Below are 115,535 nucleotides of genomic sequence, written 5' to 3'. Positions count from 1 at the left end.
GTACGGTATTCCGAGGGTCCCAGGTTTGAGTCTCGGTCAGGCTTCACATTAAAAAAATATATATATTTTTTTTTAATGGAGGTGTTTCAATCATTACTCATGGCGAAAAAAAGTATTAAGTGAGTAAAGTATGTAAAGGACCAATGTAAAGGGATCCTTTTTAGGGGAAACCTCAGAAGATTCTTACAGTATAGAATTACCGTCTGAATGCAAGTGTTGTATAGCTTTGAAAATTGTACATCTTAAATTATCTCTAATTAGTGCTGTACAGCTAAATCCTACCGTCTGTTGAGGCCTTAAGGGAAGTAACCGTTGTATGCATAGTTGTAGTTAAGGGAGGTCAGTGAAAGAAAAAAAAAGCCACTTTTTAATATTGTCTTTAAAACTAAAAAATACAAAAACCAAATTGACAGTAGAGCAAGTGTTTTTTTGCTGGTAATATCAATTAGTTATCTAGGTTAACCAGGGATAGAAAGTCTCCTCTGGTCCAGGGTAAACCAACATTATAGATTGTGAACCAGCTTATAAAAAAACGAATGCGCCCGAAAATCGTACGATTGATCGGTGTCACAAGGCGCACGCCATGTTTGTTTACTTGATTTCATAATCGTCCGATGACTTAGATGTGTTGAAAACAGTGGACTCTGTACAAAGTTGAATCATTTTCATGATTGCTGAAGGACCACTCTATTGTCATAGTTATTTAATTACAACAATAACTTATATTATGAGCAATTAATTATTTAAGGAAATTGAAATACGTTTATTTGTTTATTGAATGGATAAATTCATTGTTAACATGGATTTTTCAGTTTTAATTTTTATCTGTTTCCTGTTCGCATCTCAAACTTTGGTGAGTAGATCTATAGTTCATTAGTTGTCAGGTAATTTTAGGAAATTTATTTCATATTTCTGCAACCATATCAATGTTTCGGTCTCCCTAATTACCGACAAGAACCGTCAGGAACCGACAAGAAGTAAAAATAGGAAAATACGAATTAATTTCACTTATTCATCATTTAAAAATAAAAATTCCTAATATTTTTTACATTAAAAACATAATAAATTCGTTGTGAACCATGTTTATAGGCAAATATCTATACCGACAAGAAGTCAGTCTCAGTTTCTCACCGTCAAGAACTCGGCCATCTTTGTATCATTGATATTACATTAAGAATTTGTGTATAAGTGTTAAATCATAATTATTTTTATTAAGATTATGTTGTTTTATAAATAATAATTATTATGTTAAATGTTTTCTAATTCAATTAAGAATATCATCATTAATGGATGATATGAGAATATTCGCGGATACCGACAAGAAAGTTTCATTATTGCTATCAATGGCGTAGGTTTTTAAATGTGTTCAAATAATTTATTGTCAGCCTATCTATTCAATAAATAATTTTAAAACATTTCGTTGTCATTGATTACAAAATATCCTGCATTTAGGCATTTATTTCTGTACCGACAAGAAATGTGTTCATGTCTACCGACAAGAAATGTTTTCATGCCTACAGTACCGACAAGAAATATTATCATGCTTCATGATCATGTTTTCTTTAAAGAGACATTATGTATAGGCAAGATATAACATATTTAATGAAAGTGATCAGTTATAGTTGTAAATATATTTTAAAACTAAATGGAATAAACACAAATATTTTTTCTTATATGCATTAAAATATGAAAGTTTAAAGTCTTAAAAGTTATTTAATTACAAAAAAAAAGATTATATACATGTTCTACATCTACACTACAGCTCGTTCTCAATTTCTTGTCGCTAAATCTTCATTACGCATGATCCCTGTTTTTTTCTTGTTGGTAGTCGATTTGTTAAAATATATTTTAAAACTAAATGGAATTTAAACACAAATATTTTTTCTTATATGCATTAAAATATGAAAGTTTAAAGTCTTAAAAGTTATTTAATTACAAAAAAAAAGATTATATACATGTTCTACATCTACACTACAGCTCGTTCTCAATTTCTTGTCGGTAAATCTTCATTACGCATGATCCCTGTTTTTTTCTTGTCGGTAGTCGATTTGTTAAAATATATTTTAAAACTAAATGGAATTTAAACACAAATATTTTTTCTTATATGCATTAAAATATGAAAGTTTAAAGTCTTAAAAGTTATTTAATTACAAAAAAAAAGATTATATACATGTTCTACATCTACACTACAGCTCGTTCTCAATTTCTTGTCGCTAAATCTTCATTACGCATGATCCCTGTTTTTTTCTTGTCGGTTGCATATACATTCATGCAATGTCATGAAAAACTATTTTATGACTACAGATAAGGTTGAAACATGTTTATAAGATATTCTGACCACAACTTTTGCAACTGATTATATTATTTATATTATATTGGAAATAACAAATCTTTCTTTTCGGTGTCAACGTAACAGTAACAGTACGCGTTGCACTCGAATTTTTCTTGTCGGTATGCATATATTTAATTTTCTATAAAAATACAAGAAAAACCTTATCAAATATAAAAAATATATAATTATGCCCTGCATGTTTAACAATCATAAAAACACATTTGTATTTGTTTATTTGTAATATATAGGCTCTTGTCGGTTCCTGACGGTTCTTGTCGGTAATTAGGGAGACCCCAATGTTTAAACAAATATAAATTTTACATAAGAATTACCATAATTCCACAAAGCGAGTCGCCCAAAAATTGTGCTCTTAAGGGATTTTATAGACGATGGTTGCCAAAAATACTGACATCTGTGTAATATCAGTTTGTACAATTGATATGTCTTGCCGTCGCAATATTGAGACTACAAAGCAATCCCCTTCTCAGGCCTCTGATGTGTTAGTCTGACTCTCAATAATTGTGTCAAGGTAAAATATTGTTCACTATGTCGTTAAGTGTATAGGGAATGTGTAAGTGGCTGAATAGCTCAGTCTATTGAGTCGTGGAATGTTTTTTGGAGGGTCCCAGGTTCAAGTCCCTGTCGGGCTGCACATATTTTTCACCTGTGACATTATTGCACCCAACGTGGGGCCGTGATTGAATATAGCTCAGAGTAAAATTAGCATTGCTCTGTAATATATAGAAAGAAGGTATGTCACGGTTCAAAACTGTTCACTATTTAGGGGAGAAGATGTGTAGTTGGCAGGATAGCTTAGTAGACCTGTACAGTGTTTGAAATTAGCAGTAGTCCAATAACCCCTGACTACTAAAATACTCCTCCGGCTACCAACTTTTTATAGTAACAAGCCCGACCAGGCTACTGTATTTTCAGAGGCAATATAAACAACTGCTTTGAACAAATGAATCGTGCTAGTGGAATGTCTTTTGGGCTAGTGAATATTCCAATCTGGTAGTCCGACCAGCCTAGTCAGTTCAAATTCGAATTTCTTACACTGTAGGTAGAGCTGCTGATTGGTTTTCTGACGGTCCCGGGTTTGAGTCCCAGTCAGGCTGCACATATTATTTCTCCCTGTGACAATTTCAAGACCAATCAATATTCCAAACTGATATTACATATTCTGGTAGTTGTCTGTCTTTTACGTCTCAACCAAATAGATTCAAAACTATGGTGAAAATGAGAGTAATAAAGGGTGACAAACATATAAGTAACAAATTGTGCAGATCCCTGACAATTTGTTGCAGTAATGATCTATTAGACCCAGTGTTTCTGCCAGACTAGATTTTTGGGGGGTCATTTGTGACCCTAAGTATATATAAATATGGAGGTCTTTTGAAATTATTAAGGATCAAATTTAATAAGAGTAAAAGCTAAAAAAGCAAATCTCAGAATTGTTTGATTTCACATGTTAACTTAAATTTCGTTGCAAACAAAAATCTTTAAGGAAAAACCAAGGCTTTTTTGCATTAAAACATTTAACCTGTCAGACGTCTATTTATTGCAGAAACTTTGATATTTTGGCCACTAAAGCAGAAATGTATCTATGTCACTGACTAAGACCCCTTTCTTTCGTGGTGTGCTTGCCATTGTGAGAAAAGCGTCTGCATGCACAAATCTCTTGTTTACTCATATCTTACATGTCTAAATCCCGGATACCGTGACTGTTTGTAGAACTATTAATGTTTTGCCGATAATGACACAGAATAGGTTAGCAATTTATACATACCCGCAGTTACCGGAAATAAATAAATTTCAGATGACCATTTCATATACTCAAAATAATTGCCGATTTTAAGGGATGGCACTAATAATAGAAGAAATAACTTAATGAAAATGCATATAAATACAAGTAAGGCAGATTATGACTGCGTCATAGAAAACACACTTTGCATTTTTCAATGCTTCATATTTAAAATTAAAAAAACGCAAGAAATGCAGAGCAGGGGAAACACTGGGTCTTTTAGACCTTTTGTCTATTTTCATATAGTTCAATACTATAATTACAGAATGAGTCTACTTGTACTATAATTATGTTATCTTGCTTTGGACCATGTGGTCTTATCAAGCATATAACCGAAAGAGGTTCGACACACTCAGGTCTGTTTAAGTGTTAATAAATTATTTATATCTCTATGTAAGTTTTTTCCCCAAATATTAGGCCATCCTTAAAAAATGTTTGTTTGCAGTAACGCGACCGACTCACAAAATTTTGCCCCTATTCAAAATTTTTTTTCATGGTCTGGATAAAAAAAAAATTTTTTCAATCAGAAAGTTATGCCTTGTGCTTTGTTTTGTTCTTTTAAAGGTTAATAGAAGAAATGAAATGTAGGTCTTATTAAATTAGAATTCAGTTATCAATTTATTAATTGTTACCAGATTATCAAAGCATATATTGTCCAGCATTTTGAAATTCCATGTTTATTTGGGAGTATAGTTCAATAAAAAAAAAATCGACCTACCTACCCACCTTGAAAATTCTGGGTCGGGTTACTGCAAACAAACATTTTTTTAAGGATGTCCTTATGCTTAAATTGCTTCTGCAGGTTAATTAGACTATATAATGAACAGACCTGAGTATATCATACACTTGATATAAACATGTTTTTGCAAATGTTTGTATAGTTTCACTTATTATTAAGTTTAGAATGTTAAAAATTAAACATTTGCTTGGAACGCAACTAAGTTAAAACTTTTTTTCAAGATCAGTATAAATTCACAGATTATGTAATTGTGTGGTCAATGCCATTTGTATCATTTGTATCCTCCTTCAACACACACTTGAGTAAGGCAAAATAAAACTGCTGTCAACTAGGCAGTCTGGGTCATTACATGTATGTACAGACTGAATTATGAAATGTTTATTTCATTTTTTACTTCTCATCATGTGAAGTACTCAAGTAGTCATGTGAAAGCAATCAACATCTTACATAATATTTATATGCAGATAATTAGGCTTTCAGAATTGTGAGCTTATAATATTTTATCTAATAATAAAGGAAATATTTTATATAAATAAGGGAATATTGTATATATAATCAAGATTTGTTTATTTTGTATGGTACTTTTATGTATTTTAAAGGTGCACCAGATGAGCCAAAATATTTTTAAAAAATCAAACTTGAGAAAAATGTACTTAGATTTTAAATAAAGTAAAAAGATTCAAGGTTCAAGTGGTAATTTACAATTGTTAGTGTGATTAAGATTTGATTTTGCATTATTTATTACCATGTTTCTGCTGTGTCACTAACACAGGCTACTTTTGCTTTTATAACGTCTTTTTGGTAATTTTATGTGGATTGCAAATGCTTTTCGCATTGTGTAAATTATTTTCTTTGTTCACTTCACAGTATTTTAGTTTGAAATACAGTTTTAAATTTTTTTTATAAATAGAAATTAGCATGAATCTAGAGGCATGCTGCTTTAAAATTAAATATGAACTCTATCATTATGTGTTATTTCACAGGTAACTCTGTCCCCGACTGAAGGGAGGTATTGCTAATAATGAATACTCTTGAAAATCTGAATTTGTTTAACCCTGAAGATATTTATTTAATGGGTTGTTGATGCTTGAAGTAATTAGTCTACCAAAATGCCATTGTTCAGGAAGAAAACTTGAACATCTTTTATGTTGAAGGATAAGAATAAAAACTAGCCCAATTAGCTAAATAAGTAGAATTCTGGTTTACTTGAATGACTAAGAACTGAAAGTAGATAAAGTTGGACAACAGATGATTTTGTGGTATGCAAGTTTTTGAATATTGAATTTAGAAAATGTAGAAAAAATAGGGGAAAAAGTCACTGAATACAATGCCACTGTGTGTATATGCATGCATCTATATATAAATACGAATTAATTCAAATATCTTCAAGTTGAGTAGATGTCAGCTGTTTCTTGTCCGAAAACAGTGGCAGGTAATGTTAAAGTGAAGGTGAATTTTAAAGGGAATTGCAGCTTGTATATGAACAAATTTACGTAGGTGCAATGACATGGGGCGATGTTATACAGGGTTCACAATCGATAACTAAAATCGTAAGATTGAGATGTACAATCGTTTCATGTATCTTATCAGGCCAATTGAATTGTTTTAATCATTCACATGGAGTCAATTTTGCTTATTTATGTGATGACACTTGAGATAATCTCAGATAGGAGAGTTTATTAAAGGAGATAGGCAAGGCTTTATTAGGTCAACATGTTTACATTACCATCATTATCCACTCATCCTTTCAACATATTGTTTTATCTTGGCTAACTTCACAGTATCGGCTGTTATATTTGAAGACAGTCGCCATTCTGACATCATGTTTAAAGCTACTCGGGCCAATCATACAAATATTTCTGAAATGAAGACTTATTTTGTACATATTGTTATTCTTATTATGTACATATGTATTTTTGGTTAATCTCCATGAATGACATATAGATACAAGGCTGAAAATCTTCTTCAGCAAGGCCTGTTAAGAGTGGCTTTCCATTTCAATTTACATCAAATGTAATTTTCCTGTTATGCAAAAATACTGAAGGGCGGGCTTTCTCTATGAAAAAAACAACAACATTGCATGTATCAGTTTTGATAGATGTTCAGGTTGAATTAATAATTGCAATGCAAATATATTTAATTATCGTGAAAGTCTATGTTCCATATCCTTGTTTTTTTTCCTTCAAATCTTTGTAAATATTTTAATTCATCAAATCCATGACTGTATACTTGTATTATTTTGTCAAGATGCTTTGGTTGACTGTCCTTTTATCAAAGGATTTAATTTATTAGCCAGTAGTTTGTACTAATTTAAAGTGACTGACTTTATTTTAGATAACTGGGAAAGCTAGGTGACCGGGTCCTTTTGCATTTGCGGAATATGAATACACACACTACAAGATTTCTTTAAATGTCAAGTCAATAAAGCAGCTTAACAAGGCTGCCTTCTGATTATAATTACGGCAATGTTTATTTATTTATTGCTATGAAAATCATTGAAAAATTGAGATAAGAAATGTCGGTCTTTATGTAAAGGCGTTATTGAATTGCTAGGACATTTAAATCTAGTTGAGTATAGCATGTTGACGGTATTAATCATTTGATAAGTGACAACTTGTTACAGTCTATAAAGAGTCGTTGCTATTTTGGAAAGAAAACAAGGAATAGACATTTTTTGTTTGTGCTGAAAGTGTCGCCTACACCTATATTAATTATCTGGCCAGATTTCATATTTATTTTCATTGGAAACTAAAGTGATTAAACTAGCTGCATGTATATAATAAGTTAAAGGCCTATACATGTATTTTCCTAGTTAAATTACTCGCTGTATTATAAAAATGTATGGCAAGGCAGCATCCATAACTAGGGCTGGGTATTGATCAGAAATTTCCGATACGATACGTATTGCGATACAGACTAACGATACACAATACGTATTGACGATACAGTACAATGATGCTTCATTGTTAGGATGTACTTATTAAAAGTACTATTTACATTTCATAGATGCCCTGGTGAAATATTATTGAATCTTTCTTATATCTGTTTTAGATTTTGACTTTGTTAATGATGATATATAATACAGAGCAGGTGCATAGGTACCTTAATTAGTACATTTGAGGTAATATTTTGAAAATGACATGATGGTCCTTTTTTAGATAAAACAATTATTTTGAAAAAAAAAAAATTAAAAAGCTTTGTAGAGAAATAATTCAATGCAAAAATATAATTATGTAAATACTAGGAAAAGTTAACGCAGAAAATAATTAAAACATCACTATTTATTATGACAGGAGTCTAGTACTGTCTACAAGCCAACTGTTCTAAATTATAAGATCTTTATAATAAAATCAAATTTTTGTAGAATTTGAAATATATACGCTGAGAAAGTATTGGAACATTGAAAATTTTCTAACAAATCATGTTTTTTCTATCTTAAACGGTAAAATTACAATAAAAATATAAATATCATGTCATGATGTTGTGGTGTCGTAATCCGTAACGTACCGGGAAACGGTGTTAGCTACGTCTTCGCGCAGTCACATTTATTTAGTTAGCAAACTACATCTTGGAAAATCAATAAATTTGTTGGATTTATGTGTTCACAATATGTGTTTAAAAAATTACAAGTAAATGTTTGGTCTAATACAAACTACTGCCGACCTGAAAGTAGTTTTTACCAGTGTTAGAAATAGGAGATTGAATGGCCGGATAAATTTTGACACAGATTTATCCGTCATTTTGTGTTTTGACATATTCGTTGTTCCACCTGAACTAATCAATGCAGCCTTTCAAATATTGATGAGGGCCTTCTTACTTTAGAGAAAATTCCACACTTTTGACTTTTGTGCGGACATTTTTAAGACGATAGTTTTAATGTAAAGCCATCATGTTTATAAGTGTTATTAGGTTGTCTCCCTTTGTATCGGTAGAGCTAAAACCCGATAACCGTACCGTATTGAAAAACGGAAAATCGATAAATACCGATTTACCGGTATATTGATCCAGCCCTATCCATAACCAAATTGTCCAAAATGTAGATTATTTTTCCACCATTTGAAATTTGAATGCCTCCAGACGGATGCTTTCAATGTTTTATCCATTTGTATTTAGTACAAAAAGATTTTAGATTTTAGTTCAGAATTTTGTTTGAGTATAGCGTATTATTTATGTAAACTTGATTGCAAAGAAAAGTTGTAGTTTAGATTTAAACGTTCTCGAGAGGTTGAAACATTTAACATTAGTAAAGATTATACCGGGGGCATCCATGACTGAGTCAGGTTTCAAACCACTTGCTCTTCACTGTTGTGGGTATAAAATAGTAATGCTTTCTTCAATTCATTTAGCATACAACAGGTTTCCTAATTGTATAATGTATCTATACATGCTATATATTGATATGAGTTGCCTGAATTTCATGTTATTTATCAAATACAGCTTTAAGTAACTAATAATGAATTTGATATCTTTTAGATTGTCCGATTTCAAGTTTTATCAGTAGAAAGTGCATCGCAGAGGCGTTTTTATCTGATAAAGTAATCCCTATTTTTAAACTTAGTAATCATGTCACGACCAGTCTTCATATGGTTTTTCTACACAATAAATTAAATGCATATAATATTATTCTTCCTGATTCATTTTGCATAGTTAATATATTTGAGCCGTGTCATGACAAAACCAACATAGTGGGTTTGCGAACAGCATGGATCTAGACCAGCCTGCGCATCCTATAACTATAACAAGTAGAGAAACTGATAGCGAACAGCATCGATCCTGATCAGACTGCGCGGATGCGCAGGCTGGTCTGGATCCATGCTGTTCGCAAACCCATTATGTTGGTTTTGTCGTGATGTGGCTCATTTGAAGTTTTTACAGGAAGAGTTTCAGTTTTTTGTGCTTTTTTTGTGGTGTTTTTTTCTTTTATTATTCAAATGCACTATTTATTAAATTTTGTCTTATTGCTGTGATGGGTTGTAGTGACAAAAGTTCTTCAGATGAAAGTTGTAGACAGGGCCTTAAAATGTGTTATAAATGGTTCATTGACAATGCATTATGGGATAAAATTTAATGAATTATTAAACTGTTTAAGTCAGTCACCCTTAAATTTTTCTTTTTAATGTAGAGAAGAAAGAATGATAAATTCAAATATCAAGCAGTCAACTCTTAAACAGACGACAATTTTCCCAGCATGCAAAGAGCTAATAACAGAGAAACATCCTAATATTAAATATGAAAAAGTAAATAGATAAAGTGTCTAACTGTTTGAAATTATTTTTTGTCCAACAGGATAACAGTATCTAACACATTATAAGGGGAAATTGGCTAACTATTAATTAATCTCTTAAATTGACAGTTTTATAGAATAATTTCAAATGCAAAATTAGCTAGTGTTCATTAGTAACCATTTACCATATATATTATATAAGTGCTTTACTCTTAATACAGAAATATTGAAGATAACAATTTTGTTTTTTATATGTTAATAAAATATAAAAGCAATTCAATGTTTGTCTAGCTGATTAAATTTTTATTGTACATGTATTTCTAATTGTATTAACTGAGAATTTACGGTTTTCATTGTCATTTTATTATGTGACAATGATAAAATAATATTAATCGAACATTTTTAATCCACAACGGGCATGGGAAGATGCGGGAAGATGTGAAATTCAGGTCAAAGCCTTTGATTTATCTGTACCAAAGGTCAAAAGCTTATCGGCTAATGATCAGAGTTTCGCAGTGGTGATATGAAATGTATTAACACATTAGTTACTGACATGATCAGTTTATACAGTCATGTCATGATTATAATTTATTCTCTTTCATTGTTCACTCATTATATCACATTTACACTTGATTGTACTATATATCAAGACAAACTTATTATTATATTCTTGTATTTCTTTAAAGCTATTATTTCTTATTTGAAGCTACATGCCTCCTGATAAGGAAAGAAATTTTCATAAAAGATGTCAAGCTTCCTGAACAGTTTTAAACAATAAATGATAAATTAAAAGATCACAGACACTAAACTTCCCTGATTTCTGGATCAACCATAGACACTAAACTTTTCTGATTTCCAGACCAACCATAGACTTTTCTCTTTCCATTTCATTTTTCTGATAGTCTTTTGTAATGTTACAGGATCATAAATATCCTAGTTTGGTTTATACAGAATTTATTTTAGTTTGATTGTGTAGGAAGCTTAGAATAAGCTTATAGACACACTTTCGAATCCGTTCCTGGAACCAACCAGTACTGAGCAATGTTAGTGTAAAGTGTCTTGCTCAAGGAAACATTGTGACGACTTGCCCCTGACGGGGTTTGAACTCATGCAGCGATCATTAGATTACTAGTCTGACGCGTTAACCACTTGGCCATGCCGCCACTGTTAATAACCTAGTTTAGTATGTGACAATCTCATTAAAATCATATCCTAACTGTCGCTTCACTACCCTACGCTCGTAGCGAAGAGTAACGGAGCGAAAACGATGATCTGATTTTAATGAGATTGAGTATGTGACTTTGTGATATACCTTATGATATTCAATGTTCCGGGTTTTAACTCTAAAGTCAGTTTGAAAATTGCACCACTTATTAAACAGTAACTTGTAAAATTATCATCTTGTGATATTAAATGAGGAAAAGATTACAATAAAATTAAACCCTGGAAGCCTATTTGAACAAGTGTAATTGCATGTGCTATTTGATCATTATCAATTCACCTTTAATGGTATAGTTCATAGATTAGGCAACATTTGATAAAATAACACTATCAATATCATGCGATATTTAATTTTATATCATAGGATACAATACATGATTATTGTAAAACAACATTTTTTCATTTAACTAAATGAGATTGATTTAGTACAAAATGATAAAAATGACGTATTTCAACTAGGCGAAAAAAAAAATAATCAAGTAATTGTTGTGTTATAATGTTGTGAAATTAAAAATTATTTATGTATAATTAAAATATTTAACTCAGCTTTAATGACAGACAAATTTTGTGAAGATTGGGCTGCTGTAAATTTGGAAATTAAATTTAATTTATGTGGCTTATTGAGAAGTTATAGAAACTAACTATACCTTTATAGTACTGTACATGACTATTGTGGCAAGTCAAAAAACAGTTTCTTTTTTCTCAGAAAATGAAACAGTTCGATTTTTAGCTCGACTTTTCTATGAAAAGGGGAGCTATCCTACTCGCCCCGGCGTCGGCGTCGGCGTTGGCGTTGGCGTCGGCGTTGGCGTCACACCTTGGTTAAGTTTTTCGTACCACCCCACTTTATTTCAGAAGTATTACAAGTATGGCTTTGAAACTTACCATACTTGTTCACCATCATAACCTCCATCTACAGACAAGAGTACATAACTCTGTCAAGGTTTTTGACAGAATTATGGCCCTTTTTTGACTTAGAAAGTGTATTGAGCTTGGTTAAGTTTTTTGTACCACTCACTTTATTTCAAAACCATTGGAGGTATTGCTTTGAAACTGACCATACTTGTTTACCATCACGACCTTCATCAACAGACAAGAGGACATAACTCTGTCAAGGTTTTGACAGAATTATGCCCCTTTTTGACTTAGAAAATACATTGAATATGGGTAAAATCCACTTATTGCCTTAACCCTTTGAGATATTGCTTTGAAACTTTTAATGCTATTTCACATCATTACCCCCATCTGTACGCAAGAGAAGGTAACTCTGTCAAGGATTTGTTTTTAAAAATTAAGGCCTTTTATCGACTTAGAATCTTGGTTAAGTTTTTAGTACCAGTCCACTTTTTGACTGAACTGTTTGAGATATTAATTTGAAAGTTGGAATACTTGTTTACAATCATGATTCCCAAACATGTCCAGGAGAAGGTAATTCTGTCAAAGATTTTATTTGAATTATGGCCCTTAACTGTCAATGTTTTGTATTATAGGCAAGCACTAAAAAACTTAAAAAATCTAAAAAAATTCATTCCTATCCACTTGTTCACTTTACCATAAATTATGTCATAATAAAATAATTCTTCACTAAATATCTTAATGCTCATGGCCATTGTTCACTTTAAAAATACAGAGATTCTTGTATTGCCTTTTACTGCAAAAACTTTTTTTATTGGCAAGCAATAAAAAAGTCGAGCGCGCTGTCTTACGGACAGCTCTTGTTTTTGGGAGCTGTTGAAATTTCTAGTTAATTTTTCTTTTCTTTTTTTAGCTCACCTGTCACAAAGTGACAGGGTGAGCTTTTGTGATCGCTTTTCGTCCGGCGTCCGTCCGTCCGTCGTCCGTCCGTAAACTTTTACTTTAAATGACATCTCCTCATAAACCACTTGGCCAATTTCATCCAAACTTCACAGGAATGTTCCTTTGGTGGTCACCTTTAAAAATTGTTCAAAGAATTTAATTCCATGCAGAACTCTGGTTGCCATGGCAACCGATAGAAAAAACTTAAAATATCTTCTTTTAAAAAACCCTAAGAGCTAGAGCTTAGATATTTGGCATGAAACATCTTCTAGTGAGTGTCTACCAAGTTTGTTCAAATAAAAGCCCTGGGGTCAAAATTGGCCCCGCCCCGGGGGGTCATTGATTTTCCCTATATGCATATAGTAAAAACTTAAAAAATCTTCTTTTAAAGAACCCAAAGAGCTAGAGCTAAGATATTTAGCATGAAACATGTTCTAATGGATGTCTACCAAGTTTGTTCAAATAAAAGCCCTGGGGTCAAAATTGGCCCCGCCCCGGGGGGTCATTGATTTTCCCTATATGCATATAGTTAAAACTTAAAAAATCTTCTTTTAAAGAACCCAAAGAGCTAGAGCTAAGATATTTAGCATGAAACATGTTCTAATGGATGTCTACCAAGTTTGTTCAAATAAAAGCCCTGGGGTCAAAATTGGCCCCGCCCCGGGGGGTCATTGATTTTCCCTATATGCATATAGTAAAAACTTTAAAAAATCTTCTTTAAAAGAACCAAAAGAGTTAGAGCTAAGATATTTAGCATGAAACATGTTCTAATAGATGTCTACCAAGTTTGTTCAAATAAAAGCCCTGGGGTCAAAATTGGCCCCGCCCCGGGGGGTCATTGATTTTCCCTATATGCATATAGTTAAAACTTAAAAAATCTTCTTTTAAAGAACCCAAAGAGCTAGAGCTAAGATATTTAGCATGAAACATGTTCTAATGGATGTCTACCAAGTTTGTTCAAATAAAAGCCCTGGGGTCAAAATTGGCCCCGCCCCGGGGGGTCATTGATTTTCCCTATATGCATATAGTAAAAACTTTAAAAAATCTTCTTTAAAAGAACCAAAAGAGTTAGAGCTAAGATATTTAGCATGAAACATGTTCTAATAAGTGTCTACCAAGTTTGTTCAAATAAAAGCCCTGGGGTCAAAATTGGCCCCGCCCCGGGGGGTCATTGATTTTCCCTATATGCATATAGTAAAAACTTAAAAAATCTTCTTTTAAAGAACTCAAAGAGCTATGGCTAAGATATTTAGCATCAAACATGTTCTAATAGGTGTCTACCAAGTTTGTTCAAATAAAAGCCCTGGGGTCAAAATTGGCACCGCCCAGGGGGTCATTGATTTTCCTTATATGTGTATAGCAAAAACTTAAAAAATCTTCTTTGAAAAAACCCAAATAGCTAGAGTTAAGATATTAAGCATGAAACATCTTTTAGTGAGTGTCTACAAAGTTTGTTCAAATAAAAGCCCTGGGGTCAAAATTGGCCCCGCCCCGGGGGTCATTGATTTTCTTTACATGTGTATAGCAAAAACTTAAAATCTTCTTTGAAAAAAACCAAATAGCTAGAGTTAAGATATTAAGCATGAACCATCTTCTAGTAAGTGTCTACAAAGTTTGTTCAAATAAAAGCCCAGGGGTCAAAACTGGCCCAGCCCCAGGGGTGTCATTGTTTTTAACTATATGTGTATAGTAAAAACTTAAAAAAATCTTCTTTTAAAAAGCCCAATGAGCTAGAGCTTAGATGTTTAGCATGAAACATTTTCTTATGGGTGTCTACCAAGTTTGTGCAAATAAAAGCCCTTTGGTTAAATTGACTCTGCAACATTGGGGGGGGGGGGGGGACTATATACAGGTGAGCGACCTCAGGGCCATCATGGCCCTCTTGTTAAATTTCTTTATTTGGAAAACTGTCTTTATATTGGAATTGGAATGAGGTTTTATTTATCAGCCCCTGATAGGGTGAAAATTCCATGTGCATGGACATGGCTGGCTGTTATGAAAACTGTACAGAATATTACCAGTAACGCCAACTTTGGCACCCATCATAAAATCAACTTCCCTTAAAATAACACCTACTTTAAGCACCCATCAAAAATCAACTGCTAAAATAACGCCAGTTTAAGTCACCCATTTAAAAATCAACTTTCCATAAAATAACACCTACTTAAGGCACCCATAAAAAAAATCAACTTTCGTTTAAATAACACCAACTTAATCAACTTTCGTTAAAATGTGCTGTTGTCAACATGATATGAAAATGGTAATTAAGTATGTATTAAGTGAAGCCATTGTTTGTATAGTCAGACTTACTTAGTTACATAGTCTACTTTTATTACATTAACAACTATGCATGCTGGGAGATTTCCTTATCATTATTTATGTGTACTTATCTAACTTTAAGAAAGACATTTGTTTTTCTATATTGATTATAAAAAAACACTGTAACAATTTAATGAAGGTTTCTTTAAGTGCAATTGTTCACTTCAAAGCAATTCAGTATTGTTCTAAACGCAATATTGTTTGATATATTGTCAATGAATTTATATATTGGTGTACATTAAAGTATATAAGGATGTATTTCTTTTGAATAGGATTGAAAAAGCAATATTGCTAGCTCTTAGTTATTGTATAGGCTACAAATGTTCTGAAGTTTGGATGGTAGATTTAATTAGGATGTTGATAGAAATTAATATACGTGTAGGCATACATACTGTGTTGTTTTACTAAAGGAACTCCACTATGGTCCAATGGCCTAAAAGCATAAAATTTGAAAATCTAACATTTAAGATCAACATCAAGTGAAGCAGTTGAAATGGAAAAGTCTGAAAAGGATAATAAAGAAATATATAATTTTTTTTTTTATTCTTACAAATCTGAAGCCTTAGATCCAGATCAGGATAAAAAGAAAGCTTTAAGTTGTCATTACTGTCCTGAAACGTACAGTCATACATACTTCTATAGCTCAGATATCTCTTTTTTGCTAGATTATTACAAGAATAGGGAGAGATATTGTACTCGTTTGCTCAACTATTTGAAGAATAATGAGAGCTATCATACTCCACCGGGTGTTCTATGTCATTGTCACACTTTGGTTAAGTTCTTGCATTCAAGTTGTTGTCTTAAAAAATAATACTTAAAGGAATGGATTAAAACTTCATAGTTTACACTTGTTCTCTGTGATTAGCGAACATGTCTGGCACAGGTTCCATGAGTTCGTCTGAGATTAAGCACCTTATCTTGCTGTCAAGCACTGAGAATAGTTGAACTGGCTGTCTTACAAACTGCTAGAGTTGAACTCTCAAATGCCTCTAATGATGAACAAAAGAGTTTAGTGTAGGAGTATCTTAATGAGGACCTTGTATCTGACTCCGTTCTAGTAAAATCCATAAGGGCCAAATACATGTAATAGTTTGAGTTTTTCCTATAATAACACTTTAATTATATACTTTGTGTCAAATTTAAACAACAAATTTGGCATAAAATGCCAGCAAAAGCATTGTGTATTACACTTGAGGTTACTAATACCTTGAGTATTAACAACTTTTTTGTCTGTTGGTTCTGTTGGTATAAATGTTCATTTTCTGTATTGTAGGCTTTCTTGGATAAACCTGACCCGGGCGTATATAACCCTCAATGTGTGTGGTATGGTGAGTGTGGACCCGGCTATAACCAAGGTAAACTGAACTGTCCGGTAAATAGCACAACAGCTGCACCACAGAAACTGATAGATGCCGATGGATTGCGGATACTGAAAACTTACTGCCCAAACCTGTACCATGGTAAGTCCATATAACATTTTACTTTTACCTTAGTATTATGATTTTCTGCCTCTGCCCCGACCTTAAAGGATAGCTTGTTAAAGACCTTCTCTCATTAGAACCATATTAAGCATACAATAACAGTACTGATTAATTTCAGGATGCAAATCGAGGGGTGATCCAAGAGGGCTTCAAGTTTTAATCACAAGCAAACTTTAATGAATATGTTCAAAGTTATTTGTATTTGAGCCGTGTCATGACAAAACCAACATAGTGCATTTGAGGCCAGCATGGATCCAGACCAGCCTGCGCATCCGTGCAGTCTGATCAGGATCCATGCTGTTCGCTATCAGTTTCTCTACTTGTAATAGGGTTGGTAAGCGAACAGCATGGATCCTGATCAGACTGCGCGGATGCGCAGGCTGGTCTTGATCCATGCTGGTCACAAACCTATTATGTTGGTTTTGTCGTGACGCGGCTCATTTATTGTAATGAATAAATGATGTTAAAAGAGATTACATCAGTGTAAATTTAAAGACTTTTTGTTGAATGTTTGTTACATTTACCACGGCACAGCCTATCTATGTTAATTGGATCCTCATCAGGCTTGCTTAAAATTAAATTGAAGAAATAGAAGTCAGAAATGTCACCTTTATACCTTTCTTAACAGTCAAGATAGAATGAATATATAGTCACTTTTATGCAATAACTGGTTTAGTGCTATTTGATTTCTTGCACTATTAAAGTTGAATATATGTTATAATGTAAACTATAATTCTAAAAATATTCATGTGATTAATGTTCCTTTTCAGGAGACAACAATAGTTATACTTGTTGTTCTGGCGATCAGCTCCGTACATTTGAAAGAAACCTCGCGCTACCTGAACAACTCCTTTCACCATGTCCAGCATGCTACTTCAATTTTCTCGACTCTATCTGTCAAGTAACATGCTCCCCAAAACAGAGTGAATTCATGCAGGCGAATTCAAAGTATCCGAAGCCTGGCCCGTCAGTCGAGGGTATAGTTGGTGTAGATGTTGTCCTCACACCAATATATGCACAGGGTTTGTTCGATTCATGTAAAGATGTTCAGATGCCAAGTGCGAACGATAAGGCATTATCTGTATTTTGCGGTAGACAAGCTAAAGACTGCAGCCCATTTGTTTGGTTAAACTACATGGGTAATACAGGAAATGGGCGCGCACCTTTCACTATAAATTACATCAATAGCAGCACACCATGGCCTTCTCCGGGAGGTCAAACTCTTAAGCCATTCAACGAACAGACCAAACGATGTAACGAGACTGTCACTGGTAGCAATGACAACATTGGTTAGTTAACTGTTGTTCTTCCTTTTTATATGCCCGAAAGAATTTCGGACATATTATGTTATACCCCCTGGCGTCCGTCTGTCTGTCCGTCCGTCAGTCCATCCGTCCGTCCGTCTGTCTGAAAACAGTTTCCGAAGCATAACTTAAGTTCCATTTGGCCCACAGTGTTCAAACTTCATAGGATGATTGTCCATATTGGGTAGAAGACCCCTATTGATTTTGGGGTCACAAGGTCAAAGGTCAAGGTCACTATTACCTTAGAACTGAAAACAGTTTCTGGAGCATAACTTAAGTTCTATTTGGCCCATAGTGTTCAAACTTCATAGGATGATTGGCCATATTCGGTAGAAGACCCCTATTGATTTTGGGGTCACAAGGTCAAAGGTCAAGGTCACTATTACTTAGAAATTGACAACAGTTTCTTGAGCATAACTTAAGTTCCATTTAGCCCACAATATCCAAACTTCATAGGATGATTGTCCATATTGGATAGAAGACCCCTATTGATTTTGGGGTCACAAGGTCAAGGTCACTATTACCTTAAAACTGAAAACAGTTTTTGGAACATTACTTAAGTATCATTTGGCCTACTGTGTTTAAACTTCATAGTATGATTGTCCATATTGGGTAGAAAACCCCTAATGATTTTGGGGTCACAAGGTCAAAGGTTACTTACCTTAGAATTGAAAACAGTTTCTGGGGCATAATTTAAAGTTCCATTTGGACCACAATATTGAAACGTCAAAGGAGGATTGTTATTTGAAGGAGTTAATACTTTATTTTACTCCCATGTCTTACAAATGCTTCATCTTTACTAAAAAAATCACTTTCGGGCATATAATGCTCCGCCTAGCCATGCTCTTCTTTCAAGTTTAACAGCTGTTGCTAGCAGTATATTACTCAGTTACCTTACTTAAGCTACACAGCACTTTTTGATATTATTGAAATATTAATGCATCAATTTTTTTCATTTGAAAATTGAGTAGTTTAGATCATTTAGCTGAAGAAAAGATTTGAACATTCTTTTCAAATGCAGTGCAATATTCTAAACTGTTGTGTGGACTTTTCCCCAGGTTCTAAAAGTATTCTAAGGACTTCAAACGGCATACAGCTATATTCATTTTTGCAGCCTGTGACCTTTATAAGCTGCAGAAGATTATTTGTATCATGATTAGAAATCTAAATAAAAAAATAATTTTTTTTACTTTCTACAAAAGCATATAGTGGCACAGATTAAAACAGAAATAAAGTTGAAATAATTTGTATATAGCATGATTAGATTTAACCCTTGTTAAACCTAATGCAATTGGCCTTCTTTTCCCAACCAAGATAGTTAGTCTGACCAGGCTCTATTGTGTTGGTGCCTCAATTTTTATTTTTTTTTACTTTTCAAACAGGATGAGGTACACATTTACTCTTATATAGAAATCACTCTATTGAATCAGTACAGATTATTCTCAATTGAGGGGAGATAATTGACTGGTAGCTGTTGCTTATTAAATTGTCTTTCATTAATTTTAGGAAAGGCCAAATGTACATGTAAGGACTGTGCTTTAGAGAAGTGTGCCCCTCCTCCAAAACCAGATGCTGAAGGCCGAAAGAAATTCTTTGATTCTGTGTTTGGGTAAGCAGTTTTATTTATATTATTTATTATGGTTAGATTTTTCTTTGCCCTGACACATAAGTCATATGAGGACTTCCCAGATTTCCTGGCAGAAGAAGACCTCAGGTGCCCTTACAGCATTTTTCAGACACATATGAACACATGAGTAAAACCACTGACGTTCCATAAGATAGTTGGATAGCTTCCTCATGTGTAAGAATTCAAAGTCCCTGTCGGGATTAGAAACCACATCGGTGAGGGGCAAGTAGTTTGAATAAACACCCTTAAAACCTAAGCCAGGGATGCCCTTTTAAGCAGTTTTACTCATTCTGTTAGTCACATTACAAGCTGTTTCAACTGTGAGGCATAAATTGATGATAGATTTAGTTACAGCATGGTGATTTTTTGTTGTATTGTATGTTTTTTTTTCAACACCTCTTAAAGGGACTCCACTGGGTTGTTTTTTTTGACATGATGGGACTGAAAATATTTTCCAGGTAAATGGACCATTTGAAGTAGATTTAGACCACTAAACTTTGTGCAAAATTTCAGATCAATGGCGCACTTTGTTTTTCGGGAATAATTATTCAAATTGTAAAAAAATGATACAAAATGAAAGACGTTTAAACGCTTTTCACTCAAAACGGGCTAAGAAAAGCATAAAAATACGATTTTCAATTTATTTCAAAGTATATTTCTTAACTATCTTTGCATATTTATGCCCCCGCCATGTAATGGCCGGGGCATATAGTGTTACCCTGTTCCGTCATTCCGTCCTTCCGTCATTCTGTCATTCCGTCATCATCAGTTTCCGTTCATTATCTTAAGAACTGTTGCACACATTCAACTCAAATTTGACATATGGATATGTCATGAGAAAATACAGGTCAAGTTCGAATTTGGTCATGGTTCGATGATTTTTGGCAGAGTTATGCCCCTTTTACTTTGAAAATAATATGAAATTTCAGTTTCCGTTCATTATCTCCCCAACGGTACAACACATTTAACTCAAACTTGACATATGGATATGTCATGAGAAAATACAGGTCAAGTTCGAATTTGGTCATGGTTCGATGATTTTTGGCAGAGTTATGCCCCTTTTACTTTGAAAATAATATGGAATTTTCAGTTTCCGTTCATTATCTCCCCAACGGTACAACACATTCAACTCAAACTTGACATATGGATATGTCATGAGAAAATACAGGTCAAGTTCGAATTTGGTCGTGGTTCGATGATTTTTGGCAGAGTTATGCCCCTTTTACTTTGAAAATAATATGAAATTTTCAGTTTCCGTTCATTATCTCCCCAAAGGTACAACACATTCAACTCAAACTTGACATATGGATGCGTCAAAGGAATGTGCAGGTCAAGTTCAAATTTGGTCATGGTTCAATGATTATTGTCAGAGTTATGCCCCTTTCACTTTGAAAGTAATATGAAATTTTCATTTTCCGTTTATTATCTCCCCAATGGTGCAACACATTCAATTCAAATTTGACATATGGATATGTTTTTGGAATGCCCAGGTCAAGTTCAAATTTGGTCATGGTTCAATGATTTTTGGCAGAGTAATGCCCCTTTCACTTTGAAAATAATATGAAATTTACAGTTTCTGTTCATTATCTACCCAACAGTGTTACATATTCAACTTAAATTTGACATATGGATATGTCAAACGAATGGGCAGGTCAAGTTGGAATTTGGTCATGGTTTGATGATTTTTTGGCAGAGTTATGTCCCTTTCACTTTGAAAATAATATAGATACATCTTAGGAATAAGCAGTTTAAGTTTGAATTTGGTTGTAGTTCAATGATTTAAGACAAACTTATCTTTCCTGAATGTTGGAAAAATTTTGAACTTTCAGTTTCAGCACTCTTACTTTTAGCCATTATTTTGGCTACAAATATGCAATATGCTATTTTTAAAAGGTTTAGACTGAATAATTTCAGTGCCTTGAACATTGTATGAAAATGGTTTGTGTTAACATTGAAAAGTTTTAAGGGCTTTGAACTTAAAATGAAAAAAATAATTAATGCACCATCTGAAATTTTGGCTGCATGTGGGGGCATCTGTGGCATGATGACACATTTCTAGTTTTCTGTTTAAAGTGCCCCAGCTCATGTATATGACTATATGTTATGTTTTTAGTCTTTGAAACCTCAGTGGAGTCCCTTTAAAGTGACATTTATGCTCATTTTTTTCTCTGTTGAGCTGTAATGAATTAGTTGTATATTTCAAAAGATTTACTATTTTTAATGGCGAGTGAACAATAATTAATAGTCAAAAGTGTTAAGTATAAAATGTAAAAACTGCCTAAAATGTACAATGACTGCCCAACTCTTTATGAAGTGAACATTACCAATAATTTACAAAGGATATTTATAGATATTTTTGTGGGTCGCAAAGATTATTGATTACTTTGGCAATGTTTAGAGCTGTCATTGATTCAGTGCAAAGGATATCAACAATATATTGATATCAAGTAACTAAAATCAACGATACACCGATATATTGATAACATCCTGTACTCACTTGTCTGTCATTCACTTTCATACCTGTTTCAATGATTTCACTCATAAACATGTTCTGTACAGTGTCTTGTCCACTGCATGATTTTTTCCAGACAATATTTTTTGTCACCATTGCTATGAAATAATTCCACTATATAACAAAAGCATAACATTAGATATAAATAACTGCTTCTGTATATATTTTCGGGTGAATTTTATAATTTCTAGACATTTAATTTATAAGTCAAAAGTATCGATTTTTTAAAATGTGTATCGATTATTGATCAGCAAAAAAATATCAACGATACATCGATATTGTCGATATCGATGACAGCTCTAGCAATGTTCAACACTTAAAGAGTCTGACTGTCCCAAGGACTCCAAAAGTTGGCAAGGGATTTCTAAAGTGCAAAGTCAGGTGTCCTGTTGGGACTTTTAATTTTTAAATGGAAAATTATACTAAATGTGGCTGCTTTTCCTTAAGTAGTGGGTTTTCCTTGAGTGGGTGCACGCCAGAGTTAAAATCATAAATGATATTTTGTATGGTTGAAAATGTATTTTGGAAGTTAATATTTATTATTGTGTCGCCTCTACGGAGTAGTGGCGACATATAGGGATCACTTCTCCATCGTCTGTCCGTCCGTCTGTCCGAACATCCTGAAATCTTGTGAACGCAACTCCTCTTAAATCGGATGGCAGATTTTGCTTAAACTTCTAGGGATGAACAACCAAAATGTGTAGCTGGTAGTAAAGGAAGTTTTGCTGCGACCAAATTTAACAGAATTATGCCCCTTCATTGATTTTTTCACTATATACCATTAGAAATTTTGTGAACGCAACTCCTCTTAAACCGGATGGCAGTTTTTGCTTAAACTTCCAGGGATAAACAACCTTAATGTGTAGATGGTAGTAAAGGAAGGAATTTTTGCTGTGACCAAATTTAACAGAATTATGGCCCTTTGTTGATTTTTTCACTTTATACTAAGTAGAAATTTTGTTAACACAACTCCTTTTAAACTGGATGGCAGATTTTGCTTAAACTTCCAGGGATGATCAACCTTAATTTGTAGATGGTAGTAAAGGAAGGAAGTTTGGCTGCGACCAAATTTAACAGAATTATGGCCCTTTGTTGATTTTTTTCACTATTTACCATATAGAAATTTTTTGAACGCAACTCCTCTTAAACCGGATGGCAGATTTTGCTTTAACTTTTAGGGATAAACAACCTTTACGTTTAGATGGTAGTAAAGGAAGGAATTTTTGCTGTGACCAAATTTAACAGAATTATGGCCCTTTGTTGATTTTTTCACTATATACTATGTAGAAATTTTGTGAACGCAACTCCTCTTAAACCGGATGGCAGATTTTGCTTAAATTTCAAGGGATAAAGAACCTTAATGTGTAGATGGTACAAAAGGAAGGAATTTTTGCTGCGACCAAATTTAACAAAATTAGAAAAAATGTAGAAATTTTGTTAACGCAACTCCTCTTAAACCGGATAGCAGATTTTGCTTAAACTTAAAGGGATGAACAACCTTAATGTGTAGATGGTAGTAAAGGAATTGATTCCAAATTTAACAGAATTATGGCCCTTTGTTGATTTATTCACTATATACCATATATATGATGTTGATGGGGGTATCTGTGTCCTTTTGACACAGTTCTAGTTAATCCTGAATTGAATTTTCATATCAGTTGACACACTTCTGATATTTTTGATATATCTTGACCTACAATGAAATGATGGGACAGGTGAGCAATCTAGGGCCATCTTGGCCCTCTTCAAGATTATTTAATTTATTGCAGGAAAGATATGTACCGTCAAGCAGAAATAGTTGTAGAGCGAGCAGACAGTCAGGAGCCCATTAAACATTATGAACCACCGCCCTCTATTCAAGCAATAAACTTCACGTCAATGTATGATAAAGAGTTCATGAAACAGGTAAGTCTAAGAATTGCTGTAGCCTGATTGATTATATACCAGTAAGATTTAGCAGAAAATGAGGCAACTTGTAGATGTAAAAAGGTTTCTAGAGATGGACTGTGATTTTTGGTATACAGTCCAACCCGGTTTATTCGAAGTGCCTGGGACTGAATATTTACTTCGAATAATTGATGGGTTTGAATAATCGAAATCGGAACATTGTGATAGACGAAAACTACTCCACTTAGACCAATCATAGCAAAACTATTGTTTACTACACATTTACTTCCTGCACTCAATTGAGAAAAATAAATATTAAAGAAAAGATGCGTAAAAATTATTGTATTGACATTGAACACATAAATATTGCATTTTATTTTACATTATGTATTGTTTCGTTTCGCACAAAGCCTTGATAATGGCCGTGTTGTCACTACGGTATTTACAGCTAACTCTGGTATCTTAGATTAGGAAAAAGGCTCTCATGTAGCGTTACAATTAACGAAAAAAATATTTTGGATGTTTTGACAAATTTACATATATGGTATGTATGAAAATTATTGCTGTCATCTTCAAGCAATAACAGTCACAAAATCGGACACGGTGCATTGCTTTTCATTTTCGGTAATTAAAGTTGATTTAAGAACATACAAAGAGTTATTATCACGATTGTCTAAATACACACATGACTGTTGATATTTTTCACAAGTCCACCAGTCAGCGCCAGTTAGTCTGGCTTCGAATACTAATTAGGCTGGCTTCAAATAATAGGTGTGAAATTCTTTCATAATTGTTTAATCGGGACCTAAATTTTACTTCGAAAAATAGGAGCTATTCGGATAATGCATTTCGAATATTACGCTCGTATTTATATTGATTTATATATAAATAAAAACAGGACCGCTGATTTACTTTGGATAGTGCCGGGTATTCGAATAAAGGGTTGTGGAATAACCGAGGTCGAACTGTTTTTACAGGGATCGAAAATTCTTTTCAGAGCCACTTGTTCTACAGGACCGGACAAGTGACTTCTAATTTCTACCTGTCCGGCATGCTTTGCTACTCGTCCGGAATTTTGACAAACTTTGCCAATGCAATAGAACCTCGCCGATGCAAGAGACCGCTGATATTTCTCATTATCAATTTGTTTACATAAATTTAACAAACCAAAATTGGAAACAGAGCTTGTGTTTTAGAATATGTATAAGTCACGCACTTTAAAGAGCATTGTCAGGCACATTCCAGTCACTCTCGTATCCAATTAATAATGCTTTAGAGCTTTATACAGTGCCCAAATTAAACATATAACCTAAAACTTAAGCTTTGTTTCCTGCCGGACGAGCATACAATGATTTTGTACTTGTCCTGTATCGATGTCTACTCGTAAATACCAGCAGACAAGTGGATGTTTTGATCCCTGATTAAGCAGAAAATGAGGAATAAGATGTCCCATTACTATGTTCTGTCTCAAACTACTTTTTTTTTCTTATTTTCTAATTGTTCTCATCAGGATGCATGCCACTTTAAAAGCAACTGTTTGATAATATAAAGTTTTAGAAAAGGTAGTTGTATGAAATTGGTTGCAAAACTGTGGGTTTGAATTGTTTTAGATTTATAATAAATTTTTCATGATTATAGATTGTCAAAGTAGGTGAACTAGCTACCAGTATATGTTTGAAATGATTCTTTAAATGTATACATTTGTCTCTGTGGAGGCATGAATATTTTCTGTCTTTACATGTTTTCTAAACTCACAAGTTGCTTGTTTGATCCTTAACAAGGCGTAATTTCTCTTTGACAATTGATCTCGGACATTGAGCCTTATAGTCATTTGTCTCTCACCCCTGATTCAAAATCATGTGGGTTTAGTAGTTGGTTACTTGTAGAGAAATTGGTAATTACTGGTAAGTTATCCTGGAAAGCTGGTTAGATGTACTGAATGCTGAGATAATTGATTAAAAATGTGATGAAATTTGCCTCAAACCAGGTAAATAAACAGACAAATACCTATGATCATTTTAATTTTAGGTCCTTAAGCTTCAACAAGATATATCGAGATTGCAAGCTACAGGACCAACAAAGACTGTAGCTCTTGATGACGTGTGTATCAAGGAAAATGGAACTTGTATAATAGAGAGTCCCCTGCAATACTACCAGAACAGTGAGCCAAACCTTGACAGAATAAAATATGATGAGTTTCATATTTTTGAACTTGACGATTATCTTGACCATTTTCTACAATGTGCAAGGTATTTTGACTATTTCTTAAAGTGAAATTATGCTCATATTTTCATAGTCAAATTGAACTGAATTGACTTTATTTTTCAAAAGATTTACTGTCAAAATGATGTTTGACCAACAGTGGATATTGGAAAATGTTTAGGATTAAATTAAAAATCTGCCTAAAATTTTAACAGACTGCCCCACTCTTATGGATATTTACAAAATTTTGTTTGGAATCTGTGCGTTATTTATTGTTTATACGTACTTAATTATTAAATAAAAAGCAATTATGGCAAAATGAAAACTTATTTTGATCTTCACCCGTTCACTTACTTTATACTTTTGCATGGGCATAATGTCACTTTAACTCTGACTACAGTTTATCTGATTTTAATGGTCAATTAGGGGTCCAAGGTCATTATAAAACAGTGATAAAATTGAGTTCTGATACATGTATATAATGCTCATTATAAGATCTGATTGGTGAGGAAATTTAACACATTACCCCATCTACATACCTGTTCACATGATGGATGCATTTTGTTTTATTTCAGTCCAAGAAAATCTCAGAAATTAGATAAAACAGTTCCTCAATCACTAAAAAAAAACAAATGAAAGAAATATTTTTTCGTAAAATGTTATTGAGTTTTGTATAAATGAAAGGATAAAAATTTGGAATATAATTCTTGTCCCCTTTTAGCTTGACTACACAAAAGAGTTGACTGTTTTATTTGTTGTTCATATAAAGGACATTTAACACTGACTTTTACAGTCATCTCACTACCTTGTTCATAGATAAAGATATCTTCAGAAATACAGGACAGATTTTAACCAACTTTTGCTATTGGTCTACCTTTTGTACTTTTATATCAAGTCTCCCCTCTATTAAAACATATTCCTGTAAGATTCATGACTTTTCCCTTATTTATTTGTATATACTGTACTTCATAATTATGGTGTAAAGGTTAACCAATTTTATGTTTTAACAACTTTGCAGCTATGAGGGTGATAGATCGTCCTCAAACTGGTCCTGTATATCAGTGTTTGGAAACAAGACTTTTCCATATGTCATACTTCAAGGTTACAATGGTAAGTTGTTTTTTTAAAGAAGTTTTATTAGCTCATCAATGATTGTGTATCTCTGTTGACCTGATATGATCAATGGCCATCTGCTTGCCAGTATGTCCAAGTGTAAGAATAGACAAATACATGTAAACACAGACAAGTAGTGAAATACATGTAAACACTGACAAATAGAGAAATACATGTAAACACTGACAAATAGAGAAATACATGTAAACACTGACAAATAGAGAAATACTTGTAAACACTGACAAAAAGAGAAATACATGTAAACACAGACAAGTAGCGAAATACATGTAAACACTGACAAATAGAGAAATACTTGTAAGCACTGACAAATAGCATAATACATGTAAGCATTGACACATACATGTAATCACTGATAAAAACCTGTGACAAATACCTGTAAGCACTGACAGAAATGTCTGACAAATATATGTAAGCACTGATAAATGCATGTAAACACTGACATATAAAATTAAACTATGATAAAGACAATCTTGCGCTGACAAATTTAATGAATCAATGAAATAAATATCTGTTGGACCTGTCTGACTAAAAATGAAATTTTGAATAATCTTAAACTCTGTTAAATACTTGAATATTTTATCTACATGTAAGCACACTTCCACAGTACAGTACTATTTATGCAGTATTTAATTCTGTGTTTTCCAGCAACTACACGAAACTTTGAGAAGGCCAACTCTTTTGTGATTACATTTATCCTCAGAGTCACTCCAGGACAGGATAACATTGATGTGCAGGCCTGGGAAAATGCATTTGTAAAATATATGAAGACCTATCAGAATCCTAACATGACACTTTCTTATTCGCCACAAAATGAGGTGAGTCTATTTTCAATTTTATGTATTTATCTTCCTTCCTTCCTTCCTTCCTCCCTCCCTCCCTCCCTTGTTTGTTCATTTCTGTCCTATCCTTTTCTTTTATTCACTCCCTCCCATTGTAACAATAAATACAGTGTAACTTCCGAATTCCGGAACTTCTGAAATCCGGAAACTTCTAAAAACCGAACAATTTTTTCGGTCCCGATTTTTTCCCTTCTATTTTCTATTAATATAATACTTCTGAATTCCGGAACTTCTAAATTCTGAATTCCGGACGATATTTTCGTAAAATTAGAGTCAAATCAATGCAATTTTACCTCCAAAAACCGGAAATATCCAAAGGTGTGAAATACATTGTAAATCGAGAATGTTTACCCTACAGGAAGATTTAATCTCCCTATCGATTGTTTACTAATTAGCAGTGATCGTGTAATTTGACACATGTTAAAATCACAAACTGTGAAATGGTGTGTTTGAAGTGATACGGTTAATTAAAGTAATTTACGGCGGTCAGTTAATTTGAAGTGTTTATTAGCGGATTAAATGACCATTAGTTGGGACAATGTATGCATCAAACGTCTTTAGGGATTTTATTGCATTTGATGTACTAACTAATTAACTAGCATCAGACAATATGTAAGTTTATGCAATTAACAACATTTCTACAAACTGATAGAAATTCAAAGACATTTGCAGTATTAAATAAAGTGTTAAATATAAATGTTTTCTTTTCCTTCACATCTTTATTTTGATTAAAAGACTTTTTTATATGATATTACAGTAATGGCCACATTTTCCTTGACATTTAGTGGCTTAGTCTTGTCCACATTATCCGAAACCTTTGAATTCCGGAAACCTCTGAAATCCGAACGTTTTGACAAGTCCCATGGGTGCTCGGTTTTCAGAAGTTACACTGTACTTAACTGGTGGGAAAATGTGTAAGGCAGAAAGTAATTTTAATTTTGTAAGTGAATAATTATTTTAAATTTATGATAATTATGAATATTTTCAGGTTACACAACAATTTGATTCGGTTGTACCACCAGAAGATATGTCTGATCCGGGTTACAATGTGATTGATGATGAACCGGAACATGATTCGGGTTACAATGTGATTGATGATGAACCGGAAGAAGAACTTGGAGAGCTTGATGGGGAGTGTGTCTGGTATGGGCAATGTGGTGAAGGCTGGAACCAAGGAGCACTGAACTGCTTTGCTACCAATAAAACCAAAAATTCTCCACTTTTGAATGACACTGAGGGACTTAGAATTCTGAAACGCTACTGTCCTGGATTATACAATGGTAAAACTTTCTACAAAAGTTAACTCTTTGAATCTAAAAATTTGTTAATTTTGATTATGTTTATAAATCAAAGTCACAAAAATTGTTTTAATTGTTTATCAGTTATAGTAATATTCAATGTTGTAATTTTATTTTCCTGCTGAATTTGTTGAATGTACTTGTTCAGTCTTAAATTTTAGAGATGTTTGTTGTTGATTAAAGGGGATATCAGAAATGAAAATAAAAGTTTGTGTCAGCCAACAGAATAGAGCCCCTGCACAAATGCACAGGTTGGCCTGGCTCTATACTGGTTGCAAAGGCTGATCATTTTTGTTTCCAGTAGGTTTAGGGCTAAGATTGATGAATTAATAATTGTTAAGTGGTAAAACAAACAAATGGAATGGAATTATTTTGTACTTGTAGTAAAAATTGAAATTTTGCAGAAACATGAAATGAGCTGTGTCACCACAAAACCAACATAGTGCGTTTGCGACCAGCATGGATCCAGACAAGCCTGCGCATCCGTGCAGTCTGATTAGGATCCATGCTGTTCGCTTACCAACTCTTTTACAAGTAGAGAAACTGATAGCGAACAGCATGGAGCCTGATCAGACTGGGGGGATGTGCAGGCTGGTCTGGATCAATGCTGGTTGCAAACCCATTATGTTGGTTTTGTCGTGACACGGCTCAAATATATATTATTATTTATGTTTTAAATTTATTATACCCCCACCACAAAATGTGGGGGGGGCTATAATGGATTCGCTTTGTCGCGTCGGTCGGTCCGTCCGTCGGTCGGTCCGTCCGTCTCCATTTTCGTGTCCGCTCTATAACTCCTATACCAATTGAAGGATTTTCTTCAAACTTGGCTCAAATGTTCATCTCAACAAGGGGATGTGCAGAACCCATGTTGCCCATGTGTCAGCTCAAGGTCAAGGTCACAATTGAAGGTCAAATATCAAACACTATCAAATATTACACAGTATGTCGTGTCCGCTCTGTAAGTCCTACATTACTTGAAAGATTTTCTTCAAACTTGGCTCAAATGTTCACCTCAACCAGGGGATGTGCAGAACCCATGTCGCTCATGTGTCAGTTCAAGGTCAAGGTCACAATTGAAGGTCAATTATCAAACAATTAAATATTACACAGTATGTCGTGTCCGCTCTGTAAGTCCTACACTACTTGAAAGATTTTCTTCAAACTTGGCTCAAATATTCCCCTCAACAAGGGGATGTGCAGAACCCATGTTGCCCATGTGTCAGCTCAAGGTCAAGGTCACAATTGAAGGTCAAATATCAAACACTATCAAATATTACACAGTATGTCGTGTCCGCTCTGTAAGTCCTACATTACTTGAAAGATTTTCTTCAAACTTGGCTCAAATGTTCACCTCAACCAGGGGATGTGCAGAACCCATGTCGCTCATGTGTCAGTTCAAGGTCAAGGTCACAATTGAAGGTCAATTATCAAACAATTAAATATTACACAGTATGTCGTGTCCGCTCTGTAAGTCCTACACTACTTGAAAGATTTTCTTCAAACTTGGCTCAAATATTCCCCTCAACAAGGGGATGTGCAGAACCCATGTTGCCCATGTGTCAGCTCAAGGTCAAGGTCACAATTGAAGGTCAAATATCAAACAATTAAATATTACACAGTATGTCGTGTCCGCTCTGTAAGTCCTACACTACTTGAAAGATTTTCTTTAAACTTGGCTCAAATGTTCACCTCAACAAGGGGATGTGCAGAACCCATGTTGCCCATGTGCCAGCTCAAGGTCAAGGTCATAATTGAAGGTCAAATATCAAACAATCAAATATTACACAGTATGTTGTGTCCGCTCTGTAAGTCCTACACTAATTGAAAGATTTTCTTCAAACTTGGCTCAAATATTTCCTTCAACAAGGGGATGTGCAGAACCCATGTTGCCCATGTGTCAGCTCAAGGTCAAGGTCACAATTGAAGGTCAAATATCAAACAATCTAATATTTCACATTATGTCATGTCTGCTCTGTAAGTCCAACACTACTTGAAAGATTTTCTTCAATCTTGGCTCAAATGTTCATCTCAACCAGGGGATGTGCAGAACTTATGTCACTCTTTTGCTGGCTTAAGGTCAAGGTCACACTTGAAGGTCAAAACTTGACTTAGAAAATATTCTTAAATTTTAACATTTATTTGAATATTCTAAATATGAAAAAGGTATTTGCTTGATACTTAAAATATTTTTGAAGGGTCACAAATACGATATGCTGTTCAAGTTTCATAACTCTGTATTGCATTTAAACAAAGTTATGCCCCTTTTTAGGTCTTCAAATTTACATACAATCAAATATTAGACAATATGTTGTGTCCGCTCTATAAATCCTATACCAATGGAAGAATTTCCTTCAAACTTTACTCAAATGTTCACCTCAACAAGGTTATGTGCAGAATCCATGTCACCTTTGTACCGGCTAAAGGTCAAGGTCACACTTGAAGGTCAAAAATTGACTTAGAAAATGTTCTTAAATTTTAACATGTACTTGAATAATTCTGAAACTAGCTCAGGCATTTGCTTGAAACTTAAAAGATATATGAGATGTGGCAAATAAGATATGCAGGTCAAGTTTCATTACTCTGTATTGCATTTTGACAAAGTTATCCCCTTTTTAAGTCTTCAAATTTACATACAACCAATACTAGACAATATATTGTGTCTACTCTATAAATTCTATACTGATGGAAGGATTTTCTTCAAACTTTACTCAAATGTTCACCCAAACTGGGCGATGTGCAAAACCCATCTTACCCTTGTGCCAGATTAAGGTCAAGGCCACACTTGAAGGTCAAAAATTGACTTATAAATAAAATGTTTAATGCATTGGGAAAATGAAAGGTTATTTGTAACTGTTGCGAACCGGAACATGATTTGATAATATATATTTATACTATTACCTGTACAATTAGTCTTTTTTTCACCAGAGATAATTTCTTTTTATGTATTTGTGCCATATAAATTATTCCCTTAACCACCTTTCCAAGTGGTCTTCTGTCAAGGACATTGGTGGGGGTATGAATCGCATTCAGCGATAGTTCTAGTTCATCATATTAAATGTTGCCTACTCCTGTTGATATTATTTCCATGTTTTGCTTGAGATGGTGTACCTGTGACTTGCTGAAATTCTCCTATTTTTTATGCCCCCGCCATGTAATGGCCGGGGCATATAGTGTTACCGTGTTCCGTCATTCCGTCCTTCCGTCCTTCTGTCCCTTCCGTCATTCCGTCATTCTGTCATCATCAGTTTCCGTTCATTATCTTAAGAACGGTTGCACACATTCAACTCAAATTTGACATATGGATATATCATGAGAAAATACAGGCCAAGTTTGAATTTGGTCATGGTTCGATGATTTTTGGCAGAGTTATGCCCCTTTTACTTTGAAAATAATATGAAATATCAGTTTCCATTCATTATCTCCCCAACGGTACGACACATTCAACTCAAACTTGACATTTGGATATGTCATGAGAAAACACAGGTCAACTTTGAATTTGGTCATGGTTCGATGATTTTGGCAGAGTTATGCCCCTTTTACTTTGAAAATAATATGAAATTTTCAGTTTCCGTTCATTATCTCCCCAACGGTACAACACATTCAACTCAAACTTGACATATGGATATCTCATGAGAAAATACAGGTCAAGTTCGAATTTGGTCATGGTTTGATGATTTTTGGCAGAGTTATGCCCCTTTTACTTTGAAAATAATATGAAATTTTCAGTTTCCGTTCATTATCTCCCCAAAGGTACAACACATTCAACTCAAACTTGACATACGGATGCCTCAAAGGAATGCGCAGGTCAAGTTCAAATTTGGTCATGGTTCAATGATTTTTGGCAGAGTTATGCCCCTTTCACTTTGAAAGTAATATGAAATTTTCAGTTTCTGTTCATTATTTACCCAACAGTGTTACATATTCAACTTAAATTTGACATATAGATATGTCAAAGGAATGGGCAGGTCAAGTTGGAATTTGGTCATGGTTTGATGATTTTTTGGCAGAGTTATGTCCCTTTCACTTTGAAAATAATATAGATACATCTTAGGAATAAGCAGTTTAAGTTTGAATTTGGTTGTGGTTCAATGATTTTAGACAAACTTATCTTTCCTGAATGTTGGAAAAATTTTGAACTTTCAGTTTCAGCACTCGTACTTTTAGCCATTACAGTATTTTGGCTACAAATATGCAATATGCTAAGACTGAATAATTTCAGTGCCTTGAACAGTGTATGAAAATGGTTTGTGTTAACATTGAAAAGTTTTAAGGGCTTTGAACTTAAAATGAAAAAAAAAATTAATGCACCATCTGAAATTTTGGCTGCATGCGGGGGCATCCGTGGCATGATGACACATTTCTAGTTTTTTCTCTTTTCAAATTTTACTTATTAGTTGTAGTTACAAGATAAATTCTGTGATTACAATTTACCTTAGTCCTACAGATTTTTTTGTGAATGGACTTATCTGTTTTTGGATTAGTCCATTAGGTGTGAGTCATCGTGTTAGGGTTTTTACAACTGTCATGAGAATTTTCAAAATTTACCCCCACTGTTTGTAAAGCTGCGTTTTACACCATGAAATCTATTGTAGTGTAGGCTCAACTTTTCTTGCAGTTTCTGTGAAAGTTTATTTACATGCGTTGTTGTTGTTTTTGATAATTTATTTTATGCTTTTCAGTGGATTACTGATTTATCCGTGAAAATTATATTTGGTAATTTCACAGTGAAAATTATCAAAATATAATTTCACTTTTTTCAATGACGAAACTACTTTTTTAAGATTTTCCCCATGTGGTACCTCAATTTTATTTTTGTTGACAATTCTGACAATGTCAGGCTGTTAAAAGAAAAAGCAAGGCTGAAATTGATAAATACCTTAAACGTCAAAAGTAATAAAAAGAAGAAAACTTACTTCTATTCATTCAAATTCCAATCACCAAATTTCGTCTCTAAATTTTTTGTTTCATTTTTACAGTCTGAAAAATACATTCCTTCCACATGCAAACTGCTCTTGATGACATTTGGGCATATTAAAGTATCCTACGAGTAATAACTGCCTTATGCTTTATGAAAAATTGAAAAGCAATGACAGCTACAGCTCGTAGAACAATTAAACCACCCAGCGTTCCGAGCAAGTTCCAAGTCTTCCATTTTCATAGCTGCTTTTTTCATGTTTTCACATCTGTCAACACTTATTTTTTGTCTGTTTCAATCCTCAAATATGTTTTCTTTCTTTTAAAAAGGTGTATGACTAACAATTCCAAATGATATCCCTCTGAATCAAACACAATTATTTTCCTCCCCTGACAACTTTAAAAAATGGCTGCCGTTTACATTTAACAAAGCCAGGTCTAATATAAATTCGCAGTAAGTAACAGAAATATGGATGGATGGTTGGAATTTTCTCCTACACGAATTGTTTGTTTTTATTATTAAAACAAGCGATCATTCATATTTTTTAAACAAAATAATTAATATCACTGTCATTTAATGTTGATTGTTGGACTTATTTTTCAGCTCAAGACTTCTTGTTTTTAATGAGAAATTCGCACGAAATGGGGCTCTCAATGGGGAAACAGATTTTAATATTTATGTTAATATTATGGAAATTTCGTTTAAACTTGTTTTTTAGCATAAGATAAAAAGAAAATTTGTTTGTTTGTTGTGTAAGATGTAATTTTATTTCATCTCGTGAACTTTAAAAACAGTATTCTCACTCGTGGCTACGCCACTCGTGAGAATACTGTTTTTAAAGCCCACTCGATGAAATAAAATTTCATCTTACACACAAACAAACAAATATCCTCTATATCTTACATTGTTGACCATGTAATGAAACGTAACTCCTGCTACTTGTACTATTTTGAACTATTCTTTTCATACCAGGTGACAAAAACACTCGAACCTGTTGCGATACCGCTCAATTAAAAACCATGGAAGAAAATCTTGCTCTGCCAGATCAGTTACTACAACGGTGTCCAGCGTGTTACAGTAACTTCCTCAATGAAATATGTCAAATGACCTGTAGTCCAGTCCAGAGCCGGTTCATTTATGCAAATATTGACGCTAAGTGCCCTAACGGTAGGTTATTGGTTTGACTGTTTGTAATGATCATCAGGCCTACTGTGGGCCAAACAATATTTCATCAAACGATGTCAGTACTGGTTAGTTTCAGTAAGCAGACTGGAGCATGGATGTAGCTTTTATTTGTAAAATTATGTGACATTTAAATGAATGTTTTAAAGTTGAATGTCTCATGATGAGTCAAACTATCTTATGAAAACATAACTTGAGAAAAATGAACTTAGATTAATTCATATTTAATTCTCTAAATACCAGAAAAAATATTTAAACTTTATGTCAAAAAACACTTCACATGGTAATATTGCTACCTTTTTTGACTGTAAAAATGATTTGTTTTATTTAACAGGTTCAGCCGGTCCTTGTGATGGTATCCCTTCAATTAATTACGTGATGACAAATAAATACGCCAACACATTATATGATTCCTGTAAAGATGTTCAGATGCCCAGTGCAAATGACAAAGCTATGTCTGTGTTTTGTGGACGAAATGCCAGAGACTGCAGTCCTAAGATTTGGCTTTCGTACATGGGAAATACAGGAAACGGGAGAGCTCCATTTCCAATCACTTACAATTACACAGACACCTCAATGGTGAATCCATTCACTAATGAAACTATGTATCCCCTGAACTACACAAATTTACAATGCAACTTAACATATTCTAATACAACTGATAAATGCTCATGTCAGGACTGCCAGTCAAGCTGTGCTGCTGTTCCACCACCACCTGCGCAGAAAAAGCCATTCACGATTATTGGTATCGATGGATCTTCCTTCATCGTGGCATGTGTATTTATAGCTTTTGTGATTTTCTTTGGGACATATGTTATCTGCTTTAACATTATTAAGAAGGACTCACTTAATATTGGCAACAGGGACAATTGCAGTTTTGAGAACATTTCCACTGCCGGAAGTCAGCAAAATCTTATAAACCGCCAAATATCCCCAGCGGAAATAGGCACTCTAGAAAAACTAGGATTACGTGTTGAAGAGATTTTGACAGCAGGCTTTACATCATGGGGTAGATTATGTGCCAGAAATCCACTGATTGTTTTACTTGTGACAATCATTATATTTGGTTCACTTGCGGGAGGAATCGCCAGGTATAACGTAACCACTGATCCTGTCAAATTGTGGTCTTCGCCAGAAAGCACTGCAAGGACAGAGAAAGCATACTTTGATCAACATTTTGGGTAAGATAATCTCAGAGGCTATTGTAACAGTACAGAACATTATTGAACAACCTTTGTATTCTTTTATCAGCACCAGTGGCCCCCATCCTCTATTCTTTGTTATGTTGAAGAGATAGTGAGAATCTTGTTTGCTAACATTAATAATAATTACGATATTAAAGATAATAAGAACAGCAACAAGAATAACAACTTGCAGTAGACTTCATATGATTTTGTTGTTGTTTCAGACCGTTTTACCGAACCGAACAGTTAATCATTACACGACCAGACAAGACAAAGATCGTACATCCATATCCTCCACCTTCCATCAATTCGATTACCTTCAGCTCCATGTTTGAAAAAGAATTTATGCATCAGGTAAGTCATTTGACATATCTTTTCAATCTTATACAGGGATCCAAAAAAAAGCATCTTGTCCTGTACAATGAATAGTTGCACTTGAGAAGGCTTCATTCTTAGCTTGACAACCAAAGATTAGGGAGAGATATTGTACTTAATTAGACGTCAGTGTTGGTCTCACTGTTGACTTCACACTTTCGTTAAGTTTTTACATGCAAGTTTCTATGTCCAAAACTACTGATGGGAATGAGTTGAAACTTCACACACTTGTTCTCTAACATGATGGGCCCAGGACCTATAACCTATAACCGAGTTACCTTTTTTCATGTTCTATCAACGGTAAATTCAAACTTGCTTTTCACGATTGTTAATTGGAAGACTGTTTTAAAAAGGCAGATAAATATAAAATTATATTTTTTCAGTTATAATGCCCCATTTTCAACTTAGACTTTTAGCTCTAGTTGAAGTTTTTTTTTGTTTGTTTTTTTTTGTCAGTAACATCAAACTATTTCAGATCAAACTTGATTTACATGTTCACTATCAAAATTTGGCACCATTTCAGACTGGAAATATTTGTTGACTATCAAGGGCAGGTAAGTCGGATAAACATGTCTGATTATCATGTCTGCAGAGTTATGCCCCCTTTTCTATGTTGCTTTCATTTTGCTATCCAGCACTGATAAAAGTGGAGTACATTGTCTGAGGACAGGTGTTGTTTAAATTTTATGTTGAAACAGAAACATGCTGTCCTTATATATTAAAATAACTAATCAACAACCTACTGAAAGGTAAAGTGATTACCATCATGGGCCTGTGCCACCACTGACCAGTATAGAGCTTGGCCAGCTTGCTTATCTGTGTGGTCTGACAAGGCTCGATACTGATAAGTAGCTCTTTCTATTTTATTGTATTTTGATATTGAAATTTAAATGGGTTGTTCAGAATTTCAAGACTCTGTGTGTATTATTGCAGGTTCTAGACCTTCAGACACAAGTGGAGGAGCTCACTGCAAAGTTTGATAACGAGACGGTGACACTGGAAGATATCTGTTTTAAACCTCTCAGTCCGGACAACAATAACTGTACCATTGAAAGCGTCTTACAGTTCTGGCAGAATAACCGCACAAATCTCGACAAAGAGGTCTGGGATGAGTATCATATATATGATCTGGCTGATCATTTTGACCACTTCCTGAAATGTGCACAGTACGTTTTTACATAACTTTATGACATACCGTACCACTTACGCTGTAATTTTAGATTTTTGTTACTTCTTGTATTGATATATTTTGTCTCCTGTTAAAAGTGAAGTTTAACAAGGCTATTGCCCAATATAACAGGTTATGTAAGGGATGACAGTACTTGTGAACATTAACAAGGCTTCAATCTTTTTGATCAGCATAAAGTTAGCCAGAAGTGATTTGCCTTCTTCAACCAGTTTTTATTGTTTCTGTGTAGGTTCATTTCTTTAAAGATTAGCATTATGTGTTTAGCAAGGCTATCACCCAATATGACAGGTTATGTAAGAGATAACAGTACGTGTGAACCTTTACAAAGCTTCAATCTTATTGATGTGCATAAAGTTAATCAAAAGGTGTTTGCCTTTTTCCACCAGTTTTTTGTCAGGCCATTTGTGAAGTTTGACTGCCACCAGTATTGAGCCAGGTCAGGCCGCACATTTGTGTGGTCTGATCTTACACTATACTGGTTGCTGCTCAATATATAAATTTTGTAACAAGCTTTGTAATGCCATAAATGGACTATTCCATATTAATAGTATAGGGTAAGTTCATTACAAAAATGCAACTGAATATTTATGGTTTAAAACATGGTAACAACAACTTAAGAAGTATTATGAAGAGGTAGTAAAATGAAATAAATATGTTGTTTGAATCATAAAAAAATGTATCAGTAATAAGTGACCTAAGTTTAAACTTGTTACACAACCATGACCTCATAGTTATATCTTATATCAGTAATTTTATCAAATGAACCTAGCTCACACAACGTAGCCAGTGGACAGTTTTTCAAAAATATTTTGTCACTGGACCTTAATGTACTTGTTAACTTTAGCCACTTGGATGTTAGATGTAAATATTGGTAATTTTGGTAAAAAGCTACACATGTTTATTTTAATATATTTTGGTTAGAATTTAAAACTGTCATAATGTTTATAAAAAAACATTATGTCCTGAAATCATCATGTCTTTAATATGTAATGTCCTAAAAAAATGTGTCCTAAAAAATATTAAGTCCTTAAATTTAAAGGTAAGGTCCTAAAAACGTAACATCTTTAAACATAATGACCTAAAACCATAAAGTCCTAAAACATGTTTTTATCACATAAACCCTGGCGCAGGAGTGTAATAAAGCCATTTAATAAAAACGATATTACACTAGTGTAATAACACTTTGACGTGACGTCATTTGCCCTATATAGAAACATAGCGTTAAAGCGCGCTAATGTTAGTGTTACACTATATAGGCGCGTCATTGAAAAATTACTCATTTTAACAGTTTACTGTTCTTATTTTATATATGTGATAAATAGAATATTATATTCGTGCAGATTTAATACTAAATTTATTGAACTCGTTGAATAAAACAATATTATGCTCGCCAGAGGCTCGCATAATATGATTTTATTCAACTCGTTCAATAAATTTAGTATTAAACTACACTCATTCAATATCCTCTATTTAAAACATAACATCCTAGAACATTGATTGAGAGCAAGGGTCATAACTCTTATCTACATTGAGTTTAAAACATACATGTATTTATGCAAGTTTGATTATGATAAGTATTTGAATGAATCCTGTATTTTGATATTGAAATCCCTTTTGCTTTTAATGAACTGCTCCAAATTGAAATGTTTTTCCCTATAATATGTACATGTAGTAACGCCTTTAATTAACGAGGCTTACACATTTCCCGATTTTCCATGTGGACGTTAGCTGATGTACACAACATAATTACACTGTATAAACAATTAACATGTACACAACATATAAGCAGCATATATACACAAATGTCATATTGAAAAAGATCAATTAAATTGAATTAAATTGAAATAATGAGTAATTAGCAAGAAAATGGTAAGATTGTACAGTAGAGAAAAAGTTCATTATGTACATGTAGGCACAGTAGCATACCACACTGTGTAATAAACTGTTACAATAAATACACATGAAGCCTTACACAATGAAAATTCAAATGATATTTTTTTCTGGATACCATTATGTAAAATTTTTTTTTAAAAATGATAAAATATTTACAGGTCTCCAACATCAGTGTCGGACAATACTCGACTAAATATGCCCTGTCTTGCTGTATATGGAGGACCAGCGTTCCCTTGGGTTGTTCTAGGAGGCTATGATGGTAAGTTGTCTATGTTATCATAATGACATGTCTTTGGCCCTTTTATAGAGCTTGGCCAGTCTTCAAATAAAAAAGTATTTGAACCAAATTCTATTGTTTTTGTCAGGATGGGTTTGAAATTTTGAATCTCTTGAGGAACTTCCATATGAGCACTTATCCAGCTAGCTTGTGGCTCTACTTACTTGTGTCTTTGTGTCTGATAAGATACAGACAGAGGCAAACGAAATCTCCCTCCCCTCATTAAGCTGGCAAATTGCCAAATGACCTCAAAAGTGAATGTGTGACTTGAATTTGAATTTTGATATTGCAATTGTTTAAGCTTACATGAATAAGTCAAATATTCAGCATACTATTATTGAAGAAATCAAATTGAAAACATGTTTTTGTAAGAAGCTAAGCCCATTTTGAGTTAAAAGTATTTTAACACTTTTCAGTTTTGGGAAATATTTCACAATCTCACAGAGTTGAGTGAAACTTTGTGCACAAGTTATTGGTCCTAACCTTCATCAAATTGTACATGAATCTCGTATAAGAATATTTCCTGTTCTGTCAATAAAAACCTCAGTAGAGTCCCTGGTTGCTATTATATCATGTAATTTATATAACCTGATACGTCTCTATTGTTTGTACAGAAAAAAATTACCAGAATGCAACAGCGTTTGTGATAACTTTTGTCGTAAATAATCATGTAAACAAGGAGGACAACAGAAAGGCGGAGGCATGGGAGGCGGAGTTTATAAAGTTTATCAAAAGTTACAAAAATCCAAACATGACAATATCTTTCTCCTCAGAGGTAAGGCTTCATAAATTTATTGTGTTATATAGAGCTGTAACAACATTCTTACAATTGTTTTTATAAAGAAATCAACATATAGTAATGAATTTGAAAGTAAAATTTCATGAATTTTATAAATATAGTAATGAATTTGAAAGTAAAATTTCATGAATTTTATAAATATAGTAATGAATTTGAAAGTAAAATTTCATGAATTTTATAAATATAGTAATGAATTTGAAAGTAAAATTTCATGAATTTTATAAATATAGTAATGAATTTGAAAGTAAAATTTCATGAATTTTATAAATATAGTAATGAATTTGAAAGTAAAAATTTGTGAATTTTATAAATATAGTAATGAATTTGAAAGTAAAATTTTGTGAATTTTATTGTTGTAGTCATGAATTTGAAAGTAAAACTTCATAGAATGAGTTTCATCTAATGACTGGTTTAATTTTTATTCCAGCGATCAATTGAGGATGAGCTAGACCGTGAAAGCCGATCAGACGTATGGACGATTGTTCTCAGTTACTTGATCATGTTTGGGTATATAACTATAGCGCTCGGGCAATTCCATGGCTTAGATACAATTTTGGTATAAATTTTATATTTATTTAAACCAATCAAATTGCACTCCTTTGTTTTGTTAGTTACCGGTAATACCCTTTAATAAGTTTTTGAGTTTTTGTCAAAAGTTCAAGATACAGCAGTGCAAAGAATCTTAATTTAAATGTGAAGCTTTATAGTAATGATATGAGTGTAGTGCTCCATTGTGGACCATATTTTACAATGGCATCAAATGATGGATTTTTTTTTCGAGTCAGTGGCTTGGGAACAATCGTAAGTCAGAATCCAGAAGTTTGAAACTCACACCGTGTGTAATCTATTAGAATGCATTGGAATCTTATGTACATAGCTGTAAAATAATCGATTTATATACATTTGAACATCAGTCTGTGTAATATTACATCAATATTCGCTCAAAGATGAGATCTATTTACATTCTAATACATTTATTAATCAGAATGAGTAAGAAAACACCTTATCAAGACATTTCTCCGCTAAATGTAGTTCTAAATATTTCATCACTTCTATTTCTGTTAGCAAGTTGTTTTCATTGTAGTATTATAATTCATGGTTATCATTCAAATGTCTTGTAATTAATTACTCATGCCTTACAACCTTTGTGATTATATCCCTGCACATTTGAATTTGAATGTTACATTATTCTAGAACAATGCACTCAAAATTGATACCTTTTTTTTAAGTATTTAATTTATTAACTTGACAATGCATTATTTTACAGATTGATTCAAAAGTCACATTAGGACTAAGTGGTGTAACAATTGTTTTGTTATCAGTGGCATCGTCAGTTGGTTTCTATAGTTACTGTGGCGTCCCAATGACCTTGATCATCATTGAGGTCGTACCTTTCCTGGTACTGGCAGTTGGTGTAGATAATATATTTATTCTCGTGCAAACATATCAGGTATGTGGTATTATGTAAAGTGGTTTAAATGCAGGACCGAAATCTGTTCATTGTGAATTTAACTCTTAACCAGGGTATAATCCTGTATCACCAGTATAGAGCCAGACCAGCCTGGATATCTGTGTAGTCAGACCAGGCTCTATACTGTTGGCTGACCTAACTGTAAATTTTCATCTTGATATCCCAAAATTATTAATGGAAAATCCCATGAATTGAAGATGGGGGTCTCAGTTTATAAAATTGATAATGGCTCACATGAATGAAATCTTGGCAAGTCATTTTAAGATGTAGTAGTAAATTTATCCCAGCTACATTTGTTTATTACACTAGGCTCTTAACAATTTAGATCTGATAATGACTTTGAATGGTATATAGCATTAATATAGGCTTATCTGAACTATGTATAGTCTAGACCCTATGTATCTATATATTTTTTTAGAGAGACACACGAAAGACAGGGGAAACATTAGAGGACCAAGTTGGACGGGTTCTCGGTATAGTAGGACCCAGCATGCTTCTTACCAGTTTCTCCGAATCCATAGCTTTTTTCCTTGGTAAGATAACCAATTTCTTTGAAATAATTTGATATCTTTGTGTATTAGATCTTCATTATGGAGTATTGAAATATAAAATTGATCTGTAAATGACCTTGTCCTTCAGTCTCAAAAAATATCTTTTATATACTACTAAAATCAAAAAATTTCACCACAACTTTGTTATTTATCATTACCAGATCTGTTAAAGTGGCAATTTTTGTTTTATAGGCACATAATGTCGTGATTTTTGCACTGTTTTCAGACAGATTTCTCACATTTTCTGATATATTATAACAGGTGCATGGACAGATATGCCGGCTGTGAGAGAATTTGCCCTGTATGCTGCAATGGCCGTCTTCTTTGACTTTGTTCTACAAATCACATGTTTTGTCAGCCTAATGACAATAGATGCTAAAAGACAAGAGGTGAGAAATGAAAATGTTTATATACTTTTCTGTCATTTATATACTTTTCTACAGTTATATAAGCTCTTTTTTGGAATATTTTTATCCAAGGGGCGTAATTGGCCAAGTGGTTAAGGTCATTGACTTCAAACCACTTGCCTCTCACCGCTGTAGGTTAGAGCTGTGCAAGCATGGTTGGATTCTTCCATGTTAGAAAGCTATCCAACTAGCTTATGGAATGTTGGTGGTTTTACTCAGGTGCCCATTTGTGCTAGAAAAAACCATAAAAACAGTTTCTGTCTTGTGATTCGTCTAGTTTGTTAGAATGACAAATTTGCCCTGATTACAACATGGAACTGTCGGTTGTAATTTTAAAAGGTTGGAATGTCAAAATAGTTAAATTTTCATCCAAAGTTTTAATGATTAGACTATGTATAAACTAGGATTTCTTGTTAAACCAGTACATGTATATGTTTTCAATCGTAAACATTTATTCTCTTATACACACAAGTTTATCTGATAGAGTGGATAATTTTAGCTTGGTGGATTAGAAAAAAAAGTTGAGCTATTTTGATTGTTGTGTCGTAATTGTTACTGGTACAAAAATTTTATTGTACAATTTTAGGCCAACCTTTTGATATATGTTGTCATTTGGTTACAAAAGCTTTATTTTACAATTTCAGGCAAACCATTTTGATATATGTTGTTGTATTAAAATACCAAAGAAGGAAAAACAAGAAAAACAGGAGGGATATCTTTATTGGCTTGTCAATAATTACTACTCTCATGCTATCCTTACTGAATGGGTTCGACCTATTGTTGTAAGTAGCAAATTTAATTAATGATGATGATAATAAAACTTTATTTTGTGTAGACAATACGATTTGTGTAATTTTGTTTGAATGACCTGATAAGTAATAAATAATGAATGTTAAGATAAAAGAATTTTTTTTTTTAAATCTCATTGGCTGTGATTTGGTACATTAATTCTGTATATACTGTAAGGTATTTTTCCCCAAAAAGTTCTTTGCTTTATTTTTTCATCAAGATTCATATTTCTTAGTCATTTTGTCGAACAGTAGTGTGATGATGATTAAAATTTGAATTAATCTTACTGTACTCAATACCTCATCTTTCTCATTTTTTGAATGCTTAAAATGTTACTAATCGGTATTGCATGACGTTTAGAAAAAAGTGGGTTCAAGATTATGTTAATGAAAATTCAACATACCGTAAAATTCCTAATAAATGCCCCTTCCCTAATAAAGGCCCCCAGGCCTTCTGATAAGAAAAACAATCTACTCATCAGTGCTGAACTCATGAGTAAATCCATAATTTCATTCAAATCATTCAGAATCCATTTTATTTTATAATATGAACTTTAAAATTTGAACACTTTTTAATGTTATTACCAACATTTGCTAACACTTAATGTATTTACAATGATTTTTGGATTTAGGAAAAACTGTGTTGTAATAATATCTCCCCTTTTGGAAAATGTTAAGCCCCCAGGGGCGTTTAATAGGAATTTTACGGTAATTTTAAAGATGGCATTTTTTTTGTAACTCTGAAATGTGTTTCTGTATTTCAGATTGTTATATTTGTTGGATGGTTTTTAGCAAGTGTAGCGTTTGCCTGTCATTTGACTATAGGATTAGACCAAGCTCTTTCCATGCCTACAGTAAGTTTTAGTGAAGAAATAAACTCTTCACTACTATCTGATTTTATCATTTTAGTATTATGTATTAACCTTTTCCCTTATATAAGCAAGTTTCGGCGGCTTTTTGCCCCCCCTTTTTTTGAGGCCTCAAACAGTGAAAAAATGCCCTATTTAGGCCCCAAACACTGTCTTTTGTTTGAGAAATGTTGTTAAAAAAAGTGACCAATTTTTTGGCGCCGTCTCCCATCCAAAAATTACATCAGAGGGTTGCCAGAAGGGGGATGTGCCCCCTTCTGTTTGGGGGTTTGAAGGGGGGCGGAGTCCCCCTCATCGCCAAGAAAATTTTGGACTTGTGAGAGGCTTAAAATGACCCCAGGTTGATCATACGCTGAAAAGCCTTGACTCTATCTCAATCCCTTGAGAAGTTGCAGCACTTTGAAATAAATTTTGATGGAAAAAATCGAGGCAAAAAAGTGATTTTTGGTAATTTTGAGATGTCCCCTTGTTGCCATGGTAACAGGAAATTTAAGACTGAGCATGTCGTTACAAAGGCAATGGTCCAGTCAACATTTGTGCCAAGTTTGATTAGTATTGAAGCATTTTTCATAGTTTCATAGCAGTTTGAACTTGTAACAGGAGGCTTTTCAGTGAAAATGGCCATTTTTCACAATATGCTCATGGGGAAAAGGGTTAACTTAATGCCAAACTTTCTTGCCAAATTGTAAAAAAAGGGTAAGTGATGTAGCGCCACTTTGCTGTACTGTAGAATAGTGTTAAAATGATGCATGTATGAACTTATGTATTACATTTTACATGTACTATGAATGGTGTTGATGTAAGAAAACAAAAAATATGTAAGACTTTGACACAATGATTTGAGCCTCGTCATGACAAAACAAACATAATGGGTTTGTGACCAGCATGGATCCAGACCAGCCTGCGCTTCCATGCAGTCTGATCAGGATCCATGCTGTTCGCTTACAAACTCTTTAACAAGTAGAGAAACTGACAGCATTATGTTGGTTTTGTTGTGACGCGGCTCATTTATCTTAAATTTTAAGACAAGTTGATTCAAGAGGTACTGCTCTAACACTGTAGTGAGTTTAATCCATTTTATAATACTGCACGTTTATAATGATGCTTTTCATTGGATAATCGTGACATTTATATAGTTTTATATAAACGACTGCTGTCAATTTATGAAGAAATTTCACTTTTGTCTGAAAAAAGATGCTTGCTGTATTATAAATTTGTTATAAATATTTCTGACAGTTTATTTCGCCGTGCTGCTCGGGTCATATTTCTAAACAGCCGTTTATATACATTGTATTTATAACTAATAATATAAAGGAAAGTTGGCCCAAACTTCCTCTTAAAAAAGAAGAAAAAAGGAGTGTACTTGTGCAGAAGGAGAAACATTTGTCCAATACAAGCCCACCCATTGTATGTTTGAATGATATTTATACTGTAATTTCAACTTACTGCTGCCAAAATATATCAAACAAATAATATGTTGTTTTTTTTATTATTTCAGGATTCATATGTATTGGATTATTTTCATAACCTGTCAGCTTACCTGTCTGTAGGTGCACCAGTGTATTTTGTAGTTCCTGCAGGGCATAATTATTTGAGTAAAAGTGGTCAAAATGCACTATGTGGAGGAAAGGGCTGTCCACAAGATTCATTGATTGGTCAATTATTTAGACAGTCTCAGTTAGCTAATTAGTAAGTAAAGAAATTTGCTTTTATATAAACCATATTGTTTCAATGGCTATAGCATAATACAACATTATTGCAATGGTTGCACATTTTAGCTTCCGTAGATTTGATATTAATGTTCCAATTTGGGTGTTGCCCAACATTGAAGTATATGCATGGCATAATATACGTCATGTGATCAAGGTCATGGACAAATTTTGGACACGGCTATGGTCTGTTAAAAAATGTGTTTCTGTACAAATATGACCTCACCAAATGCTAACTTTTCTGTCTGATAATAATATTAAAGTGACAATTGGCATTTTGCCAGATTTTCTATAAAGAGAACATTTTTCTTTCAATTTTTAGCAGCATAGCCCCAAAAAATGTCTTACTTTTATATGATTTTACAAACTTAAGTAAGAATCATGGAATTATTACTTTTTTTCTAGAACAGTCTTGTTTGGTTGGTTGCTATTTATAGTTTTTCACATTATTTCTATTTATAGCTCAACTATTGCACAACCAGCCTCATCTTGGATTGATGACTATTTTGATTGGATAAACTCAGCAGGGAATCCTCCATGTTGTAGATTATATGACAATGGCACATTCTGTCCAGCCACTTGTAAGTACACTAAAATTGGTTATATGAAAAAAAATATGCACCTTTAATAAGTGACTTCTAAATATTGTCAGTTGGGCTAGCTTGTCTTACCAATCTTCCTTCTTCCATTGGTGTATTAACTTTATACTGTAACGAGTCTTGAGTGAGTGTGACAAACTTCAAAATAACAATAGAGGTTTTATGCACCTTTTCAAATAAATCAAACAATTGATATAACTCAACCTGTGGATTTCCTCACTTTTCTTGCATAAAATGTTAAAAGTCATACTTCAATCAGTTATTTTAACAAGGCACCCTTATCATGCATTTAAAAAAGCATGCAATTATATGGCACTTCCTCACTAGATTTTATCCTTTAATGCAAGTTTTCTCTAATATAAGAGAAGACCATATTCATTGTAATCTTGACTTTGATTTCAGCTCCTGACAATTGCACGGCATGCCCGTTCCAGCCGCAGGTGGGAGGCAGACCGTCGTCACATGACTTCATGCATTATTTACCAATGTTCCTCGTAGATAACCCAGGTCTGAAATGTGCAAAAGGGTGAGTAGTGTTATTACCTTGATCACCTGGCTTAAATTGAATTTTAGATTGTATATAAGTAGTTTAGTGATTCAGAAACATAAAGTCAGAAGAAAGTAATAGATTCTAGTCAGACTGCACCAAGTTTCTTTAAGTTGTTGATGTTGCTGACTTCAAAAAACTAGCCACTCGCTGCTGGGGGCTTACATCCCCCTGGGACATTGCAGTCTTTTATGTGAGGAAGCAATTCAGCTAGCTTGCTGAACATCAGTGGTTCTACTCACAGCTTGTTCATGCCTGAATTAATGCATGGAGCGGCACCCGAGGTCTTTCTGCACTAGTTAAGCTGGATAGTCAAAATATGACTTTTACAATGTTGGTGGTGTAGGGTACATTCAATTTTCTGTTTGCAAAAAAATAAAGAATATCTGACATTGTCCTGAACTTTACTGTAAATGCTTGCTGATGGGCTAACAGTATTTTCAAACAATATTTTCTTTCCTTTTCAAAGCTAAAATGGCCGTTTTTAATATATTATGAAGTATGTTAAACCCATAATAAGTCTATGCAAAAATATTCAATTGACTGATAAGGAAAACTATTTCATTGATTAATATTTTTATTATTCATTATTGTTAACATTAGTATTATCATTATTACTTATTATTATTATCATTACTATAATCATTATTATCAGTATTATTATCAACATTACTATTATTATCATAAATATGTCATCATCATTTGTATCATCTTCATTATTTTTATAATAACTTTTATTAACATTATTCTTGACCGCCTCCGTGGTCGAGGGGTTAGAGTCGATGACTTCTAATCCAGTTACCTCTCTGGCGTGGGTTCGATCCCCGGGTGATGCTTTGGTAGTTTAGCGTGGAGGAAGGTAGTCTAGTACTGGTGTAACTCTCCAGGAACGATGGTAAGGAAACTACCCGCCTATATGACTGAAATACTGTTGAAAAAGGCGTAAAATGAAACAAACAAACAAACATTATTCTTATTATTATCATTATTATCTTAATTGTTTTTATTATCATCATTGTTATTATTCTCATTATTATTATTATTAATATTATTATTTTAATTACTATCATTACATTATATATTTTATTATTGTAATCAATTACAGAGGACATGCAGCGTATGGAGCTGGTGTTAATCTTATAAAGAATAAAACAGAAGTGGGAGGTGAGTAAACATTTACTGAGCTGAAGTTTATCTCTATTTAAATTACAAAATATAAATAATTTTTATGAAAAATAATGAAATCTTTAAATTTAATGGGAAGTATGGCCTTGTGTTGAAGGTATCTGCCACTGACTAACAAGGTATCATAACCATGTTACCTCATGTGATTCCAGCACAGGTTTGTTGCTACAAGTGGACTTTAAAATGTGATTTAATATATATTGTATAAGTTGTAAGAACATGTTTAACAATTTATAAAATAAATGTTAAAACATTCAGCCAGCTAGTAGTAGCTGAATCTTACCTACATGATCAGGGCAGATCAGTTATTAGCCAGCATTTATGTGTCATCTGATCATGGTCTGCACTGTTTGCTGTTCACTAAGTACACATATATATATATATACATTTTCCCGAAAAATGATAAATGGTTATGTCCAGATTGAAAGATGGGCAAGTCCATTTAAGATGTTGAGGGTTAATAATTTATCATTAAACTTGTCAGTTTTCATTAAGTACTGGGTAGTTGTTATGGAGTGTCTTTTCCATTGAAAGAATTTTTTTTTTTTTTTTTTTTGAAAGGTGGGGAATGCATAAAAAAATGAAATTTTGTGGAAATTTTACTATTATGTATTATTAACTAACAGTTCCTTATTTTTTCATTGTTGACTTATGATTTATTGCAGTCTTGAAATCAAATCCGTATTTATAAAACATTCTCTTGCATTTATTTGCAGCCACATATTTTATGACATATCATACACCAATGAAAACATCTAGTGACTATATCAAGGGTTTGAAAGAGGCTCGTATTATTTCTAAGAATATTTCAAAGGCGATAGGTGCAAAATCAGAAGAGGAAGAAGTCTTTGCTTATAGGTTAGTATCACTTGTTTTCTTGAATGTCATGATCTTACATACGCTCAGTTAGCTGAGGAAATTCTCTATCAATTTTTATGCCCCCGCCATGTAATGGCCGGGGCATATAGTGTTACCCTGTTCCGTCATTCCGTCCTTCCGTCATTCCGTCATCATCAGTTTCCGTTCATTATCTTAGTAACGGTTGCACACATTCAACTCAAATTTGACATATGGATATGTCATGACAAAATACAGGTCAAGTTCGAATTTGGTCATGGTTCGATGATTTTTGGCAGAGTTATGCCCCTTTCACTTTGAAAATAATATGAAATTTTCAGTTTCCGTTCATTTTCTCCCCAACGGTACAACACATTCTACTCAAACTTGACATATGGATATGTCAAAGGAATGCGCAGGTCAAGTTCTAATTTGGTCATGGTTCAATGATTTTTGGCAGAGTTATGCCCCTTTCACTTTGAAAATAATATGAAATTTTCAGTTTCCGTTCATTTTCTCCCCAACGGTACAACACATTCAACTCAAATTTGACATATGGATATGTTTTTGGAATGCCCAGGCCAAGTTCGAATTTGGTTATGGTTCAATGATTTTTGGCAGAGTAAAGCCCCTTTCACTTTGAAAATATATGAAATTTACAGTTTCTGTTCATTATCTACCCAACAGTGTTACATATTCAACTCAAATTTGACATATGGACATGTCAAAGGAATGGGCAGGTCAAGTTGGAATTTGGTCATGGTTTGATGATTTTTTGGCAGAGTTATGTCCCTTTCACTTTGAAAATAATATAGATACATCTTAGGAATAAGCAGTTTAAGTTTGAATTTGGTCGTGGTTCAATGATTTTGGACAAACTTATCTTGAATGTTTGAAAAATTTTGAACTTTTAGTTTCAGCACTCATACTTTTGTGGAAATGTATGTAGCCATTATTTTGGCTACAAATATGAAACATGCTATTTTCAAAAGGTTAAGACTGAATAATTTCAGTGCCTTGAACATTGTGTTAACATTGAAAAGTTTTAAGGGCTTTGAACTTAAAATGAAAAAAATAATTTGTGCAAACAAATTTGGAACTAAATATTATAACATCTGAAATTTTGGCTGCATGCGGGGGCATCCGTGGCATGATGACACATTTCTAGTTTTTTTTTATCTCCATTTTCCATGCAAAAATTCTAGTTGATTACTTAAAGGTAATCATTTTTTTGTTTCCTAAGATTGTGTTAACTTATTTAATAAACTTGTATTTCTCACTTTAGGCTAAATCATGATAGTGTTCAGTGTGATATGACCATTAAATAGTCAATTTACATCAATTCTCTTGTCAAGTATTTTGTTTGTAAATATTGCTGCAAAAAAAAAAAAAAAGCAACTGAGATTTTCAAACTTCTGTATATCACCAAATTGCTGACAAGAAATAAGCTGACAAACATTTTTAAATATTTTTAAAATATTTAATTTTTCAGTGTATTTTATGTATTCTACGAACAATATCTAACCATCGTGCATAACACTGTGAAGAACATTGGGATATGTATGGCCGCCATCTTTGTTGCGACATTTATTCTGCTTGGATTTGACCTGGTGACGGCAATCGTTGTGTTTATAACAATAATGATGATAATTGTTGATATAATGGGAATGATGTACCTGTGGGACATAACCTTAAACGCTCTTTCACTCGTAAACTTGGTTATGGTACGTAAAACCTAGATCTATTTGTTTACTCTTTCTTTTAACGTGTTTTGTGTAAGCTGAGTGCATCACCTTGATATAAATTGTTCAGGCCCCAGTGGCCTTGAGATTAAGGTCACTGACTTCAAACCACTAATAGGTTCAATTCCTGCCAGGGTCGTGGAATTCTATCATGTTAGGAAGTTATCCAGCTCTCAATTTGTAACATACACAAGACTCCTCTTGAGATGTGTCCTTCAATACTGAAATAAGTTTTTCATGTTTGTAAATATATGATCCTTGATTATTCTATATTATACTTTGACAGAAGTAGCAGTCATGTTTAATGGATAACAATTTTAACAAATCTTAATATAGGAATTTTTTAAACTTTTTGACCAGTTTCATACAGCTCTTCCAAATTAATTTCTGGACATTAATGTGGAACATCCCTTGTATTTACAATAGGTGGTTCCAATGTCATAGCAGAATTAAGTCTTACATGTATTACACAAATATAGGGTGACAAAAAGGTGAATCATGATTGTTGTTATATATTACAGGCTATAGGTATATCCGTGGAGTTCTGCTCACATATAGCTCGTGCATTCGCTGTCAGTATACAACCAGATAAAGTACAGAGAGCTAAAGATGCCCTCGCACATATGGGTAGCTCGGTAAGTAATCTTGTCTCATCCCATCATGATGTGAAACTGTATGAGAATTATTGCTTGTATATGAGTTTACATTATAATACAGAGGTATGAGAATCATGATAAAGAAATATTCTCAGAACTAAATTAAAAATAGATGTTTTGTGCTATTCTTAGATCAGATTAAGTTAAAATGTTTTCATTTTTAGGTCAGTTTGCAAAAATAAATTATCATTCTGAAAAAAACATAAAAATATGTAAAGAGTTCTTAAGTTTGTTTCATTTTTTCTTGAATATTTAAAGTTATAATTAAAAATATACTGTAAAGATATTAAAAATTCAATACACATACACATATCTTGTAGATTTATAGTTAAAAAGATGGAAGTATTGCATTTATCTTACCATCTAAGTTAACATGTGGACAGGGGACATTCATAAGCTTTATAGCTTTCTGCCAAATCCCAAAATGTACTTTGTAAATATTGTTCACTTGTTAAATGTTTTGTTGAATAAATATGTTTAAACCAACACGTGGACATTAATGAAATTTTATTTAAATTTACAGGTATTGAGTGGTATAACATTGACAAAATTAGGAGGTATAATTGTGCTAGGGTTTGCCAAGTCGCAGTTGTTTCAGGTGTTTTATTTCCGCATGTATCTCGGAATGGTAGTGTTTGGTGCTTCCCATGGACTTATTTTCTTGCCAGTATTACTTAGCTATATAGGTAAGTTAGTTACATTTATTTAAAGGCTGATTATGTGTGGTCATGTGATAGGGGGCATATTTATGCTTCTCTTAACCAAATATTGCGGGAGTATACTTTCTGCTATTGTTAGTTCTTGCTATCTGTTTCACTTGCCGTTCCTGTTACAACCTGCACTTATAGAAGGATACATTGAGTGACCCGTAAGCTGAAAAGGGAGGGCATTAGATAACTAACCCGGGGTTTAACGGCCCGATCCATGGTCGAGTTGTTACTTCTCGGCGTTAAATTATCTTGGTCATTTTGTCTAAATGTCTTTTTGTCTCTAATCACTGATTCAGAAATGATATGAGATAAGTAGTTTGTGACTTGCAGAGAAATTAGTAATTGTCAGCTATCCAGGAGAGCAGATGATTTGGATTGACCACGGAGATATAACACAAAATCTTTTTATAAAATCTTACAAATTGAACGATATCTTGCGTATTGTATATGTATATGTTGTCTATCATAGACTTTCCTAAAGGTGAAGATTTAGGTCAATGGACAACCAGTTTTTAGCAGTGAAAAGTTAAGCCACACCTTTCATATTCATTGCTAGGTCTACTCAGTACTGCTCACAAACAGTATCACAAACAAAAGCATGTGTTTTTTTGTGTTACCCAGGTCAACCAGTGACTTTTTTTCACTCTAGGGAAACAATGATCTCTTCATGACAATATTTGTGTTTTTGTTTCAGGTCCTAGTATAAATAAAGCAAAACTGTATCAACACCAGCAAAAGGAGTTAAAAGAACAGTCACGAAAGATCAATTATCATAATGACAGTGGTGACACAGGTGTCCGCGAACATTATCATCGTACAGATCATGATCAACCACCCGAGTATTCTCATTTATAGATAAATAATAAACACATATACAGTGAAATCTGCTCGTAAAGATGTACACACGTGTGGAACATGTTTATGCAACTATTTTCTACAAAATATTGAGCATTTTTGTTGGAAATAATAATGATAACAAGAAGAACAACATAACCGACATTGTGTACTGTGTTAAACAAAGTGCTGAGATTAATTTGACCGAGGTCGGTCATGTATGAGGAGTAAATACTATAACCTTAGAAATAATTCCTTCGCAATTTTTTTTTTTCAGTTTAAACATGTTGGCATTTTATTCCCAGGCTCTTTTTCTTGATAGGCATTTTTGGGGGTATTTTGATTGTATTATCTATTAAAAATTTTAAGTTAACTAAATTCTTTATATTATGCTGAAATTTTTGTGTTTTGCTGACATTTTTGCAGAATTAACTCTTTAACTTGCGCAAAGTTATTTTAATGAAAAAAATAAAAATAGAAACAAAAGTTCTCCAGAGGTATCATAGTAATTTGGTCTTTAGAAATTTATGTGTGAAAAGAAAGACGCATATACAGGAAATCTTTGGGCTCCATCAAATCTAATGACAGCTAAATGCTGTTCTGTAGAGATTTGTATGAGAATGCTTTGATTCATTTAAATGTTTGTAAGTCATTGAAAGATTGGTTTTATTTGTCCACTTTTGCTATATACACTAGGGAAAATGTGTTTAGAAACTACCGGTATATTACAATGAACCGGTGGTAAATTTAAATCTGTTTCATATATATCCAAATCTAGAAAGAGATTATTCTCCATTTTTTTATGTTGACCTTATTGTTAGTGGTTGTAACCTCAGATATAATGTATTGTATAACAAGACAAGCAACAACCAACTAGATTAGCTGTCTTCTGTGTTGTGTCCATTAGACAATCCGTCTATCATTAATTGTAGTGTTTGAATCATATATTAATGTCATTTTGTTAAAAATCACATTGATAAATCTTCAGAACATTATATTCAGACCATTAGAATAGGAATGGACTGCTAAAAACTTACACCATTTGGTGTATATTTCTCTAATTAGCATTGTTACTTACAGACAAGAATGAGAACTTTTTATGTTGATCAACAAACCTTCCACATTGTAAAATCACAGCATGTGTGTCTGATTAGACGAAAAAAACTTATTGCTGCACTAATCTCCAGTTAATTGTCCTGTTATATTATGTGCCAGACGAAACATAGAAATGTTCCCTGTGTTGTGTGTAATTTCATTGAAATTGTGATATTTTATATATGTTATTGCCTTTGATTAGGTGAAAGAATTTATAGTGTTCTGTTGTTGTGCTACTGTGTTAAAGTGAAATGAAAATTATTGTTTGTTTCATAATTTTGGATAATTATTACACACTCAGTTTGTTTTGTTTTGTTGTCTCTTTTTCGAAGATCATGTTTTGTAGAAATAATTTGATGAAAGACTTGTTCTCTGTACTGGAAAGCTAAACATGTTTAGAATAAAGAGTAAGATGATAAACTAGTCAAACTGTTTGAAGAATATTTGAAAATAATTATTCAGTTATTATTCCATCTTATTATAAATAGTCTGCCTGCTTAGTTCAAGAGGGAGATCAATTTTGTAAGAGATCAGGTTTGTAGTCTCGGGGTGGCTGGTTTGATCCTACAGCGTGGCAAAATTTCTCTCTGACAATTGATCTCAGACTTTATAAGTCTTATTATCATTTGTCTCCACCCCTGATTCAGAAAATCATGTGGAATAAATAGTCATTTTGGAGAAATTGGTTATTACTGGTTAGTTATTAAAAAAAAAACAGTTTAATGGATCAACCATCCAGATTTGATTAAAGAATGTAATAATGCAGCATAAAAAAGAAAACGAGTTTGTTATTATAAATGATTTCAGATGCAAACAAATCGTAAATCGGATTTTTTGTGTGTGTGTAAAATGTCTTTTTCTTGAATGAGTGGAAAAGGTATTTTTGAGAAAGACAGACAGACATTCACATTCATTTTGTACAGTTTTTGTCATCCAAACATAAGGTACAAGATTATATTTTGAGAAATTTAATTGAAGTCAAGACGCTCATGTATTTATGTTATAATTAATAAAGGGAAAATTTATGTGCAAATTTTTACAGCCCTGCCATGATCTTTTGTTTTTGTTGTGTATGTTTATATGTCTGTCTGTGGGCAAATTTAACCTCGGCAATAACATCTCTATCTTAAAATACTTATATAGCTTTCCAATTTTGACACAAAAAAACCTACTAACACATTATTTAAATATGACCTAGATTTCTCATTCCTATATGACCTTGACCTTCAAGGTTAAATTTTCTAAATTTGACCTTGACCTTCAATGTTAATTTTTAAAATTCCTCTCATCTTTGTTTATTTGTTCACAGATTATAGTCCGGGAGGGTTGGGAAAGTAGGGAGGAGGATGCTTTTGTGTTTGTGTTTAAATTAAAGCCACATTTCGCAATTACTATAAAAAATTGCATTTTTATAATGTATGAACATTATTGCTCATTGTATGTTTTTGTTTATTTTTTGTTTTTTTTGTTGTTTGAATTCAATGAACCATTTTGAATGATGAATTAATATTGTAAACTTATGTATATTATTAAAATTTATATAAAGTACAAATTGATGAAAAAAAAATGCGAATAAACACTAAAAGAAACCCATTAGCTATTTTTATCATTTATTGTTCAAAAAATGTGTTATTTTGATATTGTTGCACATCTTAGCTTAACAATTTGAAGAACATGGATAGCAATTGTACTTACTCAGGAGTCTGTGTCTTGTTTTGGTTAAGTTTTTGCTGCAAGTTGGTATTACAAAAATTATTAACTGGAATAGGTTTAAACTTCACAGACTTATTTGAGAGCATATTAGGATGTCACTGTCTAAGGCTAACAAATTTGTCAACGTGGATTTTGACAGACTTATGGCCCTTTTTTGAACTTGGAAAATTTTATATAATACAGGCTGTTATTTTATTATCAAGCACTGAGAATAGTGGAGCAAGCTGTCTTACCAACATCTCTTGTTTCTACGCTTATTACATATACATAATTGTGATGTTTCTTTCTTGTATAATGTAAAAAATACAAGTTTTATACCTCGCCACATGTAAAACATAATTTTTTTATGGTCAACAGATTTTTGTAACTTCCTGTTAATTATTGTAAAAAAAAACTTTAAAAGGTCAAAATTATTTTTTTGGTTTTATTGCAATATCCAGTTTCTTGTGTATCTTAAAAGGCACTCCACTGAGGTATCAAAAACATTGAAAATCTTACAAAAATCAACTGTAAATAAATTATTATAAAGAAATATACTCAAAATTTCTGTGTTTCTTAGCTGGATTTCATGTTAAGGTATGTCAAGGTTTTTAATTTTCAGGCCATTTTGCACATTTAAAATTATTATTCTTGAAAAATAGATTAATTTAATGAGTTTAATTTTTTCCACACAAGTAATTTGTATAGATGTACACCAGATAGTCTAAAAGTCTTGAAAAGTTATTCCTAGTCACCTCATATGGAAAAAAAACCTCAGTGGAGTCCCTTTAAAGGTTGATCACTGTCTGGTTGAAGATATCTTGTGAATTTTTTTAATAAACTCAAATAATTTAAAAGATTTGGATCAGAATATAAGCATAGAATGAAGTGTTTTCGGTTTGTTAGTATTTAATGTGAGTGTGTCTAGGTTTGAAGATATAACGTGATTGATTCTACAATATTATGATTTAGTCTAAAAACGTGATTGATTGTTTTATGATTTAGTCTAAAAACGTGATTGATTGTAGATTTTTATTATTAAGTTAAAAAAAAACACCAATAGATTTCTATTTTTTATGATTATTTCTTTGTATTTTCATCATGTTCATTATGACATTTTACTGATTTATTGTAGTAGTGTTAATACCTAATAAAGAATTTTGTTAGAGAATTTTTTAGTCATATTCTTGCATAAAAATTGGTAAACAATAACGTAGAAGGAAACATGCACTTAATGGAAAAAACCATGCAAGCGTGTTGTTACACGTTTTTATAATATGCCTGACTCTGGTTACCATGTCATAAAGCTTTCTGCAATGGCGGGTTCATTAGTTTATTATCAGTCATATCGCACTTTCACATTAACTGTAACGCCGATTAAACATTTGTTTTTATGCAAGAATAGCCCTAAAGCACCTTTATAAAATCTTTGTGAAAAAAAGTGCATTAGTCTTTTTTATGACATTAACTTTGAAACATAGCTTTACACATTTATGAAGACTAATTGGTCTTTTATTGAAGGTCTTTAATACAATGAATAATTACTTTGATATCATTTACTGTTTGAAATAACAAGTAAGCACTGCATGTATTTTTAATTGAAAAGTTGTTGGCAAATGTGAGCTAATGGTCCGATATTACATATATTTATACAGCAGATAATAAAATGTTCAATAACAACATATTATTTGTCATCACATAAATCAATTATAACTTAAACAACATTTTTTATCAAGAAACATTTTATAACTACATGTCTATCCAAATGATAGATTTTCTATATTGTTTTATTGTTTTTATCAATATTTGAAAGTTATGGAAAATATGACCATTGTAGACCAATCCACTTTAATGAAATTTAGTATAGAAGATGATTGTTAATCGTGACATACAGATATAACCAGGTACGTATATTAACGTTAATATACGTACCTGATATAACTTATAAAAATAAAACTAATCATACATATATGCATTATTATAACATTTTTTTCTAAATTTTTGTGCTATTGATTCTCATGCCAGAAAATAATGAAATAAAACATTCCAAACTCTACGAATTGATGAACTCTTTTTTTCCACTCCTAATAGTACTTAAGAAGATAGTTAAAGACCAATTATGAAATTTATTGCAATTTGAATGTTGTTTGTTTTAAGGTATGATCCACCTAAGGCATTACCTCCACTTTGAAGAGTATTCAAATAGGCTAGATACTGTCAACTGCATTGTAACTGAGGGGCGCGGGTTCAAGCCCAAGAAGAGGCAACTTTTTTTTCTTCCTTTATTTTTCTTTGAACATTATTTGTGTCTCTCAGATCAGTCTTGAAAAGAAAAAAGTGTTTCATTTTAATTGTAAAATTATTATTGGTATCTATTGGCTAAATTGTGCCAAATTTATTATCAAATATAGTACCTGATATTTTCAAAGTCTAATAAAATAAAAACTAGACGGTAAAAGTATTTTATATTTGACAAGCGCAACCAATATACTTTTAAGAAAATTTATGCAAACTTTGAAAACAGCCCCTGATTTGAGTAAATTTTAAGGATATTTTGAATAAGGCCCTCCAAGTTGAAAAATGATCAAACAACTACTTAAAACGGGTGGGGTAGGGTAACATTTATATACATACTTCAAACATTTTGAGTAGAAACAATAATTTTGCTGGGTCATTTGTTAGCTGAATGCTATTATTTGTTTTTTTAAAAAAGTTTTATAGGAAAACATTTCTTCATAATGATTATAAAATAGAATATTTCGAGTTACTCATTTCTGAAAAAGAGCCCTTCTAATAGCCAACTTTTATTTAAGAAAAATCTCCATAACTCGTATGGTAACGGTAAACTTTGTTTAAATTTTGCATTCTTGTGTCTTTTAAGGTATATAACTGACCTATGTTGTCAATTTTATAGTTCCTTATAGTGCCCATTAGGGGGCTCATACCTTAAATGGACTCCATCGGGTTTTTTTGTTGTTTGGTTTTTTTTTGACATGACTATATTTTTTGATTATTTATTGTTTATCTTTCTGGTATAAGTGCCCAAGAACTAAAAAAAAATGAGCCTAAGTGGAGCCCCTTTAAAGACAGTAAGTGTACACTATAAATGTGCATACTGCTTAAAGGGGGGACAACTTTGTTGGACATCCTACAGAATCTAGACAGAATGTATTTATGGTCTATATTGAGATGCGTATCGTAACAGCAACCGTATCTGTCCGGCAACTTTTGAAAATGTCGAACGCTGAACCGATTACATCGACACGTAAATATTTTACGTTAACAGAATTAAATGTTCCGTATTGTTTTATCGTTTATCAATGATTTCGTGTACAAGCGTCATCCGCTTTCGACGCAAGGTACTACCATATGTAAAATCAAAGCAATCGCTTTTTGCAGCAGAAATAAAACTTTATATGTGAGCTTGCAAAGCAAAGGGATTTAAAGTCCGAGGTGCAATTAACGATTTTTGCAGACGACAATACAGTATTTAGCTTTATTATTTATATTTTAACTTTTTGTTCTTTTATTTAACCCAAATTTGCATGAGAAGTGATCTAAATACAATAACACAAAATACTGCAATACAGCCACTGGCAACATTAGCGGATTACCGAGACTTTTTTTAATGCTCAAAAAGAAATAAATCAAAGTGCTGCAGCACTGAATGCGACGGACATGCAACCGGAGAGACATGAAGGCTTCTTTTAGAAAAAAAAACAAAAAACAAAACAAAACAAAACACAAAATATATAACAGAGAAAATTTGTTCCATACAAGTTCGAGATTTGTAGAGCAATATATTTTGTGTCCCAAATTGATATAATTCAGATTTTTTACTTTCAAGTACTTAAATACAGAATGAAATTTATGCCTAAAAACTCTGGTCAAACTTGTAAATCAGTGTCCTTATCGATTTATTCTAAGAAATGATATGTAAATAGAAAAACTATCCACGAAATATTTCTAGAATAAATCCAGGCAAATAAACTTCAAACATAATACATTATACATTTGAGAATGCTATTTAGAATTGCTTCGTGTTATATCATAGTGGGCATACAGACAATAAAATATAAGTCATTTGTATTTTTATTTCTCTTGGATATGTCTCATTAAAAAAATTGGTTAAAATCATCCGCAATTAATAGTGTATTTCTTAGATTTTTTTTATTTACAAGGTAAAGATGTAGAGGGCACATCGTATTTATTTTAATTTAAATGTCACTTAAGCACTACAGTGTTTAGTTGTCCTTTTCAACTTCACACTAAATTCCATTTTCAACTTGTTTGCTTCTTACAATTGTATAGAATTTCTAAAAGCATTGCATGTAATCCGCTGGTTTATTAATTACATTTTTAATGTGTACTTCCTAATCGCCTGTCCAAAAATCAGAACAGGTGAAGCAGAATCTATTTTTAGAATAGCGAAGGTTTACTCATATCATGACCTAGTAAAATTTGTAAACAAACCACATGAATCGGAAGTAGAACTGATATTATAACTTCCTTACCATGAAAGACTACATGGCGGTAAAGTGTTGTAAAACTCTCTTCTTACATGCATTTTCAAAAATAGATATTTATACTAACCATTGTGCTGTATCTTATTTATTAATAACTGCTGAATATTCAGCTAAACCCGCGGTATGAGTCACGAAAATAGTTTCTTCTTTTTATTAATGCGCGAGTTATCCTAGAGTCACGAAAAACTTTTGATTTGTTAATAATAATGTTTTGTATAATGTAGAAATATTTATTTCCTACTAATAATGTCTTGGAATTCAGAGGTTACACCTTTATTGTAGTATAATTTGCTGTCCTACTTTTTCGACAGCGGTAAATCGTTTCAGCAGTAATTTGCATATTGCGCAATAATACTACGGGACTACAACGCTTTTATCAATAATATACGTTCATATTTTAACTTGGATAACTTAATTTGAAATTGAAAAGGCTAAATATGGAAGACATTAAGGTATCCAGACAAAGTATGGGAGTTTTGAAGGATCAAATTCATGTACTATTTCTTGGGCTGTTAATTGGTTAAGGACACATTGCGCGATTGTAGCCAACGAAATCCCATGTGTAGATGACTTAGCTCTGAACGCGCCTGAGGGCGCGTCCGTCGCAAAAATAGTTTGTTCGCCTGCTTAGTTCCAATTTGATTATTACTTGTTCTGAGGACTCGCGCTTCAAATCTGCAGATGTTAATGTACAAAAAAAAATGCATTAATTAATCCTATATAGTTAGCTAAGTTAATCCGACTGTAGATCAAAGAAAAATAATCATTATTGTAGAAGTTTCTTTATTCTGCTTGCTGTCACTTAAGTAGAACAATCTTGCTCGATCCATTTTACCATTTAGTTTTTTGGTAATATGTATTATTGTAATCTTAATTAAACAGGTTTGAGAAGGCGATGAAAGTTATAAACTTACAAGCAGGCGATTTATTGGACATGTATAATCAATTAATTAACATATAGTGATTTATCATACATGTACACTGTATTTATAAAAATTCTAAACTTAGTCTTGTAAAATAAGTTCTCGCTAAACTTTTATTTATTAATACAGAGCCCACCTTTTTACAACCAACCAGTACTGCTGTCATGTTCTTGGCCGGAGTATGTTCAAACCCATGACCCCCGAGTGTAGAGTTAAACTCTTTTACCACCAGGGCACCGACTCCCTAAAACTTATAGAACTTCAGAGCAGTTCTATACCTCATTTTCCGCATTATGTAAGTTGTTCCTAAGCATTTTTGTTTGAAGTAAACCGAACAAATATTTACGCTATAGAAGTCGCTAAAATCTGACCTTGACGCCCAATAGGTCACGCAAATATTTAGTTTAAACTTTCGATCAATACACTTGTAACTACTTTCCAGAACATCAAAGACTTGAATAGACTGAATGACAAAAAGCATCGAAATGTTATCGCGTGCAAAGGCCTGCGAAATTTTAATAATAGAAGAAATAGTTATTTCTTTTTGATCATTACTATCTTTGGGTTCTTTTATATCCTATATTTGGTGGCCCTGGTTTTATTTCTTTTAGAAGTCAGCTTGGAACCGGAAATGCGTAACAAGGATACATGACGTTTTCTATTGTCAATAAGATTAAACTTATTCAAGATTTTCTTAAGTGTAATATCATGGATTTTTCCACACATCAGTTCACATTTTCTTCATTTTTTCTCCTTTCCGGCATGACTTGACTTCTTTTGAAAAAGGAATTGACGAAACGCTCGCTGATGAATCTTTAATTCAAACTCAAAGAAGCGATTGATTACCTGCACAGAGATAATGTTATCGTGTATTGACACACAAAAATAACGTCTACAAATTCAAAAAACTGAATGAAAAGGATGAATTGATTTACTAGTGAAACCACTTAAGGCAATTGTTTCAAAACCTGTAATGAACGTCTGCGGGCGATATGTTTGAAAGCAGTTCATGATTACGCCATCCCCTACAACGATTCTTTCATTGTATTGCTTATAAATTTAAAGGATTCAGATTACGTTTAGTACGTACGTACGTATAAAAGACGAGTAATAATCCAAAGGGATTCAAAAAGCGGACAGGTTCTTTATAGTAAATTTATTGTACATGCATTTAGTACACACCTCTCATACAAATGTGGGTGATGTTAAAGAACCAAAGTCTTAAATATAATAAATATTGTCGTCTGCAAAATTAGAATTCCGTTCAAGTACTGCAGAGTTACATGTTCTGTTTTATATTTATCTGAAATGGTCACGTTATTGCAAACTTATCCACTTAAATTGAGTCGCAGAAAAGAGGAACCTTTAACCCTTTACCTTATGAGCATATAGTGAAAAATGGCTATTTGCATTGAAAAACCTCCTGTTTCAAGTTCAAACTGCTATGAAACTATAAAAAAGTTCTTCAATACTGATAAAACTTGGCACAGATGTTGACTGGACCAAAGCCTCTGTAACAGCATGCTCAATCTAAATTTCCTGTTACCATGGTTACGGGGGGACGTCTCGAAAACCACTTTTTTGGCATTGTTTTTTCCCCATCAATACTGATTTTAAAGTGCTGCAACTTCTCAATGGATTAAGATATAGTAAAAGGCTTTTCAGCGTTGGTTACACGTTACCTTACGATCGACCTGAGGCAACATTTAGCCTGTCACATGTCCAAAATTTCCTTGGCGATGAGGAGGGCTGCCGTCCCCTTCAAAGCCCCGAACGCAACCCCTTGATGTACCTTTTTGATAGGGGGCGGCGCCGAAAAAGTGATCACTTTTTTATCAACATTTCTCAAACGAAAAACATTGTTTGCATGGGGGCCTAAATAGGGTAATTTTTCACTGTTTGATGCCTCAAAAAGTGTGTGGGGGTCGAAAAGCCGTCAAAACACGTCTATATGAAGTAAAGGGATAATCAGTGTCAATCGTAACGATTCGGCAATTTCCGACAAGTTCGTAGAAGTCGTCCGAAGTGTTCCGCTTGCATTCGAAAACGAGTCTTGTGTGATTAACGAACGTATATTTATTGCGCCAGTCTGTTTAGCCAAGAATGTTAAGTACTAAAAACACTAGAAAATGTTGCGGCACAGCTATAAGTCACGAACCACGAAACCATAATTCGTAAATACCCCCACGGGCAGATTGCTGTTTACTAGTACAAAAGTGTCCGTAGATTTCATGAATGGACAAACAAATAACATGTTTTTCCTGTTGTACTGTTATTTCTCTAACAATTATGTTCATAAGTTAGTTTGTCAGTCAGGGATACATTTGATTTTTTAATATACGGAAAATATTTTCGCCATTGATATTTCACACTGGCCGTTCTAAAGAAAAAAGGCCTCTGAGATTGACTTTTATATAGCGCCCAATAATTGATGATGAAAAATGATTAGGATAAAATATAAAAAAAATGTCTCAAATATAAAAAGACTGTCCCAACTCTTGTTTCCACATACTGTCACTTTATTACTACTAGTATATTAATACTATGTAAGTTCATTTCCTAGAAACTGTGATGGCGAAAACTGTACTCCGTATTTATTGTAAAATTGACGCATCAATTGAATTTATTTTATAAAGGAAAAAAAATAACTCCAAACATTATTTGAATCACGCGTTCTTTAGTGAAAACATGGATATTTTATTTCGTTTGCGTGGGCAGTTAGTTCTGCTATTTCCATTTGTAATAAATCTTTCACATTGTAAGTAATATTATCGTTGTTTGAATTAATATTTGAATATTAATTAGAGAATTTCAAATGTTTTTATCATTCAAAACTTTTGATTTAAATTTTATTAACAACTTGATAAGTATGTTAATTTTAATTTTATTTACTAATTTGTGTGTTTTTTTATATATATAATTAAGGTACGATAAAAGGTTAAATGGAATGAAATGTAAGTATATTTTTGTATATTGCAATTAACCGTTTATATACGGCCATATAACCGGTCAGAAATATTTATAACGAATTTATAATACAGCAAGCATCATTTTTACGTGAATAAAGCGAGATTTCTTTATTAATCGACGACAGCCGTGTATATAAAACTATATAAACGTCACAATTATCCAATGAAAAGCGACGTTGCAAACTTGCAGTATTATAAACGGCATTATAATACTGCATGTTTGTAACGTCACTTTTCATAGGATAATTGTGACGTTTATATTATTAGTTATAAATATTCCGGACAGGTTATATGGCCCTTATAATATATGTTATTTTAGTTTTGGAGTGATATATGTGAATATATTACCTGTCAAGATTTATATCACCCGAGCCGTCAGGCGAGGGTGATATTTTATCTTGGCAGGTATTATATCCACATATATCACTCCAAAACCAAAATAATAATTTTATTACCCTTCCCCTGCCGAGTTAAAGCGATTTTAAAATAAATCATTGCTACTTCAAATGAAACGTCGGAATAAGATTCAAGAGAAAAGGAGTAGTCTGTTGAACGCCCTTTTTTGGAATTAATATCAAGCTTTCACAAGGTCATATAAAATTGTTTTCAATACTGATGAAAATATGTATGATTACTCTATCTTGGTAAATATTTATCATTTGACAAATCAAACTGTACGCGCATCGCTACAGCGCATGTTGTTTAGAACGGGGAAATTTAGTGTATATTACCCGTCTGGCTCGGTAATCTCAATTTCTTTCGGGTGATCAATATCCAATCAAAAAGGCGGACAAAATCTGGAAGGGTAATAATATAAACGGTTGTTTGTAAATAAAACCCGAGCCGCTAGGTTTATATACGGCCATATAACATGTCAGGAATATTTATTTAGCAAGCATCATTTTTAGAGGAATAAAGCGAGATTTCTTTATTAATCGACAGCAGCCGCTTTCCAGTAAACTTTGTTACGCAGGTTAACTTTTCTGCTTAATTTTGCATTACAGAAGTAAAACTGTTTAGCCAAAAATTTCTACTTAAATTTTAAACACCAATAACTTTTCATTTTCATTTTCATGTCATTTTCTCCGCGAGTAATTTTTCCCAGTGCATGTAACTCTTTCCTTAAATTTTCTTTAAAAAATTTCCAGTAAAATTGAATGCATATATGTTTTGGGAAAATTTTTTGCAGAATTTTTACGATGGAAACACAAGCTCTAATGCACTATTTTCCTCTCACTCAATATTGGTCACACTGGCAAACTTTCCACCTACATTTGCAACGTATGTAAACTTTCCAGCTGCATTCGCTACGTAGCGAGATATCTGCTACGTGGCTAAACTTTTGACCTATATTTGCATACATGGGTAAACTTTCGAGCTAAATTTGTAACGTAGCAAAACTTTCGAGCTACATTTGCTACGTAGCTAAACTTCCAAACTTTATTTCCTAGGTAGCATAACTTTCGAACTACAAATGTATTATTTATGCATGTGTAAACTTTCCCGACTGCATTTGCTACGTAGCTAAACTTTCGAGTTATATTTGCTACGTAGCTAAACTTTCAAGCTAAATTTGGCACATGGATAATATTTCCAGCTATATTGCTACGTATATGTAGCTAATTTTTCAGGCTAATATTTAATACATGGGTAAACTTTCCCACATATACACAATGTATTTGCAGTTGTTCGTATTTCCAACCCGCGGATTAACTTAATTCATAAGGCAATTTTTTAAATTTTTAGGGTAATTTCAAATTTTAACTTTGCACATAAACTTAATAAAAATGAAACTTTTCCAAAAAATGCACCCCAAAATTTTTTTGACCAAATTTGAAAACTTTGGTAATAAGTTTTCCACTTGTATCAAAATGCCACCAGTACTTTTCCCTAAAGTTTTTGAAATTTTAAGGAAAAAATAAAAAAATAGAAAAAATTATAAAAAAAAATTTTGTTAATAAGTTTTCAAAATTTCATTTTAAAAACACCGATTTTTTAACTAAAAAATATAATTAATTTTTTGACTGTGCTCCTTAAATTTTTTAATTTAGTAAACCGCACTTTGGGGTCAAATTTTTTAACCCCCAAATGGGTTTTTAAACAGGTACATAGATTTTTTAAAATCGCAAACACCGCACAAAATGGGGTCATAAAAAATTTAAATGTTCATTATGTTTTAAAAATTTTATTGTAGTCAAATCAAGGGGAAAAACAAAAAAATAAAAGGTAAAAATAAACAAAACATTCCCTTTTAATTTATAGTAGAATCAATAGGGATTTTTAAAAGCTTGTTAGAAAATGAAAAATTTTCACCAAAAAAATCCCAAATAAAGAATTTGTTTTAAATTTTAAAAGGGGACCCCATTTTGGGTTTGAAACCAAAAAACAAAAACATTTAAAATTTCTTAAAAATGACTGGGCATTTTAAACAAAAATATAAAAAAGATAATAAAAAAAATACTTAAAAATGAATTAAAAATCATTTTTATGCCTTTTTTAGCCCATTTGAATGAAAAGCTTTAAGCGTTTTTATTTGGTCTTTTTTTACAATTTTTAAAATTTTTCGGAAAAAACAAAAAAAGTGCGCAAATGATCTAAAATTTGCCAAAATTTTCAGGGCTACACCAAATTTCAAATGTACTTTTATCGGGGAAAAACTTTTTTCCCACCCCTCATGTCAAAAAAACCCAGTGGGAGTCCCTTTGTAACACCGCACTTTGGGGTCAAACGCACTTTGGGTCCAAACCCAAAGTGCGTTAAACTTCGCACCGCACTTTGGGTCCAACGCACTTTGGGGTCAAAATCGAGAAATTGACCCCAAAGTGCGTTAATATGCTACATATCAACGCACTTTTGGGTTCCAGAGGTCTAAAGTTCATCTGAGTTTTTGCTTAAAAACTAAAGTACTGACTTATTTTCGATCTGCGACATTGAAATATTTGAGGTGGAGTTCAAGATGGCAGTCAATACTTTAATGATGCTTAAGTGATAAAAAGTTTCATTAATTTACCACTTGAAATATCTAAAAATTGTGTTCATATAACAAAATTACGTTGGCATAATAAAGATATTTGCATTTTGTTTTTGTTTTTAGTTTTGCATACATATTTCATTTTAGTTTTGCATACATATTATTTTTTAGTTTTGCATACATATCTTTTTTTAGTGTTGCATACATATTTTATTTTTGTGTTTTGTACATATTTTATTTTTGTTTTCGTACATATTTTAGCCAATCAAAACAGCCTTCACATCTCATAACAGCCCATAGTTGAGTATAAAACTAGCACAGTGGTTTGGACACATTTCGGACCATTTTGGAATCGGCCCTGTCGTTTTCGGCAGGGCAAAGATGGTTTCGGCCAACCCTTTTCGGCCCATTTTTTAAATTATATGTATCTTATATAATTATTGTTTTTTTTATTATTATATACTATAATATTAGTGTCTTTTTGGAAAGGGCAATTGATTGGTGATCAGTTATTATTCCATGAATTCGCATCACTCAACCCCACCCATTCGGGGGTGGGGGCATTGACTTTAAACCAAGCCGACCACTGGTAAAATCTTCGCCCTGCGGGGGATACTCAGATAATAACATTCCTGTCTTTTTCATGTGTTGCTTTTTGGCAATGATGAGTACAGTTATAGTGAATTAGAATTTTATAGGGAAGACAAATACTACAGTGTTTTGACTTCTTTTATGACAAATAATTTCACATTAATCGCTACTTTATTCAGATAACAAGCATCTTACATTTCTCAGATACCATTATTTTAACATTATAAAATTCATGTTTGCTCTTTCTAAAGAAGTATGTAAGATTTACCATAACAAGCCTCTGGCGAACGGTTGTTACGGAGCTTACAAAAACCCTTGAATTGTTGATAATCTTAATAACGTATTTGTAAAAATCACTTTTTATAGTCCGATCGAAAAACTTGATGTTTCACCAGAACATTGCAATATGGTATATTTATAGTTCTTTGGAAAAAAATATAAACTGCATTTTATTTCATTCCCAACATATTTAAAATGGGGCTCAATATGGCACCAACAGTTATCAAGTAAATGACCGACAGAACGGGATATTTTTCGCAGCATCTTTTAATTCTAGGAATGCACAATTTCTGTACTAGAGTATTTTGAACGGTGGCATAAAAGTGACATTTGTATTTTTTGATACTTTTTTGTTTGTTTTTCGTACATATTTTTTTGTTTGTTTGTCGTACATATTTTTTCATTTTTTGAATATATACATTTTTTTAGTTTTGCAGATATATTCTTTTTTAGTTTGCATACATATTTTATTTTAGTTTTGCATACATATTCTTTTTTAATTTGCATACATATTTTATTTTAGTTTTTTTCTTACATATTTGTACATATTTTTACATGACGCCATTTTTTGGGCCCCAACAAAAGGGTTTTAAGGTAGAGGGTTTGGAATAATTACATATTTTTTTTTTTTTTTTTGCAAATGCCATTTGCAAATAACAATATTTTCGGAGGTATCAAAAGAATACAATATTTTTATTTATATATATAAATATAAATAGTCCGCCACACGGTAACCCAAAGAAAGGTTGCTGCATAATGGCGTCTCGATGTGGTTAAACATTTGTCACAAGGTGCCTTAAAATCCTGTCATGGGGGTTTCGGCAGATAAGGAGCGGGGGGGGAATGGGGAAAAAAACCAATTCTCAATTCTCAGGGGGTGGGTTGGAGTGGCTGCATATTTCATGGAATAATAACTGATCACCAATCAACAAGACGCCAGACTTGCCCGGTCGAAAACGACGGGCCATTCCAAAAATGGGCCGAAAGGGGACCAAACCACTTGCTACTTTTTTTTACTCATCTATGGCGTAACACCCATTTTGGGTAAAAACGCATTTGGGATCAAACCCCAAAGTGCGTTAAATTTCCGCCCCCGAAATTTTGGGCCCAACCCCATTTTTGGGGTAAAAAAATCGAGAAATTCCCCCAAAGTGCTTTTTAATACTACATATAAAGGGAAAATTTTTGGTTTCCAGGGGTCAAAAAGGGTTTCATGATTTTCGGGCTTAAAAAATTGGGGAACACTTTTTTTCCCATTACAAACTTAAAAATTTGAGGGGGAAAGTTAAAGAGGGCCGGAAATATTTTATAATGCTTAATTGATAAAATTTTCTTTAATTTTTCCCACGAAAATCAAAAAGGGGTGTTTCATATAAAAAAATGGGTTTCCCCGCATAAAAGTACAGGGGGGCATTTTTTTTTTTATTTTTGGGGGGGGAAAAATTTTTATTTCTTTTTCAACAATTTTTATTACAGTTTTCCCATACAAAAGTTTTTTTTAAGGGTTTTGCATTCATATTTTACTTTGTTTTTCTTAAATTTTTTTACCCCATCAAAACAGCCTTAACATTTTCCATAAAAACCCATATTTGGGAGTAAAAACTACACAGGGGTTTGGTCACTTTTCTCCCCCTTTTTTAAATTTGGGCCCAAATCGTTTTCGGCCGGAAAGGGTCGGGGTTTTGGGCCAAACCCCTTTTTGGGCCCCATTTTTTAAAAAAAAAAATATGTATTTTATGATTTTTTTTTTATTTTTAAAACCTTTTACATTGGGTTCTTTTTAAAAAGGGCCTTTTGTTTGGGTAAACCCATTATTTTTCCGTAATATTCACCACTCAACCCCCCCCCCTGAAAACGTGGGGTCCCCATTACTTTAAATTTTAAAACCAACCCACCACTCCCTGGGGGGGAACTAAAGAAAAACATTCCTGCCTTATGCCTGGGAACAGCGAAAAAACCCCAAAAATATTTTTTTTAACCCGCACCCCGGGGGCGGGGATGGGGTTACAAAGGACTGGTGTTTTACAATTATGCAAAAAATAAAAATCAAATAGGCCTTTATATTCCATTATTGGGAAAAAGGGCTTAAAGCTTGAAGATTTTTATGAAACGGGGTCAATTTTTTAAGCCACACCCCCAGATCATTTTGCAGAGTTTATATGCCGGGTTTCCCGGGCTAAAGGGCGGGTCACCCCTTTACGGGGTAAAAGGGAATAAAGATTTGGGTTTCAGGGCCCCCCCCCTTACCCCAAAAACCCCCTTTAAATTTTAAGGCCCCTTTGCCCCAAGGGGGGCCCAACACCCGAGACCTTTAATTGCAAAAACCATTTTTTGGGGTTCCCCCACTATTTTATTTATAAGCTTAAAAGTGTTGTTATTTTTTTGATACATGCTACCTCCAAAAATGAAAAATGTTGGTATTTTACAAATGCATTTGCAAATTAGGGTACTGTTAATTTAACAGATGGCGAAGTGTTTGAAAATGGTGTTTTACAAAATGGGCGTAAATTACCAAACCTTCTACTTTGCAAATTGGCGTCATGTTAATGAATATGTACGAAAAACACAAAAAATAAAATATGTACAAAAAACTAAAATAAAAATATGTATGCAAACTAAAAAAAGAATATGTATGCAAAACTTAAATAAAATATGTATGCAAACTAAAAAAAGAATATGTATTGGCAAAACTAAAAAAATAGTATGTATTCAAAACTAAAAAAAAATGTACGATAAACAAAACAAATTATATGTACGAAAAAAAAAAAAGTATCAAAAAAAAGTGCAAATTCACCTTTTATGCCACCGTTCAAAATCCCTTAGTACAGAAATTTATTACCTTTAAATTAAAAATCTGCGAAAAATATCCTTTCTGTCATCTTTTACTTGATAATTTTTGGGGTCCCAAAACCCCCCACAAATAAAGGTAAAAAATACATTAATTTTTTTTCCAAAGAACAAATAATTTAATTTTAATTGCAATTTTTCTGGTGAAACATCAACTTTTCGATCTTTTTTAAAAATACTTTTATTAACCCTTATAAACAAATTTAAAGGGTTTTTTTTAACCCCGTAACCAGGGCTTTTTTAAGGAAATTTTAATACTTCTTTAGAAAAAAGAAAAACATGAATTTTATAAGTTAAAAAAAATTGTATCAAAAAATTTTAGTTTGCTTTTTTTCGAATAAAGTAGCGATTAATGTGAAATTATTTCAAAAAATTAGCCCAAAACACATGTAGTTTTTACTTTTCCATTTTAAAATCCCGGGGTCCCAAATTTCATTTTAACATTACTCACCCTTTGCCAAAATAACAATGAAAAAATGGTTAAAAAAAAGGGGCCAATTTTTTTAATTTTTGAAAATATAGAAAAACCCAATTAAAATAAAAAACCCTTTTTAGGAAAACAAATAAAGCTTTAGGGGACTTTAAAACTTTTTTTTAACCCCTCGGGGGGGGGGGATCCCCCAAACAATTTTCCCCTTTTCCCCCCCAAATGAAAATTTTTACATTATTCTAACTCGCGACTACTTAATTTAGTTAAATTTTTTTAGTACTTCTGTAGGGATTTAAAAACTAAACCATCTCCCACCCTGTAAAGTTTTTTATTTTTATGTCCCCACTTAGCAAAAAATTTCTTTCAAAATTATCGGGCACATTTTTTACTGAAATGTCTAACAAAGATTCCCTAGAATTTACACATTTGTCTATGCTTTAAAACTATCATATTTTTTATAAAATGTGTAAATAAAAAAAAACGGGAAAATAATGCATTTAGCTAAAAACAATGGAGTTAATGAAAAGGTGTACATTCTTTTTTAAAATAAAAGGAAAATTTGAGAAAAAATATTTTAAGCTTAATAATTGATACAAATTCTTTATTTTGGTGATTTATTTGGTGAAAGTTCTTCACTCACTAATCAATACCCATTTAAATCCCTATTGATTCTACTATAATTCAGGGCACATGTTTGTGTCTATTTAATACCTTGATTTTTTGTTTACCATTGGCTTTGACTACAATATATTATTTAAAACATAACGAACATTAATTTTCTATGACCCCAAAGTGCGGTCGTTTGCCAGATGTTAAAAAATGCATATGTACCTGTTTAACGCACTTTGGGGTCAAAATTGGACCCCAAAGTGCGTAACGCACTCTGGGGGCGAACCCCAAAGTACGTAACGCACTTTGGGGTCGGACCCCAAAGTGCGTTTGACCCCAAAGTGCGGTGTTACAGGGCTGTTATGAGATTTGAAGGCTGTTTTTATTGGCTAAAATATGTATGAAAAACAAAAATAAGATATGTACGAAAAACAAAAATAAAATATGAATGCAAAACTAAAAAAAAAATGTGTATGCAAAACTGAAAAAAAATATGTATGCAAAACTAAAATAAAATATGTATACAAAACTAAAACAAAAAATGCAAATGTCACTTTTATGCCAGGCACCGTAATTTTGTTATATGAACACAATTTTTAGATATTTCAAGTGGTAAAATTAATGAAACTTTTATCACCTAAGCATCATAAAGTATTGACCGCCATCTTGAATTCCACCTCAAATATTCCAATGTCGCAGATAGAAAATAAGTCAGTACTCAGTATTTAAGCAGAACTCAGATGACACCTTTAGACCTCTTGAACCCAAAGTGCGTTGATATGTAGCATATTAACGAACTTTGGGGTCAATGTCTCGATTTTAACCCCAAAGTGCGTTGGACCCCAAAGTGCGTTTGACCCCAAAGTGCGGTGTTACAAAGGTATATATAGTTTTCCTCCGTACTTTGTGCTCATGTTTTTTTTTAAACATTTTCTTTGTTTATGTTTCTAGGTGATGTCTCGCATCAGTTGTGGATATACAAACCGGAACTGGAGAATATGACTGCATCATCAGGATATAGAGTCAGGACTCGATCATCTGTAGGGTGTGGCCGCACGTGCTCTATAAATGACACGTGCATCTCCTTCTTCGTTATGCCAACAGAACAGCTAAACTGTCAGTTACACGACACTGTGTTGGATGCCACAGATGGGTTATCGTACGTGCAGAAATCATATTACTATGTGCTTGGTGGAGGTAAGGTATCAGAATACAGTTAAACCTGCTTGAATGATCAACACAATACAATATATGGGTATCCGGAACTTTTATTTGGCTTAACTAGTTTTAGATCTCACTGGCGGAATTTAAATATATGAGAGTCTAAAAACAAGAAATAGGTCAATATATTCATATATTTCTTTTTTCCCTCTTTTTGGTAATTGACATGGATTGTAATTGCCGTTTGTAATATGTAAATTACATTATTTGTTCTTTTTTTCAATATTTACTTTTAGAAACATTTTCAAAATTTTTATGAAATTATATGAATTTATATAATTTTAATGTGACATTTTCTACACTTTTCCCCCCGGAATTTTATTCGTTTTTACGAAATAGTAATTAGTAATTTCGACATAATAATTCGTAATAACGAAATATTAAATCGATTTTACGAAATATTAATTCGTTTTTACGAAATATTAATTCGTAATTACGAAATATTAACTCGTTTTTACGAAATATTAATTCGTTTTTACGAAATATTAATTCGTAATTACGAAATATTAATTCGTTTTTACGAAATAATTATTCGTTTTTACGAAATAATAATTCGTAATTACGAAATAATAGTTAGTTTTTACAAAATATTATTTCGTAATAACGAATATTTTTCGTATTTACGAATTAATATTTCGTACAAACGAATTAATATTTTGTAAAAACGAATAAATATTTCGTAATTGACCCCTTTGTGAGATTAGTAGGTTCTTTTTCAAGCTCACAATGATCTTAAATAAGATTTCGTAAAAACGAATTAATATTTCGTAATTACGAATTAATATTTCGTCAAACGATTTAATATTTCGTAAAAGCGAATTAATATTTCGTAATTACGAATTAATATTTTGTAAAAACGAATTAATATTTCGTAAAAACGTTTTATTGCTTCGTAGAAACGAATTAATAAATTGTAAAAGCGAATTGATATTTCTTAAAAACGAATTACTATTTCGTTAAAACGTATTGTTATTTCCTAAAAACGAATTAATATTTCGTAATTACGAATTATTATTTCATAAAAATGAATTAAATGCCAGGAAAAAAGTGTCGAAAATGTCACCTTAGGGGCTCCTTATAGTTTAAATCTAGACTGCTTTATTATAACCTGCAAGTTTGTTCGAGATAGAATAAACAAAAATAAAAATTAACCGGAAATGAATTTTCCATATTTTATTACTTGCGTGAAATTTGTTAGCTGACCGCTTGGCGTGAACAAGTGGCAAAAGTTTCACTATTGTTCTTTTAAGAGCAATAGTAGTTATTTCATAGTCTGTCAACATAACTTTCATAATATGTATAGTCTGGATAAAATAATGCATTAAAGAGGAAATAATAAAAATAAGTCATTGAGAAACAATGAGGTCTCCGTCCACCATTAGTGTTCAAACATCATTTGCCGAACAATCAAATCAAAAGTTAATAATTTGGAACGAAGTGCGCATGTGTAAACTGAATGTTGTAGTCATGCCTTATGATTGGAAGAACTCGATCAACGAGGGCTCATTTTGTTTATAATTCCATGGAATAAATCACAAATATTTTTTCATTTTGAACTGACATGTATTAATCACAACTGGATGATGATTGTCATTTAAACATTTAACAATAAATACACACAGGCACGTGAAAGGCCGGTACAGTTTCACTTCTCTGTAAACGTTGTTTAGGGCTCATTTCAGTATATTTCAATTTATATGGAAGTGTCCTCGACACAATTATATAGAGAAGGCCTAAGGTTGATCCGAAAATTGCAACATTCAAGAAATTCAGCTGTACACGATGTAAATAATGTGCACTCTGCCTTTGATATTTATATATTAATTAACGTAACTGATAGATGAAATGTGCTACCTAAACTCCACCCATTGTATTGTAAAACAACTTTCTATAAGCTAGAGGCGTTCCAGCGGTGTCCAATGAGGTTAAACATTAAGTTAGTTTTTTATTCAATTAAGAACCTACGGTCGTTTCCTTCTGGTCGCTTCCTTTTGGGTTCTTAATTGTTAAAATTTCATTTAAACAGTAACATTACGTAAAGCTGTCTTTGCTTTTTCGCCGCAAAAACGCAACAAGCCAAACATCGTCCTGTTTTCGCATTTTCGCTTTTTGCACTGTAACACTTTCCGCGTGTTTTTTTAACAATGACATGCGCATTGTTGCATTTTCACTTTGTTACATCGTATTTTTCTTCGCTGTCCGGTTGTACAAATTATGCGCGCATCAGTAGTAAACGTAGAGAGCCTACATGCACAAAATGCGATAAACGTAAAAGATGCGGAAAAAGTAACAATGCACAAAATAGCAAAATGCAACAATTAGAAAATACCACAATTCAACAATGCAAAAATGCGAATGTAATAGGAAAAAGCAAGTATGTGATAAAAAAAGCAAAAATGCAAAGATAAGACAAATTTTATGAATCGTATTTGCCTTATTTTGTCCTCCTTTTGAATTGCCGCCACCTGAACGCGAAAGCTTTTTACACAGATACGGCAAAGTTGGACTTTGCCGATATTCGTGGCGATAAAGCGAAATTAGGACATGGTGTAAATCAGTCCCCATTGTAATTTATTACAAAATTTTAATCATTATAATTTCACTGGAACAACGACAATATTTTCATTTGTAAAGACTTGCTTTTTTAGATTTTTAGAAACAGGTACATGTATCATATTTTTCATATTTTATTTTCATTTTTTTAATGAAATTTGTTTATTTTTGTAGCCGGAATAACATCAACTACACCAATCCCGACTGCGCAACCTTTCTCGTGCCCTCCCGATGATACTATTTTTAGAACAGTACAGTTGTCTGACGGAGAGCTCTTCACTTACAAGTAAAATATTCTTTATAGTTAATCATAGTAAAATGGTAAACTTAATATGAGGTTATAATACATTAATTGTCGAGTACAATACTGAATATTATTATATAGGAGTCAGCTTGTCGGTCGGTTCGCCCGTCCGTCGGTTGGTTGGTCGGTCTCCTTGATGGTTTCCGTTGGAATTAGGTATTGTGATCAATTTTGGTATATTACAAACTTAAGTAAAAACCTTAGTTGGAATTGCTTTTGGTGCTTTTGGTACCCCTGAGGTCAAGGTCCAGGTCACCGTTGCTAAAAATAGAAAAATTGTTTCCGGACAATAATTAAAGTTTTGAACGAGATATTGTAACCAAACTTGGTATATAGCACGCTTATGTGAAGACTTTGGTTGGTATTCTTTTGAGACACATTGGGTCAAGGTCACTGTTACAAAAAATAGAAAAATAGTTTACGGACAACAACTAGAGTTTGGAATTAGATATTGTACTTGACATATAGCAAGCTAATTTGAAGACCTCGACATGTATTGCTTATGAACACCCTTGGGTCAAGGTCACTGTTACTGAAAATAGAAAAATGGTTTACGGACAACAACTAGAGTTTGAAATTAGATACTGTAATCATACTTGGCATATTGCAAGCTAATTTGAAGACCTAGGTTTGTATTGTTTATGAACCCCCTGAGGTCAATGTCACTGTTACTAAAAATAGATAAATGGTTTCCAGAGAATAACATTTGTTAAGAATATGTTATTGTAATCAAACTTGGTATTTAGCAACCTTATCTGGAAACCCCAGTTGGGATTGCATTTGATCCCCTGGGGTCAAGGGGCACTGTTATTAAAAAAAAGAAAAATGCTTTCTGGACAATTATTAGAGTTAGGAATGAGATATTATAATCAAATTTAGTATAAAGCAAGCTTATATGAAGACTGTGGTTGGGATTGCTATTAGTTGAAATAATTCTTTGTTTACCGTTGAAACTTTATAATTGTAGGCTGTTTGAAATTTTTATTCAGACCACTTATTTTTCAAGAAGTCAAGGTTGCAGAAACGGGTATTAATCACAAGTCCAAGAGATGGCGGGGTTTATTGCAACTTACCGTATCACAAAAAGAAACATTGCCATTATAAAGCATGTTGTGTGTAGTTTCTAATCAAAGCACAGAAGGCGCTGAATTTGTTTGGGTCTCAGAATGTCAGAAAGGTGAAGGTTGTGAGATTATAAACCAATTTGTTTTTGTATAGTGCCACCAATGCTTTCCAGTGTTTTAACTGTAGTAAATTGGCTATAAGACTAATTGCAACACTGATAGTCAATTCAATGCTTATTTGACTTAAAAAAAAAGAAAAAAAAAAGAGTTGCCTCAACTGGGATTCGAACTTCAGACCTCTCGATTCATAAGCGAGCGTGCAAACCCCTGGGGCACGGTGAATATTTTAACGGCCTGAAGAAAACCATATTATTCTAAATTAGGGTTTGTAACTCTTTTATTTCGACACTAAACCTGTTGTTTAACACAGATGTAAATAATCATGAAGTTTAATGTATCTATAAAGAATGAAACAATATTAGAAATCTTCGACCATTCGGGAACTACTTTGCTTGAAAATTAATGCGCCTGTCATTTGACAATCTTTACGCATTGATTTCCCCTGAATTTTTCGGCGTTAGTGTACATATAAAGGGAAGTAACTGCTTCAAAAAAGTCGACTACTTTAGGCAATTGCAATTAACAGCATTAGGCTCTGAAATTTCGCTACCATTATTTGTTTGGTCTGACGACCCAAACAAATAAAAACCCATTTCTTAAGTTACGCAGCCCGGGCAAAAGTACAAAAATTCAAGATGGCCGCCAATATGGCCGCCATAAATTACAAAATACCATATAATTTTTGTTTCTTGATTTTTACATACGAATTTTGTACAAAGTAGTTTTAATTGCACAACATCAGATAAAATATGGCTAATTTATGATTCAATCAAGCAAAAATGACAATTATATGGCAAACTTTAAAATTATCACTATCAATTTACCAAAAAAGTGGTAAAAAATAGCATTTTTTTGACAATATGATGACTTTCGTTTTTCCGTATTTGCACAATATAAACGAAAATGCATTTAAAGTGTGTGTTCTTTATTAATTTAACATAGCTAGACAAGTTAAGTATAAAAAAAAACATTATCTGAGCATTTATAATGTAAGAGTAGAGCTTCAAAAGTGGGTGGGGTAAAATTACCGAAAAAAAAATTAAAATTACAATGTTCCCAAAACATGCCTTTACATTATAATTTCAGTTTACTGTATAGGAAATTGTGTTGTAATTGTATCTTCCTTATCATTTGAAGATGTTTTGATAAGTTTAGCACATCTTCAAAAGTGGGTGGGGTAAAATAAACCCCCCAAGAAAGCACGTTCAAAATTAATAAGCTCCTAAAACTTGCCCTTATTTTACAATTTTAGTGCAATTATCATATATTAATTGAATTTTGAGGTAAGATATATAAATATGTATTACATTTAAGAAGAAAAGAAAAATCATGTCGTAGCAACCTTTAAGATTATCACAATTAACCAAAAATTTAACAAGAAAAAAACACAGTTTTTGCATTTTGTTGCCTTTTAGTATATCATTTTGACACAAAGTAGAATAATTGTGCTACAGTTGTTTTAGCTGATTATAGCTGTATTAGTTTGGCATAAAAATCATTACAAGAGAATGTATCACAGAGGGATAGAGTAAAACATGGGTCCGACAAAACACTTTCAAAATTAGAGTGCTAATAGAACATGCTTTTACTTTTTAATGTTTAAAGATCCTGTAACACATTTTTTTCATGGTTTTATTCCATAAATATGATGCTCAAATTAAGATTTGTCAATATTGTAAGTTCCAAAAGGCATTATTTATAAAGATATTACCGAAATTATCATTTCATGTAAATAAAGGGAGGTAATTAGAAATTTATTTTCTATAAGTTCTATTTCAAATTTTCCAATAAGAAATGAATGCATATAATTTATTGGTTAAATATAATGTTCACAAATATTTGCAGTACACATTTTACATATTCTTCGATGTTTGAAAATTATTTTATTTGCATAATTATATACATATATAATTTTTGAAAGTGTGGTATACACACAGTAATAATATCAATCACAAAACATACAGGATTTTTAATAGTCATGTTTTGCCATTTTCTGACACTTATTAATTATTATTAATGAATTATGTTAACGATGTACCTAGCATTGTCATATTTTGTTAAAACAATTTCATTGCAGATATTTTTGTGAAATCTACGAAATTCTTACTGAATATTTTTGAATAAAAATGCTTGGAAAGCTGTACTCCCTATTGTTGGTCAAGTTAATATGGTCCTTACTAAAAAGACGCGAGTTATAATGACGTTATGTATTTAGACTGTGTTTATCTATAGTGTATGGAGTAAACACTTATCAAATAGTGTGTACTTAAAAAGATGTTTATTTCATGTTTAAAAAAGAGGCTGTAATTAGCAAATACAAGTATTTTCAAATTTCAGTATATAAAATCTTTAACCAATTAAGGAAAAAACATCATTTAAATGTTTTATTTATCATAATTAATTCACACAAAAATGTATGAAAACAACATATAAGTATTTTGATAACTTTTGTTTCATCTTTATTACATAAAATAGATGTGCTTTAATTGAAATTGTCGTGAGGCATGTGTCTCAGAAGAGTAGCACTGGGATCAACTTGAACTTAAACCTGAAGACATCACGATGCTTATACAACATACTCTTATGGGCAGAAACAGTTTTTATAACGTTCTTTCTACAAATAAAATGTAATTTTATTAATTTTGATACATGTTTATAACACCTGTAATTGATTATGTTTTTTTCTTAAAGGCTCATTAATTATGCCTCAGGAAAGCTTTTATCTTCCTTTCTCTAAAGCTTTTTTTTAATTTGGTATAGTTTTATGTTATCCATTTCGTAACTCATTGGCCAATCACCTGAAATATTTTACTTTTTTTTTAATTTGGTATAGTTTTATGTTATCCATTTCGTAACTCATTGGCCAATCACCTGAAATATTTTATCTTTTACATTTTGGCAACAAGTATAGTTGTTGTGAATTAGTATTTTGTATTGAAGGAAGTTGAAATACTACTTTGCTTACATTTTTCTACATTTACTACAAAGTATTTTAGATTTATCGCTATTTTATTCAGGTAACAAACATCTTACATTCTCTTGAACCATTATTTAATTCATTTGTTTTTGAGGCATAATGTGCCTTTGATTAAGGTAATAATTTTTGCATCATAATTACAAATAAGAAAAAGTGCATTAAAAACATCAAAAGACACACTTTTACATTAATCAAGAGCCATGAAGTCTGTGTAATGCATTTTGTGAGAGTGTAGTTGTGAAATTTGATATAAACACATCATCATTTTTTAATTTGACAAAGGTAAGACGTATTGTCATTTATAAAATTAGCAATAATATATGAATAAGTTTAGCAAAAGTTGTGAATGTTACTGCACACAAAACATCCAAATAGTTAAAACATGTTTAAGCTATCAATACTTGTCACAGAAATACATACATCTTGAAATTATGCCTTAATACATTCTGTACAAAAGTCGATTTAAAAGCAACAATTTTCACACTAAGCCACTGACCAGCATTTAGTTGTAATTTACATTTATAAGCGCATAGTCGCTCTTTCCTTCAGATCCACTACCTATGTTATGTGTTGTCTCACTATTCAGCAGAAATAAGATTTTAAATGTCAGTACTTTGGGAGTGTTTCAAAATCACACTGAGCACTGACTGTGCAGATGGCAAAAAATGATGCATCAGCTCCTGACAGTTTGATAAATCTGGGATGTTATATTTTTGATCCTTGAAAATCGTTCAGCACCATAACATTGCTGTGTTGCATAGTTTTAGTGTCTTTTTTTAACTTTTTTCCCGTTGGGTGGTTCTAGTTCTAGTATTCATTCGTGAATACTGAATATCACCCTTAAGGATGTGTTGCCTGACTTAAGATTTCTACTTTGGTGGCTTTTATCTGATATTAAGACTACATAACCCTATTTTAAAAATATCAATTATTTAGTTCAACACAATTTTCATATTTAGGCTACACGCATTATTTTACTTGGATCCATACACTGTTTTTCGTGGAGTGGCTCAAAGGTTACTTTGAAGATCCCTTGATAACCGTCTTATGAACTTGTCTACGGATTGTAACACCGCAAAAAGTCCGTACCGCAAAACGTACTTATATGGACGTTTTGTGGCGCATATCGTCCACATTTTTCTGACGTACATTTTGCGGCAAAAAGGCATGGTCCTGCGCATAACATCCATATTTTAAAGTTTATATAATTTTCGTTAATTTTGACCAGTATTTATCAGGTGTTTTTGTGTGTTCATTTTAGTTCACCTGAGTATGCGCCTGTCTGTCTGTCTGTCCAAATTTAGCTTGTTACAACTCTAGCATCCACATACCCTAAGCAATATGTCCAGAGTTATCTGCCCTTGAATTACAATATCTGTTATATTTCACATTGTTACCACTCCAACGCTTTCATTTCTTCTTCAATTTTGACAATTTTCAACCATAAAATCTCATCAATTTGAAAGTTAGATTATAGGCTAAATCTAACAAAAAAAACCGCAAAAAACGCACTATATTTCACCTTGTTAGTGCTTTCGTTTCTTCTCCATTCTTAAATTTTTTATACAGAATATGTATAACAATAAGTCTCGATCAAGTTCATTTATGAGCTAAAACGACTGAATATGTCAAGAGTTATTTGCCTTTGAATAATGAAAATATAGACATATTTTAAAGTCAAATTATTGAATTGTGATAAAACTATCATTTCTTTGTTATCAATGACCAGATGTCATTCATACATTTATAACAGGACGGACATCTTGAATAGTTCAACTATAATATTGACCTTGAAATGACCTTGACCTCAAGGTCACTATTGAATTTTGCTTAAATTACCACATCTTTGTCATTTACTGATATTTGGATATTGATGACCATTTCAGACGTAGAATTGAGTACTGATATCAGTTACCCAGATTCTGACCAAGTACATGAAATGTACTTGCTTTTAATTTGTAAAATTCAATGTTATCTACCCTTGTCATGTGGAGCCTTTATAGGCAGGTGGGCGATATTAAGCCACCATGACCTTTTGCTTTGTTCAAATATAAAATTACATTGTTCAATTATAAAATTACATTATGGCAATCAAACAAAACGATTTGCACTCTTGCTCAAATATGATTCCCCTCCTCCCATCACAACAATAGCTCGCTCTTTCAGATATGACTAGGCAGCTAAAATCTCCCTCCCTCGACAAAAGCTCTCTCTCTCTCTCTCTCTCTCTCTCTCTCTCTCTCTCTCTCTCTCTCTCTCTCTCTCTCTCTCTAATATGACTAGGCGGCTAAAAGCAACCTCATCCCTACCTCCGTCCCCCGCGACAAAAGCTCTCTTGCTCAATTATGACTAGGCGACTTAAAGGTCCCATCTCCATGACAATATAGCTCTCTCGCTCAAATATGACTACGCTGTCAAAAGCCCTCATTCATCCCCCGTAAAAATGAACGATAGAACCAAACCTCCATAGTCAACAAGAACACAAAAATTCATTCCCACTTCTTGATGCAATTATATGAAAAGCTTTTGTCCAAAGGAAAGCTTAATTTTAATATTTTGTCATTCACTAAGTCCAATCTCCGGTCCGTCCGTCCGTATAGCCGTCCTTTTCTGTATGTCTATAAAATTACATTTGTGCCGCGTCACGACAAAACCAACGTAATGCGTTTGCGACCAGCATGGATCCAGACCAGCCTGCGCATCAGTGCAGTCTGATCAGGATCCATGATGTTCGCTTACAAACCCTATAACAAGTAGAGAAACTGATAGCGAACAACGTGGATCCTGATCAGACTGCGCGGATACTGGTCGAAAACCCATTATGTTGGTTTTGTCATGACGCGGCTCATTTATTTCAATATTATCGTTTATATATCTCTGCTGCTGCTGCTGCTTGGTTTCATTTCATAAAAAAATCTGTTCGAAGAACATCCTCGGTTAAAGCATATTTCTTTTTTTTTTAATTTAAAAAAAGTCAGAATTATATAGGATCACAAAAATATGGCACTTTAATGTTTATTTCGTCATATCTTTACCTGAAACAAAATGAAAGTGACAGAACCAATAAAAGTAACGTTTATAATGAATACAAAGTATATTTTAATACAGGAAAAAATGGACGATATGCGACGCAAAGGCACACTCTCGCCGCAAAACGTAATAAGTACGATATGCACCACAAAACGTCCACATGTGTACGATATGCGCCGCTAAACGTCCACACGCGTACGTTTTGCGGTACGGACGTTTTGCGGTGTTACAACGGATGTTTAAAATTTTCAGTTTCACTATTATAATTTCACTACATTTTTGTTTAACCCATTACCCGAAATACACGCCTTTTACACCAACCTATTTGTTGTCCCAAATGGTGAAAAGATGCTTTATTTAGGCCCCTAACACTTGTTTTTGTTTGAGAAATGTTGCTTAAAAAGTGACAACTTTTTCGGCGCCGCCCCCATCGAAAAAATACATCAGGGGGAGTCCCCCTCATCGCTAACAAAATTTTGCACTTGTGAGAGGCTAAAAATGAGCCAAGGTCGATCATAAGGTAACGTGTAACCAACGCTGAAAAGCAAATCTATTGAACAGTTGCAGCACTTTGAAATTAATTTTGATAGAAAAAAAATCAACGCAAAATAATGAGTTTTAGCAATTTTGAGATGTCCCCTAGTTGCCATGGTAACAGGAAATTAAAGTCCAGTCAACATTTGTATTGAAGCATTTTTGATAGTTTTATAGCAATGTGAACTTGTAACTGGAGACTTTTCAATGAAAACAGCCATTTTTCACAAAATGCTCATGAAGTAATGGGTAAAATACTGTATTTTGCTTGGATGATGTTGTTAGAATCTTGCATATATCACTGCTGTCCAAAAATAGGAATAATCGAACCGAGCGTAAGTGTGCCATATTGTGTATTCTTAAAGCTTTCCATTTTTCATTCTATTTGCTTGTACGATTTTGAGCATATTTATTCTAAACAATGCTAGTCTGGCATAAGTTACAGGTGTGAATAGGGAAATAATACAATCCCTAAAGAACTTCCAATAAACAGTAAAATTGAAAATGTTGCAGACTTGGTTTGATTGAGCCTGTTCATGGATGGTACTGGATAGTGCAAACTACCGTCCACACCCCAAAGCATCTCCTCAAGGATAATTCAACCTTAAGCATGAAATAGTAAAATTTGAATTTTGAAACATTCGCAGATGTGTCAATACGGAGGTCATCATGGAAAACTCAAGGTGGCACTTTTCAGCCAGTACATTAAAAGTGGCGCATGGTCCCACAATTAACAAAATGTGTGTACCCTAATGAGAAAACAATGGGCGAAACATAAATTTGGCATTCTATAAGAAATATTTTTGTCTTATTTCGGCTTTCGATCCACCTAACCGGATTTTCCTGATAATAAAGTAGCAAATTTCGCAGCAAGTGACCCCTGTTTACCTCACACGATATTTGAATAAGCGATAAGAGATCTATTTTCAAAGAGAAATTTACTAAGCAAGCGACTCCTTGATTACTTACTAGTATCTAATGCTCTCTCATTGAGCTAGGCAGGCATACTACAGATGGACATAACGATTGACTTAATTATATGGCATTTATTAACCTTCTTTTGTTGTTGTTAGCATGCCCTAAATCTTTCTATGACAACTGTACTTGCATATTACATGCATAGCAAAAAACCTAAGCTCTCAGATTATATTGTATACATTTGGAAACATTGTCATAATTATAGTAAAGTTTACATCTTGAGGTCGTACAATATGAAATGGAGTGGTTGAAAGGAAATCAAATATTACCTAACATGATTCTTTATAATGGAGATCTGATGATGATGATCCATTTAATAAGCAGCATGTTTACGCATAATATTTCCAAAACCTATCAAAAGATTTACTTTATGTACAAATTATGACAATTGAGAATTATGACCTTAACAAGTTTGAACCAGAGACTTGATTATTTCTTGTTCGACCTTAAAATGCAACACATCTGTGAATCTCAGAATTGTTGACCAGACAAGAGTATCAACGCATGAAATAAAAAATTAGGAGTAACTTTGAGCAACACATCTTGTTTTGGCGTGATACACATCAGATCAATGTAAAAAAAAGTTATGCATAATTGTAAAAAAATCACCCATGAATGACAATGTCGCTGGAATGACAACGCCATCTATTAATCATATTATGAATATGGAAGTACAAGTGTGACTTGATTTTGAATATGACACATCGATATAATGTCAAAAAACATTTTTATTAAGTCATTTCAAAAATCCATCCAGGAATGGCATAATTATTGACATGGCCATCAGTGCACAATTTATGCAAAATATGCAAAGGTATGGACCTCACTCAAAGTAAGGAATATGGAAGAAGGGATGGCACTGTACAAATAATAATTCCTCTCAATTTTTTGTAGGGGAGGGGCATAAAATGATGCTTTTATTTTAAGTATTAATTTGAGTAATTTCTTTTGTGCAGAATGTATTATTGCATCTATACTTAAATTCATATATGTATTTAAATTGTGTTTTAAGTTTAATGTCCATTAAGGCTTAAATACCTTTTGCTATCCACTTTTGAAGTTTTCTATGACTGTGATTTTATTCATTATGATATTTGCACAACATTCATTAATAAATGCTCCTTTCATCAATGACAATAACCATTTCTCTTTTCTTTCATGTTAGATAATATAGTAGTCAAAGTTAAAATGATACTGATGATGTGTCAAGCAAAAATAAAGTTTATATTAAAATGTAATAAGATCGAATATCCATTTTACAAAGTTTGCTGGAAGAACATTATAAACAAATCTTTTCAAAAAAGTATTTATCCATACAATGTTTTTGTTTTCAAAACATATATAATGCCATCACATAATTGTTAAACATATATTATAAAACAAAAAAAGCAAGTTGATGAACATTATATTTAATGGTTTAGGTGTTAATTTTCCCCACCGAGTTTTTAAACTCTAAGATATATGATAAGGTAACTACTTTTAATCAACTGATAAAAGACAGACAACTATGACATAATTTCATTCTACGATATACCTTAAGGCAACAAAATCTCAAAAATGTGTTTCGGTACCATTTTTTGTGATAATTTTACATTGCGATGACATGATGTTTCTTTCTTTTTTAATGTAATACAATCTTTAATATTTCTGAACACAAAATTCAATTACATGATAAATACACTAAAATTGTAAAGTTTTAGAAGCTTAATAATTTTGAAGTTTTTTCTTCATTTTTTCCTCTTTCTTTCTCGGTTATTTTACCCCACCCACTTTTGAAGCTGTACTCATCTGTTATAAATGATCAGGTTATGGACTTTTATGCTTAACTTATCAAGAAATGTTCAAATGATAAAGAACATACAATTAAAACACAATTCCCTATACATTAAACTAAAATTACAATGTAAAGGCATGTTTTGGGAACATTGTCATTTTAGATATTTTTTTCGGTAATTTTACCCCAACCATTTTTGAAGCTCTACTATTACATCATAAATACTCAGATAATGATTTTTTATGCTTAACTTGTCTAGGTATGTTAAATTGATAAAATACACACAATTTCAATGCAATGCCATTTATATTCTTTTAATACGGAAAAACGAAAGTCGTCATATTGTCAAAAAATGCTATTTTTTACCACTTTTTTTGGTAAATTGATAGTGATAATTTTAAAATTTACCATAAAATTGTCATTTTTGCTTGATTGAATCATAAATTAGCCATATTGTATCTGATGTTGTGCAATTAAAACTACTTTGTACAAAATTCGTATGTAAAAATCAAGAAACAAAAATTATATGGTATTTTGTAATTTTTGGCGGCCATATTGGCGGCCATCTTGAATTTTCATATTTTTGCCGGGGCTGCGTAACTTACGAAATGGGTTTTTAGAAACTACAGACAATATACTTTAAAAACGGCAATGTTTTTTATGTGATACGGTAAATTGCAATAAAACCCCGCCATCTCTTGGACTACACCTTTAATGATAGCTCTTGTTAGATGAGTAAACAGCTCTAAGATTATTAATGAGCGAGCTCAATTAAATAAAATGACCTCCTTATTTGATCTTGCCATTATGAAAGCAATAAACCAAAATAAAAAAAATATATATATAATTATAAGAAACTCGTAAATATAGTTCTATGTAGGTTAAGTTTGTTAATCCATTTCGGCCGATTTTCATTTCAAGAAATTCGTCCTTAAAGATTTTTCTTTATTCTTATTTGCAGATTATTTCATTTTAAGTGCTCCGTTTGAATTTTGTTAGATTAAAGCTAAAATAGACTAAATTAAACTATTCTCAACTAGATTTAATTAAATTAAACTAAACTAACTACCTTAATTCAACTCAACTTAGCTCAACTTTCAACATGTACATATATACATACATGTATATTGTTTGCCATTTCAGGGTTGTTAAGGTACTGGAAACTCAGTCAAACGCTATTGCGGGATGCGCAAGTCAAGGTGGATTCCTGTCTCGCGTGAAAACCGTGGCCAAGATGAACATGCTTCTAGATCTTGTCAGGAATTGTACAGGTATAATAAACCATATTCTGACGTTTAATTGAGTATATACAATGTCCATTTCCAGACAATAATTATCCGCCATATGTCATCAGTTTTCGCGTTGTAGGATTTGTATGAAATGTTGGACCGGTAACTATCGTCAAAGTTATCGCCTTGGTCAATATGACATTAACAGGTGAATATCGCTTCATATTCAATGGCTCACAAGTCAATAATTGTGTAAGACCAATCCATTTTATCGTTGTCAGACATTTTTATCTTTGTCAGTGTCAAACATTTTATCGTTGTCAGAGTCAGACATTTTTATCGTTGTCAGACATGTTTGTCGTTGTCAGACAATTTTGTCGTTGTCAGACATTTTTAATCGTTGTCAGACAATTTTATCGTTGTCAGACATTTTTATCGTTGTCAGGCATTTTTATCGTTGTCAGAGTCAGACATTTTTATCGCTGTTAGACAATTTTATCGTTGTCATACAATTTTTCTTTGTCAGACATTTTTATCGAAAATTGACTGTATTTTGATTTTCAGTTTGATATTTACCTACTAAATCCAATAGAGTTAGGGGAAGTAATAATATTGAATCAGAGCTTGAAAGAAACACTTCAATCAACTCCCTTGATACAGAAATGATTCAAGAAATATACATATAAGGGCACATGGTTTTGTTTATGTGTTAAATGCAACTTAAGACATGTTTTTTTTATTGTAGCTTTTCAGTATAAAAAATGAGATTTCTTTAGCTTAAAGACAAGTATTACTGATAGCCTTTGAGTTAAAGATAGTTGAAGACTTTTGGGTTTATGATATTGATATAGATGATTCTTTATTTCTTTAATTTAAAGATATTGATCATTTCGTTTTTTCGGTTAAAGATGGTTTGAGATAATTGACACATTTTATCCTTTGTCTTTAAGATAGTTGACACCTTTTGTTCTTTCAGTTTAAGATAGTTGACATTTTTTGTCCTTTGAATTTGAGATAGTTGATACTTTTTGTACTTTGAGTTTAAGATAGTTGATACTTTTTGTCCTTCGAACTTGAGATAGTTGACACTTTTTTATTTTGTTTATTAGATAGTTGACACTTTTTGTTCTTTGAGTTAATAAGACTAAGATAGTGGAAACTTTCGTCCTTTGATTTTTCAAAGGTTTACACCTTTTATCCTTTGAGTTAATTCGTTTAAGATTGTTGATACTTCCATCCTTCGAATTTAATATTCTAAGATTATCGACACTTTTCGTCCTTTGAGTTAAAGATAATTATGTAGTTGGTTGATTCTTCTGCCCTTTAAGTTTAAGACAGTTGATTCTGTCGTTCTTTTAGTTTAAGACCCACTTGACATTTTTCGTCATTTGATTATTTGAGTGTAAGATATTAAGATAGTTGATACTTTATGTCCTTTGAGTTTAAAGTTGTTGACTGTTTTCGTCCTCTGAGTTTAAGACACTCTTGATACATGTACTTCACGTTTGACTGAATGATAAGGGACTCTTAACGGCTATTGAGTATAATTATTGATCAGAATTTACGTGATTTGTGTCCAATATATGAATAAGTGACTTTTCTATATTTATGTTAAAGGGCAATTGAGACTTTTATCCCCTTCATGGTTGAAAATATTTGAGATATTCCATTCTTTAATATTCAGGATTTAAGAAATAGGTAAAATAATTCGTCTTTTCATTCTTTTTTTAAAGTTTGTTAGTCCATAGTGTTTTAAAACAACTATAGAAATAGGCCTATTAAGCAGTTTGTTTGGAACAAAGCCTCAGTCGACTATAAAGTAGTGATCAATTTTCATTTCACAGGTTACAGTGGAGAAGAGTATTATGTTGATGGAAGCAACGCTAGTGCTGATGATTGGTATGCCCCGGGAGCCTGGACGTTTGTTGATGGAGAACCTGTACCCATGACGAGTGACTTTTGGGGATCAACCTATCCAAATGATCCACACGTTCAACATTGCTTACGCATGCAAATGAGCGCTGCAAATTACAAGTTTGATGACATAAGCTGTACTGAACAACGCTACTATATTTGTGAAAAATAGACACGTGGCGGTCTAGAGCGTTACTATATTTTTGAAACACGTGACTATCCTTACTAGTGCATGCTCTTAAAAAAGACAGATAATTCTAATTATTAGCGTTACTACACTTTAATAAAGAAACAAGACGAAAGAATTTTGATCTTATAATGTTAACATGTACATCCTTTTAAAAATACAAATTCAAAAGTCATCTTATGAACAGTATTTAATTTTTTTATTATTTTTTTTATTATGTTTTTACATATTTCGGCTTAGGATTTTAAATTATTTGCTAATATCTTTTTACAATTTTTAATCCTAGCTGTAAACAGGAGTGTCATTAAATCAAGATTTGACTGTGATTAAGAGGTTAATACACGGCAGGAGAGGGCCGGAAGGTGATAATCGGCCCGCAAAATTAGTACTTTTAAACCTAATAATATTTAGGTCTGCCTGTCTATGTCATGCCGCCAAGGATCACAATGGAAATAAGGGCTTGCCCTTTTTTGTGTTATCCCTGGTGTTGGTGAGCATGTCATAGTTTTCTCGTATGTGATATAGTATTTAATAATGCTTTTTTTATCCTATGTTATGTTGTGAACTATGTATAGACCCCTATGTTGCATTTCGCGCCTGGCATTCTGCGTAGGGCAAACGCGCAATAACGATAGCATACATTTAGCGCACTTAAAAGTCTTTAAAAGGCGTGATTTCAAGTTATGTCACCCAGAAAAAAAGAAATTTTGGGATGAATTAAAGCGGTAAGTACTTAAAACGTGAATTGATATTTATAGCAGATATACAAAATTAGCGGAAGCTTCAAAGGGTCACCTCTTACGCGATCTTTTGTGAGAAGATTTACGCAAGTGGAAAAATTTAAGGCGCAAAGGCATGATATTGTCAGTGTTTTTCGCAAAAAATGATTCGAATAAACGAGAAAATTCTAGCTAATTGGCCAAATGTTTTGTTGCATAAAACAGAAACATTGCACATGACGAATAATATTTTGACGAGAAATTAATAAAAGGTCTTTTTCGAAAAACATGTAGACGCAATACGTGATACATTTCACTTTCTCGAAAAAAATTATGACGCAATACCTATTACATTACACCTTGTCGCAAAAACTTTTGATGCATTTCTTTAAAACATTTCATTTGATGAAAATATTTTTTGCGCAATTCCTAAAGTGTAGTCTGGTTTTCGTTTGATTCTTGTCGAAAAATTCTATATATTGATATACACAACCGCGGTAATCTTGCACGACCGTAGGGAGTGCTATATTACCCGCGTGAGAATAAGTGCATATATTAGCATACATGATAAATAACCCTTTTATTAAATACTTATTTCAAAATTGTATACTGAGTTAACAACAAAACCTTCATTGTTGAAATATTTTTTAAAATGGCTTTTAATGATTGATTCAATATCCAGCTAACATGACATTAAAGTAATTATGATGATGGCGTGAACCTCAACGCGTTCATTTGATAACAACATTCATGTTTTGAGTTGTGTGTAATGTCTCTGGACACAAAGTACATCTAACACAACGGATATAACTTGATTACACACCGTATATTATAAGTTATTGTTGACAGGTTATATGGCCCTATATAAACGGTTGTCTGTATATATAACACGAGCCGCCAGGTGAGGGTTATGTTGCAAACAACCATTTATATTCGGTCAAATAACATGACAACAATCTTTATAACTAATTTATAATACTTTATAATACTGCAAACGTCCTCTTATTAGAGAAAAAAGTGAGATTTCTTTATACATTGAAACAAAACTATATAAACGTCACGATTATCCAATGAAAAGCGATGTTACAAACGTGCAGTATTATAACGAAACAAATATTAAATATTGTGACAATCAGAAGTCAACTGAGCTTTTTAAAGGCATGTTATAATGATTGTTAGTGCCCAAGAAGGAATGTATATTTAAATTAACCTTCCTGTCCGTCCAAACGGAATCTTAATGGCGAAAAAATGAGAAATTTGAAATCAAAAATAATAACCACAAAGCCTTTGTTTACTATCTGGCTGAATAATTTCTTGATTTCTGGTTACATACATAAATCATTATGTTTTCTTGATCAATCTTAGTTTCAGTATTGATTGTCTTATAAATTGTTTTAATGAAACTATCTTATGGATTTAATATATCATTTCATATCTACATAAAGAAAATACGTGAATTACCGAAGCCATTATTTTTGTTACACCCCTTTACTGTTTTTACTTTACATAGTTCGTACAAAATATAAAACTTGGTGATTTTCAGACTATTTAAGCATGCACATTTTCTATTTGGTTGTCTACTTTGCCTGTTTTCAAAATCAAATGTATTAGTGGACTTTAATTTAACCGGGTAAAACTTGTTTGAAACTACTTGCAAATGGGTGAATACCAAAAATATGAATTACAATTCAAAATTACTGTGAGTCTGTAAAGACCTTTAATACTAGATTTTTTAAATCAGTTTCACGGAGCTAGTAATCAGTATATTGCTTTTAGTATTTTTGTCCAACTACTTGCCTCTCACCTTTGGGTTCGAATCCCGCAAGATACTTCAATCGTTCCCGTTCGTGCTTAAAATAATGTATGGAGTGGTACCTGAGGTCTTTCTTCCCCAGTAAAACTGAAAAGTCACAATTTATGTTCCTGACGTAAAATCCGACAAAAATATATTTGTATCAGACTTGTTCTTTGTATATATTGTTGTAAGTACTAGCGTTATACAATTAGAATAACAATTTGGTTATTTTTAGGTTATAGAAATTTATTTTAGTTCTGTCGTTTTGGAAGTTCGATGCGTGATAAGACATTGGAACTGAAAACCTACCAGTACTAATTAATGATTGTAAAATTATTCGCTAACAGTAAAACGACTTGCCACTGACTGGGTTTGAACCCACGTGGCCAGCAATCGTTAGATTACTAGTTTGACGAGTTAATCACTGGACCATACCACATCTAACTTGATTATTTTAAATGACGCACATTCATGTGTTCGATAAGATTAAGACCCAATAAAACAATTAATAATTAAAATTTGGTCATCTACGGTACGTGTACGCGTGTGTGTACATGTGTGTGCGTTTATGTATAATTGTGTTTGTTTAAATTGCTTTTGGTAACCGGCAAAAAACATGAGATCACTTCCATTTCCTTTCTGCAGGCCTTATCATTTGCCACGGCATACTGAATAACGCAATAGAATATGACCTAAAAGTCCGTGACCATCTACATTCTTGCCAATGCTTGAACTCCACCTATATACCTTATGACCAAATGGCTAAAAAATGATATCAATGTCATTCATTATAGATGTTTATGATTTATGAACTTCAATTTTTCCAACTAGTGTTTAATATAAAATATTTGATAAAGATTTGCTACGCAAAATACACTAGTTAATATACACTAGTTTACATACGTCTGGCATATCAGCGAGGAATTCGGGCGATACCCTTTAATAACCGCGATACAATGCGATACCTTGAACTTTTTTTTCTAAAACACATTCACCCCTTCAGACTACATACCGACAAAGTCTTGCAGAAATGGGATGCATAATATAACCGGTGGAGATCTTCTATCTACATGTACTTTAGTTAGAACTTTTGAAAACAAGTTTTTTTTTACATTGAATTGCTACTGAAATCCATGCTAAAACCACTGAAAATGCGGTTGAATTTGTTTGTGTTGAATTAACGCGCAACAATTTCCTATTACATCGCTATTACATCGCTTGTTGCCATTCAAAAAATACGAACCAAAGTAATTAGAATCATATAATATTATTATTAACATTTGAGTATCATCTTGTATAATCATCAGCCTGCCAGGTTTGACCAATAAGTAAAGTGTCTGGCATTCTCCTTCGCTTTTTCCTAGATGATTTAGGTGAAGTTCAAAAGCATATTAAATTGGCGATAAAACGCATTTGTATTTTTTTTCATTTAGCAACCCAGATGTGGGTTCAAGCTAGAAGATTGTCCCAGAAAGATTCAATTAAAATTTAGATCAGTATTTTTATACTGCGTGTCAGCCTTTCATCTACAAAACATGTTTTATAGACCTGTATTATAGGTATTATACTATCTAGGTATCACAATTGGATTAGTTTTATAATTTCATTGATGTAAACAAATCTGATTAGCTTTTCGATCTTCTTTTTTTTCTTTTCTTTCATAGGCAGTAAAAAATAATTATTATGACCAGTTTAATATGCTTTTCATGACCAGTTTAATATGCTTTTGAACTTCACCTTAATCATATAACGGCGCCACAATGTCCGGCGTCCGTCCGTTTGTGAGTCAACAGAACTGCTGAGCCAATTTCATCCAAATTTTACAGGTATGTTTTTGCTATAAATCTCTGCCAAATTTGCTCAAAGAATTGATTGAATACTATGCAGAACTCTGATTACCATGGCAACCAATAGCAAAAATCTTAAAACCTTCAAAGATCTGGAGCTTAGATATTTGATATGTCGCATTGTCTGGTAGACCTCTACGAAGGTTTGTCAAATCATGTCTCTGAGAGTCAAATGAGCCCCACATTGGGGTGTCTTAGTTTTGACATAGAGTTGTTAAGGGAAAATTCAAAACTCTTTTTTTACAGAACCAAAAGAGCTGCAGTTTAGATTTCTGATATGTAGCACTGTCAGGTGGACCTCTACCAAGTTTGTTCAAATCATGACCCTTGGAGTTAAAGGGTCCCCACTTGGGGTCACTTAGTAAGTTTATAGACTTATACAGGACAAACGTCAAGTATTTATTCTCCAGAACAAGAGGACCAGGGTGTAGCATTTTCTAGTTGACGTCTATTATACGTTTGTTCAAAACATGATCCTTTGGGTCAAACTGACCACACCCGAGAGACACATATTTCCGAAAGGAATTTTAATAAAAAATTGTCCACTTCATCATGAAAGGAGCTACAGCTAAGATATTTGATAAGAGTTTCTTTGCAAAGTAAATCTCTGTTAAGATTGTTCACATCATGGCCCGATGGGCAAAAATGACCACACCACAGACCGCTGTCTTCTGAAAACTTCAACATTTGTCATAATCTTGGCACACCTCTACTCCCTAGACTTGATATTTGCACACAACATCCCTATGGACAAAACCTTGAAAATAATCCATATAAAGGTGACCCTCTTGACTTTAAATAATCTTGACCAGCACTGTCAACATTTTAAATTTACAAATATCTTAGATATTAATTTATATATTTTAGTCTTACTTGAACAAAACAATCTTAATGAGACCTCTATAGGGAGTAATATAAATCTGGTATTGGCCCTTATATGACTTGAATCAGCCAGGTAAGCGATACAGGGCCATCATGGCCCTTTTGTATCTCATTTTATCTTCACAATGTCGTCATTTAACTTCGTAAGTCAATGATATTTTGGGGGGAGACAAGCATTTCATCTCAACAAAAAGAAAATATGAAGAAAACAAAAAGAGCATCTAGTTTCATTAGGAAACATTAACAGTGCTTTAAAATGTACTGAAAACAATAAAATGTCTCAAATCAGTCATAACTAATAATCGTGCTCATGAAATTAAAAAGGTATTTAAAGTTAAATAATGTGTCTTTAGTCTCATTAAAGTGTTTAATGGTACAGATTACTCTTCGGGCAGATCTAGAACCAGTAGTGCCAGACATATGTACCATATGCATGGACAGACCAAGACATTCCATTCTGTTGCCATGTTTCCTTTTTTGCGGCATGTGTGTGACAGTGTTTGCCTCATTTGCAGGTAACAAATTGTGAAAATGTGTTTAGTTGATTGCTATTATCTGACTAAGTTCTGCCCACCTAAAATCACTTAACCTCTAAAACCTTTTTTAATTCTTAAGTAAGGTTGCGATACTTTTTGTATGCTATGCTTCTGGGCTGCAAGACTGGTAATTGTAAGGCTGCTTCTCACGCACATATCAATTAGAAAACAAAACATGATAACAAGCTGGTTTAACAGGGTCAATCATAGGTAAATGGTCAGATTTATAATAATCCATGTGAAGGTGGTCTCATACGACTTGTGTTCAAAAATAAATCAAATCCATCTATAAATAAAATTATGTAACATATAGGACAATTTAAAAAAATTGACCCTGATGATCAATGTCATTTAGGTGTCAATGTCATATTTATATTTCTCTATTTAAGGGTGGTCTCCTTAAATATACACTATCAAGGCAAATGTAGGTTTGCGTTCATTGAAATGGGGGTTGCGTTCATTGAACGCCGCCTTTCCTTGTGGATCTTGTTTATCATATTTTACATAATCAGATATCAAGTGCATATTTATTATACTACTATATTTAAATGCAATAAAATTAATGAAGGTTGGTGCCAATTAAAAGTATCTGTTACCACACATTATGAAGGAAATGTGTGCATGCATTATAAAAGAATAAAGAGTATTTTCTTCATAGGACCTGCGTGGTCATTCTGTCAGTTTTGATTGCAACTCGATATCTTCATTTCTATACATTTTGTTTTCATCTTACAAATTTAAAATTATGTTTTGTACATGAAAATTAACTGAAATTCATTGTTGTTTAAATTTTGAAAATAAAATTTCGAAAGATTTTTGTGTGATAGAGGATATATTTAAGGTTGTTGTGTCCGAGCATTAATTGAATCCACCGATAAAGAAAGTAATAGCCATTTTAAATCAATTTTAAAATTTTAATACTGAAGGACAAGGTCATTTAGGAATCAAGTTCATCTTCATAATAATCGTTTTGAAGTTTTTGCCCAAAAGAATATTGTGTCCAAATATGAAATCAATAACTTCTGTAATAAAAAAGAATTGAACCAACGTTAAAATTTTCGGACGGCAACGGCAATCTATGATGATAGCTCGATCTTTTTGTTCGTAAAAGTCGATCTGAAAACTGGTTCTGTACAATAAAAAAAGTCATAAAATAACAAAATAGAATTTACACAGTTTAAATTTGAACTGATCTTTTGTAGAAAGATGTGTCAGACATGTAGCAATCCTTTGTTGTTTTCATGTTCCCAAAGGGGGTATACAGATTTTGAACTATCCGTCCTCCAGTGTCAGTCAGTCAGTCCGAGATAACATATCGGTTGTTAAACGGCTAGGAGGACAATATGCAACAGTAAATTCTTTTTGACCCTTTTCATTCCGCAATGCTTTTATGTGGCTTATTTTCTTTTATGTGGCTTAAAGAACAATAATGGAAACACTCCGTCCGAAACTTTTAACATTGGCAAAACCTTCCTGCTGCCTTATAATTTTATGGCATTTTCCCCTGACTGACCCTATATATACATAACAGCCATTTTGACAAGAACTTCCTGTTGACTTATAATTATATTACCATGAGCCATGAATGACCTTTGACTTATGTATGAAAGCGCAATCGGGGGCAATGTCATCTAAATACTACAATTAAATAGAGGGAAAAAAACAGAATTCTAAAGGAAAGCTCAACGCTTGAAAATAAAATTTGAAAATTATGTAGGCTCGGTTTGATTGAGCCTGTTCGTGGACAGTACACGAAAGTGCAAGTTACCGTCCACGCTCCGAAGCACCAGCTTAAGCAGAATCAACATTTAAACACGAAAATGGTAAACTTTGAATTAAGAAACATCCGCAGATGTGGTCATATATACGGCAGTTATTATAGACGCTTCAATGTGACACAGTAGTGCCATTGCATGAAAAGCGGCGTATGGTCTCCAAGTAAAAGAATGCGAGAAAACAATGGGCGGACTTAAATAAAATGGAATTTTGAAAGGGGATCTGAGGTTATGAAGCCTGCATATCAGAGACAAGACACCAAAAGACAAATTTAAAAAGCAGGCGACATATCCTAAGGGTGATTATACGGTATTCAAGTTTGGAATACTGGAAACACCAAAGTTGAAAGAAACTAACAATACCAGATAACATTTGTACACAACAATAATGTCGTGCTGAACAATCCTCAAGGATTGAAAATACAACATATAAGATGATCTTTTAGCTTTTATTTTTAATACATACCAGATCAAATTATTAATAAAAACTGTTTGCAAAGCACTTTCAAAACATGGGGAATGTTTGTTAGTAACGGATCTTTGTTTAGTATATACAGTTTTGCATTTATCTTGTTCTTATAGGTGGATTTATAAACAAAGCTGTGTTTACTAAAGACTAATTCTAATTCTGTTTTATTGCAGACATGCTATATATCGTTCCTACCATTTCAAAGAAAAAAAAACAACAAAACAAAAACGAAATACCTAAGGATGCCATAACCTTAGATTTTCAGCTGAGCATTACATTGACTGAACAGGTTTGACAGATTTATTGTCCACACAAGTTTTGGTATACCTGTGGGAAAAATGTGTGCAAGACTTAGTTAGGAGTTACGGTCCATTGTTTACCAACTTACTGAACTATAATTTTCCTTTGATTGAATTATGTAATATTTAATCACCTTACGTGATAGCTCTAGTTAACCGCGTCCGTGGTCGAGGGGTTAGAGTCGATGACTTCTAATCCAGTTACCTCCCTGGCGTGGGTTCGATCCCCGGGAGATGCTTTGGTTGTTTAGCGCGGAGCAAGGTAGTCTTAAATATGAAAAAACAAGATCAACAAGGAAAGGCGGCGTTCAATGAACGCAACCCCCATATGACCCAGCAGCAACTACCAATGGCAAGGAGCCCAGGTGGACCCCAAACAAAAACTGGTGTAACTCTCCAGGAACGATGGTTAGGAAACTACCCGCCTATATGACTGAAATACTGTTTGGAAAAGGCGTAAAATGAATGAAACAAACAAACAAACAAACAGTGATAGCTCTAGTCAGTAATACATTCTCACCATCTAAACAATACGTTTCAGTTTTTATTTGATACCTGTACAAATGTGCCAAATTGACATTAGATATGTTTTTGATGTTCTTAATCTACTGTTACCTTCGAAACATGTATTTCAATAATTGAAAGGAGTTTGACACATTTCCATTCTATGACACTTTGACAAACATCAAAAATATTTGCATGTGCATAATACAAAAGAATAAGAACAACTCGACATGGCCTATTTACTTCCCTTGTCACATACCCCATATACCATTTCCAGATGATACCAAATCAATTTAAATCTAATTCTGTAGTAATCAATTATAAAGCGTTGATAATATGTTTGATAAACTTCGCTTGCTTGTTTTGCAATATTCAGTTGTTGAAAGGAATGTGCAATTAACCCCGACAAAATTACACTGAACTGCACCATTTCAGTAGGAGGTTCATCGGTATACACCAAAACCAGATTCTCCAATTCTTCTTCAAAACAATTTATTTCAAACGAACATTCTGTACAACTAAACATCATCGGGTGATTATTCATTATGTTGGGTTCACAAGTTACAGACTCTTGATAAGTTTGTGAAAATGGTATTTATAATCCAGGATTTCTTAAAATTGTCAAGATGAAAGGCTTAAAACAAAGTCTAAGGCATTCAATATGCAACTGATCGGTATTATCAAATAGGTTTTTATCAATCTAATCTTTAAACAGGTTCCTCCAAGAAAAAGTTAAGTTTCTCGAAAAAAAATCCAAAGCATTTCAATTCTTGATTTGCAGTTGATCTCCCAACAGAATTGTTCCCTGACATGCTATCAGTATGGAACATTCTTAATGCGATCTAAAGTTCTCTGATGTACAGTTTTCAATCCCTGCATCAACCCTTACCATTATTGGTACTTGACCGTGTTTCTTTACATGACGCATGAAATAAAATACAATTAAAGCAGAGTTTCTATTAGAAGGTGCAGCTTTCAACCATAATTTTTTTTCGGGAAAAACCATCAATAGCTGCATGAATTGATATTCCAAACGGTTTTAATTTATCATATTCATCGACATGAATTACCAAGTTAGGGTCTCGATTAAAATATTGTCTACGTCTTAATAGTCCTGCTTTCATGTTGACTACTCCACAAGGGTCTCACTGTATTTTGATATGCTCTGATTCCATATATTAAAATCAGCATTCTCCCAGCTGCTTGGTAACCTAGTCCTGAATTCCCCTCTCGATGTACCTGTACTATTCCATGAGCAATATCCTCTGGGTTACTTTCTGCACGTCTACGCAAGTTCAAACGTTTAAGCATTATTTTTTTATCTTGGTTTATGAAATTACAATATGATGAACAAACAAAAACATTCCAGTCATTACCAAATACGCATATCTAAGTTTGAAAGGTTTTTGACAGAATCGTATAGCCTATGCTCATCTGGTGTCGTCCCATAGAAAGATTTGATATGAACGGCCACAAGACGTACCTGAAAGTAAACAAAGAGCAAATTAAATTATCAGAATTTTTCACAGAAACCAGCATCATTCAATAACATTAATACCAGTACTTTTGCAAAGAATATTACCTTATACTATTACATTAATATAACTAAAATATCATATGACGACTAACGACAATTATGATGACGACGAATACGACTAAACTGACGACTTCTACTGCGACTGTTACTACTTCTCCTACTTCTTAACTACTTCGGCACTTAACTACTTCGGTTACTACCACGACTAAAAATACTGATACTACTGCTACTGCTCTTAATATTGCCATTAATGCCAATACTACTGCAACGTAGACTGACGCTTTTTCAGGGATTTTAGAACAGGAACAATCGACTCTTTTAAACAACTACACGTATATAAATAATAACACACAGAACTATGAACTTTCTTAAATGCAAATTTTAAAACTGTTTTGAACATCGAATGCGTAGTTTTCATGTGACGTACTTTTGAATGTAGGTAACATCCGTATAAAGACATTTGCTCAAAAGTGACAGTTATCAAAGTCGAAGTAAGAGAAATGTTCGAAAAGAATTGGTTATTATTGAAGTAGATGTTAGAAATTTTAGTAATCAGTAATTTCTTTATGTTGTTCCTTCGAAGTACTCCCCTTTACTAGAAATGCATAATTTTAGTCGATGGATCAATTTCCGGAATGCGTCACGTATGTTGATTTGGGCATACTAGTAGGCAGATCCAAGTGTCTGTCTTGTGTGATATAGAGCTATGTCCAGCGAGTACTTTTTTAATTTCGGATGAAAAAAAATGACGCAAGGGGCAAGATATGGTGAATAAAAAGGGTGCAGTAAAACTGCTACCTTTCTTCTGTCACAACGTCTTTCACAATGGCAGACTTATAAGTTGGGGCATTTCAGTTCTAGTGAAACTTGCCGTTTTTCAATGGCAACTAAATTGCAACACCTTCACTAGAGAAGAAAATTGCATACAAAACCTTTGCACTCAACGAGCGTTCTAGCAATAGTAGGCCTGTTGATAGCTTTGGTAGCCATTATTTCATTTCCAATTTTTCGTAATGGTTCAAATTAATGCACCCAAGTTTCATAATTTACTGCATTTGCAAATTTCTTTTTATTATTCTTTGGAAGTATTCTGGTAAACTGTTTGATTATTATTTTAACTCTTTGTCCTCGTGGATTGCAGTTACCAAATTTTGAATTTAGAATTAAAGTATGAACTGTTAAATCTTAGAAATATTTAATAGAGTCCAAAACAATAGTGACATTTTCATTTATTTTCATTATACACATTTGAATGTATGTCTGTCTCTGTGGCCTAGTGGCTTTGGCGTTCACCTACGAAGAGGCAGATCGAAGTTCGTATCCCACCTGGGTGGCTGAGGTAGTCGGTTGCAGTATGCCTCCCTCACATTATATAGAAGAGATGATTTGAGAGATATTGTGTGTGAAAATGTGTTCCATGAGCTAATAAAGCTGACCTTTTCAATCGAGGTTAAACTATAGTAAACAAAGTCTTTACATTACCTTTATAACACTCTGCCTCTGGTATAACTCTAGCTACGGACAAAGCCATTTTTTGCATTTTAAGATGATGAGGCATGTACCATCCACGGAACAAGAAGCGTAGGCACCCTGGTAACCAAGTCCAAAAGCCATCATCCAAAGCTGAACCAAATACAGCAACATGGACCTTATGTTTTTTGTCTAATCCTAAGAACTTATCCTGATACGACTATTATCTTTTATGAACTATGTACGTGGAAATGTACACAAGTGTCCAAAAGCTAAACATTGGCAATTTAAGCCATTAAAGGGGCCCCTATGTTCCAGTTATTAACCCCACTGACCCGGTCGTTCCGATATTGCCAGATCTCTTCCTTATACTTCTTCTTACCAATTATACAAAAGATTTGTAGATACATGAACTTGCAGGAGTGTCCAAAAGCTCAAAATAGGCATTTTAGGTCATGTGGACTAGCTTTTTGGTATTTGTAGAACTTATCCAGACACAATATCTAACTAATTATACTTAAGATATGTGAAAATAGCAACTAACCAGAGTGACCGAAATATGGATATTTTGTCTCCTTTAAGGGGCCCCTTTGTCTCCGATATTGAACCTACGCACCTGGGGTGGATGTCTCGAAGGCCTCGTATCCCTTACGACGTTAGTTACACTGACGTAAGGTCATCGTTGCATTTTTTTCTGATTGTCTCGAAGAGTTCGTAATTAACGAAGTATCTTAAACAGCTCGTAAAGTTACGGTAAAAAAATGACCCCATAACAGCATCGTAAGTCTACGTTTACGAAAAATACAAAAAAATGTACATGCTTGAAAAAAGGTTATACATGTATTGACGGTTCATCCTACAAAGCAAAAAAAATGGCAAGATATTTGCTGTTGTTACAACGCATACACCATCAGAGACAGAGAGTCCCTCGTGTTTTCAGGGATAGACAGAACCCATTAGCTTACATGGACGATGACAATCTAGTGAAGAACTATCGTCTTGATAGACATTTAATTTTAGACCTTTGTGTTGAAATAGGTCAGGGGTAGGAAATACCAACCAGAAGAGCCAGTCGCTTCAGGTTTCTCTACAAATTCTGATAGCTTTGCGATATTACGCTACCAGAAGTTTCCAGTCTGTTATAGCGGACGCTCATGGTGTTAAGCTTAACTCTGTGTCAAGGAGCATTCATTATGTGTCTCGAGAGTTAAGTCTAAGATTGAGTCGTTATGACAATTTCCCAGATAGAAGAACGCAACAGTTAGATGATATCAAGGACGGTTTTCACAACATCGCCGGATTTCCGAATGTACTTGGTGCGGTGGATGGGACGTTTTTGCCTATTATAGCGCAAACAGAGGACGAACATTTACATGTATATGTAACCAGAAAAGGATTTCATGCTATCAACATGCAGGGAATATGTGATTCACAAAACATTTTTCTGAATGTTGTAGTATGTTGGCCGGGATCTTCGCACGACGCGTTTGTCTCGAACAATTCTGAAACTACAATGCTTCTCGAGGAAAATGATTACGGTGACAGCTGGTTGTTAGGAGACAGTGCATATCCTTTGAAAAGATATTTACTTACACCTGTTCTTAACTTCACAACACAAGGACAAATTCGATACAATATTGCACACAAGAGAACGCGCTGTATTATAGAGCGTACCTTCGGACTATGGAAGGTGCGATTTAGATGCTTGCATAAATCCGGGGGCTACGTGTGTTTTTTTCTCAAACTTTTTAGGCATTAAATTGAAAGAAAATATGTTGTATTTATTTAATGATAACTACTGATTTTTATCAGTGAAATAAAATCAATATCACTCATATGCCGTCACTCAAACGATGACTAAAATAGCTTTGTCGAACTTGACTTGGCGTGCGATTTTATTTTCATGATTCCGTTAACTTTAATTTATATGAAAAATAATTGTTATTTTTGTTTTTTTATGGCATTTTTCATATCAATTCAAATATCATGTTTTTTCTTAAATGGATAAAAAATATTTCACCGCGAAAGTGACAATTAACTTGAAATACTTGTGTTTGTGCAGCAGCGTTCAAACAGCCGTCATATTTAAGTGCATTTGTATAACGCGCAGTTAAAAATTGCTATTTTTTCACTTTCCATGCATTAAATAAAAAATGATTTGCTTTTCATGATTATGCTATATATAATTTTTCAATGTGAGAAAATAGTTAAAACTACTGACAGTATTTACACATAAAGATACCAAACATTACAGGTTCATGTAAAATGTGGATTCCTCTTCTCCAGTCTGTTCTTGATAATCGCCTCGAAGACGAGAAAGAAGGTCAGTTAAAGATACTAAAATGTCTTTCTCAATACATGAGCGCTCCCGTTCTATGTCGAGCCTGCTCTGTTCAATCTCAGGTCGTTGCCTCTTTATTATCAATTTCAATCTCAGGTCGTTGCCTCTTTATTATCAATTTCTCCCGCTCAAAATCTATAATGTCGCTATGAGCACCCTCTGTCAAGGCCTTACATGCAGTTCTCTTTCTATTGCTGGTGTTCATGGATGGAGTAAGTTCTATTAGTTTGAGTGGTTTTGGGGTTGAACTTTTAACAGAATCCCCAACAGGTACAAACTGAATGGAACTGTCACTGTCATCATCCAATTTAGCCAGATAGTTGTTACTTTGCGAGGTGTTGTTTGCACTATTCATCTCGTTGCTTTCAGGATAAACGACCGAGTCTCGTCCACCAACAATACCCTCGATAGCTGTAACACAAATTTTATCTAAAACAATTTCTTATAAAGGACTTAACGGGGATGTGTCTCTGCTCACGCCACCAGTCCTTTGTTGACTTTGCTTTACTTTAGCTCCCTTAGATTTAATAGCGGATGACCAATCACTCCACTTCTTTCTTCCTTCTGTGCAACTTCTTTCACAGGACGAAACTGAATTAATTTTTGCTGTTATTTGAACCCATTTTTTTCTTTTCATTTGTGATAATGTCAGAAAATTTGCTAAAAAAGAAGTGATTTGCTCTTACTCACCTCTCTTGCAAGAACCTCAAGTTCATTTGTAGAAAAGTTTGGTCTCCTTTTTCTTGATTCCGCCATTTTTTCTGATCTAATTTCAACCATGATGTGAAATACTACAAAAAATCTATGCATCAATATGAAAACCGTGCTATGTTTGAACTACACAAAGTCACCTTTGCATATACGATGTCGTAAATAACGTTTGAGAAACGAGATTGTTAAGGTGCTCTTCCAAAATAAGGAAAAAATAAGGACATTTTAGTTATATCGTAGCAATATCGTAAGTTTTGTCACAACTTTACGATACGATAATTTTTCGAGACAACCACCCCAGGTTGTTCTTTTTCCGATATTCCTAGGACTCATAACAACACTAGAGTGACTAGAAGCTCCAAATAAAATTTTGAGCCATTTTGACCACTTCAATGGCAGATTACTCAAATAATAAAGCAAGCCAGACCAAAATTACATGTTTCCAAGATTACCTATTGGTGGTTATTATAGCATAGGTTCCGTATCCCTAAGGCATATGGTGTTTGGATTGTGTGCCAAATTGCTATTTTTTACCATTTTTGTTATTTCTTAAGTCACTGTGACCCTGAATTTCACCCGAAATAACCCATTTTCTAGCTTGATCTATGTTACATTAAGATACAACTTCTGGTCAAAATCAAAGCAAAAATGAAACGCTAGAGGGGTAACGTCAACTTTGTTTACAGACGATGAACAACGGACGAACAGAGTCTGTTAACCACAGACTATACATTAAGCTATCATGAAAAGCTGAATAAGTGAATTATTAAAGCGTGTACCTATACAAGTACCTACTACGACTGCTACTACTGTGCAGTAACAAGCTGCTTTTGCTGCTGCTGCTGCTTTTACTGCCAATGCTTTTTCTCTGATGCTACAACTACCGCCGCCACTACTACTACTGCTAGTGCTGCTACTACTACTAATAATAATAATAATAACAATAATAATAATAATAATGATAATAATAACATACCAATACTGTAAAAACTTTCTCCATGACTTCGATAAATATGCTGCCTTCTGTAGTAAAATATGCCTGAATGTCACTATTTTGTGACAAGGTAAGACGATGTCGACAAAAATATAACGAAAAGCGGACTACACTTTAAGCATTGTGAAAACATTTTTTCATCAACAGAAATGTATAAGGTTAATGCATTAAATGTTTTTTCGACAAGGTGTAATGTATTAGGTATTGCGTCATAATTTTTATCGAGGAAGTGAAATCTTTCACATATTGCGTCTACATTTTTTTCGAAAAACAACTTTTATTGATTTCTCGACAAAAAAGTACTCGTCATGTGCAATGCTTCTTTTTTTGCAAGAAAACATTTGGCCAATTAACTCAATTTTTCTTGTTTATTCGAGATATTTTTTGAGAAAACACTAAAATATCATGCCTTCGCGCCTTATATTTTTTCGAATAGCGTAAATCTTCTCACAAAAGATCGCAAAAGAGGTGACCCTTTGAAGCTTCCGTAGGTATTCCTTTGAGGCGGTAAGTGTAAAAAAGATTGACACGTGACCGGTTGTTATTTGCCAGCTACTTAACACTATCATTTAAAACCGGATCGTTTAAGTACCATGACATAGTTAATTACTTAAACTTATGAAAATGATAAATCGTAATTTAAGTAATTTTTATTTATACCAATCTCATCAATGCTTATTGATTTTGTGAAGTGACAAATGGTGTACGTGACGTGCATTTACATGTGTTGCAATTAAGGAACCGGACAAAATGTGTGTTATTCCACCACCCATCTTAACTTCACAAGAGTTTGAAAAATTATTTAAATATATTATGTGATTTAAAAATATCAGTCAAGTCGGATAAATGATAAAATTAGCTAAACTGAAAACTAAAAATGCATTATATCACGTGTTCCGACTTTTTTTTCAGAATGATATTTAACCTCGATTTTAAATGTTAATAAAATTTATGTGAAAATGTTATATATATCATGTAATAATTTTTTTTTAAATATGGACGTTTTCAACAACAATTAAATTGACTTCTTTATTTGCTATATATATATTTTTACAACAATAATCTCAATGTCAGGTCAGTGATCGTAAGGGGGAATTCTTAAACAATCGTCTTTTTCATGCCTTTTTGGGCTATCTTGGCCACAAAGCTTTGAAGGCATCAGTTCTTTTGTGTTTCTGTTAAAAGCTATTTTATATGACTTTCTAATTTTTACCTTAAACAAACTCGGAATTGTCTATGAATTTCTAATTCATTTCTATGTAGGACATGGTTTTTTGCCCTACGGAAATTGCGCATGCGCCAAAAAATACGACTTCCGGGCATTTTTTTCATAGCAACGGACCGCGTCGTAAAAAGGTCTGTATGCTTCCTATGCCGAAATAAATCTATCTATCTTCATCTTGCTCAAATAGAGTCATTGTAACCTGTGGTGATGTACTCTTTTTAAGAGTGTAACAATGTACATAGTTATTATTCTGTTATCGCAATGCGCTTTTCTAATGGTTTGTATCGCAATGCGCAATTCTGATGATTGTATCGCAATGTGGGCTATTCTGTTGATTTGTATCTCAATGTGGGCTATTTTGATGGTTTGCATCGCAATATGCGCTATTCTATTGCTTTGCATCGCAATGCGGCATTCTGATGATTTGTATCGCAATGGTTTTATGCGCGCTATGATATCGCTATATCCTTATGGTTTGTATTCTGATAGTATTACGCAATGAGCTTTTCTGATTTTTTGTATCGCAATGTACTCTTCGAGTGATTTGTATCGCAATGCCCTATTCTGATGATTTGTATCGCAATGCGCTATTCTAGTGATTTGTATCGCAATGCGCTATTCTAGTGATTTGTATCGCAATGCGCTATTCTAGTGATTTGTATCGCAATGCACTATTCTAGTGATTTGTATCGTAATGCAGCATTCTGGGGGTTCGTATCCTATGTGCGCTATTCCGGTGGTTTGTATCGCTCTATTTGTATTTAACCAAAGTGCGTTCCTCCGTTGTTTTCAACTTTATGAGAAATTCCACTCAACTTCTACAACGTTTTTTTTAAGATTTGATTCAATTGCTTAGAACAACTTGCGAAGATATTATGAAAAATAAAAGTGAATTTACACACAGCATTCAGTATTGAAAAATAATACTCGTACATGTATTAGCAAAACACATCTGCCTATTGTTTTATAATGTGCCATCATGCAAATTGTCCAAAAGTACTGCTGTTTCGCAATACTTGAATTATACCCCAAAAATTGCTATAACTAATTCTTTACGTATATCGATTAATTTTTGTAAGATAAATTCATCTAAAAAAATTGTATCCCAAAGAGTGCCGCAAAAAAGGTTAGTAGTTCTCATAGGGTCATTCTCAAATTTTCAACCTTTTGGTAAGGGTCATTGCTTATGAGTAATCGTCGACGAGGTGTTCCATTTGTCATAAGGCAGGTCGATTCAATCGTAACGCCCTCGGCTATTATCTTACCCGAAGACTGACGAAAATGGCCGAAAAGTTACGAATGACGTCAATTATGCAAATGCAATCGTGTAACACAGCAACTAAAACGGACAAATACATTTTATTTAAATTACGTTAAAAGAAATGAATTTTCATGTACGAATAAACGACATTATACATGTATCTAAACGCTCATTTCAAACATTTAAAAGACAGTATTTGCTTTTTATTACCATTCACGGTTATATTACTGATAGTCCAAGAAATCTGTGCATAACATAGTGTGAATTGTGCACCTCTTGTGAAAAGCATAAAACTTGGCAAAGTTGTTGGTTGGTATAATCCTTTAGATTTAAGCCTGGAATCCATGTTGTGCGAATCCATTATGGCCGCCAAAATTCAAGATGACCGCAATATATTAAAATTTTCTGATATTTTAGTATTTCAGCTGTAATCATAACTAGACCAGTATGAAATAGCACCAATTCATTATATGGCACATTAATTTATATTCAAGCCTCGTATCTAGGTTGTGCAAATCCAAGATGGCCACCAAAATCCAAGATGACCGCCATATATTAAAATTTCAGAACATTTAGGTTTTTCAGTTGTAGTAATTACAGGTCAGTATGAAATAACACCACTTTATTTTATTATTCAAGCCTCGGATCTAGGATGTGCAAATCCAAGATGGCTGCCAAAATCCAAGATGGCCGCCATCTTAAAATTTTCAGATTTTTTTTTTCAACTTTTGTCGTCGTTACAAAACAGTATGAAATAGCACCGATTTATAATTATCGATTACATATGCATTTACATTCAAATAGAGAAAAGAAAGCCCAACACGGCAAAATTGTAAGCCCTAGCACCGGCTTAAGCAGAATTCAGAATTCAACATTTAAACACATAAATGGTGAAATTTTGAATTTAGAAACCCCCCGCAGGTGTGTTCATACGGCGGTTATCATGGAACCTTCAATGTGACACAGTAGTGTCATTCCACGAAAAGCGGCGTATGGTCCCCAAGTAAAAGAATGTGTGTGCCCTTAACGAGAAAACAATGGGCGGAACTAAATTTTGACAGGGGATCTGAGGTTATGAAGCCTGCATATGAAAGGCAAGACGTCAAAAGACAAATTTAAAAAGCAGGCAACATATCCTAAGGGTGATTATACAGTATTCAGGAAGGAATACTGGAACCACCCATGTTGAAATAGGCCAAATACAAGAAACTAAAAATACCATCTAAAATGCATACACAACAATAATGTCGTGCTGAACGATCTTCAAGCATCGAAAATAAAACATCATTGATTAAATGTACGGGGCGACTTTTTACAGCCGCCACAGCATAAGGATAATCTATTAGGATAATCTATTAATATGTAGCTGACCTCATATTGGGTCATTGTGCAAGTGTTAAAGGAATGGTATGGAACCTTTTGCGTATTCTTACCAATAGCTATGCAATTTTTCCTAAAAAGAAAACACTTTATAAAAATGTCAGAGGGTTCAAAGCTATGAAATTTGTATTTTGATAAGAATAAATAGTAAAACATGACCCAAAACTAATTGAACTAGTTTATGCTCTGAGTCAAAAGTGACAAGTTCTTAGAAAATTGTTTCTGGATACTAGGTGAGTATATTGCAGAAAATGTTATAATTGTGATTCTAAAAGGTGTTTACAAAAACTATCATAATGAAACAAACAAAAAAGTTAAACAAATGACAATCTACATTGGTTTTCAACAACCAATAAAAAACCTCATAAATTAAGCTAAAGTAGGCATGATTTCACAAGTGCCTGTGTACTGTACTTCTTTGAAAGTTGTGGAAAGAAGTAAACAAACAATCTACGTAAACAACAGTATTTAAATTTATAATTTGCTAAAGTTTTTTTTAAATGTTTTTAAAATCTAAAAAATTGAGATTAAAAAGCAACCATTTGTTACATCAGGAAAGACACATGCTTATATAAAAGGTTTTATCTGGCAGTTCAACTGCAATAAAATATAAAAGGAAGAAATTAAATAGAAAGTTAAGAGCGTTGCACCTTGAACGCAGCCCCAAAATTTGCAGTAATCTGAAAGATAGTAGTTCAATCTTGCAGACGGAATCTCATATCAAAATTAATAAATATAAAGAGATGTGAAGTCTAAATTTGATCACATATTAAATCATGAATGACTAATGTTAATAATACCAAACACTTAGTTTGATTACCATAAAAAACCAAGATATTCTTTTTATTCAATATTTTTCTAATTTATTCACAAGACCTTTCCAAAATAATGATATAATCAGAGCCTGATTCCGTTATCTAGGACACAAAATATGCTGCTTAAATTTCTAACGAAAAAGGAACTTGCAGCTGCAATTCGACGATCACAAAGATGTTATAAACAATTTTGTTTTACATTGAGAGACAAGATTTTTAAGAACCCCTTACCTCCTCAAACACTTACTAGTATAATTCATATCTGGTTTAGATAAGCTAAGAAATTGTATGCACTTAAATATACAATACAATAGAAGATTAATTCACCCTTTTTGTGCATTAATATCTACATAAGCACGAGGACACATTTATAACCCTCATCCATCCTACAGGTTCAGGTTTTAACTTCTGTAGATCTTGATGCACAAAAACGTATATTAAGGTCATTCTTGTATAAAAGTATACGACTGATTTGGTGATTCTATGTTGTTTTCCTTATAACGAAGCCGGTTTCGTATTGATTTTAACTCGTGATTTTAACTCGCTTGAGTGTCAAGTTTTGATAAGGTAACTTCCAGCTTCCAGGGTAGTTATTGAAATCAGCGGTTTTCCTTGGTGTCAGAATCACGCACATTAACAAGAGCTATCAGTAGGACATTATAGAGTTCTTGACTATTCTCAGTGCTTGATAGTTAATAATGAAGAATTCTTTATATTTGAAAGGGCAATAATTCGGTCAAAATCTCGCCTTTAACAGTGATCTTCTTTTATGCTCACAAATAATTGTATTAGGTTTTAACCTATTCCATTATGTAATTTTTACAAAACCAACTTGCATGTAAAACCTTAGGCTAAACTGTAAAGCTGACGTCTTTAGTGTACAATATCGCTCCCTATTTTTTTTGAAATATCGAGCTAAGTAATGTGCTCACATGATTTTATACATAAATGCAAGTTTTTTTCTCTTTGAATGTTCACCTGTGTGCACAGTTTTATGCATTAGTGCGTTATATGTATGAAAAGTGTTGATGATACGAATTATCTTAATCATAGAAATTGGTCAAAATATCATTATTTAATGGCGGTCATATTAGATTTTGAAGCCATATTAAATTTTCTACCAATGCTACTAGAGCATATTTCCTAGAAATTACTATTATTTACCTATAATGTAAATTTATATCATTTTCATGCCATTAATAACTTCATATTTAAAAGCTGGTTCCAAGGCTGAAATAATTGATATGCCATTTCTTGCAACCATGCCAAGTTTCATGCTTTTCACAGAAGGTGCACAATTATTTCACTGATTTCTTGGACTATGATTAATAATATAAGAAACACTCGTTTTTGGAAGCTGTCCGCACTGAAAAACACAAGTTCTGTTCAACTAGCATACACCCTCTCTAACAATCAACCAAGGGAGAATCGGTTCGATCCTTACTTCGGTCACGACCATATTTCCTCACATTAAGACAGTACTGGTTAGTTTCAGGAGTGTTCCGAAATAGCTAAAAGCGTACCACACTGTTAAAGGGAATCCATGGAGGTTTTCTGACATGATGGGACTTGAAATAATTTTTCGAGATAAATGGTCCATTTCATGTAGGTCAACACTAAGAACTTGCGTGCAAAATTTTCGATCATTTATCCACTCCGATTTTCAAGGATAATTATTCTAATTGTGAAAAATTACAAAATTTTGAAAAGCGCTGCAAGCTTTTCAATCTTATCATACAAAAAATAGCACAAAAATATATTTTAATCTCACTTCTGAGAATATTTCTTAATTATCTTCTGCATATATTTCTGATTTAAGTGCCCCAAATGTTCTATGTGAAAAATTCAAATTTTATGTTTTAATTTTAGGACCTGAGTTGAGTTGTGTTCTTTTAAGCTTAAATTGATAGACATTAATCCAAAAGAGTTTCCTTTAATTTACATTATGGATTATCGATAAATTTGGTTCATTTAAGTTATTGAATAACTTGTTGCTGGTGAAATGAGCACATAAAAAAACTGTGAGAAATTTTTTTGAGTTATCCACTGATTGTTGTAAAGTACAAAACACGACAGAAACGGAGCAGATCTAAAAAAACTGCAATATTGGATAATTGATTTAAGCAGCAAAATACTCATATTAGCGGCAAAAATTTATAAAGTAAAAAAAGGTCTATATTCACTCTATAAATAAATTTTATTGCAGAAGTAGCCTTTACATTTTTGAAGTTTTATATTCAGGCTACAAACGATCAAACAGACAGACGGTCCGAGCTGTAGGATGTTGCGTTTAAACAAAAGAAATACATGAAATAGTTATATATAATTATTTACTGTGAGTACTGAATGTATAGGTCTTTTTTACACCATTTTAAGATTTATTTTTTTAAATAGTAAATAAACATATATGGGGAATACTTTGAGAACATTTTATATAGAGGCCTTAAATTTTTGAAAGACAAAAATCATGTATTTAGTTAGTTTATACAAATTTATTTTAGTTCGATTATGTTGGAAGCTATAAACTTATTGAAAAACTCTCGAATCTGTTCCTTGAAACCAACCAGTACCAAACAATGAGTGTAAAGTTTTTTTGCTTACGGAAACAACGACATGTCCCTGTTTAATTATATTTTTTTTCTTCTTTTTTGGACGAGTTTAAGACCTTGTAAGTCCTTTCTCCCTGTACATGGTATTCGGACTCTTATTTTACAACACTAAATCGCCTTTCATGATTGTGTTTAATTCTTATACAATCATGAAAGGCGATTTAGTGTTGTAAAATAAGAGTCCGAATACCATGTACAGGGAGAAAGGACTTACAAGGTCTTAAACTCGTCCAAAAAAGAAGAAAAAAAATATAATTTATAATTATAATCTAGTACAAATCTCAAATATAAGCGATTAAATTCGCCATCTTTATTTCTATTTTTCAGAAGTAAACGCTTGAATGATTCTTCCCCGATGTGTAATACATGTTTTTAATTAATAAACAAAACAGAACAGAAGAGATTCTTTATTTTTGACTTGTACAATCATACATCGTCATACATATATCAACAATTTTACAATACATACTAACATAAATCACAAGATCGGATCTAAACATGTCTCTTTCATATCAATATAGAGGATGAATTATTAATATATTAAGTTGTATCTACTATATCTAAATTATTTCTATGAGACATCGCATCTCGTACATACAAGGAAAAATTTAAAAGTATACTTCTATTGTTTCATTTTAACATAATAAAATAAACCACCGAAATGGACCATTCCTTATCCAGATATTTACCATTTACGATGTAAATTTTCGGGTTGTTTTTGAGATATCGCATCTTTGGAACAAAAATTTATTTCTGGGACTGAATTATACAATTTAATCGCTTCAAACTAATAATAATGAAATTTATTACATAACAATATAACATGCAATCTATTACAGCTAATCTTATTTACATTTTCAGCTTAAAAGAATCGTATCAACATCTTGTTGTACTTGAATTAACAACATTTTGTCAATATATTTCAACATTTGAAATAAAGCGGTTATAATACATTGTTGAACAATACTGATACTTTGGACCCCGTAACAAAGCTGCAAAACTTAATTGCTAGCGCCTAGTCCAATATATTTGTAGTGTGTACTGTAAATATTCTTATTTTGCTTAACACCCCCCCCCTTTTTTTTTTGTTTTAAAAAAAAATTTAAAAAA

General features: G+C 32.9%; 3 protein-coding genes across 3 annotated transcripts; all 3 read left to right on the top strand.

Annotated features, from left to right (window-relative positions):
• Window positions 1-595: 595 nt before the first annotated feature.
• On the top strand, window positions 596-59,282 carry LOC132721138 (NPC intracellular cholesterol transporter 1-like). Its single transcript, XM_060705393.1, has 30 exons — window positions 596-853; window positions 16,707-16,893; window positions 17,685-18,203; window positions 19,725-19,827; window positions 24,127-24,262; window positions 26,273-26,493; window positions 27,465-27,556; window positions 28,226-28,395; window positions 29,408-29,699; window positions 35,608-35,802; window positions 36,152-36,998; window positions 37,226-37,355; window positions 38,310-38,542; window positions 40,617-40,717; window positions 41,350-41,510; window positions 41,962-42,090; window positions 42,802-42,984; window positions 43,424-43,538; window positions 43,818-43,945; window positions 44,608-44,745; window positions 45,516-45,605; window positions 47,119-47,309; window positions 47,792-47,910; window positions 48,331-48,454; window positions 49,581-49,639; window positions 50,377-50,518; window positions 51,990-52,221; window positions 52,761-52,874; window positions 53,419-53,581; window positions 54,300-59,282. The coding sequence occupies exons 1-30, from the start codon at window positions 779-781 to the stop codon at window positions 54,458-54,460; spliced, it is 5,550 nt and encodes a 1,849-aa protein (XP_060561376.1). The 5' UTR covers window positions 596-778; the 3' UTR covers window positions 54,461-59,282.
• A 6,016-nt stretch (window positions 59,283-65,298) lies between these two features.
• On the top strand, window positions 65,299-91,601 carry LOC132721129 (uncharacterized). The gene is made up of 5 exons (XM_060705384.1): window positions 65,299-65,433; window positions 74,323-74,568; window positions 77,320-77,431; window positions 89,070-89,197; window positions 91,000-91,601. The coding sequence occupies exons 1-5, from the start codon at window positions 65,364-65,366 to the stop codon at window positions 91,239-91,241; spliced, it is 798 nt and encodes a 265-aa protein (XP_060561367.1). The 5' UTR covers window positions 65,299-65,363; the 3' UTR covers window positions 91,242-91,601.
• An 11,567-nt stretch (window positions 91,602-103,168) lies between these two features.
• On the top strand, window positions 103,169-105,421 carry LOC132721133 (putative nuclease HARBI1). The gene is made up of 3 exons (XM_060705387.1): window positions 103,169-103,200; window positions 104,128-104,779; window positions 105,344-105,421. Exons 1-3 carry the CDS (start codon window positions 103,169-103,171, stop codon window positions 105,419-105,421), a joined length of 762 nt encoding a protein of 253 aa, XP_060561370.1.
• Window positions 105,422-115,535: the final 10,114 nt, after the last annotated feature.

This window comes from Ruditapes philippinarum, unplaced genomic scaffold (assembly GCF_026571515.1).
Source record: "Ruditapes philippinarum isolate M1 unplaced genomic scaffold, ASM2657151v2 ctg1065_1_1_1_1, whole genome shotgun sequence".
Lineage (NCBI taxonomy): Eukaryota > Metazoa > Mollusca > Bivalvia > Venerida > Veneridae > Ruditapes > Ruditapes philippinarum.
The sequence above is the reverse complement of the archived record's forward strand: the minus strand, read 5'-3'. Positions and strand labels throughout refer to the sequence as shown.

What these genes read in the sequence shown, in the direction of transcription:
- LOC132721138 (XM_060705393.1), top strand. Translation starts at nt 779, where the DNA reads ATGGATAAATTCATTGTTAACATGGATTTTTCAGTTTTAATTTTTATC. An exon ending in TGACGCTAAGTGCCCTAACG is followed by an intron (nt 35,803 to 36,151) that starts GTAGGTTATTGG and finishes TTTATTTAACAG; the next exon opens with GTTCAGCCGGTCCTTGTGAT. An exon ending in CACATTCTGTCCAGCCACTT is followed by an intron (nt 47,911 to 48,330) that starts GTAAGTACACTA and finishes CTTTGATTTCAG; the next exon opens with CTCCTGACAATTGCACGGCA.
- LOC132721129 (XM_060705384.1), top strand. Translation starts at nt 65,364, where the DNA reads ATGGATATTTTATTTCGTTTGCGTGGGCAGTTAGTTCTGCTATTTCCA. An exon ending in GGAGAGCTCTTCACTTACAA is followed by an intron (nt 77,432 to 89,069) that starts GTAAAATATTCT and finishes TTGCCATTTCAG; the next exon opens with GGTTGTTAAGGTACTGGAAA. An exon ending in TCTTGTCAGGAATTGTACAG is followed by an intron (nt 89,198 to 90,999) that starts GTATAATAAACC and finishes TTCATTTCACAG; the next exon opens with GTTACAGTGGAGAAGAGTAT.
- LOC132721133 (XM_060705387.1), top strand. Translation starts at nt 103,169, where the DNA reads ATGAGGCATGTACCATCCACGGAACAAGAAGC. An exon ending in CCATCCACGGAACAAGAAGC is followed by an intron (nt 103,201 to 104,127) that starts GTAGGCACCCTG and finishes GTGTTGAAATAG; the next exon opens with GTCAGGGGTAGGAAATACCA. An exon ending in GTACCTTCGGACTATGGAAG is followed by an intron (nt 104,780 to 105,343) that starts GTGCGATTTAGA and finishes CAAACATTACAG; the next exon opens with GTTCATGTAAAATGTGGATT.